Here is a 141,581-nt window from a genome sequence, read left to right as displayed (position 1 = left end):
AGCCTGTTGGCACAGCAAGGGCCCTGACTGCACGGCCCAGGAGCAGATCTGTTGTTGTGACAGCTCTCAGGCTTTGGTCAACCTCTGAGATTTCTTCTCAGCAAATCCTTGCTTAGAGAATTGAGAACAAAAGCCAAGAAAACCTGTTGAATCACAGGAAAACTCAGGTGGAAAGGGACCTCTGGAGGTGCCCGTCTCCAAACTCTGCTCACACCAAGGATGACGTTAACAGCCTCCGAGGTCTGCAGCAAGGTTTCCTTCTTTGCAGGGCAAATACCAGGCCTCCACCCAGTGCTCCTGTGCAGTGTTCTGGGGGCATCCTCTGCAGGGGCAGGTTGTGTAGGCATGCCTCATTGCCACGTTATGAGAAATACGAAACCTGCTCCAACACATCTGGCAAGAGGATGCTTTCAGTGAGCCCCAGGACCTTGCATGACCATTGGTGATCATCACCCAGAGACGCTAAAGGTGACAGTACATCAGAGGCCAGAGCACGAAAGCACCTGAAATCTGGTCTGTGGCTCTGCAGTTCAAGAGGGACATGGGGAAATGGGAGAGGAGCAGGCAAACATCTGCCAGGGCAGGAAGAACCCCATGAGGAGACATGGATGGTCTGCACCGGGTTCCTCTGGGGAGGGGGACAAATGGCAGGGGATTTAGCATCAGTTGGACGGGCCTCTGCCAGTGGCGAAGCATTTTCTGGTTGTGCCAGCTGATGTAACAGGGAGCAGCAGCTTATCATGGCAGCCTTCCCCAGGCATCCTGGGGGGTGTTTCCAGACACAGCTGTACAGAGCCACAGCCAGCTCCTCCTGCTTACCGCTGGGGAGAGACCTGCTGAAAGGCAGCTCTGGAGACCTTCGAGGGCTCCGCTGTGTCCTATGAGACCCAGCACATCACTATGGGCTCAGACTGTGTGAGTGAAGTGAGCTGGTCTCGCACAGCAGTGGCTGCTCCGAGATCCTTCAGCATGTTTCTGAAGTGTAAAGCACGGCCTGTGGCACACAGCTGTGAAATCAGGTCACTAAGCAATTCTACAGCTTCTCACGTTGTGGCAAATACCTGCCAAACCTTTTTTAGACAACACGGGTGGAAGCTGACCGTGGCAATCAGGGCTTGGCTTAGCAGTCTTCTGCAAGGCAAGGAGATGGCTCAGAGGCAGCTTTACTTTTTCTGAATATCCTTCTGGCTTTTCTCCCTTTATCAGGAAGGTCTGAGCTTCCCAGCCCTGGCACAGTCCCTGGCTAAAGGAACAGCAAGGGGAGAGTCCCAGCCACATAGTGTAACAGGAGGAAGGCTGCCAGCTAGCCAGGCACAGCTCTGCCTCCTGTCACCTGCCCCTCCTCGGCCACTCATTATCACACCTTGCTTCGTTTGCAAAGGCATCCAGAGCCCAGCCCAGGATCGTGACAGGGACACATGGCACAGCCTGCAAATAATCAACCCAACTTAACGTCACTGGACAGCACTGATGTTAGCTCTGGGTACGCAGGACTTCACCTGCCCTGCACACAGCCCTTAAAAGTGAAACACAAATATCAGATCAAACTCTGGGAATAAAAGCTCCATCAGCCTGATTGCCAATTTGGCTTCTAACCTTGAAGTATCTTTATCATGAATCACATGGGAAAGTCACCCCAATCGGCCGCAAGGTTCAGCTCTGGAAACAGCTGTGAGGCAGACTTCCCCTCCAAACACGTCACAGGGAGATGTGACTGCCCACCTCTATCATGCCATGCCCAGCTTTTACGTGGTCTCCTCTGCTCTGCGTGCGCCATAATAAATGCCTGGCCATCAGTATGCCACAAATCGATCAGGACTTCAGGGACCATGAAGTGAAGGCGCACAGTGGGCATCTCCACAGAAACTGAACAGGGGTTCCTGAGGTTCTGCTGCCTCTGTGCATCCCAGTGCCCCACACTGGTGAACAATTGCATGCACAACTTCTGCAGGTGCTTTTTTCACAAGGAAACATTTCCCACGTGAAGGCAAGCCTGGGTCTTTGGGAGCAGCAGCCTGCACCAGCACTGCAGTGACCAGATTTCCCAGGCACACAGAGACGCTGCGCATGACGGAGGTGCCCACACCCAGTGTTCACCTGATCCAGCACCTTACTATGGCAGGTTTTGAGCCTCATCTCAACAACCTCGACTTCATCTGAAAGGGGATGTGAAACCCTCGCTTCAAGGACTGCAGGTGGTCTAGCACTAACGTAACTGCACAAAATCTCTGACCACACTTGGGCTGTGCTTTCACCTCCCCAAAGGAGAAGTAAGAGTGGCTCCAGCTCTGAATGCATGCTGTGAGCTGCCTTCCAGGGAACCAGCAGTTCCCGCAGCTCTCCAGGAGTTCCCAGCAGGTGTGGGGGAGATGCAGGGCAGCTCTTGGGACACCCCAGTGCCCACTGGAAGGCTGGGTTCCAACCTGACCCTGCAGATGTCTTACTGCAAGAGCAGCTGCTGCATTCTGGGAGAGCAGACCACCACTCAGCCTGATCTCAGCAGCTTAGAGGAACAGACCAGATGCAACCTCATGCAACTCAGCAGAGACAAAAGCAAAGGTTTGTCCCTGGGGCAGAAGATACTGCAGTGCAGGGTGTATAAAGAGAAAACTATCACAGAATCACAGAATGGCCTGCGTTGGAAGGATCACGAATCTCCAACCCCCTGCCACAGGCAGGGCCACCAACCTCCACATTTCACAGCAGCCCAGGCTGCCCAGGGCCCCATCCAACCTGGCCTTGAACACCTCCAGGGATGGACGCGGCATCACAGCCTCTCTGGGCAGCTGTTCCAGCACCTCACCACTCTCACAGCACACAACTTCCCCCTGGCATCCAACCTCCATCTGCCCTCCCTCAGCTTCAAACCATTTCCCCTTGTCCTGCTGTCATCTCCCCTTTCCAAGAGCTGACTCCCCTCCTGTCTGTAGGCTCCCTTTAGGTACTGCAGGCTGCACTGAGGTCACCCCACAGCCTCCTTTTCTCCATGCTGAACAAGCCCAGCTCCCGCAGCCTATCTTCGTAGTGGAGGTGCTGCAGCCCCTGATCATCTTTGTGGCTCCTCTGGACCCTCTCCAACAGTTCCCTGATATTTCTGATATTGGGGGCTCCAGCCCTGGACGCAGTGCTGCAGATGGAGCCTCACAAGAGCAGAGCAGAGGGGGACAATCACCTCCCTGTCCCTGCTGGCTGCCCCTCTGCTGATGGAGCCCAGGACACCATTTGCCTTCTGAGCTGCAAGAGACTGCTCAGAAGTCCTCACCACGATCACACACTGCCTGAATGGTGCTTACAGCAGAAGCAGGCCAGTCTCTTCTCAGAGCTGCAGAAGGAGAGGGCGTGCTGGGGCAACAGGCACATGCTGCAGCAAGAGAAATTCCAGCTGGGTGTGAGAAATTTCTTACCCGGGAGGGCAGTGCACCATAGAGAGAGCAGATCTACTTCCCTGGAGATACTCAAAACCCAGCTGGAAGAGGCCCAGCAGGACTGGACCCAGCCTGGGAGCAGGGAGTTCAACTACAGACTTCCAGAGATTCCAGCTAGGTCTTTGCACAGCCTGGAGTTATGGCGGGAGACGGGGAGAGGGGGACAGTTGCCTCTGTCTGAGGCAATCAGCCGTGCTCATCTGGAACTCTCCCAGCATCTGGGACAGACCCAAGATGCTACGTGCCTCCTCCACCACCCTGGCCTGCTCTCCTGCTGGCATGTGGGAGGTGTGGCTGCTCCATGGTTTGGCGAATGCAGGAAGCTATGTGTCCCAGCAGGCTTGTCTGGAAGAATGGTCTGAAAATGCAGAGCAGAGCTGGAATCGGCCTCCTTGCTCTGCACAGCACTGTGGAGCAAGGACTTGACATCATCTTCTTCCCAGCCAGCTCAGGAATTAATACTGCTGCTGCAACTCGGAGTCCCCTAATGCTCTTTCTGAGATTTTCTCTGCTGCCTCTTAAAGTCCCATTTCTGCCTGCACACACATGGTTTTATTGATGCAGAGCAGCGACTGAGCGGGCAGAGGAATGAGACAAAGGAGGAAAATGACTGCAGGCATGTACTAAAGCATTCAGCTTGTCCAGCTGAAAGAGATTTCTGTCAAACAATTTTATAAGGAATGAGGCATTTTACAGGAAAAGCAGGGCCTCTGCTCTCATTTCCTTTCCCTCTTTTCCATGAACTTCAAAGAAAAGAGGGGTCAAAACAGAGGCCAGGCAACTGGAATGGAGTTCCTGAGCCCTACTGCCTAATTAGTCCAAGCTACATTTTATTGGCTCTGATGGGCCTGGATTATAAATCCTCCTTGCCATGTCACCAAGGTTCAGATAAAGCCAGAATGTGACCCAGCATCCCATCGGTGCCAGCGGAGGTTCCCTCAGCTCCCGACCAGCCGTGGCTTGGCATGGCTGTGGCTGAAGCGCTCTCTGTGGAACCGAGATCATCTCTGTCGCCCCGATACCTCATCCCAGGGCTGCCCACCAAAGCCTGAGCCTGCCAGTGCTGTGCTGCTGCCCTGCTGTCCCTGTGCTATGGGCTGGGGTACCACAAGTGTTTAGCCATTGGCCGCTGCCCCCTCAGGAGTTCTAGGACGGCCTTGAGCTCCCCTGGCCAGGCTGCCCACTGCCCTTCCTGTCCTGCAGCTGCCCTCCCCAGCCTTCCCACTTGCCACCCCAGTGCCCAGCAGAGGGGACGATGACTTCCCTCCATCTGCTGGCCACGCACCTCCTCATGTGGCCCAGCACGCAGTTTGCCGTGCCAGCAATAAGCTCGTTCTTGCACAAATGTAAGGAGCCCTTAAAACTGCTTGCCGATTTCAAGACACATGTCTCTCCCTGAAAGATGCAGCAGTCGGGAGTTTCTTTTTCAGGACTTACTAAAAATAGTCTCAAGAGCAGAGAGACAGAAAAGACACAGCCTATTTCTCCTGCACAGCTCCTCTCACCATGCTGGCCTTGGAGAGGTGCATCTTATTTTCAGACTGCAGTAACTGTGCTTTGACGGAAGGACTCATTTCCGGCCTTGTGGCCTGGAAGCTGAGAAAGGCAAACTCCCCACAAGAACATAACCTGGAAAGCAGAAAAAGGACGTTACTGTCACCGTAAGTTTATGTGGCCTCCTGATGCTCATGACCACGGGAAGCAAAGCCCTGCGGGCTTGCGAGGCAGGTGCTCACAAGCCAGGCATCTGGCTGCTGGGAAGGCCAAGTCCTCAGATGCAGAGAGATGTGGGTCACTGTGCCACTGCAGGCTCCTTGCCCTACTCAGCAGCCATCACAGACCGGTGGCCAGCGTAAGGCTCGGTGCTCAAACTGCTCTGGGAGGAGAGCAGGAGGGATGCAGCAGGACCTGCGCAGGGGTGTAACAGCATGGTGACACCATCCAACCCCTCTGCTTACACAACTTCCAAGCTACCCCGCATTTGTCAAAGCCACGGCTTACAGATTAACCACGAGCAAACCCTTACTTGCTGCAGAAAACCAGCTGCTTTTGAATCAGAAGAGACCTACGCATTATTATCTTTACCAACCTTCAGCTGGGAGAAGAGCTAAAGCTCTTCCCAAAATGATTCTGATTCCAAATAATGCGCTCAGCCCTCACTTAAATGAGCCATTCTGATGAGGTCTGGCTTTAACTTCCAGTTTCACTGGGAATCATTTGCACAAAGATTGCTTAGCTCTCTTCACATTTGTTTCTCAAGTCATACAATAAATTCAAAATCTTCCCCTTTCTCATGTAACACACCACAAAAGCTGGAACCCTGTGTGTGCTGGCTGCAAGGACCCCTGGAGGTCTCGACAGATGTCTCTTCGGGCAGTTGTGCTGCCAGCTCCAGATCAGGCTGGCTGCAGTTGTGTCTAGCCACAAAGCCAAAATCTGCTTCCAACGTGCATGCGCAGCCTGAGGCACACGGGAAAACCCCCTCCTCCGCCGAAGTTACTGAGAGCTCTGACTTGCCCCACAGAAGGGTTTAGCTGGGGTGTCCATCCCCGCCTTCTGCTGTCAAGGAAGGAGGGCCAGGTGGTGTACACACCACCACCATCCACCTGGTCTGATCGTCTCCTTGTGCTGCTTCACCTCTTAGAAGAATGTCAGCCTGAGCACGCAGAAGTTGTGGGTTAGGTAACCTGTCTGCCTGGCTTTCTCTGCCACATGGCAGGAACACACGAGGGGGAGGGCAGGAAATAATCAGCCATTCAGATGAATTCACCTACAGAGTTGAGTCAGACTCCCATGTGCTGCCAGCACAAAAATAGCTGCCATCTTTGGATTTTGCAGCTTCATGTAATTCAGCCTGGCTAAAGCAAACAGCTGGCTTTGCTTTGCTACCAACTGGATCAGATTTGTTCTCAAAACAACCTTCAGCAGATTTCTATATACCTGTAACTGCAAAGAGATATGCCTGACATGCTACACTGATTCTTCCCCACACTAATCCCCACACCTCTGTAACAGCAGTCGGGACAAAGGAGCTGGGATCACTGAGAGGAAACAACAGCATGCCAAACACTCTGTGCCTCGTTCAGTATTTCTTCGACTTTGTGTTACTGGATTACTTTCTTAAGTACTCAGGGGACACAAACAGCAAAGAACAGCTTTCCTTGGCAAAGGCAGGCAGTTTCTCACACTCTGCTGTTTTCCATGGCTCATCCAGCAAATTGTACACCAAGCCTAAACAAACAGCAAGGAACAAGTCCATCCAAGAGAGGCTGACTGCAGCAGATTTCACAAGCCCTTGTGCTGGCAGCCAAGCTCTGGGCTGTGAGCGGGTAGGAAGCGCCCCACGCCAGGGAGACAGCAGTGCTGAGACTCCTGGTGTGACCAGCAACCCATGCAAGGGTTTCGCTTCTCGGCAGCTCCCCCTAAACCAACTACATGCAGTGAGGAGGGACAGTGAGCATGATTTGACTTTTAGTATTAACCAGGGCTTGCAGACTTTTGGACTCGATCACAGTCCAGCAACATGGATGGGCTCCCAGTTTTTCTGTGTGCTTAGCAGTGTTGGCTCTTGTGTCCTCTTGCCACCAGAAGGCTCTGCCTAGAACAGCACCATTTTTCAGCTCTAGCAGTCCCAAAGCAAAGCACAGTACATGCTAATACGTTCCTTGCTAGTGAAACACTGCCTTATGCAGTACCACTCCCCGATGCGTGACATCCATGCTGTCACTGGGTTGATTTCAGGCCTGCAATCAGTGAGTAAGATCCCTTGTTTGACGCCCACAAACCCGCACATGCAGTCAGGCAGGCAGGCCAGATGTAGTCTCACACCCTTGGCAATCCCAACGGTGTGCAGACAACGCCAAGAAGCTCGCTCAGCAGGTTAACCTACGTGAAGCGGCCATCCTGTTCCAAACCAGAGGGGCAATAAGAAGCCCCGTTAGCTCCCGGACCTGCAGCACAACTCCCGGCCTTCCTGCTGCTCTCCCCATGCCCAGGCCAGCACAGGGCAGCAGGCCCCGGGCTCAGCCCTGTCACCCGAGCTGGGCTGCTGTGGTGGCACATGCCTGGGGGGCAGCTCACAAGGAAGGAAGCCTTTCCTGCCCCGCTGGATTTCAGCCTCGTGCTCGGCCATAAGTGCAGCTCCAGGCCTCCAGACACAACCCACAGCTGCACTCAGTCTCCCTGAGGATCGCCGGGGCGCTGCTCAGCCCGCCAACCCCGGCCCGCAGCCTACGCGCGTCCCCGCGCACCACCGCCAGGGGGCGCAGCCTCCCCGCCTTCCCCCGCGGAGTGCCGCACCGCGCACGCGCGCCGTTCTCCTCCCGCCTTCCGCCACGTGAGCCGGGCGTCTCTCCGCTCCCTCCCCCCGTCACGTGGTAAAGACCGCGCGGCGCTTGCCGGAAGTGCGCTGTCGCGAGAAGACCGAAAGCAGAGCGGACTTCCGGCGCGGCTCTCAAGATGTCGATCGAGATCGAGTCCTCCGAGTGAGTGTGTGGCGGCGGCGCGGGGCCGGGCCGGGCCGGGGCGGGGCGGGGCGGTCGGGCCGTGCCGTGCTTCGGAGCGGTGTCAGGGTGGGATGTGGCCGCTGGGATCCCCTCACCGCTGCGGCTGTGGGGCGGGGCGTGGCCTTGCTGTGAGCCGGGCTGTACTCCGCAGTGTGATCCGGCTGATCATGCAGTACCTGAAAGAGAACAGCCTGCACCGGGCCCTCGCCACCCTCCAGGAAGAGACGACCGTGTCCCTCAACACCGTGGACAGCATCGAGAGCTTCGTGGCCGACATCAACAGCGGGCACTGGGACACGGTGTTGCAGGCCATACAGTCGCTGAAGCTGCCCGACAAGACGCTCATCGACCTCTACGAGCAGGTGGGCAGCACGAGCAGCGTGCAACTTTCTCTAGGCCTCCTCTGCTTTACACGTGCTCTCTTATAGAACCTTTTATCGGCTCTTCTGAGCTGGGAGGGACTCACAGGCTCACAGACTCACAGAGTCCAACCTCTGGCTCCACACAGAATCACAGAATGGCCAGGGTTGGAAGGGACCTCAAGGATCACGAAGCTCCAACCCCCTGCCACAGGCAGGGCCACCCAACCTTCACATTTCATAGCAGCCCAGGCTGCCCAGGGCCGCGTCCAGCCCAGCCTTGAACACCTCCAGGGATGGACGGGGCATCACAGCCTCTCTGGGCAGCTGGTCCAGCACCTCACCACTCTCATAGCAAAGAGCTTACAAAGACCACACAGAACCACCTGAAAAACAAACTGTGTGTCTGAGCATTGTGAGGATGCTCTTTTAGTTCCAGCAGCTTGTGGCTGTGCCTGCTGCCCTGGGGAGCCCATTCCACGCTCTCTGACCTCTGGGGAAGAATGTTTTCCTAACCCCAACTCTACCCTCCCTGGTGGTTCATCTTTGCTGATGCAGATGCTAATCCCTTGTTGCAGGTTGTGCTGGAGCTGATTGAGCTCCGGGAGCTGGGTGCTGCCAGGTCTCTCCTCAGACAGACAGATCCCATGATCATGCTGAAGCAGACTCAGCCAGAGCGGTACATTCACCTTGAAAACCTTCTGGCCAGATCTTACTTTGATCCTCGTGAGGTAGGTTATGCTCTTCCCATGTACTCTGCAATGTTAAGCTGTCTTGCTTGACTCCCAGCATTGCTCCAAACTGTTAAGGGCTTACAGCATATTTTCTTTTACATTCTGGGAGTAAAAACATGCAGGTTCACAGTTCCAGGTGTTTTATGAAGTGCATAGAACTGATGTGTAATTCTTGATCACAGGGCAGCAGAACAGTGAAATGTTTTGCTGGTGCAAATTCAGGATTTGTTCCGCTGTCCTGCCACAGGGTGATGCTGTGCTCTTCATTTGATACCTCCCTTATCTTACAGATGTGAAGAAAATGTTTTGTAAACGAAACTAATGTTGCACAGTAATAATAGTAGTAGGAAGAAATGACCTCTGACTGTGTAAATCTGATGTTCTTAGTGAAAGAAAACCTTAAGTGTTTGAAGGACTGGAAATAAATACGGGGACTGCTTGAAAATGTATTCAGTTTGGAGCAATGAAGTTTTGTCTGAAAAATAGTTAGGAGGAATCACTTCATAGAGATGACTTCTCTTTAGGCATATCCTGATGGAAGCAGCAAAGAAAAGCGGAGAGCTGCTATTGCACAGGCTTTAGCTGGAGAGGTCAGCGTGGTGCCTCCGTCTCGTCTGATGGCATTGTTGGGGCAGGTAACTGGGGAAAAATCACTGTGTCAGTTTCTGTAGATCTTTGTCTTATAAGATGAAATATGGGTTAGTTCATCTTTCAACTCCATGGAAACAGAGCTCAAGTGTTGCATGTTTACATGTAGCTGAAAGTGGTCTTCTCTCCAGGGATTTGGTAGTTGCAGCAAATGTTAGCCCTCTGAATCTATGTGGTGGATTTCTCCTCGTAAATACTCAATGCATAGAGATTATTTTCAAAATAAGCATTACAACACACCATTTTGCAGTTGTACTTAGGATACCTTTTGATTTTCAAATTACGCTTGTTTATGTAGACAATTTTTCATGTATTTTGTTGTTTTGTGGCTTATCTCATAACTTGTACTTTCAGGCTTAAAAAGAATCTTGCCATAATTAACGTGGCCTGGCTTTTGAATTTAATCTAGGCTGTTTTAGGCAGATGAGCAGCAGGTCAGGTAGTTTACGCCAGTAGGAGATCAGGCTCATCACACTCTGTACGCACTGTGTCATGCTTACCAGAGGGAGAATGAAAAGGGGGGTCATCAGGTCCTTCACGCCGTTCCCTTCTTATTGTGGTTATAATTTAGGAAGCATAATCTAAATCTCATTTGCTCTTGAGTTGAACTCACTGTTTAAAAAAAAAAAAAAAAAAAAAAGCTTTGAGGAGGAAGGTGTTTATTAACAGAGTGGGTTTTGTTTTCAACTCCTGAAAAGGCACTGAAGTGGCAACAGCATCAGGGCCTGCTTCCTCCTGGGATGACAATCGACTTGTTCAGAGGCAAAGCAGCTGTGAAAGATGTGGAAGAAGAGAAGTTCCCCACACAGCTGAGCAGACATATTAAGGTGATTTTTGTTTACTTTGTGTATCCCTGTTTACTTGTGTCATCACTGCTGCTTCCTTCCTATGCTTTATGTTTGGAGCTACAGGTTCTCCGAATTTGTCTGTTCTTTATTGCCAGTAATCTTTACCTCTTTCCCTCTCTCCTTCTTCTCTGCGCCTTCTTTCATCAAAGAAACAAAGGCTTTCCTTAACAAAGCCTGAAATAAGGTGCCTTGACAAGATAAGGTGCTCATGGGACTTGTGAATGTGGTTGAAGCATTTAATATTCCTTTGACTTCACCATAAAGAATCTTTAGGAGTTGGTTTTATTCGTCCTCTTGCTTGTTTCTGGATAGAGGTACTGTTGCTTTAAGCTAATACGTGTGCACAGCATTTCTGAGGAACGCTGAAGTTTTGATGGTGGACTTGTCAGCTAATGTAATCAGTATCTGTTTTGTCTATTTGTGAAGAATTCAGCCATGTAGATTCCAGAAGAGGAAGAAAGCTGTGCTGTGGTGACACTGTGGTGCTGCAGCTCTCGTGGTGTGGAACAGGCAGTTTTGTTTTGTGGAGGCCTTTGAAATTTACCTAGCAGTCAGTCCTGTGCAGGAAGAAATTTCAGCTCAGTTTGGTAGCTCTACTGGTTTTCACAGTGATCAGAAGATACCGTGTTTCAGAAGTGTGATTTTGTGAGATTTATTTCTCGTGTTCAGTGGCAGCTTGGTAATGCTGCGTTGGAATTTGTTCTGTTTTCCAGTGCTTATCTTGGATTTATGTATTGGCTAGTGAAAACGTTTTGTTTTACCATCATCACTTCTGTTTCTTTTTCTGCTGAAAAACAAAAAAATATCAAACGCTCTGTGAAAATGTCCCTAGAGAAGCAATGATTCCCAGTGATGTAACTTGCAATACATCAGGATTTCTGGAATCTGCTGATAGGTACCAAGTGCTGAGAAGGTATTTGTTAACATTCACGGTTCACTGAAGAAAAGCTAACCAAAATTGCTGTTTTTGTCAGTATGTAGTGCTTGGCTTAAGCTTAGCAGCCAGTACCAGGTGAATATATGTATACAAAAAGACCTTGTACCTGAATATTAGGTATGTGACTGCACATCTCTAGGCAACACTGGAATTTATGGCCAAAAGGAGGTTGTGATTTTCTTTTAATGTGAATTGCTTGTTGTCATTTAGGTTGCTTATCAGGCTTAATTTCTGTTCTTGTATAAAACAGTTTGGGCAGAAGTCCCACGTGGAGTGTGCTCGGTTTTCACCTGACGGCCAGTATCTGGTCACTGGCTCTGTGGATGGTTTCATTGAAGTGTGGAACTTCACCACTGGGAAGATTCGGAAGGTACGTTTGTTCTGTGGGCAGCTCAGGAGCTGGAGCAGGTAGGCTGCATGCTTTTGTTGGCTTCTGTGAGGCCGCGAAGGATGCCTGCTTGGTGCTCTGCGTTGGCCTGGGATGCTGATGTTGATTTAATTCTCCCTTATCGCTAACTTCCTTCTGTGATGACATTTTTTTCCCCTTTCCAGGAATTTGTTGTTGCCCCTAAAATGGTGACAGCAGCATTTTCTGGTCTTTCTAAGACTGTGAGGTTTGATGATAAGCTATAAAATGTAGCTGGAGTTGAGGCTATCAGCATGTTACAAAGTGCTAATAGTTATGAGCGTAAAATTTTGTTTAACTTGCTGTTGATTGGTGGATCTTCTGCTTTCTTTTAGGATCTGAAATACCAGGCACAAGATAATTTTATGATGATGGACGATGCAGTGTTGTGCATGTGCTTCAGCAGAGATACAGAAATGCTGGCAACTGGAGCACAAGATGGAAAGATCAAGGTAGGAGTCCTTCCTGAGGAACCTTCTCAGGGCTGGTGACCTGAAAGACTCATTTGTCATGGTGAAATAATGTTGCAGTTGTGCGTGAATACAGAGGCACAGCCACATATTGGCTCTGACACATTGGCTTTGCTGATCGGGGTATGAAGTAACCCCTCTTGTTTCTTTCCTTTTCAGGTGTGGAAAATCCAGAGCGGTCAGTGCCTGCGGAGGTTTGAACGAGCCCACAGTAAAGGTGTTACATGCCTGAGTTTTTCTAAGGACAGCAGCCAAATTCTTAGTGCTTCTTTTGATCAGACAATCAGGTAACATGAGAAAACGTGAGTTGTAATGCAGGGGAAAATGGTGTTGGCATGAATCGGTTAAACCTTGATTTGTGTTTCATAGAGTTTTGATGCTGATAGGAGAGCTGACTTCTGTGGGTTGGAAAGGGGCAGTTTGAAAGTCTGGTCTTTCACCGCACTTAACAGCTTTATTCCAGCTGCAGGGACACAGTGCTTCCTTACCTCTGCTGCTGCTTAGATCAACTTCAAATATTTTATTTCCCATGAGATTCCCAACTTAAAGACAGATGTCAACCTTCAGAAGTAACGTTTCCTGTGACAAACTTAAGGATGGTAAGAAGGACCCACGTGTAATAGGACAGGAACATTTCTTGAAAAGGCCTTAAACAGCTCAGTTGCAAACACTCACTGCCTTCAGTAGGTGATATGACATTATTTCATTCCATCCAGCATGTTGTTTTTTTTTTTTCTGCAGCAGAACAATGGGCTCCTCTTTTTATTCTATCTATTATAAATTCTCTGCATTTTTAAGATTTTTGCTGCATCTTCTCTGCTTCTCCTGATAGTGGCTGAGTGCAGTAGAACTTCCCCAAGTTCACACCCCTAGATCCACCCCCCTATTCCTCTTGGGTCAAGAGAGCTCTCAGAGAGGGGAACAAGAACAAGGACCCAAAGAACGTGTTTTCTGGGCATCGGTTCTTCCCAGCATTCTGACAGGGAATACCAGAGACCTGGTGCTCTAAGTCAGCCAGGTTGATGCACTTGCAGAGCTTCAAGGACAGGACTTGCCACGTGTTTCAGGAGGTGCCAGTACAGCTAGCTTTAGGGTGCTCACTTTTGATCTGAGTATCTCTTCAAGTGCCCATAACATACAGAGACAGGCTGGTAACTGGGTCTGATTGACCCACAAAACAGAAAGCTGAAAGAGGTGCGTCATTGGCTCATCTAGAACTTGTCATGGGAAAGATGGCACCAGCTTTCTCTCAGAAGTACATGGCTCTTAGGAAGAACAAGTTCCAGAAAAGGAAATTCTGACAGTTTATAAGTTTATTACTTTTTTTTTTTTTCCTGCCTTGAAGTTAACACTTGGACTGTGGAGAAAGTTGGATGAGGTTGAGGGATTTCAACCCTTGAAGACTTTCAAACTCAAATTGGATGTGAGTGACCTGACTGGACTTGGAAGCTGTTGCATTGAAGAGAGCATTGGAGTATGTGTTATGTCAGGTTCCTCCCAGCCGAATCACCGTGTGATTCTGTGACATATGTGGCTCCTCTCAGAAATCACTTGCTCCAGCCCTCTCTGCACTGGATTCTCCAACACGTCCATCTCTTTTCTTGTAGCAGAGGCCCCAAACTGGACATCACACTCCAGAGATGGCCTCATCTTTTCCATGTAGAAGGGAGCCCTGGTCTTCAGACTGGGCATTGCCTCATGCATGCTGCTGTGTGGTTGGGTTCCCCATTGCCACAGCATCCTGCTGGCTTTCAGTGTGTTCTTCACAAGGACTGCCAGGTCCTCTTCCAAAGATCTCTGCCACCAGTTAGTTCTTGTTTGATTCTAAAGCATGAGGTTGTGCTGCACTTTGCGTTTATCAGGTCTCAGCATCGTAGAGTTTTTCACACCCCATCTGTCCATCTTGCCAAGGGTTCCAACTTTCTTATCTGTGCCTTTCTAAACTGAGTTCTTTGTAGCATGAATTTGATTGATCCAGTGCCTAACAACTTCATGTGATTATTTTTAATTGAACGGGATTACATAACCTTAGCCTGAGCCTCTTGTTTGTGCTGCAGGCAGTAATGGTACTGCTGTAGATGAAAATGAGGGTATTGCTAAAGATCTGAAAGCAACTGCACAGTGAACAGGCATTACAAAATAGCTCAGTGGAGCTATCAGTCCATACAAGTCACAGTACAGATGAACCATAGCATAGGCAGGCAGATGGTGAAGTTGCACAGCAGAAAAAAAAAAAAAAAAAAAAAAGATTATGAGAAGAGATTTAGAGATTTCAAATGAAAAATGCTGGTATAAAGAGATACTTTTCACAGAAAGGTTTTGGTTGGTGCTCTTTTATTTTGTATGTGAGTGTCACACAGTACTGGTGGAAGTATGCAGTGAACATTTCTATTTGTGGAGACTGTCTTAACTCCACTGGAAGAAGCCTTTCCAAGGCCCTAAGCAAGATGGTATCACTTAACAGTCAGCTTTACTGCAAGGAACCTGCTGAACAAGAGACCCTCAGAGGTCAATCCAAACTTGAATTATCAGTGCTTCCTTTGGTGGCACAGTGAAGGGAAGACAGTGCTTACCTCTTTAAAGTTTTTGTTTGGCAGATTCATAGCTTCTCTCTTGTAGTCTTGCCTTCTAAAATATATTACATACGAGTCCTTGAAGTTGAAAAGCAATGGCTTTTCTCAAAGGTTTTTACTGGAGCACACAGCATCTTTGAAAGGGATTTGTGGTTAAAAAAAAAACAGTTTGGAGATTTTTGGCACTTCTTATTGCTGCCTGTCAAACGTAGCTCGGATTTAAAATACTGTGGTGATTCAGACTACTTCAGTTGCTCACTCACATCTGACTTCTGTTGCATGACAGGATTCATGGTTTAAAATCTGGCAAAACTTTAAAAGAATTCCGTGGTCATTCCTCCTTCGTCAATGAAGCTACCTTTACCCAGGATGGTCACTATATTATCAGCGCGTCCTCTGATGGCACGGTGAAGGTAAGGTGGTGCTCACCCTTCTTTAGAACGCACCTTTGCTGTAAAGTGCTGCAAATGAGATCTGGTAATGGTCCATGGTCTCCTCAGTCTGCTGCATCCCTTCCCACGTGCCTGTGGAAGCAGGACGTCGGTGCGTGGTTTGCTGCTGGCAACCAGAAGAAGCAGAACTGGGAATGGAGCTTCTCTTCCGAACACGTGGGGATTTCTCTGTCTGATGGGGATTTCTCTGTCTGAAACAATGGCATGTTCTTGAATACCTGTTGGTTTATTGGTGCTTAGGAGTCCTTTGCTGTATGAGCTGGATAGCCTCACGTTAATGGCACTGATGGCTGAAATGATATGTTTGGCTTTTGGTCCCCGGCTAAGAGTGGAACAGTTGTAACAGTTACAAGTAGTAAAGCACTGTTGTGTACAGTGTCCTACTGACTGTAAAAAAAAAAAAGAAAAATAAATAAATTATAGAAGCAGCTGTGCTGTGTGGGACCTTGGTGCAGTGCAGCTGTGGGGGTAAGGAGGCAGAGGTGGTTTACAGATGGGAGTGGAGGGAAGGAGTGTGATGGATCTGGTTTGTATTCACTGGAGTCTCAATTTTGAATTTGTGCTATCTGCCAGACTGCCCCAGTAGTGGCAGTAGCAGTCTTCCAGTTTGGTTACACTAGCATGCAAACTACATACGTATTCCACAGCTGGTGAGTTAAATTTCATTTTAGATGTTGAATAAGCAGTTTTACTTCCTGTTTCTGAATGGCAGGAAAAGCCTGCTTTAGTATGTGAAGCAACACATGGACAACACTTACTGTGGTATCAGAGAGGCTTTGCTTTTTCACCATCTTCATGTCTGTCTTGTGTAGGAAGGCTGCATGTGCAGTGGCCACACATATATTTACAGGTGCTAGCTAAAACCAGAAAGCAAGTGTGGACTTGCTTGTAAGGACAGACTCCTTAAAGAAAGGGATCCAGGCTGAATTTGGACAGTAGTAACTCACTTTCAGGTCATTCATAGAGAAACTTTTCATGGTGTCCACACTGCAAAATAATTCTTATTATTTTACAATGTGCATCCATCCCTAGTTCCCTTCAGTGGCATTAAAAAATCTGAGTCTAGTACCTGAGCTCCAAAAAGCAATTTTTGTTTACTTTTCTTTGAAGGTAATTAATTTTGTTTCTCACGCTAGGTTTGGAACGTGAAGACAACAGAGTGCTCCAACACCTTCAAGTCCCTTGGCAGCACAGCGGGGACAGACATCACTGTCAACAGTGTCATTCTGCTGCCCAAAAATCCAGAACACTTTGTTGTTTGCAACAGATCAAATACAGTTGTCATTATGAACATGCAGGGTCAGGTATGTGACCTTACTGGTGTCGTTTCAGGTCTGTCGGTCACTCTAAGAACGCCAGCATCCTGGGCAGGGTTTGGACCTGATTTCTCCAATTCACTTTCATGGCAAACCGCTCTGGACACAGTTAGCAGAATATCTTGACTTGCAGGAAGTGGTTACTGATATGGAGAGAGATGTTTTCTAAATAGACCTAGTACTGCCTCAATGTTTTTGCCTTGAAGATGGTAATTGTGTGCCCCAATCTAATCTTGTGCAATGTTTTGGTCTCTACAGATTGTAAGAAGTTTTAGCTCTGGTAAGAGAGAAGGTGGTGACTTTGTCTGCTGTGCACTCTCTCCTCGTGGTGAATGGATCTACTGTGTCGGAGAAGATTTTGTGCTCTACTGTTTTAGCACAGTGACTGGCAAGCTGGAGAGGACACTGACAGTAAGTTTGTAGCTTGAGCCTCTGCAGAGTTGATGATCTCAGTGCTTGTTACCTGTGAGGTCTGCCAGAAGCTTTCTACCAGTTAGTCCTTCCCTTCTAGCAGCCACAACTGCTAGCGACTGCATTCCAGAGTGCTTGACTGCGGAATGTGCTGAGGCTTTGTTTTCTGGAACATTTTTGATGTTAATAGTTCTGAAAATGTTTCTCCCTGGGACAAGAATTAATTGGTGGAAACTGTTAAATAAACTAGAGCAAATGTTAATCTGGGCTCTAGCTGGTAGAGAACCTGTCCAAGCTGCTGGAGTTAAAGCTGCCAGGCTTAAATTTGTCTGGGATTACACCAAACAGAGGTGCCAGCTTTGAACGTCAGCATTTAACGGGGAGCATTTCAGTGTAGTGGGTTCCAGCAGGTAGGAGATGAAATTCTCCTTCTGCCAACAAAAATGTAATCGCTGTGTCACAAGAGCTGGAAGTTAATGTTGTCGAAGTTCTGGTTTTTTGCTTTTATTGTATGCACAAACTGTTCTGTCCCTCAGTTCAGTTTTCCTCTACTCTAGTTTGAAAATACCTGGCTTGAGTTAATGCTAAAGAAAGGCTCCTGAAGCTGCTTCTCTGCTTCTTCTCTAGGTTCACGAGAAAGATGTCATTGGCATTGCTCATCACCCTCACCAGAACCTGATTGCCACTTACAGTGAAGATGGCCTCCTCAAGCTCTGGAAGCCATAACCTGATTTTACAAGAAGCTCTGAAGCGTGCCTGTTGTTTGCAGGGTGTTGATGTTTGTGCTTTTGCAAGGTCTAAATGCACAGAGCATGATAGTTGCTCAATTTTAGTTCACTTTTACAGACAAAATTAGCTAGATTTTTGCTAGATATAGCATCAGTTGATTTGAGATTCTATACTTCTGTTTTTACCAGATCAGCCAAAGCAACTTCTGCGCGAATGATTGCTCTGTCTCCTGAAGCGTGAACTCAGCTGCTCTTCATAAACGTGAATGAGCTAGGAATTAAACATACAACAGGCTACCAGAATAGAGGAGAGTGCTTTCTTTCAGTAAATGATATGGGGATAAGAAGGCTTTAAATGATACGGGGATAAGAAGGCTTCCTACTTTCCACTGCTGAAACGAAGGCAGTTTTCCTGGATATAGATAAAACTACCCTGTCCTCTGCTCGAAGACTGAACTTTTGTAGCCCGGCGTGTTTTGCTGTGTTTCATTTTCATTATGCGTAGTCACAAAGCTTCCTCAGAATGAAACAGGTTTTTTCCCAGTTTCATAGGCTGTCCCTTTATAAAACGGCCTAACATGGCACTGAAATGTATTTTAATTCCTATTTTGTATCTGTCATTTGTTTTCATTTGCTTCCAGGCTGGAAGGAATTCCCTGGCTGGATACTGTCGTCAGACCAGCTGTAACTGAAACAGGCCTCGGGATCAGTATCTAAAACAGGCCTTTTTACACAGACCAAGTCCTCAGTGCAGTCATGTTGCACTTCTATTAACACCTTGAATTTCAACTTGTCTTCCACTTTTAAAAAGCCCGTGGCAGACCCAGGTGGGCCTCGTCAGTGGTAACAGTGATACTTAGGTCCCACACTAAGGTGGAATAATCCCAGGCTCTTCTGTTTGGAACAGGTGATTGTTTGAGATGTCGGCAAACCATTATGAACGTTCACCAGAATCTTACAAAATCTGACAACAGCTCTTATAGGATGCAGCTAAAATAAATGTTTTGTATGTAATGATTGGACAAATGCATGTAGATCTGAATCTGCCGCACCTCCTGTTTTAATTTCTTGTAGAATGCTTTCTTTCAAACAGCAGCAAGTTTCTGTGACTTAATAAATGAGTTCCAAGTTAACCTCACAGTCTTTCTCAGCTGATGGGCATGACCCTGGTGCAAGTACTGACTGTCAGCCAGGGGCAACCCGTTAGCACTGACCTGTGTGTGTGACCAGTATAAAGAAATGCAACATTTTAGCGTAACTTCTCATGCGGCACTGCTTGCTCACTGCAAACCTAGATTTAGTTCTATGTTAGCTGTAATGTTTTATTTCCTAACCTGTTTTTTACTCCCTTAGATATAGCAATAAAGTTATTTTTTAGATAGCAAAAGGTGATTGTTTTTTTTTTCTGCCTGAAAATACACTGGTGTATTGGAAACATCCGACAATATTTTTATTATCTGACTTGTTGCTGGCTTCCCTTTCAGGTTACACGGAACTGCTAATCCTCAAATGATTAAATGGCATCTTACACTGTTCTTTGAAAGAAAAGTTGTTGAATCCAATAGAACTGCCTATCCAAATCCTGAATGTTTAAAGATTTTAAGTACATTTTCAGAGGAAATCTGGCCTTTCTTATGTTTTTTATTTAGAAGTTTTACAGCTTATTGCCTCAACTACCCAGGGCTTAGAAGCAGGAAATAGTGTGCACTAATTCTTGTGAAAGGACCATGGCACAACTTTCCTCCTTGGCTGTGGCTGTAATATGTACAATTACTGACACGGGGCATGAAACTATTATGGTAGTCTTGAAAACACTCCTAATTGTTTCTCAGTGTAATCTTGGAAGAGATTTTATCTCTGGAGAATTAGCCAGGTGTTACATGGTTTTTATCTGAATATAAGATTTCAGGAAGACAACCTTGAATGCTTGCATTAGCATTACAGAAAGCATTGTTTGCTTCTTCACCCATGGACCTTACTTTTGTTCTTGGATTATTTTACTTAGAATTAGGCAGTTGTGTGATACGTAGGAGAGTGCAGTGTTTTTGGCACTGGGGATACTATCAAGTTTCACAGGTCAGTTCAGATCTGCTAAATCATAGTGGTTCAATCTTCCCAAAGTGGAGATAAGGAATGACTTAAGCAGCAGCTATAGTCTCTATTTAGAGGGACTAAATAATCTTCAGAGGTGGCTGCTGGCCTATGTGAATCTAACTCCACGTGCTGCAGAGGATTCTGAACAGTGAACTCAGGTGAGGTGGCCTGACTGTGATTCTGAGCAGCTTGGTAACAACTGTGTTCAGCCTGACAAGGTGGGACAAAAAAAAAAAACGCTTTCCAGAGACTTAAAGATGAAGGTAAAAATCAGTGATGCATTCTCCTCTTTGCCTACTGTCTGTATGAACTTAAGGAGTCCTTTTTAAGCATAGCTACTTCAGCTCCAGTTCCTGTTGATGGAACTGTTAGTTGGATAGTTGTAAATACACCCTGCGACCTGAATCATGGCAGCTATGAAAGACAGAGCAAGAAAACTCAGATTTGAATGTCCAGGGGGAAAAGTGTAGGCTATATACTGGGTTTCGTAACTAGAAAAGGCATAGCTGGCATGCTTCAGCTCTTTGTGGAGCCAGATAGAAGGAGATGGAGTGGCTGAGGTGAAGAGAGGATAGTAATTTGCCTGGATCGGGCTGCCCACCGAAGCTGTGGGTGCCTCCATGCTGGGCAGCGTGGCCTGCGGGTGCCCACCAGCCCATGGCAGGGGCATTGGAACTGGATGGGCTTTCAGATCCCTTCCAACTCATAGTTCTGCAATTCTCTGATCACTTTCCCGGGGATCGAGGTGAGCCTGGCTGGTTAGTAGCATCACAGGTCCTCTTAGTGCCCAGCTTGAAGACAGGACTGCTTTCTTCCAGTCTCCACGGACTTCTCCCAGTTGCCATCATGAGTGAAACGTGGCTGTACGGCCTTGCAGTCACACCTGCCAACTCTTCAGTTGTGCATGCATCTCATCAGGGCACGGGCATGTATGTATCTATAACATTTACATACTCGCGTAACTGCGTTTACTCAAATATTTATCCTTTTCTACTGAGGGTCCATCTGCCTTAGCTACACATAATCACCCCTGATCTCCAGGACCTGGGCATTCCTGAAGATACGCATTGCTCGTAAAGGGTGGCATTTGTTACGCCAGACTTCTCAGTGTCCGATTCAGGAACCTCCTGATTTTATTACGCCTTGCAGTGCTATCCTCTATTTGAGAACTACAGTACCTCTCTTAATATGGAATCTAGAATTTCCTTGTGGTTTTGGAAAAGTGGAACTCTTTGAAGGGGTAGATAACAGCAGGACAAGGGGAAATGGTTTGAAGTTGAGGCAGGGCAGATGGAGGTTGGATGTCAGGGGAAGTTGTGTGCTGTGAGAGTGGTGAGGTGCTGGAACAGCTGCCCAGAGAGGCTGTGATGCCCCGTCCATCCCTGGAGGTGTTCAAGGCCAGGTTGGATGGGGCTGCTGTGAAATGGGGAGGTTGGTGGCCCTGCATGTGGTGGGGGGTTGGAGATTGATGATCCTTGAGTCCCTTCCAGCCCTGGCCATTCTGTGATTCTGTGAGCTTATATAATTCCTGCACTGTGCCTTACAAATGAGGCCTTACAAAGCTGTGTCTTACAAGTGAGCAAGAAATTGGGGAAGGGTGGCAGAAGAGCTGTGTGGATGAGCAAGGAGCTCGTGCACAAACTCAAGGGAAAGAAGGCCCATGAAATGTGGAAAAAGGGTCTGAGCACATGGGAAGAATACAGGAATGTTGTCAGGGCCTGCAGGGATGCGACGAGGAAGGCTAAAGCCCGCCTGGAATTGAATCTGGCAAAGGGGATAAAGGATAATAAAAAAGGCTTGTTTAAGTACGTTAACAGTAAAAGGAAGAGTAGGGAGAATGTGGCTCCCCTGCTAAGCGACGGGGGTGTGCTGGTAACGGGGGATGCTGAGAAGGCGGAGATACTGAATGCCTTCTTTGCTTCTGTCTTCAGTGAAAAAGCTCCCCCTCGGGAATCCGAGACCCTGGAGGTGAGTGAGAGGGTCTGAGGAATGGAAGACCTCCCTGCAGTCACGGAAGAGGTGGTCCGGGAGCGCCTAGGCAACACCAGTGTTCACCAATCCATGGCACCCAATGGGGTGCATCCATGGGAGCTGAGGGAGCTGGCAGAGGTGATTGCTGAACCGCTTTCTGTCATCTTTGAGAGGTCTTGGAGGACGGGGGAGGTGCCTGAAGACTGGAGGATAGCCAATGTCACTCCGGTCTTCAAAAGAGGCAAGAAGGAAGACCCAGGCAATTATAGGCCAGTCAGCCTCACCTCTGTCCCTGGAAAGGTGATGGAGCAGCTGTGCTGGATGTCATTTCCAGACAACTGGAAGAAAAGGAGGTGATGAGGAGCAGTCAGCACGGGTTCACCAGGGGGAGGTCGTGCTCCACCAACCTGGTAGCCTTCTATGATGTTGTCTCTGGCTGGGTGGATGGGGGGAGAGCAGTGGATGTAGTCTACCTTGATTTCAGCAAGGCTTTTGATACTGTCCCCCACGACATCCTTATAACAAAGCTGAGCAAGTGTGGGATGGATGAGTGGACAGTGAGGTGGGCTGAGAACTGGCTGACTGGCAGAGCACAGAGGGTCGTCATTGGTGGTGCAGAGTCCAGTTGGAGGCCTGTAACTAGCGGTGTTCCTCAGGGGTCGGTGCTGGGTCCTGCCTTGTTCAACATCTTCATCAGTGACCTTGATGAGGGGATAATGGCCACCCTCAGCAAGTTTGCTGATGATACGAAGTTGGGAGGATTGGCTGACAGCCTGAAGGCTGTGCTGCCATTCAGCGAGACCTGGATAGGCTGGAGAGCTGGGCAGAAAAAAACCGGATGAGGTTTAACAACAGCAAGTGTAGAGTCTTGCATCTGGGGAGGAATAATTGCATGCACCGGTACAGGTTGGGGGATGAGCTGCTGGAAGGGAGCTCTGCGGAGAGGGACCTGGGTGTCCTGGTGGACGACAGGTTGCCATGAGCCAGCAGTGTGCCCTTGTGGCCAAGAGGGCCAATGGCATCCTGGGGTGCATTGCACAGAGCGTGGCCAGCAGGTCGAGGGAGGCGATCCTCCCCCTCTGCTCTGCCCTGCTGAGGCCTCATCTGGAGCACTGCGTCCAGTTCTGGGCTCCCCAGTACAAAACAGACAGGGATCTCTTGGAAAGAGTGCAGCGGAGGGCCACCAAGATGGTGAGGGGCCTGGAGCATCTCTGCTATGGGGAAAGGCTGAGTGAACTGGGTCTGTTCAGCATGGAGAAAAGGAGACTGAGAGGGGACCTGATCCAGGTCTGTCAGTATCTGAGGTGTGGGGGGCAGAATGGCGAGGCCGGACTGTTTTCAGTGGTGAGTGGAGACAGGACAAGGGGAAACGGCTGGAAACTGCAGCATAGGAAGTTCTGCACCAATGTGTGAAGGAACTTCTTTACAGTGAGGTGACGGAGCACTGGAACAGGCTGCCAGGGAGGTGGTGGAGTCTCCTGCTCTGGAGATGTTCAAGACTTGCTTGGATGCCAAAGTTTGTAAGAACGGAGATACACTAGATTCCTGGGGAAAAAACTAAGTCAGGCCTCTGCCTGCCTGATGCACAGCGGAAAGAATCACTGTAATGGACTAGAAACTTGACTGTGAATTTGGTGTTCTCAAATCTGAAACACTGCCAAGATGATTGTGAATGTCACCTCAATTGAGCAGAAGCTGGATAACTGCAGGTAATCACGGAAGCAGCTATTCTGTGCTGCTCTGTCATCAGTTTTATCAGTTGTCTATCCTACATAAAAAAAAGTAGTCAAAAAGAAATTGTCCTGTTTCATTTTTTTGAGTGTTTGCTGCTTGCTATAAATATATTGTGCTTACTGGAAGAGACCAGTACAAGAAAGGCAGAGCTGTTGGAGAGGGTCCAGAGGAGCCACAAAGATGATCAGGGGCTGCAGCACCTCCCCTACAGAGACAGGCTGAGGGAGCTGGACTCATTCAGCATGGAGAAAAGGAGGCTGTGGGGTGACCTCAGTGCAGCCTTTCAGTACCTAAAGGGAGCCTGCAGACAGGAGGGGAGTCAGCTCTTGGAAAGGGGAGATAACAACAGGACAAGGGGAAATGGTTTGAAGTGGAGGGAGGGGAGATGGAGGTTGGATGTCAGGGGGAAGTTGTGTGCTGTGAGAGTGGTGAGGTGCTGGAACAGCTGCCCAGAGAGGCTGTGATGCCGCGTCCATCCCTGGAGGTGTTGGAGGCCAGGTTGGATGGGGCCCTGGGCAGCCTGGGCTGCTGTGAAATGGGGAGGTTGGTGGCCCTGCCTGTGGTGGGGGGTTGGAGATTGATGATCCTTGAGTCCCTTCCAGCTCTGGCCATTCTGTGATTCTGTGTGTGAAGCCTCACTGTTTACTCAGTATCATGCATGAAACTAAGGGTTGGGTCCTTTTTGGCAGTGTTTTTTGGTGAAGCCTTGCACCCGGTGTACTTTTTTGCCTCCATAGAATCTTCATTTTTTTCATATGTATGTTTACTACCATCAAAATGAACTTATGTTTCACCTCCTGCCTCACTGATCAGTGAAATGAGTTGAGGACTGTTGGATCTCCTCTGTACCCCTCTCGGTTTGTGGCTTTGTAGTCAGGTGTTGTGGCTGCTTGCTGTCCCATAATCATGAGTAGTGCTCTGGGAGGACAGTGCCTGCTTTTGAGGCCCGTACCACAACTCTCCTATCCGGGGTGCAGAGGCTGGTGATTGCCCTGCAGCCGCAGGTTAGTACAGGTTGTCTTGTCACTGTGCTGCTACCAGATCTGACTGAGGCTCTCGGAGCTCTAGGCAAGCAGGCTACCGCCTTCCTGAGTCTGATCTGTTGAGAATTCAGGACAGAAATGTTCCCGCAGCAGCAGGCGGTCCAAGCAGATAGCCTGAGTGTTCAGTGAGGGACACACCAACGCCTGCATGTTCATGCAGTCTGTGTAAAACATGCTCTTTGGTGGCAGGGGACCAGTGGGCTGCTGTTATTTCCTATCTTCCATTCCCTTGAGGCAGACAGTCAGAAACAGATGTCTGCCTTCATGGTGTTTGTCTGAAGTACATGGAAGTGGGGGTGCTCCATTTTTCCTATAATCCTATCAATGAGAACTGAGATGTGTTTGGGGGGAGGAGGGGGGGGGAAATGCGGCCTCTACTGGTTTCAAAACTATTTTAATCAGTGGTACTTCCGGCTGCTCTTCCTGCAGTAGCAGCAGCACCTTTTCCTGGGCTGCTCTGCCAAGGCTCATGGCAGCCCTCAGAGGCCAGATGTGGCCCTATTCTCTATGCGAGCCGAGGTGTCCACACAGAGCAGGAATTGGGCACCAGTCTTGAAAATCAATCAAGACCAGCAGCATTACCTCCACTGCATCAGTGCTGCTGATGAGATCTACACTTCCCCAAGAATAAAAGCTTGTGCAATATTTTGATACAGTTCACAGCCCTGTGAACTAAGACAGCCTACTGCAATCCTCAGGATTCTGCACTGACAGTCCTTAGGTGTTTTGGTGGTGACTGATGCAAGGGAAGAAACTAGTCGAGGGTGGTTGAACTGGCCATGATTGGTACATCGTAGCATTTAGGCCAGAGACAGCTTTGCAGCAGTATGGTTAAATTCTATTCTTCCCTTGCTGGAGCAAATGTCCCTACTGATAACATGTGTATCAGCTATAACATAACATGTATAGCTGACTACTGAGCTCAACAATTCAGAGGAGTGATCCCTGCTGTGACAGAGAAAGAAAAAAAATGTAAACAAAACAGAGAGAGGACCTCTACTCTATAAGCACCAGAAAAGGAAGTGTCGGAAGTGTAGTTGAGGGTCAAAAACTGTGCCACCAGCTCTTTTTTATGAAATGAAGCCTATAAGAAAAGGTAAGTTTTCCTCATGAGCTGCTTCCAGTAATACCACACCAGCCCCTAACAGCCATTTTGTGAAGGAAGAACAGTTCACTATACTTCTTCAGCATGGTAGGAGAAGTGTAAGCTGTGTCCTGAACCAGATGGTAGAAGACCATGCTGGAGGTTACATCTGGACCTGTCCTCTCAGCATGTTTTATGAAAGAAGTTTCTCACTAGGATTTTTCTGTGAATAGCTGCCTAAAATGAGGGGTGTGACATCTTTAAACCAACAGCTGCTCTAAGAAAAGAGGCAATGAACAATTTTGTAATTATATTGGAAATGCTTCATCTACATAATTAGAACATTCATACAGAATTTTCAACGGTCAGCTTAAAATAATGCACACAATACATTAAATTCAGAACATCCTAGATGTGTCAGTTGGGATACATGCTGACAATAAATTTCTTTCTCCTGCAGGCTTGCATGTGCCCACCAGCAGGGCGAGTGGTGCTCTCCACGCCGTACCACCGTAGGGTATCTAATTTCAGTGATTAAGGGCAAAGTAAAGCTTCGCATGCTGGCAGGCTATCCCCAAACAGCACATGTGCTGATAATGCCTGGAGTTTTTCACTCACGCATGGTAGCAAAGGAAGCCCCTGCAGTAGGCAAACAACCACCGGCTCCAAACCCAGTACTGTGCAGAACATCAGCAAAGAAGCAATCAGCAATGACCTGAACGAAGCTTCACGTTCAGCCCCAAGGGCACAGCAGGGCCGGCAAAAAGAACTGTTTGATCTTAGGAGCAGAAACTTGAGAACTCGTAGGTCATTGACTTCAGTGGGTTTATGAAGACTGACCACATCCCCGTTAGCTTCATGTATTATGTGGCTGTGCTAAGAGTCAGTCCCTACTCGACAAACACCAGTGCAAGCCCCAAACATTAACATGTTATCCTAACCAGTACAAGACTCAGTAACTACGCCTTACCATGACTTATATGCACTTGTGCATACTTTAGAGTACAAGACCTAGAATACACAAAAAGATCACCACAGCAGCTCAATCTAAGCCTCAGCAATTGCACACATACAGGAATTACAAGGCTTGAAAGAAAAGACTAGCAGGTGAGGAAGCTGTCTTGTATCACCTGGCAGAGGTGAGGTGTGCTCAATGTGTTTTGAGCTTGCCTCCTGGAGCTTTACACAAGTTGCAGAGTCAGTTTCGTTAGTTTATTTTTTTTCCTTTACGCTTTTAGATAAAACAACTATGGCTGGTTATAACAATGAATAGCAGGAAGTGACAGTGAACTGCCTGTAGTCCTTCACTCATCCACTAACACATACGAAACAAGCATCACAAATTACTGACGGCCCTTCTAAGATGTCTGACACTGAACACCACCTCTAGGATGGTGGTCATCATCTTCATAGACCTCCCCATTATAGATATGTTTTCTCTTTTGAGATGGATCAAAGTCCATTAAGTTCACTTGCTCCATTTCCTCAGTTTCTTCTATTTCCTGTCTTGCAGGTAGCAGTTTTTCAAGTAACAACAGCTTATCTGAGGAAAGGAAGCCACTCTCTGGGAAGTTCACCTGAAATCATCAAGAGATGGAATTCAGTGTGCCTGAACTTACCTTTTTCTGCTAAACTATCTGCTAAAGCCAGCTTTATCATCACAGCTGACTGAAGCCCGGTGCTTAAGAAGTATCTGCCATCAGAGATGTCCAATCTCCTCTGGCACAAAGAGCTCCCCTCCACAGCCTGCAGCTTCAGCTTTTCTCTGGAGAACAAGCAAGCTTCTAGCTGGAAATGAGGCGCTGAGCCTCATGCTCTGGAATTGAGTTGGCAGACTTACCCTGAACTCTATGATGAGACGCCCCTTCTCATATGGCCTGCGATAGATCGGCATGCCTTCATTCAGAACACACTTAATAGCCCCATGTTTGACAACCTGGCCTAGAAACAAAAAGCAAAGAAGGAACATAGGCAGGAAGCAGATCTACTGTCAATCCCTTCGGTATCCTTGTAGCTTTCTACACTGTGTAGAGACATCTACACTGATAGCAGCAGTCTGACAGGGACTTCAAGCCTGCTAACATCCAAGAAAGAAAGGCACTGGACATCCATTGTAACCTTCTTATGCTTCCCAAGTAAGCACACTTACGAGTATGCTGAGTGCTCCATCAGTTCCATGGCTGAAAAAGACGTTTTTGGAGACCTATGACCTTCAAGTGTCCGTGAGGGAAGTGACTACATCACATAAAGAGATCATTACTGCTGACAGCTATCCAAAAATCGCTTCTTGGTTCAAGACTGGTACTGCAAAGGTACTGCAAAGGCTAGGAGGAAAATGTCTGGTACTGACGTACACCCCTTGTACAGCAAGAAGAGGATCGCTCCTGCTTTTTAAGCTTACAGCTTACCTATGCTTGGACTTTTAGCAGAAAGCAAGCAAACACTTACCAGGATGGGAGGTAATAACAATAGTCCTATTATCCAGAGTCATGATAGGCTTTTGAAAGCCACACAGCGCTTCAACCAGTTGTATATCCATGGACAGGAGGAGGTCTTCATCTCGTCTAGGGTAGAACCGATCAAAAACAGTGACAAAGAAGGGGAAGCAGTAAAAGGATCAATCCCACCTTCATTAGCTGGTTTACTATGGAAAATAAATTTAATAGCGGGAAGTTTGGACTAATTAAAGTAGCATTGAGTATTACAGCAACAGCTCAAAGAAGCATGGGGAACAGTATCCATACTGAGAGCTGCTATGAACTACTTAAAACACACACGTTTATTAGAAAGAAACAGATGCAGTAAGGCTCAGCTGTACTTGTTTTACTTCAGCAGTATTTTTCTATTCTAGGAAAGACTTTCCCTCTCAGCATAAGAGCCGCACCTGGCGCAGGTAACGACTAGAAGATTAACTGCCCTGGGGCATCAGCCAGCTCTACTCCATTCTCTTATGCTCAGCTTCTGAACACCTGGTACTGGGGAAGTGCAAGCAGGTTGTGCCCACTTGGTTCTGGTGAAAGATCAAGAACAAACCACAGAACACCTGGACATTTTAATTGTTTTAGTTTCCTATTCTGACCTCAGGAGGGCAGTGCCAGTGACGGCTGCACGCACTGCATGTTTAAGGGCTAAGAAATCTTCAAGGCCATTAAAAGAATTCAGTTATTTCACTCACCCTCTTTTAAAGGTCTCTGGAATGCAACTTGCCTGAAAAGTTAATTTTAGACTGTGAAGGGAGAAGAGGAACACTCCAGTTGTCCAAGAAGCAACATGACCTCAGCACAACACTTGATGACCACTAATATCAAGGGTTACCTAAGGACACTGAAGGCAGTGGGAAGGAAGGTGGACAAAAATAAGCAAGCAGAGGTATGAATTCAAGACCCAGGTAGCCACGCAGGCAGCTTGTTCAAGCAGTCCCTTTAGCACAGCTGACTGAGCACCTGAGTGAGTTCACCAGAAGAAAATTAGCTGATCTTACCCAAGCGAACAGAACTGACTCTTAACCTGTGAGCACAGTGTCTTCTAGGCAATGTTCAGCATCACTGAGGACAGTCACGGACACCAGCTGTTGGTTTCCTACAAAGCTTTACTCATCATTCCCACCCACCGCTACAACGCCAGCTGTGGTATGAAGAGATAAGGGTCCTCCTACATCCATTGGCTTCTTCCTTAAAGCTCTGAACAGAAGCAGTAAAACACCAAGTCCAACCCAAGACACTTATTTAAGATGACCAACACTGCTCAAGTCTAAAAGGTACTGGACAGGCTCATTCCATACACAGTAACTTGAAACAAAGACATCTGCCACACAAAGCAGTACTAATCAGGTCACAAAATACTTCAGACGTGCTCAATGCTTCTTAGGCACTTTGTGTTCACGTAGAAGAACTGATTACACTTAGGTGGGAAAAGTGGGGGAAACTGCTTTTGGTCAGAAAGGTGTACGCTGCACTACAGCAGCTTTTACAGACAGGATTCCTGAGGAGAAACAAAAATACTGCCACTTCATTTTTGTGCCTTGGAGTCAAGCGGGCAGTAAACAGCTGCCTACTCTGAACCATGATCTTCTAGTGTAAGGGAGCAAACTGTCCTAGGAAGAACAAGGAAATACTCAGACCTTCCACTGCCAAAGCTCACTCAAAAACATCCGGTGCTGTTAGAATACAGATGGTTTTAACTGAAAAGAAAACAGGATTTCTGCACACATCAGTACTCACAGGTGACTTCTGGCTACTGGATCCTATCTACTCATCTTCCCAGGAAAGAAAAAGTCCTTTGTAACCATGGAAGCATGTGAACAAGCATCTCAAGAGTTAACATAAAGGACTTACAAGATTCTTACCTTGTAAATACAGAGTGGTCTTTTTGATCCAAGACAATAATAATATCCCCTGGTTCTAGTCCTGGCTCTTGGTCCCCTTCACCATGGAATGTTATTTTCTGACCATCCTTCATTCCTATTGAAGAAAAAAACCAAACTTTTTCAGTTTTTTTTTAAAAAAAAAAAAAAAAAAAACCAACAAGAAACAGCAGCAGGAAAAACTTTTAGAGGCATAGGACAGTATCAGGAGGTAACTGAATCTTGAAATCGAAGATATCAGGAACTGCTTCCCCTGAAGCCTTGCTCCGTCTCTGTCGAATCAACTCACAATTCCAGCAAGTCTTAATATGCTGCCAAACTGGGATACAGCTCAAAACCATTAAGCTTACCCAAAGCTTGGAACTGCTACTTGTCAAGACAAAAATCTTCAAGGGCATCAATCTGAGTATGACAAGAAAACAAACACTGCACACAGAACTCATTTTGAGAAGCAACGACTTAACCTAGGTTTTAGAACTATATGAGGCAGACACGTGAAACCTGACTTCAGCGACTACAGAGTGCAAGAATTGCTTTACCTAGGACTGTATCTGTCAAGGAAGAAACCCATTTCACCTATGCAGAAATCACTGTATGCAAATTCTAGCTGCCTCATGCTAACTCAGTTTTTCCAACTATGGAAAGAACAAAACAAGAAAAGATTTTCTAAACCTTCTAAAAAATTTAATGCTTTCTCCACTTAAAACAAACCCAGGCATTATGTAGTGTTTACAAAATAGTTTTGAACAACAACAACAAAAAAAATAGTTTGAGAAAATAATCAGAGCAAATCTGTACAAAGCAAATCCGCTTGCTTGTATAGTTTATCTTAAAAGCTGCACTCCTTCCAAGATTTCTCCATCCAACTTCTGGAAGTCCCCAAGGGAAAAGTATTTGTCACACTCAACACACTGCATTCTCCTACCACTGTGAGGTGTTCACATATTGAATTACATTTTGCCAGGCAAAGATCAACTATGCTGAGGAGCACTGTCGGGGTTGCATTGCAAACAGTTCTAAGCATTACAGGCTTAGCACCATCTTTGCACCCAATTACTGTAGCAGACCTGGTTCCCCTTCACACTGAAGCACAGCAGAAGTGATCGGAGTCTGCACAGTTTCCCTATGCACAGAAAAGTCATTGGGAAAGCTGAGCCAACAACTGATAAGTTTACCTGATCACAACTTACAGAACGGCAGCAGATTAGAATAACCCACTGCTTACAATCCTGCACGTCTGTCCATTTGTTCTCGGCTACGCGCACAAAAAAAATGAACACACAATAAACCCTCCCTAAAAACAGGTCTACTGTTGAGGACAGCAACAGGCTACTTATGCCACTGTCTGTTTTCAACACTGCCGCTCACCAAGTGGACACTATGTATTTGTCACTGCTTTAGAACCCAAGGGCAGTGTCAGTACCACCAAGGTTAGCCCCCACCTTACCAAGACACCTCACCTTTGTCAATGTGCACCTCCAGGATTTTCTTCTCTCTAACAATTTTCCTGCCATTGCAGCTCTTGCAGCGGTCCTTGGGGCTGATGCGCTCCCCGTGCCCCTGGCACTCCATGCACACAGACTGCATTTGCTGCACCATGCCCGGCCCAATCTGGTGAATTCTGATTTGCATGCCTGAACCTCTGCAGTTCGGGCAGCATTCTACTGCTCCCTTCTTACCACCACGACCTGAAAAGAGAGAATTGGAGATGGGTAACGGCACTTTCCTGTTGCTTCTGCCAACGCATAACTTAATTCTGCATCTCTGGAGAGTAAGACTTATAATTCATGATTCCGTTACCTTCGCATTTATCACAGATCACATTCTTCTGCAGCGCAAGTTTTCTTGTTGCACCATTGTACATATCTTCTAAACTCACTGATAACTGGTGGACCACATTTTTGCCTGTGAAAGAAAGCATTTAACTTAAGCTTGTAAGCCTGGACTCAAAGTCAGTCTGAGTTTTCCAAACCACGACAAAACAAGCTTCTGTAGGCTTTAACATCGTGTTTCAACATAGTTCTCTAATTACTTGTACTGGTCAGTTTCCCAGCTGTGTTGTACTTAGGTAAAGGTTCTAAAGGCATCAGTACCTCTACCAGAAGAAATCCGACTTACCTCTGAGAGAACACACAATATGCGTAACAAAAACATGAAAGGCTACATTTAAGTTCTAGATTTGAAACTTCTGGTTTAACTGCAATTCTGCTACAAGGAAGCAGGAGGCACAATCTTAAGCCAGTTAGGTGTTTTCCCCTCTCACGAGGAGACTTCTGGAAACTAAACCAAGTAACTGCAAGCAACTACACTTTTACAATCAGGAATTAATTAGAATTTTAGGAACAAAGGAACCAGCCTAGAGAAGCGTAGCAAGTTCCAGCTTACCAACAATACTTTGACACGGTCCTTTAAATTTCCTTAGGAAAAGAAGTGCTGCAGACAGTGCTGCTTTTAAGCAGTTTAATAGCGCGAGGAAAGGCTGATACCTCTAGACTTTAACTTCTGAGCAGCACTTTAACTGGATCGAGCAAAGCTGCTCTGGTGAAGTGAATCCCACAGGAAGGTTTCCCAGAGCCGAAGTAACTCGGCTATCTTATTTAGATACAGCCGCTCACAATGGAAGACCAGCTTCCATTTCGCTATGGCGGCATCTTTCTCAGCACGTACTTTAAGGCTCGTTACCCCCACGTTTCCCACTCAACACAAAGCACGGCTTCACAGAGCGCACGCTGGGGCTGGGACGGCGCTTCGCTCCGTCTGCACAGACCGGATCGCCGGGGAAGCTCACAAAGCCGCACACCGCCCAGCCCACAAAGCGCGGCGAACGGCTTCCCGCAGCCCCACAGGAAAGGCCTGCCGGCAGCACAGCCGCTCTTACCTCGCCTCTCTCTCTGCATCCTCCCTCCGCCGCCGAAGAACATGTCGAAGATATCCATGGGAGAGCCGAAGCCGCTGCCCGAGCCGCCCTCCTTGATGGCCTGCTCTCCGCCCTTGTCGTACAGATCCCTCTTCTTGGGGTCGGACAGCACCTCGTACGCCTGGGAGATCTGTTTGAACTGCAGCGGATACAAGCGCCTCAGCGACCCGCTTCCCGCCTCCCGCTTCCCGCCGCCTCCCGCTCACCTTCTCGCCCTCGTTGGGGTTCTTATCGGGGTGGTATTTCAGCGCCAGCTTGCGGTACGCCTTCTTCAGCTCCTCAGCCGAGGCGTTGGGGCTGACGCCCAGCACATCGTAGTACGTGGTCTCCTTCACCATGGTAGCGGCAGCGTCTGTGGGCAGCTCCGCGCAGCTCCCGCTGTCCGCAGGAACTCTGCCGAGCAGCTCTCCGCTCCCGACTTTTCTGGAAAGTTCGGAGCCGGTCCCGCGTAGAGACTATTGAGACGGTGCCGCCCCGCCCCGGAAGCCGCTTCGAGGGGGGGAAGCAGCCAATAGGAGAAGGAGGCGGAGCGAGCCGAGCCAATGAACGCCACCGGCCTCGGCCCCGCCCGCCTTTCGGCCGTCCCCTCAGCCAGGCTTGCGCCCACGGGGCTCAACTGCGCTTGCGCGGGGCCGAGGCGCTCGGGACGGGAGCGCGCGTGCCTCCGCCTCACGTGAGGCAGTTCCGCCGAGCTGATTGGTGCGGCGTTAGGCTGGTGGCGAGTTGGGGCTCGCGCGCTTTAATCGCCGCGTTGCCATGGGGATGGAGCCTGCCCTGCGCGGGGAGCGGCGCGTCCCGTCCGTCTGTCCGTCCCGTCCCGTTGCGTCCCGGTAACGCGCTGTCTGTTTGTCCCCGCAGCGCGGCGATGCGTGCCTGCTGGCTGGTGGGGACAGAGGAGCACGGGCTGCGTGTGCCGCTGCCGCACATGGCCGCCGTGCTGCTGGGCCGCGGGCCGCGAACCCGTATCGCCGACAGGAGGTGCTCGCGACAGCAAGGTAAGGCCGCGCCGCACGGCTGTGCGGGCAGGGAAAGAGTTCCGTCAGTAAGGCTCCACTACTCTGCCCATGTGAGGCCCCATCTGCAGCACTGCGTCCAGGGCTGGAGCCCCCAGTACAAGAAAGACAGGGAGCGGAGATTTGGAGAGGGTCCAGAGGAGCCACAAAGATGATCAGGGGCTGCAGCACCTCCCCTACAGAGACAGGCTGAGGGAGCTGGGCTTGTTCAGCATGGAGAAAAGGAGGCTGCGGGGTGACCTCAGTGCAGCCTGCAGTACCTAAAGGGAGCCTGCAAACAGGAGGGGAGTCAGCTCTTGGAAAGGGAGATAACAGCAGGACAAGGGGAAATGGTTTGAAGTGGAGGGAGGGGAGATGGAGGTTGGATGTCAGGGGGAAGTTGTGTGCTGTGAGAGTGGTGAGGTGCTGGAACAGCTGCCCAGAGAGGCTGTGATGCCGCGTCCATCCCTGGAGGTGTTCAAGGCCAGGTTGGATGGGGCCCTGGGCAGCCTGGGCTGCTATGAAATGTGGAGGTTGGTGGCCCTGCATTGGTTGGGGTTGGAGATTCGTGATCCTTGAAGTCTGTCTTCCAACCCTGGCCATTCTGTGATTCTGTGCAAGCAGAGCTCTTCTTTTGGTACATTCACTGAGCAAAGGGCAGCAGGAGCTGGAGGTGCATGAGTGTTTCCACAAGGACTGGGCAGGCAGATATCCATCCTTTCTCTTCACGATGTTTCATAACTGTTTGTTCTCTCTTTTCAGTTCTGTTGAAAGCAGACTGTAACAAGGGGTATGTCACAGTTAAGCAGGTATGTTTTTAAGCAGCTTTTCAGTGTTTCTGGTATTTATTGGCATATTGCACTTGGAACTCCACAAATAGTGGGAATGTCAGCTCTCATCCCAGATTATGGAGGTCCTGGAGCTGCCAAACAGTCCTCAGAAGGGATCTGTTTTCCATTTGTGTATCTCAGCGCAGGAATGCACGGCCTCCATGTGTCCTGCTGTCCCGCAGCATCAGTGAGCAGCACTGTAAGATCCTCATCATGCGCTTCTTCCAGGCTCTGAGATCTGGAGGCCTTCAGGTTCTTCCCCTAAACTGACTGACCTTCCTTCTGATCGTTAGTGTTCTGTTCCTAAAGTCAACACAGCCCTTCATTTGAAGTCACAGTGGTTCTGTATTGAAGGAACTGGGCTGACATAGAGGGATTTTGCCTTGATGACTGACTGAGCCAAAGGCCTTGTCACTTCTGGGAGGGGTGGGATGTGAGGCAGCATAGAAGGCGTTCACATGTTATTAACAGGATGGATTGGGTCTGCTCTTACTGACAACGAGCAGTATGCCTGAGATAATGTGAAGGGAAAACGTTCTTGCCTCTGGTGTGGGTGCACATGGACGTCCTCACAGCACCAGCATCCACGTGGGTAACACAGCAGCTTGTTCTGTATTGTTTTCTGATCTTCCATCAAAATGTCTGCCAGCCCTCAGTGAATGCTGGGCCCCCTCTGTTCTCTGGTGAATCCTGCAGAAATCTCACCGTTTCACCAAAGTCAGTCTCCACCACCATTTGAATGCAGTGTTACTTCTGTTTCAGAGCCTCGAGTACTTTCTGGCAGCAGGTATTTGCCTGCACTGCCAGCTCTTGAGTTGCTTCCCAATATGGGGTTCCAACAATCAGTGGTTAAACAGCACGTTGGGCAGTGAAATGTGCCTTGTCTGGGTGAAACTGTGGCGCTGTAGGACGAGGAGGTTGTGGCTGGGGTCGGGCGGGTGCTCCATCAGATGGAAGGTGAGGTGATGAGAGACGTGGTGCTGTTCTGTGAAGAGCAGGTATCTGACAGACAGGGTTAAAGAAACACAACAGAGTTTATCAGTCGGAAGCAATAACTGGCTTCTAAAACTTATTTTATATATAAACATGAGCCAGAAGCATTTAGCTGAAGGCAAGGACTGCTTTCCTAGGATGGTCCGCATCATCAGACAAAATCTGTTCAGTTGGCCCATGCAGGTTGCCCTTGCCACGCTGTGTTATCAGGTATTGCTTTTTCATTACCAGCTAAACATCAGTAGCTTCTAAGTCTTTAAAACACTGTTTTGAATGGAAAATCCTTTTTGAGTTGCATAGGTCCATAAAATGGTGAAATGAGAGGTGAAAGCGCAGCAGGGGTCTGGGAGCTCAAGTAAACTTATTTTCTAGTTTCTGTTTTCATTGCACAGGAGGGAGCGTGCTGCAAGTGTGCTGTGGTTTAAACAGGAACCAGCTGCTGTGATCCCAAACACACATCTCTTAAAATGAGCTGCAAGTGCAGACTTATGTATGTGAAGGCTGCTGTGTTGGTGGGAGAGCATTCAGTAGTGCTGGATAGAAAGCAAGTGTGATAAAAAGGAGAATAAATAGGCAATAATTTGAAATCAGGACGCTTTCTGGGGATTGCTGGATTTAAATAATTTGTTAAAACTGCTGTTATTTTTCCAGAAATGATAGTTGGTAAAGCTGTGGTTTGTGTTTTAAGGGCTGCAGTCACAAGACTGGTCATTGCCAGGTGCTGCCAATCTTCCCAGAATGGGACAGGGGCAGAGTGAAAGCCAAGCACGTTAGCTTTACAGCATGGTGATGGTGGGGGGCAGCTGACCAGTAGCTGCCAGTGATTTCAGTTACAACATCAACTTTTAAAGTTATTTTCCTCTCTACCAAAGATAGGAGTCAACCCAACTAGTGTCGACTTAGTGGATATTGGCAAGGATGAAGAGGTGAAAATGAGGCCAGGCCAAGTTCTGCATCTTGTGAATAAACTTTACCCCTTCGTGGTGCAATTTGGTGAAGAATCAGAGGGAACTGTTACAGAAGCAGAAGAGAAAACACAACCTGAAAAGAGGCCATGTGAAGACTCCTATGAGAACGACGAAATAGAAAATGTGCCCAGAAAGGCAAAGAAGATGGAGGTGGCGGATACACAAAGCGGTTCTGCAGGCCTCAGGCCAAGCAAGAGCAGTGTATGTGCACACGAAGGGACAACGAGCAGAAAGGCAAGTGTCTTGCTAGCGGTACTTCTGCTCTTTGTCCCGGCGTTGTCTCCTCCATGAGAGGGCTGTCATCTCTCCTGCTGTAGGTGCTACCTGTGGGGAACTTCTGTGGTGAACCTGGTCCTAGGAGTGCGCAGAGCACGAGTTGTCACACACACGGGCAAAGGTCTGCTCCTGATGTGCATGGCTCCTGAGAGCACAGCCTGGATCCCATGTCAGCCTGAGCTGCAGAGCACTGATGTAACGAGCTGGCCTCGGCAAATGAAGCCTCAGTCTCTGGTTCCTGTCGCAGTTTCTTGTAGAAGAGCAGAGCTCCGCTGAGCACCGCTTAGCTGGAGTAGCACGGTGTGCAGGCTCTTGAGATGAGATCTGCTCTTAGAAGTAGAACAGCAGTTATCTAAATAGCTTGTGCACAGAAAATGGAACATCTTGACCTTTTTTCTTTTCTTCTTCTTTTCCTTTTTTTTTTTCCCCTGCTGTTTGGGTCATTTACTAAGGTAGAACCATATTTATGTTCACGTTGCCAGCCACAGTCTTTTGAAAGGCAGCTTTTAGCCCTGCTGACATGGGCAAAATGTATAAGACTTTTTAGACTTTTTAGTAGGAACGCAGGACCAAATCTCAGATTCTGGTGGGCTGCCCACTTACAGCGCTGCTGACCTCATGCTGATTATATTGGATCAGATTCAGGGTGCTGTGATCAGAGAAAGGTGGCTATTCAGCATTTCCCTGTCAGTACTGGAATAACATTTGAATGTCTTGTTTTGTAAGAGTGTCACGAAGACCATCGTTGGCAATGCCTGTGTAGGGCTGTGAACAGATGAAATACTGTGTATTTCTAAAATGTGCGCTCTGGGAGTTGGTAACAAAGTTAAGAAGTAATCTGCTGATTCTGACTTGATTCTCTGGTACTTTTCTTTACGAGCCACTCTATCTTGCACAGTACGGAGGAAGAAATGCTCCCAGAGTAGGGCCAGGCACCACGACAGTGCTTCTTTGTTCTGTGCAGAGCAACATGTGATGAGACAGTAAATGGTGACCCTTGCACCTCCTCTGGCCCTTGTGATGCATGAAGCAGCAGATCTTGTAGTGAGATGGTCTGTCATCATTGGTAATCAAAGTCTGTGCTGTAACGTATGCATGCGACTTAATAAACCCAAGCAGATCCAGAGCTCTCTGTTGTTAAATTTGCAGCTTAAAATGTCCCAGGTTAGAGTGTACAAGAGTAGCTTTGTGGGTCAGTTGGATGGAGGGTTGTGTTGGTTTTCATAGAGGGGAAACGATTCACCTGTCACTCACGTGGTATCACTATAATTATAATGAAAGTTTGTGACAAAATGTTTCAAAATACATAATTAGATTCTTAATTCTCTTACAGAATTGTGGGTTTTTTTTGTTCTTTCCATGTTTTAGGAACATTTAGGACACTGGAGTCAAGGTCTGAAGAGTGCCATGCAAGATCCCAAAGTGCAGGTGAGCACGGTACACACGTACTTCACAGTACTTCTTGTCTGGGACAGTGAGCATTCTTCTTTCCTTCAGCAGTTTACACTGACAATGTGATGACTGGGAGATTACTGCACAAGAGCTGCATCTGATAGAATTTGGGAGTCTCTACTGTGCTGATTTTGTGCAGTGTCAGAGCTTCCTTACCTTGGAGCTCCTGACCCTGTCAGATTTGTCCAGTGTTTTAAAAAGGTTGCAGGGAGAGCAGCTACACAACAGGGCCACTTTAGCATGGAAACCAATTAGAACGACGCTGTGGTTTGAAGCTGAGATTCCTGTTTTCTGGCAGTCAGCACCGTTGTATTTCCAAGTGTGGTGCAGCTTCATCGTTTCCAGTGAGCTTCAGCTGTGCAACACCTGGGCAGCAGCTGACAGGATGTGACCTCTGGCTCTTCTCTACCCCATTTCATCGTGACTGCAGGAGTTTCCTAGGTGCCTCCTTCTAGCCTTCCATAGAAGGCTCTCTTTTCTTTGCTTTCCTCTGGCTGTATCATGCTTTTCTTTGAGTTTTGGGGCCAGTCTGACCATTGTGTGTTTTAGCTGAGATGGTTTCCAAAGGTGAGGGCTCTGCAGGCACAGTGGGCTCCCCCAGGAGATTGTCATCCGTGGGCTGAGAATAATTTCATTCACTCATCACCCATCAGAATCTCCCAAATTCTTATTTTCTTTTTTTTTCGTCTTCATTTTTTTTATAATAATTCAGGTGTCTGTCAGCAGTTTCAAATGAGTCTATCAGGAATGATAAAGCTATAAAGTACTCCCTTACGTTTTAAACCTGAAGCTCAGTCTTCACTCTTTCAGTAGAGGTTCCTGTAGCACTTAAGAAGACAGTGTTTTCTTGACCCAGAAGATAGGCTGTTCTTAAAGCTGTTACTTGAATGTTGGAACACAGTAGCTGTGGCTTACTGTTAGCTTTGTTATTTGTGGTTCAGGATGAAATATATAAACAACAGACCTCCCACCTTTGCTTCTTAGGCATACCTTAAAGAATTGACAAAACGCTTTTTTCTGGAAGCACCTCCTCACAATTGTCTCGGTTCTGTTTGCACATGCAGAGACCAAAGTGCATCAAAGTATGATATGGACTTGCTGCTGAAGGTCAGCGCAATGATCTGTGTACTGATACAGATTTTAACCTTCCTTCCTGTAGAGCAAGACTGATCAGCTCTGCATATACACATGCAAAAAGAATTAGCAAGGATGGCAAAGACATTGTGCACCTCTTAGTGCTGCTGTCAGAGCAGAGGGCACTTCAGAAGCTGACACCTCTTTATTGCCACAGGCAGGCCGTGCTGCCCTGCCCTCTGCATGCCTTGGTACTGTTTCTCTTGATTAACTGCACCTGGGTGATACACAGGGCGAAAAAAAGAGAGGAAAAGAAGGTCAAGGGGAAGGAGGGCTCCAGAGACAGAGGCCTCTTCTTTATGTGAATGATCCTTAAAAGTAGCACCTTGACTAGCATGGACTTAATTAGCCTTGATCCTCGGCTCTGAAATGCTGGAGGAGGTGTACAGCGCGGAGTGTTGTGCTGCACCTCGGAGGCTTTGTTCCACCACGTGGAACCCAGCCGAGGTGCTCTGCATTGAGAGCAGTGCCATCACTGCCACTGCAGTGCCCACGAAGCTTAGGTGCGGCCCGATGGGGTCCTCGACCACACAGCTCATGAGTCTAGGTTATTTTCTGGAGAGTTCACGTTGTCTTGTGGCGATGGTGAAAGTATTTCTTGCTGAACAGGAATAGAAGGCTTTTGCCTTAAAGAAAAACTCTAGAACACCTCCTTTAGCTGCTGGATGCTTGGTGTGGCAGAGGAGCACACACTGGGCTAGCACGGTTCCAGCCAAGGATAGGAAGGGAAACTCCTGCTGCTCAGTATTTCTCCCGTGCGGAGACTTTTCCTGGCTCTTTTACCTGGCAGCCACGGTCCCACTAGTAACACAGACTTGTGCTCGAGGACTTTTGCAGCCGTGATGGGGTGTGCAGATGGATGGCACCTCAGAGCTCGGAACATGCAGCGCGTGTCGGGGCAGGACATTGAAGTTCAGTAAAGAATCAAGTGTCTTGTTTTACTAGGTTTATAAGGATGAGAAGGCTGTAGTCATCAAGGATAAATATCCCAAAGCACGTTACCACTGGCTTATTTTACCGTGGGACTCCATCTCAAGCCTCAAATCAGTCACCAGAGAGCACCTTGGACTCCTGGAACACATGCATGCAGTCGGGCAGAAAATGATTCAGCGGTGCCCCGCCGAAGAAAGCCCGCAGTTCCGGCTGGGTTACCACGCCGTTCCCAGCATGAGGTAGGTGGGCCCTGGCGGAGCCGCGGGGCGCGCAGCCCGCCTTCCGGGCGCAGAGCGGGGCCGCGCGGGGCCGCAGCTTCGGCGCCGGCCCGGCAGGCGCTCGGCTTTGGCTCCGGGTCCCGCGGGTGCTGCTGCGCGGCTGGCTCCAGTGGCGCAATCGGTTAGCGCGCGGTACTTATACAGCAGTACTTGAAGCCGAGCAATGCCGAGGTTGTGAGTTCGAGCCTCACCTGGAGCACAGCGCTTTTGCCCTCCCGCACAGCAAGAGGGCTGTGGGGCTGCGCGGCCGGCCTTCCACCCCAGCCCTGTGAGCCGCGGGGCTGGCAGTCTGCCTCTTTCCGGTCGTGTTTGCAACTGACACCACTGCTGGAGAACTTCGTGTTTTAACTTCTTTTGTGTCTTATCTGCTGGTCTGTTGTAGTCAGCTGCATTTGCACGTAATCAGCCAAGATTTTGATTCTCCTGCTCTGAAAACCAAAAAGCATTGGAACTCCTTTACCACAGAATACTTCCTGAACTCCGAAGGTAATTATTAGAAAAGGTGTTTCATAACATAATCGTGTTTGTGGGTTCTGACTTTTGAGCTTTTTTCCCTAGAAAAGGTGTGAGCCAAACATTCTAGTAAAATAAGTGAAAGGTTTTATGTGAGTTCAGATATTGAGGAACAGCGCTCAGTAGAAGTCAGCCACGTTGTGTGGTTGGTTGAAATAGAGACACAGTAATGATGTGCAATGTGTGCTGAGCAGCGTGTGGATTTGGTAGTGCCACACATCTCAGTGCTTCACCATCCCAGTAGTGCCTGTCTGATTTCATTTCAGATGTGATAGAGATGGTACGAAGCAAGGGAAAAGTAACGGTGAATGACCAGGCCTCTGAACTTCTCAAATTGCCTCTCAGATGCCATCTCTGCAAACAACAGCTGTCCACTATCCCGCAGCTAAAGGAACATCTCAGGAAACATCGGACAAAATGACGACCAGAAAATCATCTGGCATCCCATGTGCTCAGATTTCAGGTTAACACAAAGACCTCAGGGTGTTGGGTGATGGCACACATAGGATTTTTGTTAGTTGGGATATGGGAAAACATGATGTATTCACAGCAGCATATTAACACTGTCAGAGCTTAGACAAAAAGAATAAAATAAAACGACTTCTGAAATCAAAGGTGTTTGCAGCTCTGTTGTGACACTGCCCCACTGTTCTGTGTGTGAATGGAAGTCTGGAAGAAGTGCTTTGTTTGGATGGATGGATTCATTTCGGTTCAGAACTGCGGAGGTTCTGCACCCAGGTTTCAGCAGAGGGGAAGAAGCAATGATTATTTTGAGCCCAGTAAAGAACTGGCAGCACGCTGCAGTGCTGCGGTGGGTTTTGGTGAGTCTCTGTGCTTTGATTGTTGTCAAGATGTGAACTCGCAGACAGGCAGTGGATCACGAGTAATGGAAATCTGTTACTGGGCCCAGAACCAATCAGCAGGGTTGAAATTCATTCTGTGCACAGCTTTGATCTGTTAAGATACCCTCTGGGTGAAATGGCTTTCAACAAAAGCCCAGAGCCCCCCTTTATACAAGGAGAAAGCTTTTTTGCAGATGTAGATAATGCATTTCTCAGGGAGCGTGTTCCTTGCTGTTGTGTTTGTGTGCAGTGCTGTTGCTGCATGCACCCAAGGGCCCAGCTGTGAGCCCTTTGCTGCTGGAAGAGAACAGAGACCTTCCTGTGGCGACATGGAGGGTGCAAGGGAGTAAGAGTGAGGGTTTGGCTGCGTGCGGATTACAAACAATGCTCACGCTTTCCTTAGTTCTTGACGACACTTGGAAATAGCACATCTTCACTTAGAAAGCACGACTGCTTAAAACCCACGAGAAGAAAAAAACACGACCCAAAAAAAAATCAGTATGGGGGATCATTTTTGACACAGAGGAGGGCTTGGTTCCAGAGGTGGAAGAGTGCTCATGCATAGCAGTAGGAACCAGTAGGAATTCAAGAGCGTAGCCTTCTGCTCTTTGCTACAGCTGCAATAAAGGCTGTGTGTTGTGGCTGTGCCGTGTTTGTGGCAGCCTGCCTTTTTTGTCTGTAAAGAAGGAGATTGGTGACAGAATTCTCAGTAATCATAAGGCTTCCACAGAAGCACATTTAGTCAGATATCTGGACATTTCTTAAATGATCTGTATTTTTCCTGTAATTATTTCAACTGCATCTGTTTGGAAGAGCCTCTGCAGAGAAAATTCAGTGTATCTGTAAAGCTAGGCCACAGCGTATTTCAAAGTGAGATGCACTGCAAAGAAAGCAGAAGAAACTTCAATGGAGAATTGCAGGGGAAGGGAAACTCCTGGCTGCTGCTGAAGCAGAAGCTGAAGTTCAGTCACAGTCAAGGCACTGGCTCCAGCTGTTCCCCTTTGTCTGAGCTCTCAGGACAGGTGAGGTAGAGAAACAAGAAGGGAGCTCAGAGATGAGTTTATGTATCACTGATCTACCAAGCACTCTCCCTCCAGGATGTCAGATTTGAACTGATTTTATCCTGAATGGGAGAACACCTCTGAAACCAGAGGACCTTCAGCTTTGACCACCAGCATGACACACAAAAAAATAAAAAGCAATACACACTTGGAAGGACCTGAAGTGTACATCAGATCCTCATCATGCCAGTTTTACCTTTTCCTGAGTTCCTTACTAAGGAATATTCTGAACAGTACAGCAGGCTGAGCAAGACCTAAGCAGTTCCTAGCACCAGGTGTAAGAGGGTCAGGAATTAGCAGTGGCAGTGCTGCAATTGAATTGCAGGGCTGGAACTGGAGAGCACTGCATCATCCTCACCGCCTCTTTTTCCAAATAGGAAAAATTCAGTTCCCACCATGTGCTGGAGGTAGGGTTGCAGCACAGGTCACAGCCCTCAGCAGCTCAGGCTGCCCAGGGCCCACCCAGCCTTGAGCGTTTCCAGAGATGGGGGTCCACAGCTTCTCTGGATAGCTGTGCCAGTGCCTCACAGCCCCCTGAATGAGCATTTCCTTCTGATATCCAATGTTCTTTTCCCTTCACAGTGCTCTTCTCCCTTCAAGTTTGAAACCCTTCCCCCTGTCCCACCACCATCGGACCACGATACAAGTTGGTGTTCCTCCTGTTTGCAAGAGCCCTCCAAGTACTGAAAGGCTGCACTGAGATTGTTTCCACGTCTCATTTGGGACCAGATTTGTCTAACAAATTGGAAAACCCAAATCCATCAAAAAACCTGCCGTCCGCTGCAGCCTTTCATGTCATTTGCTATTTAAAGAGGCTCAGAGAGCCTCATCACAATACTTGAAAATAGGCTCGATAAAATAGCTTGAAAATGGACCTGGAGACAACGAAAGTAAGATTAACTCTAGTGCTTTATGCAACACTGACAAAGGACTGCTCCGCCACCACTCCCCAACAATACCAGGCCAGCACAACACGTACAGTTCGAGCCTTTAGGGCCTCCTCAGCACAATGGGGTTCTCACACTGAGAAAATAACAACCTGCAGCTCGAGGTGTGCTAATGTCAAGTAGCAAGAATACAGCTCGCAGGTCAGTGACAGAAGCACCTTGCTGCTGCTGGCACTGTTTCAGCAGTCTCTCATCAAACTGAACGGCTGCTAGGCCAGAACCAAGGGAAAGGAGGGGCAGAGAGGCTTCCTCCTGAAGCAGTATCTTGTCTGCTGAGCTTGTCCCCTTGCTCTGCTCCCAGGACTGCTGCTGTTACTTCTCCCGTCAGACTGCAGAACTATTCAGTAAAAACTACCTGGGTGTGGATTGACACCAGTTTTCATCTGAAATGGTTCTGCAGCAACACGCAGGATCAGCACGGTACGGCTGCTGGCTGCCAGTGCCATCAAGCAGATACTCAGGGCTGCATTGCCCGCTGTGCGCAGCGCTGACACCCAACCCCACTGTTACGCACATCCTCGTGCACCCAAACTCCCTGCTGCAAGATCAGTAGGGCACTGATGGCTGCTGATGCAACAAAATGATTCCAGTGAAAACCTCGTATTACCAGCAACCAACTTCAGCAGAGAAGACTTATTTCTTCAGCAACAGCAGTTTGCTATTAGCGAAGACTTACTGGTGAGGTAGCTGAATCAGGATGAACAGCTTAAAATATGGCCCACCTTCATCACCCACGGAGGAAGTGACAGCAGAGAACAGAACCCATGGAGCAGTGGGGGATTTGCTTCATCCAGAAGGGAGGGAACAGCAGTGGCAGAAGTTTGACTTAGGCAGCAATGCTCAGAGCTGCACAGCCTGTTACTGCCCTACCTCACAAACAAACTATGGGTCAAAGTTACATCGGTTGCAAGGATCATTCACTTGCACAGCCATAGGAGCAATAGGAATGCAAGGACAACAGTGTTTTAATAAAGGTGTAATGAAAGTATATTATGAAAAGTAACAGTTCACAGTCCATTGGGATGCCTTGACTTTTCATTACTGGAAAAGATGTAGCTTCCACTGTAGATTTTTATTGAGTTTTGGTGCAATGAGTAATTCTGAATCTGAAAGACAAAGACGACAAATGTCAGAACAGAGCAGTATGGTTTCCTCAGGACCTGTCATCTAGTCAGCTTGCTTCCTTTTCCATCAAAGAACACCAAGAAGTCTCAGACAGCATCGCCTTTCAGCAAACATCACCAGCCCATGCTGAAGAAGCCCACGCTGCCCAGCAGACCTGCATGGAGACATGGATCCCTTTGACAAATCAAGTCCCATCTCTGCCAAGTGGTATCATTTGGAATGAAGAGCAACGGCTTGTGACAGAAAGCAGGACTCGGTTCATTCAGCAGCAGCTGGGATATCTCTGCTGTGCTGCTGCACTCAACAGCCAGCTAGAGCTGTGGGCTGTGCCTAAAAGGAGCCAGCCCAGCCAAGCAGCAGCACGTGGGTCACAGCCAGGGGTCTGCTAGATTCTCTCCTGGCAGTTCCAGTAGTAGGTGGAAAGAGGGAAAACAAATGGCATCCCTCTCATCTTTAAAACTGTATCAGCTACAAGGGCTTCACAGAGGCAAAGTACCATGAAATCCTATAGACTCACCTGGTACAGAACCTGGCCTAGGTGCCAACATTAGGCAAAAAGATAAATTCATAAAGTACAAGCAGAATGATCTGACACAGCCCTATGAAAAGAGACTTCCAGTTTCCCCACAACATGCAGAGGCTAAGCACACAGAAAATCAGGAGCAGCACAACTCAGGAAGTAGTTTTAACACAGCGCACTATAGCAAACAAAACCTTATTAAGAAGGCTGCTCACTGGCCAAAAGACGACACCATAACATGCAGCAATGAACTCCTACAGATGAAGAACACTGCAATGCTGCTGGCCACAATGGTGCTTCACAGCCACACCTAAGCATGAGCCTGAACCAACCTTGTACAGCAGGAGCAACCACCCTCTTCTGCTGATAGGCAGCCATGATGCTGTTTGCAGTTGAATTGGGTCCCAGGACCTGTGAAGTAGCAAAACCCAAGTTCAAAGGGGCACAAAGCAAGGCCCAGAGTAGGGATGCCTACACAGAAAACTGTCGAGAGTGGAAGCAGTCGGCTGTGGGAGACCTCACAGTTTAAAACAATCACAGATACGGGATCAAAGCCCAGTAATGTCTCAGAAAAACCAAAGGAGAGGCAGAAATACAGAACTGCTGTGAGACAACTTCTCAAGGCACAGGATCTCCATGTCAGCACTTCTTTACTGTGCTTTAAGTGTCATGAATTGGCAGAATTACTTTCATTGCATGTACCAGCAACATTTACAGTTCACTGGGGAGCCTCAGCATTTTATCACATTCAGTGGTTTTAATCTGCCCGTCAGTGGGCAGATTAATCTCAGTTACAGAGAAGATACCGGGGAATAATTTGTGTTCACCTGGAATGCTCAAAAACTATATTGGATATTTTACTTTGCAAGGAAACTAGGACTATGCTCATGATTTTCTACTTATGTGTGAAGCTGAAGCCCACAAGTGTGGCACAACCCATCCGCATGCAGTATTCTCCTCATGATACACTGGTTCAGACTACAATGACCCATCTGTTTGCTGTTCATCTCATGACACGAAGAGTGGACAACCACTACTCCATTACATAAAATTGTGTGCTAAAATTCAGCCGCTTGGGCTAGAAAACAACACAGTATTCCTCTGTTCCACAGGAAGCTGTATGTGTCATACGTTTTATGCTGCATATTGATTTGGAAGGTACAGTGCTCCAATGCACTGCACAGAACATTTGCCTAAACTCTGTAGGAAAGGGCAGACTTAGGAAGCAGGGGAAATATTCTGTTCTCTTTACTGGAGAACACAGAACACCACCAATTACTTGATATTGTACAGCAGACATTACAGGTAATGAGAACAAGAACAGACCGGGTTGAGAGAACTCTGCTGCAAGGCAGGAGTCCAGATTTCTGGGATTGAGGTCTCCATCAACTGCAGAACCTCTTCCAGGAATTGCTGCAGCCCCTCAGCCTGCTCATCAAAACCAAACAGCACAAGCTGCTTCAGAAGGACGTGTACGTCTCCTGCAGAAGGAACACAAACAAGCAACAGCACTTCACACAGGTGTACTAAATGAACAGCAGCACTGTTCTGGTATCAAGGCATAGGAAAGAGCTGCAAATCACAACTGGCTCTGTGCTCCTACCCACACACTACAGTGCCTCCGTACAAATGTGAGCCCATCCTGTCCCGGCACTCATAATAATAATAATAAGTCCTCATTTCTCTGCTCCCAGACTTCCAAACAAGGAGAGCTCACACTGTTTAGGTGCGCCTCCCAGCAGAGGCCAATAAACCAAATCAAAGTCCACCCCAGACAGCTTACGTACCGTAAGCTCCTCTCCCCAGCAGAGCCATTACAAACAAGAGGAGCGCACTGCCCAGTCGGCTGTGCTCTGAAGTCAGAGAGCAGACTAAAATCAACCATGCCATACCCTTCACAGAGTCGACGGCACGGACGTTTTCCCCCAGGATTTCCAGCAGGGCCATGTCTTCAAAAGGACTGCCCTCTTTCAAGCTGTATCTCTTGCGCTCAGCCTTGCGGCGGTTCTTCGAGGATCGCCTAGGAAAGGAGGATGCTTGATTTTACTGTGCGCAGCACAGGGTCTGTCTGAAGGAAAGTCAACTCCTAAACTCGCCAGTTTAAGAAGGGGCTGCCTGGAGGCTCATATATCTGTGCCGGGCTTTTCAAAAATACTCCACCTACTTACTTGGTGGTCTGAAACGTGACTCAGTAGCTGCGCTGAGAAGCTGTACAGTCTTGTCTCCTCTGTGTTCCAGCAAGGTCCAAGCATTGGTCCAAGTACAGCGTAAGCTAAACTGTGTGACAGTAGTCACTAGCAGCTGAACTTCACCAAGAATTTGGAGTCAGAGTCTGCACTCGCCTTTGCACACTTTCATTTCTGCTATCTCCTCTACCTGCCCGCTAATACAGTTCATCTCCTGATCCGTTATTACAGGAAAGAAACTTCTTATCACAAGTCAGTAACTTAATGCCCCAATATGTCATCTCACTCTGATACAGATAAGCTGAAATTAAGGTTGCATTTTCTGCCTGTTTAATCTGAGCCACAGCCAGCGTCCCCAGAAAGCCCACTTTTTCCATAACTGCACCTTTTCCACATTTCAGACAGATAATTCAGAAGTCATTATCGCAGCTGCCTGATCCTGCAGCTTACCATAAAAGTGCTCAAAAGCAACAAAGAAACCCACTGTGGAAATAGAATAGTTATGAAATTGACTAACAACCCCCAATTAGGGTGGTGAGGTGCTGGCACAGGCTGACCAGAGCAGCTGTGGATGCTCCATCCCAGGAGGTGTTCAAGGCCAGACAGCCTGGGCAGCCCGAACTGGTGGGAGGAAACTCTGCCCATGGCAAGATGGTGGGCTTTCAGGTTACCTCTAATCCAAACCACTCCCTAATTCCGTTAACTACTAAACATGCAAAACTTAAGACAAAGATAATAAGCCCTTGCACAAGCTGTTAATGTTTGAGCAGCCGCCCATTTCCTGCGCCAAGCATCCCACATTCAGCTATCTGGCAGCACTCCCGCTGCCTACAGACAGCTCCTGCAGAATCTGTGCTCACAGCTCCTCTGCTGGCCATTCTGCTCCTGCTGCACTACTGGCATTTTCTGCCCCATCTCCACTGTTAAGAGTTAAAATAACCAAGAAACGCCTGTAATTAAAGCAGCTTCAAGACACATTCAGCTGCTCAAGGAGCATGCCAAACACAAGCAAGCTGCCCTCCCAAACAAAGGCTGATGCCACACCAGCCACCGTCTAATTTAAAGGCAGAAACCTACGCTGATATTCTTGAATTGCTGTGTGAGTATCTGCTGCTCATGTCGCTGTGTGTCACAACACTGCTGGTTTCAGACAGAAGGTCAAATTCTGGGCAATATGGCGCTTCACAATCTGCAAAACATAGTAACAACTGTCACAATATGGGAAAAGCTCACAGTTATTCCAGGCTTTCTCCTTGGGGAACCTACGTACTTTCTGGAAAAGCAGCCTTGCAGATTCATTCTACCTGCTGGCCTACACTGGAGCCTTAGGGCTCTGAAGACGACTCGGCCCACAAGAACAGAAATTGAGTGCACTGCTCTTCCGCCCTGGCAGGGACTGTGATTATTAAACAGCACAATCAGAAGAATGACAGTCTCAGAGAAACAGATGTGGACCAGAACAGAACATTCTGCTTTTAGAAAATATCTCCCAGCCTGTGTAAGCTAGCAGGTGAATGTGCACAGTAGATTCTTAGCACAAAGGATGCGCTGAGCACTATCTAACACAGGTAAGCTGCCATTACAGAGACAATGCTGTCTCATTTTGAAGAGCTTTCAGAAGCATTTAGCTTTTTTATCCCAGGAAAGCTGTGACACAGGTAGTACTGAAAATAAAGGCACCTTTATGCAAGAACGAGGTCAAATGAACTACAGTGAGAGTGGTGGGCGAGACAAACGCCACTTCTACAGTCACAAGAGACACAAGAGCACAATTGCACAGGGGTATACAGGAACCACAAAAAAACACCAAAGAAAAGACAATCACATTTACTTATGCAGGAGAAAGCCACATGCATTTCAATACCAACCCTGCAGGCTCTCACAGGCCTTCTCCTTCAGCTCTCGGACCACTTGCAGGCGACTCTTATGACGAAGAAATGCTGTTTTCTGAGAGTCCAGGAACATCAGCTGACTTTTCTGAGCTGCACAATATGAAAAAAAGCAGGTCCAAGATAAGAACACAAAGATTTGTACGCAGGAGTCAGAAAAGCATTTTCACACAAGGAGCCTGGAGGAGCACAGTCCTTCAAGAACGTTGGAGATCAGCAGCAAAGCTGGTAGAATAACTGGAGTGGGAAAAATTTGAAGCTTGTAGCACAGGAGTCACCAACTTAGATGCATCCGTGTATGGAATGAATTAACTTGCCAGACAAGCATCTCTGGAACAAAAGTCTGTTTCTGATACAGTAAGAGTGCTCTGTGGCCACATGTCTTCACATTAATTAGGCTCAAGCTAAACAAAATTCTTCAATTCATAGAACTCACTGCTGATACTGTGAGAACAAAGAATGTCCAATAACGATTAATCATCCTTTTGGGACTGAAGAGAGAATAAAAATATAAAACAATTGTGTCAGTTAACTGGGCAGCATCAGGGTGGAATCAAAGCATCCTTCCACAGAGCTTCCAGTATTAGTGTGCTGTGGCTTTCTGCAGACCCAGTAAAAAATGTTTTTCACCAACAAAACACAAGCAAGTCTCAGATTCTTGCACATACTCACCTTCTATTACGGCAGGTTTGAAGTTGGTCTCCAAAATATCCAGTCTATCATACTTGTGAATCTGGATCAGGAAATGGAAAGGAGGTATTATTCAAAAACACAACCCAGATTCCATCCCTGTTCCTTCATGCTAAAAAAAGTATTTCTGCTTCTTACAATCCAAACAACATTTCTTATTCTTGAGATACGAAATGCCTTACCAGTCTTAAAGCCTCCTCCCAGAAAGCCCCTTCTAAGAGTAGGATAACAGCCTCTTCATAGTCCTGTAAAGGAAGAGCAACCATGCGCTGCTGCTGCTGCTAGTAACATGCATTCAGGTAGCATCTGTTCAGAGGTACACCTCTTTTCAGCAGCTCTGGTCGGAACAGCACTGCTGCAACAGGTACTCTGAAGCCTAAAATTATCACATAAGGCTGAAATAAAAAATACAAGTCTCTTTCTAAGGAGAAGTCCCTCTGGAACTAAGTCTTCTTTATTCCAGCACTCATGCTTCAGATCTCTGAACCAAAAGCTTTTCATACCAAAGCACGACAGAAAACCTGGCAACAGAGCCAGCCAGGTTTCCCACCCATCCCCTGCTCACTGTACCCCCTGGATCTGCTCTGGGGCCTGTGGCATGGACTGTTCCATAACCAGCACACACTGAGCCAAATGTGGCACAGGAGAACTGAGGAAGAGGGGTACAGATGAGAGGTAACTACATTACCTCAGTGTACTGCTCCAGGAGCATGGCAGCCTCTGCATGCTTTCTCTGCTCAGCCAGTTTTCCTACAAGAAAAGGTGGTGGAGTTCAGTTTTTCAGGAGCAGCTGAATTTTCTACTAATATGAAATAATGAAGGCAAAGAACATTACATTCACTGCTGTGCTTTCAGTCTGCTTACATGCTTACGTAACTTGCCTGATAAAATAAGGGCTGCATGATGCCTCATCGTCAGCCTGTTGCTTGTAAAATTGCTGGTGCACTCGCTGCCACTTAAAGAACTTCTCCCCAACAGTGTGAGATGCAAACCTCTCTAAGAGGAGGGAAGCAGGATGTAAACAGGAAATCTCTCCTGAAAGCTGCAGCATATTGCATAGACTAGCTATGTGCTGGGAGAAGATTGCCTGCTGCTCCCTGAGGTACTGACAGGAAGCACCAAACCTGCGAGGTTCAGGTCTTCCAGGTCCCTAAAGGTCAGCACCAGCTTTGTTACTGACTTCTGTGCTACGGTGTAAGATGAAAAGTGATACACAGAGCTAGAAAAAAAGAAGTAACTTGACCAAAGCAAACTCATCCAAGACAGCTTTATCTGGAAGACCATTCCCAGGACATTGCCACTGCTTAGGGGATGTTTCATAAACTCTGCTTCTGAGTAAGCTACAATCAGGATGATGCTCCACTGGTCTTGCTGAAATAGATGCCAGGTCCACAACACATCTCACGCACACAGGGTGATGTTTCCTAGTGAGCACAAACTCTTAGGCAAACTTTTTTTCTTTTTTTTTTCCCTGCAGTAGGAACACAGATTGCTTTTCAAATAACAGCTGGTCCTGGCTACCAGCAGGAGTCAAGGAGCAAACACGAAGATGCACAACTGAATCACCCAACAGCCTTCAAGCTCTGTGGTCATGCAGTACTTGTGTCAATGATGTCCAAAGGCCTCAGTCATGTTCGATACTTTGGGGAATCTCCATTTACTGAGGCTAACCAAGGAAAAGGTTTGGTTTCAACAACTGGTTGCAATGAGAGTGCAAGAACTGGTCAGTCTGGGGCAACCAAGGCAACACCTAGCTTAGCAACTTCTGGGTGCCCAGCATTTTTTGATACCAGTGAGAAACAAAGGCAATGTGCAATCACGCAAACCCTTGGAAATCAAGGCCTTTAAGAAAAACACTGCTGAAAACTAAGGTTTTCACTGATTTTCAGCAAAAATCACAACGAAGCAGAAATAAGAACAATCAGTTTTGGTTTGCACGCTTCCATCTTCTCAAGGCCTACCTGCCATGGTCCGTGCCAGGCTGGAAAGCTTCTCCTTTGTGTAACCGAGCCGAGAGGCCATGCACAGGGCTTGCTGCCAGCTGCCACTGCTCACAAAGGTGTCCAGTGCTTTTTCAAAGATGCCAGCCCGAGCAAGTATCAGCGCAGCCTGTTCATAAAGCTGCTTCTCAATCAAATGCTCCCCAAACGCACTGCTGATGTCCTGTAAGACAGGGGCAAAAGAGAAGTGAGAAATGAGCTGTAGAGTGAGCAGCAGTCCTCCACTATAAGAATTATGCGGCCATCACACCAAAGTTCTTTTCTGCTCTTCCCTGAGGAACCTCCAGGCACAATGTTCCAACATTTCAAACTTTGTATCAGCCCGAGGGTTGATGATCAGCATATGCAGAAATTCCACACAGAGCTAAAGCAGCAGGCCCCAGAAGGTTCTTAACTTTCCAAGCTGGCAATACAACAGGCTGCAGAAAATCAGCCCCTTCTTTCCTACTCAGATGAGCAAAGTTTGTGAAAACATCTGTCCAAACTATACCACTCCAGGAGTGAAAGACAAGGGATAATGCAGACCCTGCACAGGCTGCTCAGAATCAATAGATGGAGCTTCCCTAGTCTTCTCAAAGCTCACAGTCTCTGTTAATAAGGGGATGATGGATTTGAATGCAAGAATACAGAAGGAATAAAGAAAGCCTCCAACAGGCCAGAGCCACCGGAGCCATCCTCAACAGGAGAATCCTCTTCACACTCACCTTGTTGCAAATAGACAGTTTCTGCATCTCCCCTCTTACTTCAACTGCTTTTATAAAGGCTTGTTTGTTCTATATATTCACATAATCTAAATTAAACTAATTTAAATGCATTCATTTATTTTACCTTAGCTTTGAGTGAGCTACAGTTCTTCAACTGCACTGAAATCAACAATGGACCCTATAGTCTATCTAGAAGAACTACAAGCTCCTAAGCACTCTCCAGAAATGTCTACACACAACAAAACATCTCTATACAACCTGCAGAGCCACAGAGAAATCCTGTATCACAAACACCAAGATCAGCATAGCACAGACAGCACAGCAAACATCAGATGCCCAGGTGCTCTCCTGGTCATGGAATCAAAGAAATAACAGTCATCCTCTTGATGCCCAGACCTTGCAGGCTCAGTGCTGAGGGTAATTCCCTATATTAAGTTGGAGAAAGCTCTCAGACAACACTGAAGCACCCTGCAGAACTTGAAGGCAAGCAACTGTTGTCTCATTTCTGCCCTCGTTCAAAGTGCTGGAGATATATGTGAACACATCTGAGAGAATTACAGACCTGCACACCGCAGGGTCACCTGCTTACACACCTTGTACTCCTGGGTGCTGGAGGGATACAGCTTCAAGGCTTCACAATATAGACTCTGATCCTTCACCAAGTTCAGAAATTCAGAGAAGTGTTCAGGACCTGCAGAAATACTACAATTCTTACAGGGACAAAATAGAAAGCAATGCCTCTTAGAGCCCCCCAGCAGTTACTGCAGTAACGAGCAGCAAACCCAAGCCTAGGTATGAGAGCAACAAATGCGCCTCTTCTACCACTGTAAACCCACAGGATTCAATTCCTTAAGGTCTGCTTCACTTCTGCCAACAGTATCAACAGAGGAAATGCCACCTACAGCCAGAACAAAACAAGACTTGTTTTGACTAAAGACTTGCTTCATGACTAAAGGGCAGTAGACACTTCTCTCCCTGCCTTAAGCTACACTACAGAAACCACAGAGCATAAGTAAGTTAACCATGAATTACCGGGAGAGGAGATGACCTGGTGCAATCCTTCTTTCTTCCCCTGCAGGTACTACAAACTGAAAAACACTGCACTGCACAACATCTCCTTAACACACTGATGTGCAGAACACCTACCACACTTGCTGAGATGTCCGAGAGCTTTGGTGTATCTCTTCAAGTATTTGTCTATTGTGTATCGCTGATAATTGGTTTCCATTTTCCGGAGAGTATTTAAGAAGGGTAAGTACTCTTTTGGGTCCTGTGAAGAATAAAAGCTGTGATTCAGTTAGAGAAGATCCTCGAGCATCACCATCTTCACCAGTAGACAGTCCCATATTTGAAATTATGTGATCATACACCAGAAAAGGCTTTTTCTTTAAGTGTAAGCTACATTAAAGAACACGTCTTAGTAAATTACCAAGCTCACATGGACTACGGAAGTAACCAAAAATTATTGCCCAGGCTGTATGTGGCTGTGGGGACCCTGGTCTGCTGGTTGGTGACCTTGCCCATAGCAGGGGGGTTGAAACTGGATGATCATTATGGTCCTTTTCAACCCAGGCCATTCTATGAATCCATGAAAATTCAAGTCTGTCTATACAATATGTATCACATCTAAAATCGTTTAGCTACTATCATGTATAAATTTACAGCTAAAATAGATTGGTATCTTCCATTCCAGAAGTCATAAAAAGTACATTCCTGATAATATGAGCAGGATGTTTCAGTTGGTGGGTAACAGGCTCTGTAGGAACCTCGGAAAGCTCTGTAAAGACCCTTTTGAAAAGATTTCAAACTACACACACTGCAAGATGCACTCCATTATTGTAGCCACTGCTAACTAAGTAAAAATGAAATGGGCACAGAGTTGGGAACAAAATGCATGCAGACACAACACCTTAGATCACAGTCCTTGGCAATGCTGCTCTGAAAGAGCCCTGTTTCACCTCCACTATGACCAAGTTTCCTAAAATGCTTTCAACAGGTGATAATGGAGGCAAAGGTATGCCATGCTTCTAGCATCATCCCAAACACATGCAGGACTTCTATGTAACTGAAATGCTGCTTTCCAGAGAGCTACAACTAGCAAAATGTGTGGTCTGATTCACAGGCTACAAGGAACCTTTGGGAATGTAGAAAAATGGTTAACTGGAACCATCAGCCAAGACCTTTTGAGACTTCTCTGCCACCATGATGACTAAATCAAAGTCATACGTGCCCAGGGAATAATCATACAATTCATTGACATCCACAAGGAAAAGCAGGTACTTCAGTGCTTCCTCCGCACTCACAGCTCCAACATTTGGAGAAATGTTCTCTGCAGTAAGAGAATAAAGCATAAGATTTCATTATTATTAGTGGAGGCCTGGCCTAAGGCAGGGATGCAGTGTATAGCATGTACTTAACTGCATAAAGACCATCAAATTAATGGCTCATTCTGTCTTGCAGGAGAGCGTTACTTGGCTGTTTGCAGAGGCTTTCCCAGGCAACTTCAAGGACCCACCCAAGCACGGTCACTTTTGAAATGTGCAACAGCGACAAGTCAGAATTAAGAGCAAAGAATGGAAAGTAAAATCTGCCAGATTAAGATACCTACGACCTAGAACAGGAAATGCCTACTTCATGTTGGGAGAAATGGAGTTCTGAACTGGAGAACAGCTCCAGCTCTCGCCTATTTGCTGCTCCTACATGAAAGGATTAGCCAAGAGCAAATACAACATTTTTAGCTGACAAACTGCTCTTTCAAATACAACATTTTTAGCTGACAAACTGCTCTTTCATTAACGGCAGTTTCAGAAACATTTGTTTTCTGACAGCCTCCACAAACAGCCATGCTAAAATAATTTTCAGGTAAACGATGCTAACAATGTAAGCTCCTGCAAACTCCACACATTTTCAACACTTTTGGGTTCTTGATACAACACCTCGAAGATCATGAACCTTCTGGAGAGCAGTTTCCAATTCTGGAGGATTTTTCTTCACGTGTGCTGTCAGTATGGAGAGGCAGTATCTGAAGAAAACAAAAGCAGTAAATGAAAAAGCAGGACAGCAGAAAAACGGCTTGTTCCAATTCCAGCATATCCTATGTGAGGTCTAGCTTACATTGAAGTAAAGGTTAGATGGAGATTCAAGCAACCGGATCCAGTGAAGGATACCCCTGCCCAACGGCAGAGGGGTTGGATTAGATAATCTTTATAGGCCCATGCCAACCCCAATCATTCTCTGAAAATAAACTACTCAGTATTTTAAGCTTTCTCAAAGAAAGCAGGAAAAGGTAAGAGAACAGAATGTACAGATGTTTTTAAATTTAGCATGTTTCCCTTAACGTAACACAACACTGAAGGTGTGTTTTAGTAGAATAAGCTTTTTTCCCATGCCAGACAACATAAATGGAGAGAAAACATCCCTCTGAAAGTTCAGTAGCTGGGCACAATTTTCCAGATCAAATCTTGTTATGAAAATGGTCTTATCTTGTAAAAGAAGGGAAAGCTTTTTTGGAACTTATTTACACTTTGATACGCTTCTCATGTGCCATTTCAAAATAGGTTTCCTAGGTTTTCAGCTAGGTCTCCTAGCTAAGGGTATAGTTTGTTCACCAAAACTGTTTGACGTAAACTGCCTAAAAGTTCAGTGTTCAGCAGCAACCCACTGTCCGTTGCTCCTCTATCCACTGTTTCACACATAATCTATCCATGTTTAACACTTTCCTTCACTAACCATCACTATGATCCTACTTTCCCACCCCATCTAGGCTTGATTCATCCAAGAAAGGCGGTGACAGAAAGGTAACCGTGCCGAAACACAGCAGAAGATGTACAGAAATAGCTCAGTCTCAGACAGAACAGCTGAGATTTTTCATAAGGCCCATCTGCTCCCTAAAGCAAAGGTGTTTAAGGAAAAGGTTTGGTATTTAGGGACATGGTTTTGTGGGCAATACTGGTGGTTGGTGGATGGCTGAACTAGATGATCTCAGAGGTCTTAATGATTCTATGATGTCCTATGATTGTCTATGGTGACAATCTTGCTCATATCTACCATCCTCCACACTACACAGAGTGTTCCTACATTGGGTTTATTTTTAAAATCCTTGTAGGCCTCCTGCCTCTATTACTTGAATAATTATGGGTAAACATGTTTTACTATCTGATGAATTTACTGTACATAGTGCTTTTCAGAAGACCATCCTCGGAAAGCAAAAGGTATGGCTACATGAGTTTTGCAGAGCACGAGTTCCCCTCAGGGGATCCAAATCAAAATGATTGATCTTAAGGACAGCTTCCCTTTTCTGTAAATGATTTAAAAGAAGTCTCTCCAATCGTCCCCTCACCCACAATAAGAAAATGCTCACTTTTCAGGGTCAATGCACTCCATGGCAACTCTCATCACATCACATATGAGGTTCACTTTTTTCTGTTCAGGTTGCTGACGTGGTTGATCATTACTGCTACTGCTCAGAGATGGGTACATAGTCTTGGTGAAATCTTCATCTCTACATAAAAACATACACTGTGAATACTGGTGTGGTTCCTAATCCAGCTCAGAGCAGAGACAGTAGCATTAAAGCCTGCAGAAGGTAACTACTCCACAAAATAGCGTGCAAGTCATTCAGCACAGACACAAAATGTGACATTATTACAAAGCTCTCCAACACTTCTCATCCATCTGAATTGACTCTCAACCAAGAGAGGTAATGAAAAACAACTAGTCAGAACTACCTCAATTTACAGAACTCAGGAGGCTGAGTATTCTACTAAATCCACTGTGGAGATGCTGAGCACAGAGCACTTTTGAAAATTAAGCCATCCGCTTTTACTTCCAGACAAAGATTTAAGGTCAGGTCAAAACTGAAAATAAAACAGAGTAGCCGACTGATAGCTCCAGCTCTCAAACAATTATGTACTTCAACAAGCTTAAAAAGCCCTGAAACTGTGAATGCTTTAAAGCCTCTTGTCTTGACAGCCAGTAGGCTGTCTTACTCCTCATTACGAAGGCACAGAACATTCTCTATTCACGTTTACCCTGGTAGAGCAAAACAGAAGAGAAGCCAAAGCACTCAGACGGTGTCCTGACCTGTTACTGGAAAAATCTAATGACAGCCTGCAAATATGAATTCTCAAAAAGATACACTGAAACTATTCATCTTACTTTAATTTTTATGACCCAGCATGCCAGACTTCAGACTGAATCATTCCACTCAGACTGAAGAGCTGCCAATATTTTGGTGAAATAATCCACCACCAATGATCACTTGTAAGCTTCCATTTGCAGAACTATACTCACTTCAGTTCTGTGAAAAACAAGTTGATGTAGTTCACAGAATCTATTTGCTTGATAAAGGTTTCGATATTTTCCAGAAATACCTGAAAATGAACAAAAGTATTACTTCTGTTATTCTGAAAAAGTACATTCACAGGAGCACGTTCAAAGACTTTATCAGAACGGGCAGCCTGGTCTGGTATCAGATATGGAGGTGGCCCTGGATGAGGCAGGGGAGTTGGAGCTTGATGGTTCTTGAGGTCCCTTCCAATCCAAGCCATTCTATGATTCTACGAACGTTCAGCATGAAAGAATCCCACCAGTCTGGACAAATATGAAAAAGAACACCACAGAACTGGGTATACTTGCCTTGGGATTGTGGTCATAAAGAAGATTGAGGTTGATTCTCAGCTTCCTCATACACTGAAATGCTTCCCTGAACATAAGCCTAAGGGGAAGAGTCAAATGGGATAGTTTACATTCTGGGTAGGTACAATACCCACAAATAGAGGTAGCTGAGCAAAGGCAGTCACAGAGCCAACTGGAAGGGAACAACAGCCGAGGCAATAAGCCATGTAAATTGCTCTGCAGAAAAAAATGTGCAAGGCCAATTCTGCTCACTGCCAGCCTCTGCAGTGAAACAGACCAGCAGCTCACGCTGGGAAAGTGAGAGAGGCACTGGTTTGTCATTCCTGTCTTACAGAAGTATATTTGAATCTCATGGACTCACGGAAAATTCTGTTTCAGAAAACTTGAATGTAAAGTGATTAAACAAATGCAATACGAAAAATAGCAAGCTAAATAATGAAATGATCAAGATATCTGGAGAAAGGAACTAAGCAAGACCTCTCCCACCCACACAAACAAACAAGCCCCTCAGTGATGAAGCATAAGGCAGTACAGCCAAAAACTAGACTGGTAGCTGGTGATCCTAGAAACTGTTTCACGCCTAGTGATGAAGACAGTTATTTTCAGAGTAGCCCAACCTGCAGCACAGGATCAGCCAGGCAGCTGCTCAACAGCTCAGAATGGGTTAGGGAAGACCAGAGAACACTGGTGCTATTTACCTGTCTAGCCACTTTCGAATCTGGGCAAGAACCAGAGCTCGATGGTGAACAGTCTCCAGATTTCCTCTTGGCATCTACAGCAAAAGGAGAGGCACACGTTTATTTATTTGTAGCTACTCTGCCTACATGAAAGGCAAAGTGAGGGCAGGCCTGCTGCTACTTGCAGGTGACACAGGCCTATTTTTTCACTTCAAAGGACAGCTCAAATGAACCTGGAAAAATACCTGAAAACTGATTCAGCTCAAAAACTTTCCCTCCTCAGAAGATTGGACTCCACTCAATAGCAAGAAACTAACTTTCATGTTAGTGGTACATTAAAGAGGATGTCAAACTACAGACCTCTAGAGATGCACTTCAATGAAATCCTTCTCTGTGAGCTTGCGCTGATTCTTGTAAGTGAGCACAGCTCTCCAAACTCAGTTCCAAGTGTAATGGAGACCTTTTAAGATGCGGGTCCGAGATTCACAGGAGAGGCCATAACACATACCATTACACCACTTCTGCCATAGGAACTTGAACAGTACTCCTCACTTCATGCACACTCAGTCGCCTGAACTGAATCTTAACTCCCAGAGCCAAGCTCAAAACCACTCCTTATCTAGCCAGGCAGCTGGAGATCGACACTGAGCTGGAGAAGAACAGGAGAGCAGCCCTGCAGTACTACGTGTTTTATTTGCAGTCTGATCAGCTCCCTGCTGAGACAACCCTTGTACACACAGACAGGAGACCTCAACAGACACGAGTAGAGCACTGACCTGAAGTACAACCTTCGTGTCCTGAGGTACAACAGTGATGATACGTGATCCTCGCTCCACCTTGCGCAAGGTCTCGTTGTTGGGGGCTGCAACACTGCTCAGGCCAACCTGAAGGGCTGAAGATAGCACAGTTATCAGCATCCACGCAGACCACAGCACAGTGCTACCTAGTCAGGCTTTCGTACAGAGCTCTGCAACCTTGTACGAGCTCAGTCAAAGATAATCTGAATGGCCGCTGACAGGTTGAGGGCTGCTGTACAAAGTAGAGAAATGACCTCTGCTCACCAGCATTAATGCTGCATGCGGAGGAGAGAAACAGGGAAAAGTGTATAGCACCAGTAAGCTGTCATCATACTTCTCCTGAGGTCTTCACCTCCTTCACAGTCAGATACTACCAGAAACTCTTTATGTTGGGCCCCATTCTCACCTTTTTGGGACCCATACACCTTTGAAGAACAGAGAATGTTTTGTTTTTTTGGCTCTGAAGGTGAGGGATAGAACAAAGGGAGAACAGCTTTAAGACAAAACCTGCACCTGGGAAGAGTGCATGATCTTTAATGTCCCCTGTGCTCCTTCTATCTGACAGACTTCTAAGAACAGCTCTCTACCTCTGTTAAGTAGCTGCTCTGAGTGACCCAAATAAGCAGGTTTGGATACAAAAAATTGAGATACACTGCAGTCCCAAGACAACGGCCATGAGCTGCCAGGAGCAGGCAGGCAGAAGTGGCGTTTACCTTTCACTGACATGTTCTTCAAACAGAAGCACTGACAGGTGTGGGAGTTGGTCGTCACCAACAAAAACTCATTGTATGTCGCAAATGAGGTGATGTTGGATGCAACCTGCAGAAAAATGACTACTTTTATTTCTGTTTGAAGCAAAAGAGGACAAATCTTTGGCAGAGAAAATGGGGACGGAAGAGGGGCAAACATGTTGGTACCTCAGTATCATTAACGAAAAGCCGACACCGATCTGTGAGGCCCAAGATCATCTCCTGTAAACAAAAAGGATGACAAGCATAAGGTATCTGCCTCACAAGAAACCATATCACAAGAATCACAAGGTTGGAAACGACCTATAAGATCATCCAGTCCAACCGTCTCCTCATCACCATTGCCACCACTAGTACTAAACCATATCACGCAGCACGTCATCCAGACGCGTCTTGGACACTGCCAGGGACGGTGACTCCACCACCTCCCTGGGCAGCCATTGCAGTGCCTGACCACTCTCTGAGAGAAGAAGTTCTTCCTTATGTCCAACCTGAACCTCCTCTGATATAACTTGTGGTCATTGCCCCGTGTCCTGCTCGTTGCCTGGGAGAAGAGGCCAAATCCCTCTTCACCACAACCTCCCTTCAGGAGGTTGTACAGTGCAGTGAGGTCTGCCCTGAGCCTCCTCTTCTCCACACTGAACAATCCCAGCTCCCTCAGCCGCTCCTCATAAGGTTTGTGCTCCAGACCCCTCACCAGTTTTGTTGCCCTTCTCTGGACAAACGCTCCAGGACCTCAACATCTTTCCTGTAGTGAGGGGCCCAAAACTGAACACAGCACTCGAGATGCGGCCTCACCAGTGCTGAGTACAGGGGGATGAGCACCTCCCTGCTTCTGCTGGCTGCACTGTTTCTAATGCAGGCCAGGATGCCGTTGGCCCTCTTGGCCACCTGAGCACACTGTTGGCTCATGTTCAGCCGAGAACCAACCGACACCCCCAGGTCCTTCTTTTCTTCACACTCATCCAGCCACTCATCCCCAAGCCTGTAACGCTGCATGGGGTTGTTATGGCCAAAATGGAGGACCCGACACTTGGCCTTGTTGAACCTCACCACATTCACCTCAGCCCAGCGGTTCAGCCTGTCTAAATCCCTCTGAAGGGCCTCCCTACCCTCAGGCAGATCAACATCACCTCCCAGCTTGGTATCATCTGCAAACTTGCTGAGGGTGCACTCAATGCCCTCATCCAGGTCATCAATAAAAATATTAAACAAGATGGGCCCCAGTACTGACTCCTGGGGGACACCACTTGAAACGGGTCGCCAGCTGGACTTCATTCACCACGACCCGCTGGGCACGGCCCTCTAACCAGTTCCTTACCCAAAGAAGCATAAATCTGTTCAGACCACGGGCAGCCAGTTTCCCCAGAAGAAGCCTGTGAGGGACCGTGTCAAAGGCTTTGCTGAAGTTTAGGAAGACTACATCAACAGCCCTTCCCTCATCTATCAGACTGCTCACCCAGTCGTAGAAGGAGATGAGGTTGGTCAAGCACGACCTGCCTTTCACAAACCCGTGCTGGCTGGGTCTGATCCCCCGGACACTGCGTACATGCTGTGCAATCTCATCCAAGATGATTTGCTCCATAACCTTCCTTGGTACTGAGGTAAGGCTGACAGGCCTATAGTTCCCCGGATCCTCCCTGCGGCCCTTCTTGAAGATGGGAGTCACATCAGCAAGCCACAAGCCTCACAACCTCCAGTTTCACCATACTGGCTCCCAATGGATTTAAGTATCAAGAACCTCACATGAATTACCTAGAGGAACTGAATGGAAATCACGCAACCACTATATCTGAAAGCTAAGTATTTCTAAACACTCTTAACTGGAAACCAGCTTGGTTTACCCTGTCACACAAACAGCACAGTAACAAAACATGCAGAAGCCACACCAGAATATTCAGTTTGTGTTTTCTTTTCAGCAGCTTTTGGTCCAAAATTATAGAGAATAGAAGAGGAGGACAAAGCAACTCCATACAACTTTCACCTGGATACTCACTGAAGGAAAGAAAACCTGAAAATACAAGCAAAACAGCTAGCTACAACAGTTTAAGGAATGTCTACCAAGAAATCATCACTAACAGGAAACAGCAGTAGTATCTGCAGTAAAACAGAGCAGCCATATTTGCTAATATGACAACATCAGATAAAAGAGAGCAAAATGCTAATTTCATAAAAAGCATGGCAGCGACTGCTGGAAATCTTAAAAATGAAATTTCTTGATCTTAAATGACATTGTTTATCATATTAACAGAAAGAGAAGATTCACTTTTAACTGCAAATCATCGGAAATGCTCTAGAAAAAAAGGAAATATACACTCTCAGCTCTGTGTAGCATCTCATAAAGAACACAGCTGAGAAGCACCACTGGGCCACTGGCTGAGTGTTATGGTGTATATCTGATGCAGACAGCAGCTCACTTAGGAAGTCAGACTGCTCAGTCTTACTTACTTCACCACCAATCCTTGTGATAGAAGTCTGCATGCAAAGGTGAGGGAACTGGACAGCACAGCCACTGCTAGTCTGCCAGGGTTCAAGAACTGGAGAAGAATCCTCTAAAGAGCAAAGATTTTTCCAATCAATCATAGATCTAGACATTACGACCACATATCATAAATTCCAAGAAAACTACATCTGGGAATAAGCCACAGTATCTAACAGAGAGAAGAGGAATGCTGACATAAGTCCATGATAATAGCAGAAACAATGCTGGTAACTTCTTGGGCTCTGCAGCACCTTTATTCCACTACATACTGTGAAGTGCCAATGGGGTGGCAGTCAGTCATCACTGCTGGAGGCTCTACAACAGTCACGTGCTTTTCACATCACAAAGCTATCATTATCAGCAGCAGTTAAGTGTGTTTCAAAAATCACTGACTTTCATCAATGTCTATGAGCAGAGAGAACATGAAATACTGCATCAACTACCCATTGTCAGTGCAAGTCAAATTGTCATTGAACCTCTTAATACATTTTTAACAACCGTACCTCAGTCCAGGCACCTTAACAGAGTTCAGCTTACCCCAGAGATATTTCAGGATCTGTCTATCAGCCAGCTGTAAAGCTACAGTTTTCGTCACTGGGCTGCAGCACAGTGTGACCACTTCTCCATCTACAGACAGAGACAACCTGGAAGAAGATGAAGAAGACACAGAATGTCAGAGTAATTGGGGATTCAGAGTAACAGCTTCTATGGACAACCTGTTCCACGGACTCAATACCTTCTGAGAAAAAAAACTTCTCTCCTAATATCTAATTAAATCTTTACTCTTTTAATTTAAAACTGTCCTCTCTCACCCTGTCGCTATCTGCCCATGTAAAATGTCAACTTCCTTCCTGTTTACAAGCTGGAAGTACTGGGAGGCCGGAATGAGGTTTCCCTGGAGCTTTACCTTCTCCAGGCTGAATAAGCCCAGCTCCCTCAGCCCTCCTTTGTAGAAGAAGAGCCCTAGCCCTATGATCACCTTGGTGCCCCTTCTCTGGACCAGCTCCAACAGTCCCATGTTTTTCTTATCCTGGGGGCTCAGGCCCGGATGCAGTGAGCAGGTAGAGCTTTTACAGGGTCGCACAAATGGGGGGACAATCACCTCCTTGGCCCAACTGGCCACCTCTCTTCTGATGAAGCCCAGGAGACAGGTGGTCTTCCAGAGCTGCAGGCACGCACTGTCAAGCTTTTCACCCAGCAGGACCTCCAAGCTTCTCTGAAGGGCTGCTCTCAAATTCTTCTTCCAGTCTGCACTCACATGGCAGACTGCCCTGACCAGGTGCAATATCTTGCACTTGGCCTTGTTGAACCTCAGGTTCACGTGGGCCTACTTTTCAAGCTTATACAGGTCCTTTGGGTGGCATCCCTTCCTTCTATTGTATCACTTGCAGCATTGAGTTCTTAGTGCTGTCAGCAAACTTGCTGAGGGTGCACTCAGTGGCACTCTCCATGTCACTGATATGACACTGAAGAGCCCCAGGCCCAAAAAGGACCCCTGAGGGACACAACTCACTGAGCTGTTGATCAAAACCCTTTGTCTGCAAATATCCAATCAATTCCTTGTCCACTGAATAATCAACTCTTCAAATTATTCTAATTCAGAGGTAAGGATGTGGCGAGGAACCATGACAAAGGCCTCGCAGAACTCCAGGCAGATGGTATATCAGTTTCTCTTCTTTGTCCACTGATGCTGCCACACTATCACAAGATAACTGGCAAGCAACAAACTGCCTTTGGCTAAGCTGTGCTGGCTGTCTCAGATCACCTCCATGTCTTATATGTGCTTTAACATAGCTTCCAGGAGGACCTGTCTCATTATCTTCCCAGTCACAGATGCGAGGCTCACTGGTCTGTAACTTCCTGTGTCTTCCTTCCTACTTTTGTTTGAACTCACAATGACATTTCCCTTCATCCTGCCGCTGGGGACTTCAGCCATGACTTTTTGAATACGATGCAGAGCGGCTTGGTAACTAAATCCCCAGGCTCCTTCAGGACCCTGGAATGCATGGGATTACTTACAACCTGCCACCTTGTTTTCCCAGCAGACATCCAGAGGGCAGCTGAGATCCTCCAAAAGGATGAGATTCTGTGAACGCAATGCTTCTTGTAGATGAAGCAAGAGCTAATCAGCAGACTCCCCTTGATGGAGGCCCATAATAGACCCCAACCTCCACCGTCTTTTATCAGTCTGGTCCAAGATTTTTACCCACAAGCTCTCAACCTGTTCATGGCCTGCTTTTCAGAGGCAGCTCTTTGCAGTCTATTCATTTCTTAATATAAAGGGCAAGTCTCTGCCCCTCCCTTCTTACTTCCAGATCTGCAGCACAGATCTGCATCTTATTCATATTAATCCTTTCATCCTCCCTTCTTTACTCTTTTCACACCTATGTCAGATGAGATGGGCAAAGAACAGCACCAACAACTTCAGTCAACAGGCATTTGCCTAACAGTGCTAACCACTGTCTGCATGTTTATATGCAAATTACCCTGCTTTTGCTGTGTGAGTGTTAAGAAAAGTGACTCTAGAAACGTGTCAGTTTGCCTTTCTTTCTGCTCTGACTGCACAAAGCCCAGCAGTAGAGGACAGGAATAACTAGGGCTACCAGTGCTCTGTAGACAGTGCTAATGGTGGATAAAGGGTAGAATAGAGAAACTCCATCTCAAAGTTCAAAAGCCTGGACTTCAGACAAGGAGCAGAGGTATCCCCTTACTGACACAGGCATGCTAGCACACCACACTTGTCAAGTTGGCTGTGGGCACTGGGACTACATGCGTAATAGGCAGTTTCATTAGCTGTATTTAACTCCTGCAGGAAGACAGGCGAGCCCACCCCACAGCTTGCAGGACACAAGAGACTTAATTTCCTCTAAACCCCATCCAGAGGCACTCTCAGATCTCACCCATAACTGACAGATCTCTAGTACCGTAAATTGAGGTGCTCTTCTTCAGCTCCAGTTACGGGAGGTGCTGCAGTGAGATGATGAAGGACAGACCGGGCAGCTTGCTGATCCTGACCAACCACCAAGAAGCTGTCATCTGGAAGCCAGGTCAGAAAACGGAGCCCCAGAGGATTCATCACCTCACTGGTGTTGCTGCCTAGATCAATTCTGTCACGAAATAAAAAGAGATGGGAAGCAGGTAGAACCTGATTTCAGTAGGCAACATCAAGAATCACACTGCAGAAGGCCGAGGTCTTACAATAGCATAAAAATCACAATAGAATAAAATAGTTCAGTTGGAAGGGACCTCCAAGTATCATCCAGCCCAACTGCATGACCATTTCTGGACTAATGAAAAACTGAAGTGTGAGGGCATTACTGAACAGCTTGGGTTGCAAGGGATCTTAAAGATCGTCTAGTTCCAGCCCCCTCTGCTATGGGCCTTATCTAAATGCATTTTGAACAGTGACTGGCACAGGGCATTCCCCACTTATCTAGGAAGCTTTTCCAAGTGTTCTGATCACCCTCATGCTAACGAAATTTTTCCTGATGCCTAATCCAAACCGTGTGTCACTTTCTGTCCCTTTCTGCCCTCTGTCTCTGTCCCTTTCTCATCCCAGAGTTTCTCACTATATCCCTCTATCCTACTGGCTGCCCACTTCTCCCACTCTATAGCCACCTGCCCTGCTCCACAGCCACACTCTTCCTTGCTCCATTTCTCGGTCCTCCTGCCCATCATTGGTGATACTTTCTGTCTCCACCTCTGCCTTAAACTCGATCTTTCTCTATCTCAATCCCTCCATGATCTTCCCTTCCATTAACCCTTCTACAACTGTGTTGTTTTACTTCGGCCTTTCTTTGTCTACTGTCCTGCTCCTTGTCCTTCTTCTGGTCCATACTACAGCTGAACACTGCTCTCTTCTGCAATTCATCACGGCTCCCATTAGACCAATTTGACCTCAGTCAAAGGACTCAGAATAAACTACCAACTTCATTGTGTAACCCTTAGCACTAATTGAAGCCACAAGCTCAGTAAAATGCAGCCATAAGCTCAGTACAATGAAGCCATGTTACCAGACAAGTTCTTCAAAAGCTTTCACAGCTGTGACCTCTAAACCAGCCAACCAGACACAGCCTTTTTCTCTCTACTGCAGTTGCAGTAGTTATGTATTACCTGTATGTTTTATCCAGATGTGGCATTTCCACATTTGCTTTAAATCCATTTCCACCTGTAGCTCCTAACCTGACAGTGGGGTCCTTCACCAAGTTCTGACCTAAGTAAGCACAGAAGAAAGCAGAAGTTACATCTTGCCAGCTGAGCTGCTTCCATCTTCACTCTTATGGAGAAGAACAGATGTCAGAGGCAGTTATGAAAGTCAGAATATACCACACCCACATGCACAACCACCACCTGCTCCTCATTAACAATTAATTACTGATTACCCTGTGGAACACAATTACCTTATAATGCTACAATACAGAATTCACAGATAACAGCAACTGTCCCTTGTCACACAGAACATCAAACATTACACCACTCTCAAAGAGATGGCTTCCTTTAAAAAGGCAGTGCAACATGCTCTCACCGTATCTGTACACGTAGATCTTGTTATCAGCATCCAGGATAGCCAAGTCTCCACTACATTTGGGATCTGTGTGAAATGCAATCTGATTAACAGCCTGTTTGAGCTGCAGCTCATAGGTGCACATGGGTGGAGGCACGACAGCATGTTGGAATGCTGTGACAAGGACTTTAGCTGCAGAAGAAAAGAGAAAGAAATCAAGCTGTAATACAATTCAAATGTTACTGGGGCTCCCTACTGAATACAGAAACGATGCTCTCGGACAGGCTGAGATGTTCTAACAATGCACCAATGTGCTAACAACACATTGGTGTACTAACAGTGCTACAAAGACAGGCTGAGAGAGTTGGAACTCTTCAGCCTGGAGGACAAAGCTCTGGAGGGGACCTTACAGCGGCCTCATCAGGTACTGGGAGGCCGCTGTAAGGTCCCCTCCAGAGCTTTGGAGCTCACCAGCTAAAGGAAAGCTGGTGAGGGACTTTTTATAAGGATACACAGCGACAGGATGAGGGGAAATGTTTTTAAACAGGAAGAGTGCAGATTTAAACTAGATATTAATACGAAATTCTTTACCACGAGGGTGGTGAGACGCTGGCACAGGTTGCCCAGGGAGGCTGTGGATGCCCCCTCCCAACATGCATTCAAGGCCAGTCTGGACGGTGCTGTGAGCAACCTGGTCTAGAGGGAGGTGTCCCTGCCTGAGGCAGAAGGGGGGCTGTAACTATGATCTGAAGGGTCTCTTACAACCCAAACCATCCTATGATTGTATGAAAATACAGCTGTGCCCTTTGCAGGTAATCCCACTAAATCACCTCTGAAACTGCCCCCAACATCATATGTTCCCCTCAGTGAAAAGCACTGCATAAATAGAAGGTAGCAGTACTACTACAAACACCAACAGCTTGCAAACTTTTTTGAGCTGCAAAGCAGCCCTACTGCTTACCTCCATCAATGACAGCCACATTTGCCACATGCTTGCTGTTTTCTCCCATTCCATGATCTGTAGTCCAGTGCCAGTCATAGAAGAGGTAATGCCAACCCTGGCAGAGTATGTGCAGTCTATATGGAAACACTGAGTCCCACAGCAGTGACACCAACTTATTCTTCTCCAAGTTGCCAAAATGCAGACTTTGCTTCAGGTACCAGTGATAGTTCCCCGTAGTCCACAGTTGGACTGTAGATAAAGAAATGGTTACCAGAGACTACTACCTCAAACACATCTCAAATCCTCTCTAGCATTCTTTTGTGCAGCTGGAAAAAACTGCAGTGAAAACAAGTTTTGCCCTCTAGTCCATGTGCTCTGCCATACAACACCCAGAAAAATAAGATCTTAACCGTAGATTTTGCTCAGAAGAATTGATCTTGGAATTCCTCCATCTCCTCACTGTGAGAAGGCACCTATAGTTTTAGGAAGGTGTCATAAACATTTCATTCAATATCACTTCCAAATATCTGGAAGGTGCCTCAAGCTCAAGCTGAACTAGCACCTATCTCTTCCTGAGCTGTAGTGGGTTCTCAAAGCTTTCAGTAAGCCTCTCCAAAGTCTCTAATCCTGTAGAGGACTACCCACTCTGGCCAAGTTTGCAGGCAAGTGTAAAAATCTAGAGCTTCAGAGTCATCTCACCGTAACTGTTTGGGTTGGAGTTCACAGTCTTCAGCTCTTCCAGCCATACAGCCAAGATCGTGGAATCTGCATTCCAAGTCAGTTCATTAACCTGCAGAAACAAGCATTGCTTTTACTGGGTACTCTGCAGCTCCAGAGTGTGGGTACATTCCAGACTGATTTGCAAGATCAACAGTCATTTCTTCCTTTCAACAACGTGAGGTGCAAATGTTAATGTACTAACACAGTTCCTGGCAATTAGAGTAGAGTCCCGAAGCAGAACCCATCACTGCAGTTCTACACCGCTAAAGAGGTGATACAACCCCAAACCTGAACTCAGAGTTCTCTTCACGGTTCTTGATGTTGAAAAATAATCTGCCTACAGTACTACACAAGCTGACATCCAGAAGAGCACCCCTGAACATCTACCTGATAGAAAGTATAGAGATGAGAGAAGCGTCAGGAGCGCAGCCCCCCTGTTCATCTCTATACCACAACCTGCAGAGGATTTTGCATCTTCTCTGCTCTGTTTTCAGGCATAAAAGCAAAGACCATCTTTTTTCCACTGGGATCAGCACTAACTGCGAGGTTAAAAACTTCTTCCAAGAATAGTGAAAAAGATCTAGTTCTCCCTTTCACTACAGTCTAATCAAAGAAGCCCAGACAGAGCACTTACTTTGACCTGCCCTTTCTGGAATGGAAGGGTGAACTCCCCGTGTAGAAGTCCATTCTTCTCCAAGAAAACCACATCATGTCTGTTGGGTTTTTCTTGTGTGGATGTTATCAAGTTTCCAGAGGGTCTTAAAAAAAAATAATAGTAAATGAGTAAAACAAAAATCAGTTGCTCAAACAATCACAGCTGTCACTTCAAACACCGCCTTAGCCAGAGACAAAATTTTCACACAAGATACCAAGAAAAGGGCAGCAGAGCACCTTTTTGCACAGCTCTGTTCAGACAAAGCTATAGGTGCAGCATAGACTAGAGCTCCTAACATCTTCAGTTGAGTAACTAAATGTCAGTACAGGTAAAGGCCCCTGTAATATTCCTCTTTATACATCTGACACTGAGTACAGAGAAACTGCAGTGCAAGTATCAGCCTTTTCAGGGCTTAAGGGACCTCCTGATCCACATGCTGGATCAAAATTTTCCTAAAGTTTTAGGAAAATTAACACCGGAGAATTAAATAAGTGCTAAGCAAAGAATGTGACCAGAGAATAAACACAAGCACTCCATTACCTGCACACAGACATCTACTCACTTCCAGGCCAGTGCTTGCTCTAATCCTGAGATAGGCTCACTTGTTGACTGCAGCATGAGCTCTCTGTTCCATACTCGAACCTTTCGAGCACCTACAGGTTGAGAAGGCAGGGAGAAAAGGGTGTAAGAAAACAATACAAAGAGATTCTTAACTAATAGCACATCAGAACTTCTCGTGTCTCAGGCTGCTCTTCCACTGTAATCAAGTAACTCTAGGCAAGTAAACAGGAATTCCAGTCTGATGTAGCTTAGTGGTAGCCATTTCAGCCTCCAGCCCTCTCAGTGAAATGTTAAAATTGTCTCATATACGCTAAATCTGCCTAATCTGAAGTACTGAGGGTTAAAACCCAAACTAGTGGAAGAGCCGGTCTTTCGTACAGTTCAATATGCTGAGCAAATGCCTTTAAACTTCTCAGTAATATTAATCATGGAAGATAACAATTATGGTCTTACAAAAAACATATGTGCTTGTTACCTCTTTGACTTTATGGCAAAACCTATGGAAAAACACTGCCAGTAATTAAACAGGAGCACGCAAGGCTGAATTGTTACAGTGAGGGACTGCCGTGAATGCCGTAACAGCCAAACAGACCCATGTGGCACTAGGAGCCTTTTACATATTACTGAGAGCAGTGACATTAAACTGATGAAAAAAGAAGTTCCAGTAATAACTGCTCACTAGTAACCTCTCCTGGCCTCTCACTGGACTGGAAGCTGAACATCTAAAAAGTTTCCAAAACATCACGTATACAAAATGTTTCTTCCTTATCTTTGGGATCAAAATATAGGAAGGAACAATTCATTAGCTCAAATTTATGATATTAAGTGGCAAAGAGATCACGAATGATAGCTGATCCTTGCCTTGTCACATTTCCACACAAAAGCCCTTTAGTGCAACGCTGTTAGTGCAATGAAACTTGGTCCCATACCTGTCTCTGGACAGACAGCACTCACTGCAACCAACTGCCCATCTCCTCTCCATGTCACTCGAGGCTTGCCATCGTCCCAGGATGAAGCAGGTAATACTTCCTGAAGTTACACAAAAGCTTAAAAAGGCAACTGCTGGCTTTGTATTTGCATTGCCAAGCCTGCTCTTTCAAGAGCCTCGACATGAAGTCAATCCATTAAACAATCATAAAATTGCAAAGTTAAGAATTAATTACTCAACCATTTTAAGAAGCTTCAGACAAGGGAGCAAAGACCTAAAACCTGCAGATACAAGGAATCGCTTCACGTGACTAATAATGTCAGTAGCCCAACTCCTTACATTTCTGACTTCATGGAGAAAAAAAAATCACTGTTTCTCCTTAGCTGAAGTACTGATACAGTAGTTTTGGTCTGATGCAGTACTGATACAGATATTTTGGTCATATGAACAATTTAATAAAAAAAATGCATCAAAAGTCAGCAAAATCTGCCAGACTTTACATCTGAAAGCACTACATCTTGCAAATCCAGCTTTGAGCTCTATATGAGCCAGTGTTATGTACTTCCAGTTGCTGTTCTGATTTATAAGGAGGATAAGATGCTGAATTCCAGGCAATAGGAACAGAAGGAGCACATAGGAAAAACTACCTGGGAAGGTATCAGAGAGACCAGAAACTCTTTCTATACACATCCTCCCTTTAGAGAGCATGAGCATAACACAAGAAAACCAGCACAGTACCGTTTGCTTGCGCTGAGCTGCCTGTTTTCCCTCTGATCCATGGAACTGTGTCTCCTTTTTGCCCCAGCCAACAGTAATAAACTTTCCTGAGGAAGAAACAATCATCGTGGTCAAAGATTTACAGAGTTACTTTGCAAAGGGTGGTAAACAACTACAGCACCATGCCATCTGCTCCAACCATCCAGATTTAATTCTGAAACATGGCTGGAATTTCCACTGACAATTTCATATTGGCATTCCTTTCCAGCTCCACAGCACCTCCATAGTGTGAAATGCTTTGCTGGCTCTGTTAAGTACTCCACTCCTGCTCTTCATACATGCTTATGACACACCAATGCAACCAGCCTCAGCAACCTTACTTCAAGCATCTCTTACCTTCCCCAAACTCATCCTGGTGGATTTGCTTCTCACTAATTGGTTCAAAATCTCTTGTCATCATGATGAGTGTTTGTTGACCTGCAGGGAAGATATCAGATATGATAACTGGTAGTGAACTCTCCAGTACATGTTTTTTAAAAATGCTCACAATTATCCTGTTACTCTGTGGTAGACTCAAACACAGAAACATTTCCAATGGTAATATTACACAGAACAGAACACATCCTTCAAAAATGAAAATCTCAAACTGGAAAAGGACACCTTGAAGTCTCTGTATTCAGAAACATATTTCTTGGACTACTCTTAAAAAGTTATTTCTTTCCACTTTCAAAATAAGTACCTGGCACTTCTTAAACATTTTTACTTAAGATAGGAAGAAGGCAGTCAGTGTGGATTTATGAAGCTGAACTCATGTAAGTGGCTTCTGGATACGGGGAGATCAGGTGATGTCATTTATCTTGACTCTCCTGAGGCTTTTGACACTGTCTCCCACAGCATCACACAAAAACTCAAGAAAGATGGCACAGATCGGTTAGTAGACAATGGACTGAAAACTGCCAGGTCCAGAAACTTGTCATTAATGGCAAAAAATCCAGCCTGAGGCCCATCACTAGTAGCACGTCGCCACTGCTGGACCTTGGGCTAATGCTTAACATCTTCATTTGTGTCCTGAATGACTACATTCTTGGCCAAGTTTGCAGATAGCACAAAACTGGGAGGAATGACAAATACAGCAGGAGGCTGTGCTGCCACACAGATGCATGTGGAAGAGAGAGTCTGACAGGAAACTCACAGTTTAACAAGGAGAAAAGCCAAGTCCTGCACATCAGGAGCTATGACAGATGTGGGGACCAAGTGGACGGAAAGGAGCTTGGCAAAAAATGACATGGACATTATGGGGCATGAGCAAGAATAATTAGCACGCCCCTGCTGCACGGGCAGTAGGTTTAGGGAGGTGATCTTTTTACTCAGCACTGGTGACACAGTTCTGGAGCACTGGCTCCAGTTCTGGGCTCACCAATACAAGGCAGGCAATGTCATAGAGGAATGGGTTCAGAAAACGGTCGCAGATTACTAAATTCTTGGAGAATCAGACAGATGGGGAGAGGTTGAGAAAAAACAGACTTCCCTGAAGAGAAGGCTCTGAGGGAATTACTGGGGTGCATCAACATCTTAGGGGGTAGGGAAGGGAAAGAGAAGCAGAGTGCAGGAAAGAAGACAAGACAAGCTACTAGTGGTACGCAGAGAGGCAATGAGCACAACATGGAATTAAAAAAATAATTCCATTCAAATGTGTTGTTTGGGGTTTTTTGTTTATTTTGAGGATCATTAAAGACATCAAAGATTACCAGAGCTCCCTTCCCATCTCAAGTGCTGTTTTGCTTGAAACTTAATACAGATCTGCGTCTCCTTGTCAGTAAAGGTGAGCTTTCAATTCTGTTGCTATTTCTTCCCACAGGACAAGAAAATTTTTGTTATTAAGTAATCAAAAGAACTCAGAACACAGTCTTTACATTTTGGGATAACATGGAAAATATACCTCCACTGAAGACCTGAAAGATTAATGCAACACTGTACTCCATAAAGCTCCGCTTTTTGGACCTGAACAGCTTCAGCTTGGATCACCAATGCACTTCAATGATAATTAAACAAAACCTAACCAGGTGATGTTTTTCCACTTCCTTACATCTTAGTCCCAATTTTGTAACTTTATATCTTGCTTTTCATATCTTCAAATCAGCTGTATCTTACATTCCATCACAGAATTTCACGCCAAAGGGCAGAAGCTTACAAGCTGTTACTACCTGTCGCAAGCAAAACAAGCTCTTGGTCAGGGCTCCAGCTCATGGCACTCAGGCCACTGTCCACAGTCCCAACACATTCCACCTGTAAGACAGAATTAAGGTCACAAGTGAGCAGGAACACCAGTGTAGCACCATCAGAGCACAAAAGCCACCGGTCACTGACTCTCCTCTCGTAGTTAGAAAAGTCAGAGGATGCATTTCACTTTGTGTAGAAAGAAACAAAAGAAACATTTCTAATGAAAGATAGTTCCATAATGCTTACATACAACAGCCCAAAATTTCTACAGATATAACAGATACAACTGTCCTTGCCTACAAAACCCCACTGTGCAGTTAAGAGGCCCCATATCCATTGCAAATCTGATCCCTAAAGCTGCTTGTGGATATGAAATGTGACAAGTGTATATTGCTGTGCAAGCTTTAAAGTTCATAAAAAATGAGCCAAAAAAATCCTAAAGCTCAGAAGAGATCTACTCCAGGAGAGGTAAAAAGGGGATCTATATCCCAGGAATACTGCCAAAGTCATTTTTCTGAATTACCAAACCATAACGGGCATAAATTTTTATTGGTACTGGTTGACACCCTTTCATGGTGACCTCAGGCCACTCCCGTGGGAAACCAACAAAGCCAGAATTTGCCAAATTTTTACAAAAAGAATTCCAAGATTTGTTGTTCCAGAAGGACTCATTCCAGACAGAGGAACTCATTTTGTAGCAGAAATAACCTGAGGAGCATCTAGGCTCCTGTGCGTGAAACGGGACTTACACTCCATGGAGACTGCACTCAGGTGGCCAGCTAGAGAGAATGAATCAAACATTAAAAAGACAGACAGGAAAATATGTGCAAGATGTGTAAGAAACACATCTGAAGTGAGTTCTTCCTTTTGTCGAGAATTCAAATAACTTCAGAGCTCAGGAGGGGGTTCGTCTTTTAAAAATCTTTTACAGAAAACCACATGCTACAAATGTGACTGAGAAACGTGACCAGATGCAAGCATTGAGCTGGTGATCAGCCACTTACTGAACTATCTTGTCTTTGGCAAGAGTTCCTTCTTCCCTCCATAGATACATGCAATTAAAAAGTCCAGTGCCCCTGGTGTATCTGAACAGAGGGAAGAGGATGGGGCCAGAATCTTTTCAGTGGTGCCCAGTGACAAGTGGGAACAAACTGGAAGACAGGCAGTTCAATCTGAAGATGAGGAAAAACTTCTTCATCTTGAGAGTTACAGAGCACTGCCCAGAGACACTGTGGAGTCTGCTTCTCCAGAGATATTCAAAACTTGCCTGGTCACCTTCCTGTGCATCGATCCTACTGCAGGGAACCTGCTTTAGCAGAGGTTTTGGATTAGATGACCTCCACAGGTCCCTTCCAAACCCTCCAGTGATTCTGTGAGCTATTATGGGTGCATAAACAACAGTGTGACAGATCTCCATCTGCTTCACTGTCATCCTGATTTGCAAAAGGCCACGGAGCAGAACGATTATTATGAATACTGAGATTAACACTTAATGCGAGAAAAGTTACATATTGCATCTTTTGTTAATGTTTATTCTGATATGATATTTATTGAGTTGCAATGCAGAGCCCATTTTTTCACATACAGCTGGTTTTACATTGAAGTAGTATTTGCAAATCAAACTCAAACAGAAACCAAAATGGATGAGCTGCAAGTAACCAACGACAACCAGCCCAAACAGACCACTGTCACTTCCACCTGCTTACATTTTTAGGCTGACACTGCAGGAAAAGATGCAAGTTTCAGAGGACTCTGTTGTGGTATTTCAGTGAAGACGGCATAAACTGAACGACGAGGAGAGAACAGAAAGTAGGCATCTCAGTTTCTGCTCCATTTACTCAGCTGGGATATATTAAGTTTCCCTTCAGCGTTCTCCAGTTCTATTATTTAATCCCAAGTAATCTTCACATCACAATATAACAAGTTTCTCATCTCTTCAGCTAAGTCATGTCAGTATAATACTCTTTACTTACTGATAAAAAATAGAAAGTTAACAAACCCGTGAGTTATCACAGAACGATTTAGCTTAAAAGGGACACTAAAGATCATCCATTTCCAAACCGCTGCCCTTGGGCACAGCTGCCAGCTTCCAGATGAGGAAGCTCAGGGCCCCATCCAACCTGGCCTTGGATGCCTCCAGGGATGGAGCATCTACAGCTTCCCCAGGAAGCCTGTGCAAACACCTCACCGCCCTGCAAGCGAGGAATTTGCTCCTAACATCTAACTTTCTTTTAGTTCAAAACTGCTTCCCCCTGTCATTATCAGACTGTGTAAAGCCTGTCTTCTTCCTATTTAGAAGTTCTCTTGAAGTACTGGAAGGCCACAATAAGGTCTTCTTGGAGCCTTCTCCTCTCCCGGCTGAACAGCTCCCTCAGCCTTTCTTCACAGCAGAGGTCTGTATCTAGTTTCAGCAATATTTTTCTGGCCGTGAGACTGTTTGTTGAATGTACGCAAAGGACCAATAAAAAACTCTTTCTGACTTTATGGGGTGTGCTCGGGTTTCAAACACTTGCAGTACAACATCATCATCATGGCAGGCAGTTGGAAGGCGCTCTCAGCAACTATGATATTGCTTTCTCAATGAGATAAGGCCTCCCTTTCCACCAGAAAGTTTTGGCTACAAGCTTATTTTTGACAAACTTGTTATTGCAAACTTGTTTACTTACAGCCTTGGGACAGAGCACCTGCAAACTCAATAGGCATGAAAGGATGCCTGAGAAGAATACCGTGGAGATGCCGTCTTTGTGGTCATTGCAGATGTTTGCTGGTGTGAGACTATGACCTCCAGATGAGCACACACCCTCCTCCCCCTTCTCCAGTGCTGCAGGTTGACACTAGAACTCCATGAAACAGACCTTCAAAACAGACTAGTGATCAACATTTCTCCCATTCATTTTTCTGACTCACTATTTCTCCATTTTCCTCAGATTTCTCTTTTTGTCCTTTTTGACTCTTAAAATCATCAAGTAATTGCAAGGTCTATTCTGGTTTCTTAAAGGCCTCGTGTCTTGTAGAGACGTTAAGACATATTTTGGTTCCACAAAATCATACAGGTTAGCTGCACAGTTTAAGACAGAGTCTAAGTAATAGAGTGCCAATATTTTGGGGATAACTGTAATATATGGATTCTCACTAAAACTGATGATTGTGTGTAAACCTCTAAGTACTGTTTTGCCTTAATCTAACTATTTGTGAATCTGGTCACCCCTTTCCTTCCCTTATCACACTGACTGTATGTCAGCAGCCCTCTCAGCAAGCATGCAGGACTGGGGCTACAGATTTGCAAACTACAATTTCTATTCTGGTTCATTTATGCAGCGTATATTCTGTGCTTGATTCTGCCTGGTTTCCACAGAAATCAACTCACCTGCCCAGAAAATGGAGACTAATTGCAGAGTATGGAATAAACACACAACTGGCCTGCAGGCTTTCAGCTTTCCTTTGCGATCCCTCAGTACAGTTCTCTTTTCTGCCATATTACCTGCTTTGTGCTGAGATAGCACAGAAGGATGCCTCCATCTGCTGTGGCAACACACACACACTCCAGCTCTGGAAGATATTCCATGCCAACGATGCAGCCACTTCCATCCTCTGGCATAAAACCTTCCTCAGACAAAGAAACTTCTCTCACCACCTTGACAAGAAAAGGCCAACAGCTTAATAACTGCACATCATCTCACTCACGATTTTTACAAAAGCAACAGAATAACAACATGTGCATATTCCATCCACTGCAGTTACATGAGGCACTGCACACAGATGGCATTAAGAAGCAGCTGATGTACTTCAGTATTTAATTAGGGGTGCGTTTTTCTTTAAATCAATTGGGCATCTGCAGCTTTCTCTCCATGACCCACATTTCTGTATATATCACAGAATGGCCAGGGTTGGAAGGGACCTCAAGGATCGTGAAGCTCCAACCCCCCACCACAGGCAGGGCCACCAACCTCCCCATTTCATAGCAGCCCAGGCTGCCCAGGGCCCCATCCAACCTGGCCTCCAACACCTCCAGGGATGGACGCGGCATCACAGCCTCTCTGGGCAGCTGTTCCAGCACCTCACCACTCTCACAGCACACAACTTCCCCTGACATCCAACCTCCATCTGCTCTCCCTCAGCTTCAAACCATTTCCCCTTGTCCTGCTGTTATCTCCCCTTTCCAAGAACTGACTCCCCTCCTGTCTGTAGGCTCCCTTTAGGTACTGCAGGCTGCCATGAGGTCACCCCGCCTCCTCCAGCCTCCCTCAGCCTGTCTTTGTAGGGGAGGTGCTCCAGTCCCCTGATCATCTTCGCATCATTTTTGCACATAGAAACATCACAGGAAAAAAAAAAGAAAAAAAAAAAAAAGGGGTAAACACTATAGAATCCAAACAGCCCAGAAAACCCGCCTGCAGCCCAATGAGGTTGCCTCCCTCCGCCCGCCCGAAAGGCCGCACCACGGCAGCCTGCCATCATCGACGCCTCACCGACTGCGCAGCGGAATCCAGCTCTAGCAGGCCGGTCCGGGAACCCACGAAGACCGTGCCGGAATCGACGCCGAGGCAAAAGCACTGCGGGCTGCCGGGAGCGGCGGCGGGGCGGCAGCCGCCGGTCCGCAGTAACCGGAGATTCCTCATGGCGGCGTGAATCAGCGGCGGAGCGAACGAGGCTCAAACGGCGCCGCCATCTTTCCTGCAGCACGCGCAGGCGCAGACAGCGCACCGCCAGAGGCAAACGCAGGCCTAGTAGGCGCCGCGCGTAGTGCGCAGGAGCAGCAGGCAATGCTTGTAGCGCATGCGCAGTAAGCACTGCTCGTAGTGCGCAGGCGCGGCGCCCCTCAGCCATGTCAGCTGGCGCCGGTCCCTCTGGCGTTTCCTTCCCTCGTTCTGCTGTGAGGCGACTCCTGCCCCGCCTCCCATGGCTCCGAGCTCCACCTTCCGTGCTGATTTATTTATTTCTGCTCTCTCTGCCACTCCCTGTCACGCTGCCGCGGAGGAGGCTCGGGGCGGTGGCATCCCGCTCCCGGCCGGCCGTTCCGGTCCCCATCCCTTCCTTCTCCCCCCGTCCCCCCCCCTCCCGCGCCAGGCGGTGCAGCCCGGTGCCAGGCTCTGCCGTGCCCCCCCCGGCGGGGATACGGCTGTGCTGTGAGGCTGTGGGAGGGCGGGGGGAGAAATGTCTGTGCGGGGCCCACCCTCATCTTCCCTTTCCGTCGGTGAGTCAGTGCCGCGTTCCGCTGGACGGCTCTTTCGGACGGCTCGCAGGCTGAGGGAGGCTTGAAGCAGAGGCTCCTCTCACTGTCGGATCTGTTCTGGAGGCCGTGGTCACCCGGCTTGGGGTGTCTGTAGCTCTGCAGCAGCAGACAGTGGCTTCCAGAGGCATCTCTCCAGAATCCTGCAAGTAGGTGAGGCTTTCTCTATAGCCCTCGGTAACGCAGATTTGACCAGAGCTCTTCTAACGAAGTTCTTGAACCTGTGTGGTGGAGTGTCACCGTCAGCACAGCTAGAAGTGTGTTGGAGTCTTTGGATGGCGCAGGAAGCCCTTGTGCTTTGAGCCAGCAGTGTGCCCTTGTGGCTCGGAAGGCAAATGGTGTCCTGGGCTCCATCAGAAGAGGGGCAGCCAGCAGGGACAGGGAGGTGATCGTCCCCCTCTACTCTGCTCTTGTGAGGCCCCACCTGCAGTATTGTGTCCAGGTCTGGAGCCCCCAGTACAAGAAAGACAGGGAGCTGTTGGAGAGGGTCCAGAGGAGCCACAAAGATGATCAGGGGCTGCAGCACCTCCCCTACAGAGACAGGCTGAGGGAGCTGGGCTTGTTCAGCCTGGAGAAAAGGAGGCTGTGGGGTGACCTCATGGCAGCCTGCAGTACCTAAAGGGAGCCTACAGACAGGAGGGGAGTCAGTTCTTGGAAAGGGGAGATAACAGCAGGACAAGGGGAAATGGTTTGAAGCTGAGGGAGAGCAGATGGAGGTTGGATGTCAGGGGGAAGTTGTGTGCTGTGAGAGTGGTGAGGTGCTGGAACAGCTGCCCAGAGAGGCTGTGATGCCGCGTCCATCCCTGGAGGTGTTGGAGGCCAGGTTGGATGGGGCCCTGGGCAGCCTGGGCTGCTGTGAAATGGGGAGGTTGGTGGCCCTGCCTGTGGTGGAGGGTTGGAGATTCATGATCCTTGAGGTGCTTCCAACCCTGGCCATTCTGTGATTCTGTGTTTGCTAGGAAGGCTTGAGGCTGCTGCTGCTTGATAGTGGTTCCCTTGAACCAGCCAAAATTAGCCTGGAAATTAGGCTTCTGATGTGGCACCTACGTAATGTGCTTATTCTGGCATTTGTATTTTCAGCAGTAAGAGAGTGGATAAAATAAGTGAATAAAAAAAGAAGAAAAAAAAAAGTCAGTGTTCTGTAGCTTTTTGAGAAGCAGATGAGTGAATGGGAGGAAGCAGCATTAAAGAAATGGAGTTTAAACACTAATGTCTGTAAGCCTGTATCAGTAAGGAGGATGTTGTTCCTAAAAGCATGAGCTTGGCCAGTGTCTTTTTGTACTCCTTTGTGTTATCCCCATTGATCTGTTGTCATCACACCACTGGTTCAGTGTTCAATGGTTTTGTGGTTGCTGTTGGATTCCCACTAATATGTATTTGCTTACACATTTGCTTCTGATACTGCAGTATTTATACTGAAGCCTCTGGCAGGCTTTTCATTAGGTGAGCTTCAAGATAGGCTTTTATTTAACAAAAAAAAAAAAAAACAACAACCCATCAAGTTTCTAATAGGTTTTATTTTGGGGTGTTGTTATTTCTGTTGTGCAAGGACCACTGGACATTGTTGTATGCAGCTGTGAGCAAAAAGTCGTATCTCCCTAATTTGCCCACAAGTGTGGTAGGTTTGCCACCCTAGCACACAATCAGAATTCATGTGCATGTGAACCCATGTAGTCAGGTACAGCTTTGAAACTGACCCTGTCTCTGAGAGGAGGACAGGGCTAAGAATCTGCCCAAATCCCCTCCAGTGTTGTTTTTCTGTTTCTCTGTTGCATATTGCATTCCTTACAGAAACACAGCAGGGTTCTTTAGGCAACGGAATAACCGAGTCTGTTTAGTAGGAATCACAGAATCTGTTTCTCTGGTGCCTAATCCATCAGGTGAGGCCTGCTGAATAAGACCCAGAACACGGTATGCTGGCTTTTTAACAGCGTTCTTCAGCTGACATAAGGATGGGTTTTTCTCCAGGTACTGTGGTTTAAAATATTAGCTTAGCATGCAGTGACAAGCTTACCTGAAAGCCATTGACCTGAATTTGTGTCCTGACAGAGGTTGTTACCTTGTTTTCTGCAGCTAATACTTAATATTCTTCTCTGTGACTTCAAAAGCCCCGTTTGTTGCTAATGACTTGAAATGCCTGCAGGATGTACTTGTTTTTCACCTGAAAGATTGTAGTGGTTTCTCTGCTGCTAGTAGAGACTGCTTACGAACTGTAGACAGAAAACTGAGATGTAGAGGTCATTAGAGCCCAGGAAGGGAAAGAGCGATGACCAGTATTGGACACTGGGGACCTCTGCTGGGTAATTTGAAAGCTAGGGAATGTGGTGGTGTGATTTTTTTGTTTGTTTTTGTTTGTTTGTTTGTTTTTCTTTTTTTTTTTTTTTTTTTTTTGTCATATATGAGACCTAAGCATATTTCCTCAATTTTGTCTTCTGCAGGTTGTAGAATAATGTTGATATAGTTGGTATCTGCTGTACCTCGTTTACCTGGAGATTTCCTGTTTCAGTTTGTTTCTGAGTGTATTTCCTGAAAGAGATGAAGAAAGGACGGGGAAGTGGTGCTTGTCCCAGTGCTGGAGTTCCAGACCAGATAACAGAGCCAAACTCAGATGGCAGTAGGAGCGACGGAGACTCAGCAAAAGAGAAAGATGTGCTTCCCTCTCCTGGAGAACTGGAAAATATACAGCTGAAACCCAGCAGTGAAACACACAGAAAAAAACTCTGTGGCTATTTAAATAAGCTAGGCATTAGGGGTCCAATCAAGACCTGGAAGTCTCGGTGGTTCATTTATGATGAAAATAAGTGCCACTTACTATACTACAGGACTGCACAGGACATCAACCCTTTGGGCTCTATTGATCTCTCCAGTGCTAGCTTTGACTGCAAAGTAGAAAATGATGAAGGGGTTTTTGAGATCAGAACACCAAACAGAGTTTTTACTCTAAAGGTAAGAGGCAGCAGCTTCATTTGAGGGCTGCTACAAAACATTCCCCATTAGGACAGATTCACCTCTGTAATGTACCTCAGCCTGAGTTCTGTGCTAATCCCCTCAGCCTGGACTGTTACCTTGTAAACCTGAGTTCCTTGCTCTGTTTTTGTAAGGTTGGGTTTCCGTCACTGAGATGGCTTTTCTTTAACAGAATAGGAGTAAAAGCCAAACTGGGTGCTGGACTGAAGTAATTTGAGAGTCCTGCACCCATGCATAACTTATTGAATAGAAATGAGCTCCTCTGTATGAACTGGTTCCCGCAGCAGGAAGCTTAGATTCCTATCTCTGTGAATGTCTCTATTAAGAGAACTCTGTTCACGATTCCCACCTAAAGTAATCTTAACATTTCTGCTCAGTCTTGGAACGCAGTAAACCAGAAACGGTTAGAACTTGGTCAGATATCTAGTGAGGTTCTGTTGCTAAGGCCATGCTGAAGATTTACTTTGTGTCTCCAAATTAAGATTTGGGACTGGAGAATGTAGCATAGGCGTGACTCAGCTGCCTTTTATTTTTGCTAACATGGGCAGAACAGTGGTTGTTAACCCTACAGATTATGTCTTATGCTGTTAAGATTGCCTGCTGCTTCCTGTTTTCTCTTAGGCAATCAGCAAACAGGCAATGATGTACTGGCTGCAGCAGCTACAAGTGAGACGTTGGGAATTTTGCAGTGCTCAGAGCAGATTTCCCGTGGGCAGCTCCCAGCTTGTAAATGAACCTCTAGCTGGCAGAATAAGTAAGTGTCACCTATGTCATCCCTTCATTTGCTTTCAGCCTCCGAGTGGTGAGCGGTTCTCATCTCTAAATGGCTAGAGGCACTGCCCAGGTATTTAAAGGCACGTGCCAACTATCACTGCCTGGATTTGTGTTTGGAGGTCGTGGCCTTACTGGAGACGAACGTGAATGCACTGTCTCTTGATCTGCCACGGCATGTGCTAGGCAATATTCAGGTATCTTATGGTTGTGAATCCCCTCTTAGCTTCCCTCATACGCTGGAACCCTGCATGTTTGGTGGTGTCCCTTTCCACTGTGAAGCCAGCAGCAAGCAAGTCCTGTAGTGGTGGAGGAATAAAGGTGCACATGCCGAGCAGTTTGAGTAAAGAGGCCAATGGACGGCAGAGACAGAGCATCCATATATTTATGGCTAGATGACTAATGCACTATGTCTAGACTATGACTAGATGCACTAGGTGTTTTATTTAAAGCAACCAACCTGCTCCCTGCTAAGTGTCTGCTTTAAATACCCTGGCATTTCACTATCATAAGCAGCAGTAGTATAACAAAAATACTTGTGAGCTGTTACCTACGCATTAAGAAACACTGTGACTGGGGTGGGGAACAGCAATAACTCTGCTCTTTATCTGTTTAGAGGGTTGAATTTGATTTCTAAGGTCTTTCTCATGTACAAGTGCTTGAAGCCACTGGGTAGAAATAAATTACCTGCTCAGGGACTACTTGGAACCTTCTGTAATTTCATCTTATATAAGGGAAACCTGCTCTGCTGCTTTTGTTACTGATGTGTTGTATACAGAATGCCTACATGTAAGAAAATGTTGTGGTTCTTAAGTTACGTTGAGGAGTCAAAGTCTAATGAAAGACTGCCTTGAACACTTACTTGCCTTTCATGTTTTGGTTTGTTTCCATGTAGATGTTGCTGATGATGAGGGCTTTCTGCCTCCAGTCAAAACGCCAACAGAAGTGGTGGGTTTACAGGCAGCCTCTTTGCCTGCACCCCAAACAGCTACAGCTTTGCAGAACATCTCCCTTAAGCACCCTTGGACAGAGATACAGTAAGTGCATGAGGAGAGTTGCAGTGCAGTTCACATGCCCATCTGTGCATTACTTGCTTGTTTTATATTGTTTGAATCGGGGCACTTTTCTAGGTAGATAAGCCATGAAGCAGTTTTATGAAGAAACAAACTTTATGTTGGAGCTTCTTTGACATCCGCTTGTTCTAGTGTGTTTCACAAGATATAGCTGTCTTGCAAAAGATCCTAGAGGCAGAATCAGAGCTTGATTAAGCTTCCCTAGGTGCATCTAGTGGTTTGCTTATTTTCTGTGGTGCATCTGAACATTGCTCTTGGAAGGACTTCCGGGCAGGTTGAACTGTATGTACTCTGTAGGTTAGCAATAGAAGCCCTTTCCAGTGGCTTGAAAGGATCTTGGGTACTTTGCAGAGCAGATACTTCAAGCTCGAGGCATTTGAGCCTGTAATAAGGCCTTGACACTACACAAGTTGCTGTAGCTTGGCTGATTTTCAGGCATGTGAACAGGCCCCCTGCCTGCACTGATTTCATGTTTGTGATTGCAAGCTGTGGCTCCATCGGGGTTTACACATTACAAACCTTGAGCAGATACTGTTGCTCAAAGACAGTCTGCACCAGTGTGTCCTTAAGCATATCCTCATCACTTATTTACAGATAGCCCACAGCATGCAGGTGGTCACAGGCACTTGCCAAATGTTTTTGGAGGGAAGGTTTGCTGTGGTTTTGTATCGCTGCTGCTCTGGCTACAATCTGATGCTGATAGGAAGAGAGGCTTCCTATGGTACATAAGAGTAGCAATCTCAGCTGTGCTGTTTCTCAGGATAGATACAAAGTGCATTCTTTCCTCTGCACTTTGATTAAAAATACTGTAATCGTAACTCCTCCCCAGCCTTACTTTTGTAAGCTTGAGTAATAATTGCTTCTTTTCATCCTTGGATCCAATGCAGGCTCTGTTATGTAGTGTGTTTGGTTTCAGCTGAGTTCCTCCGATTCCTGAGTTGTTCTGGTTTGATGGGGAAAACAGCATAGCATGAAATAAAGAAAAGCAGGAAAATTGCATCAAAGGAATGCCCACTGCAGCCTACGGGGAGTGGAGGTCTGCTGATCTCTTCTGCCAATGCATTTGCTTAGGTCAGAAATTTCTGTTCTTCTACTCATGAGCCTCACAGTAAAAAGGCAAAAAGGAGAATAATATCTAAGTTCCAGCTTCATTAACAGTAAAGACGTAGCTAACATGATGTCCTGTGTATGTGTCAGAACAAGGGGCTTATTTTCTTTCGGCTGATGGGAAGAGAGAAGACTTATATAGAAATAGGCAGCTGTCTCACTTTCTTGTATAGGTTTTACAAAAAACACTGACATGCTGCTGGTTCTCCGTGACATCTTTTAGTTCTTCTGGAAGCATCTGAAAGCAGCAACTGCAACAAACAGTCTGTGATTGACTGCTTCTAGATCTCATAGCAGTTTTATTCCAGAATCTCTGTACTGTATCAAAGCTTATCAAATTAGTTGTGGCAAGGTTATTAAATGTGATTTAGATCACAGGACCTGTGGCAGCTTCAGCTGTAACTGTTGTGGCAGTTTTGGCTGTAGAGAGCTGAACTTTTGTTTCTGTCTGAGGGCTTCTGCAAGGAACTGAGCTAAGGGAGGAAGAGGAGAGGGAGAGAAAGAAAGAAGAAATGATTGTGATTTTATCTGCTGCCTTCTGTCCAGCCTTTATGTAGAGGGCTGAAGGGTGTGGAAAAGATCTCCATCTGATTCACTTGGCTGTGCTGGTAGCAATTTTGTGGCATCTTTCTGATACGTGCCGGTTTCAGCTTTGCTCCCCTTAGATCCACCAGTGCCATGAATGATTCTTTTTTTTTTTTTTTAAAATCAAATGGTGGAGGCAGGTTCTGGGAGGAGGGAGATGTGATGAATGAGGAGAAGTGTGTCACTGGGTAATTCGAATATAACTGGCTGCAGCATTCATCGCTTCTGTTCACTGTTTTAGTCTCCTCTTGTTTCAGAAACACTGTCTACAATATCTGTGGCTCCAAGCAACTCTGGGGGAATGATGGGAATGTCTTTAACTTCAGTAAATTCCAGGAGGACCCTGAACAAGAGGCAGAAGTGGAAGCACAGTGTACAGGTGCCTGTTACTGAAATGTGTATGGCTATGACATAATTTACTAGTGAGTCAGACTTAGCAGAAAAGTGAAGGATAGAGTGGTAAGTAGTTCTGGGACTTGAAAGCTTGACCATGTTGTCTCCTTCCTTCCTTCCTGAGCATTGCTGGCACAAGAAAGACTCATTTTGCTCTGTTTTAGGCTGTATCTGTTTGTCTCTTACCCGTGGAATCTTTTCCAGAGGCAAAATGATAAACCATATTGCTAGCCCATACTATTTCCTTGAATTGGAAATTAAACTGCTGTACAGTCTCATTCTCCTCAACGCTTTCCTCCCAAATATAGGGTGTAATTGCTGAGTTTAGCATGTGTTCTCCACATACGCTAACTGCCTTTTGTTGTGGGCAAGACAGGTGGGGTGAAAGGAGGGTTTACAGGTACCATGAAACATTTATTCTGGGGGCACCTGTGGTTCTCATCCCTGCCGTTTGTGAATCCCAGCAGGTTGATGTTTCTTGTCCTGTGTGTCAGTCTTCTAGTTGGAGCTGTTGTGAGTCCCCTCATAGGAAGACATAGGAGTCTGTAGCAAGAAACTCAGTTCTGTTTCAGTATCTTTATTGATGACCTGGATGAGGGCATTGAGTGCACCTCAGTAAGTCTGCAAATGACACAAGGTTGGCTGGAAGTGTGGATCTGCCTAGGGGTAGCGAGGCCGTACAGAGGGATCTGGACAGGCTGGAGAGCTGGGCTGAAGCCAATGGGATGAAGTTCAACAAGGCCAAATGCCGGGTCCTGCACTTTCGATGCAACAACCCCAGGCAACACTGCAGGCTTGGGGTGGAGTGGCTGGAGGACTGCGTAGAGGAAATGGAGCTGGGGGTGTTGGTTGGTGCTGGGCTGAACGTGAGCCAGCAGTGTGCCCAGGTGGCCAAGAAGCAATGGCATCCTGACTTGCATCAGGAATGGTGTTGCCAACAGGGACAGGGAAGTGCTTGCCCCCCTGTTCTCGGCACTGGTGAGCCTGCACCTCGAGTGCTGTGTTCAGTTTTGGGCCCCTCAGTGCAAGAAGGACATTGAGGCCCTGGAGCGGGTTCAAAGAAGGGCAACAAAACTGGTGAGGGGTCTGGAGCACAGGGCTGTTGAGGAGCAGCTGAAGGAGCTGGGATTGTTCAGTCTGGAGAAGAAGAGGCTCAGGGGGGACCTCATTGCTCTCTAACTACCTGAAGGGAGGTTGCGGTGAGCTGGGGATCGGCCTCTTCTCTCGTGTAACAGTGATAGGACTGGAGGGAATGGCTTCAAGCAGCACCATGGGAGATTTAGGCTGGATGTTAGGAAATGCTGCTTGTCTGAAAGAGTGGTCAGGCACTGGAATGGGCTGCCCAGGGAGGTGGCGGAGTCACTGACTCTGGAGGTGTTCAAGGGACGTTTGAGTTTTGTGTTGAGGGATGTGGTTTAGTGAGAACTGTTGGTGATAGGTGGATGGTTGGACTGGATGATCTTGTAGGTCTCCAACCTTGGTGATTCTGTGATTCTGTATAAATTAACTCTGTTTCCTTTCAGTGAAGGAGACCCCGGAGGATGGGAGGATGGAGTCTCGGTTGAACTTGTTTAGGAAAGCCAAGTGGGTGAACAGTAGCTTGGCAGAAGAGCAACCCCGGGAGAGGAACTCAATGGATAAAGTGAACGTCCTACAGCAACAGATGCTGACACTCACAGAGGAGGTCAAGTCACAGAAGGTGAGTGCGGTGAAGAATCTTCTGCCTTTAAGGGCAGGACCCTGAAAGTGTTCACAGGGACTCCCTGGACCTTGGTGCTTGGTAAGGCTGAGGGGGCTGAGCAGGCACTCAGCTGAAGCTCCTAGTGTCACCCTGATGTACATAACCTGATGGTGCCCAGCACAAGGAAAGCATGGACATTCATTAACCACAAAACACATCTAGCAGATAGGTTGGAAAAGAGAGGTTAAAAAAAAATCCAGGTGGGTTCTGCAGTTGTCATGCTAGTGTATGTTATTTAACAGATGTATGAAGTACAATCTTCGATTGGATATCATGATGCTGACAGGAGCTGCCAGATTGAGTTGTCATGCTTTTTTTGAACAACAGTCCGCCATTAAGATGTGATGTGATTGCAGAGCCCAGTCACTGCAAGGCCTCTGTCTCCTGAGTGACAGTGCCAGAATCCTCAGTAATGCTAGTATCTCTTTCCAGCAAAAGAGACAAGAGAGCCAGGTCCCATGGTGGGTAATTAAGTTACACCCTTGTTTTGGTTCCTTAAATGTCTGAGACAGCAAAGCATGAATCAGCAGCACAGTGCTGGAAGAAGCTTTTGTACATTCATGTGGCTTGGAGTGAGGGAGGACTTCTGCAGTGTGAAAGCTGAAACGAATGTAGCAATTTCCATTCAGTTTTCCTTCAGAGAGGAGTCAGTTTTGAGATCCTGAGGATCTTTAGCTGCTCACTCATTACTAGGCAGGTCTGTAGAGTCCTGGGCAGTGCCCTGGGCACACAGTGAGCTAATCACTGTGAGTCTGCTTTCTTTTACCAGGAGTTGGTTAAGCTTCTCCACAAAGCCCTGGAGGCAGCCCAGCAGGAGAAGCGAGTGTCTAGCATGTATCTCACTGCAGCAGAAGATAAGGACAGGCTGGAGTTAGTGCGCCACAAAGTGAGACAAATTGCAGATCTCACCGGTCGACTGGAAGCTCTTGAGCAGGAGAAGAAGGAACTTGAGCAGATGCTTGCTCTGAGAGACAGCCATATCCAGGAACTCAAAGAGCATGTGCAGCTTCTGATGGAGAAGAACCATGCCAAACAGCAAGTCATCATGGCCTTGACAGAGCAGAGGACCCGAGAACACTCTGATCCCCTGCAAGAAGCAAATGCTGTCACTGCAGAGACATTGTATAAACACCAGGAGGAGATTGAGCACCTGAAGGTGTGTGGAGGTGACACAGATTATTTGAGAGGTTGCATTCCTGTACCCTCCGGTTCAGTGGGAGATTGTTCCTAGTGGAAAGCACAGACTGTATTTCTAGTTCTGTGTGCATCAGAGACGGGGTGGGAGGGCCTCACCTGGTACTGATAGAGTTCTCAGAAGCAGACAGCTTGGCTTCAGCCAGGTGGAACAAAATACTGTTTTGATCTAGTTAACACTGAGAGCCAGCCTCTTTGTTCAATCTCCTGTTTCACTTACTGCTGTCTAACCTGCTGTCTTCATGGCTCTATTGGTGTGTGCTTCCCTCTTGCAAACAGTTTCCCAACACATCTTAGTTTTTTTCAAATCCAGCCTGTTGCACTGTTACCACACGCACCATTATAATGAACTGTTAGCATGGGGTGGAGAACTGCCAAATGAGGCACTCTGCTGTGGGAAGTGTTTTTTCTGCCAGCTGTGGGGCTGAAACCTGCATCTGTTTCTTAAAAAAGGGAGAAAAGTATTCTTCATCTCAGTTAGCTGTTTCTTTAGCTTTCTGCCATCCAACTGTCTCTACGTCTTATAAGTGCATATGTTTTCTAAGTACATTTAGCATTTTCCAAGTGTCTTCTCTATGCATGACACCTCTATTTAATATTGTGCCTTCATTTCCTTTGTAGACTGTATTTGTCCTGGAAAGTCCTGTCTTGTCTCTAGAACACGACATTTTTTCTTGTCCTTTACTCATTCCATACCCAGGTCCCTCTAGGGACCCTCATGCACTGTTCCTCTGTGACTGTTTTGTTTTGTGGCAGGATGATATCGATGCATACAAAACCCAGAACCAGTTTCTCAATTCGGAGATCCACCAGGTTACTCGACTCTGGACAAGAGTTGCTGAGAATGAAAAAGCCCTTCTGATGAAGGTGAGCAAAATAGTTCTTTTTTCTTGGGGACACCTTTTTCTAAGCTCTGTCCTAAGTGGGTGCTGGGATGATTTTGATACAAAAACTCACCAGGAAGAAATTTGTTTCCTATTTTTTAATTTCAATTATTACTTTTGCCTGGTGTAGGGAACCTGCTTTGGCAGGGGGGTTGGACTCGATGATCTCTGGAGGTCCCTTCCAACCCCTACAATTCTGTGATTCTGTGATACTTTTAGTTTAATTTTCTTGCTTTGTATTGTTCCCAGATTAGGTATGATTGTTTTCTGTCTCCAGTCAAAGTAAAATGCTTGCAAAGTTCACTCTTAGGGATGCTGAAAACTAACTCAGACTCCTGTAGATTCAGCCTTACTTTCGGATACAAATAAAGAAATTTCTGTGCTAAGAGAATGAGAAGTTCTTGAGACTTGGCAGGCTGACTAGGTCCTGGCTCCATCTAGTTTTGATTTCTGCACAAGGCCTGATGCTGTCAGGTAGCAATTCTCTTAGATCCTGCAGCTAGTTGAGAGTTGATTTCTCTTCTTAGGCTCTGTTTTTATTTCTAGTGTTGTAAGTATGCATAAACTAGTTGTGCTTAGACTTGTCTTTCTGGTCCTAAACCACTGCTTCAGGCTGGCATTTGTTCTCTAGGTTTTCCCTGGGTTTTCCTTACTAGATTTCAAGGAATGTCCCCATAGCCCTGGATTCTGTAACAGGGCAAGCAGCTGCTTCTGAGGTGATGTTGTCATTCTTTTATCTCTTTGCTTCCTAGTCTTTTGAAACCCAGTACACCTCAGCTTGTTCTTGTTCTCTGATCCTCCAATTGCTGTCAGCTTCAGAATGGAAGTAATCATACTGAAATGCTTGACTTGAGGCAAAATGCTGAGTAAAGTGGTAGTGTGACAGTGTCCTATGCTCTTTTCTGTCCACTTTCTATGCAGCCTAATTCTTTCTGTGATTCCTGTTTTGTTTTTAATTGCTGCTTCCCACTGAGAAGTCCTCGTGCTTCCTGTGAAACACTGATTAGGTGAGTTTTGTCACCTGTATGGCCTCAGTTGTGAATTGTGAAGTGGTGATAACAATCCTCGTTTCCCCGTTTCCCTCCTCTCCCCCTCCCCACCTGCTTTTTTTTTCTTTTCTGTATGCCCTGGAGTGTGGTGGTTTTGCTCTGTTTGAACTCACTTGAGCTTCCTGTGCTTGATATTGTATAGCAGTATGATGGTATGAGGTTGCTTGGGAGCACGTTCACTTTGTGATTCAGCTGCGTATCCTGAAGTTGTGGAGGTTCCAGCTCAGTGCCTTGAGTGGCGTGTATTTTCAGAGTATAGTTCAGTCTATGGTAGAGAACTTGTCTAAGCAGCAGAGAAAAAGCCTGAAGAGAATTCATATGCAGTGGTGGCTCTGATCTGTGCTGCCTGGGATATGGCCACCCCTGATGCAGTGCAGTAGGTAAGCAGGTGATGCTGTATTTGGCCTGCCATTCAAAAAGCAAATTCTGTTGTGTGCTTGCTTACGAAGCTTATGTGTGTTCATTGGCAGTGGTGATTCATTCATAGCTGCGCTTCACGTGGGTGTAGAAAACTGCTGGGTGTGTTTTCTGGGGTCTTGCTATTCAGGAGTCTTTGTTTTATGTGTGGGCCAGGCTAGCAACGAGCAGTGGTGATAGAGGAAAAACCGTCAATGAGCTACCTCATTCCTTCTTGTTTTGCCATCAGTGTGCCTATCTGCAAGCCCAAAACTGCCAGATGGAGAGCAAATACCTGACGGTCTTGCGGAAGCTGCAGGAGACTCTCTGCAGCCTGCCCAGCTCACATGCTGATTTGGTGAGGAACCTCATCCAGGAAGCACTCCAGTGGGATGTGAAGGACGGAGCAGATCTGAACCTGAACCCTGTGAGGTAATAGAGAAGCACGTGGGGAAATTCACACCCTTGCAGGAGTCTGTCAGTGGAGGGGAATTTGCAGGCAAGAGAGATCTGAGACAGCTCTATAGCAGGGAATTGGAGCCATGACCTACAAGGAGAGGTAGAGGAAAAATGGTAATGTGGAAACCATGCACAGCTGATAGTAGCACATCACTGCAGGAAGGGGAGTTAAAAGTTTTATAAACCCTGTCACTAACTAGTTATCTGAGAGAAGAGGCTGACTCCCACTTCGCTACAGCTTCCTTTCAGATGGTTGTACAGGGTGATGAGATCTCCTGTGAGTGTCCTCTGCTCTGGATTAAACAAGCCCAGCTCCCCCATCTGTTCCATACCTATCACCAGCCTTGTTGTGCTTCTTTAGACATGCTCCAGCGCCTCAGTCTTTCTTGTATCAAGGGCCCAAACTGAACATGGTACCTGAGGTACAGCCTCCCCAGAGCAGAGTACAGAAATGCACGAGAGGTTCCCAGGAAAGTAGAGAATATTTATTCCTCGGAGTTTTCTAGACCCATTCATATAAAGCCATGACTGCCCTGTTTTTCTAGCTGTGGGTCAGTCTTGCAGTAAGGGGTGGGGCTGGACTGCAGACCCCAAGGGTGCTTTGCTATTAGTGCTGCTGAGGACCTTGCATTTGTGTTTATGCTATTCTGCACAGTTACTGCCCCAGTTTCGTAACAGATTCTATTACATCTGCTTGATTAGATTCAGATTCTCCAGATAGCCCTAAGAGTCTAAGGCCAGTCTTGGTCTCTCTGCCAGTTCACTTGGACAATGCCTGCCTGGTTCTGGATGTGGGTGTGTGGCTCTTGCTCTACCTTGAGATCAGGAAATATTAAGGTGGAGATGAATTGTAATCCCTTTACCTCCCCATGTTAGCTGAGATTAATGCTGTATTAATTTGAAATTAATAGATACAATAGGTATATGTTAGAAAAGATAAAACAAGCATGGTCATGGACTGACTTGTTTCCTGTGCAACCTACGGTAGGGCGCCTGCTTTAGCAGGGGTTGGACTTGATCTCTTCCAACCCATGTGATACCTTGGAGTTAGCTCTGACTGGGGACTAAGGGTGCACAGACCCTCAACAAGCACCATTATCTGCATTTCTGGAGTGTCTGATTAGAAAGAGATTTCCATTGTGCACAGAAGACATCCGAAGGTGCTGTTGGTCTCTATTCTCTGTTCTGATGCTCTGAAGCTTTTGCAGTCCCAAACTGTCTCTGTCCTAAGACAGGTAAACAGGTTGAGCAAGATGCTACCTTGTGTGTAGGAGAAGAGATGGACTGAGTAAAGAGATCTGTTGGGGTCAGACTACAGCTCAGAGCAGTTACACTTGAGTTCATCTGTCTGTCTATGCTGTTGGTGCAGGCTACCACGATGGTTGTGTGTCAGCAGACGTGGCAGGCTCATGCACACAGCTGCCAGAGAAGCACAGAAGTACCTGTGCTCTGGCGTGGGTGACAGGAGCACAGCAGTGGCCCTTGGCACAGAGGCCAGAGCCAGGCTTTGAGTTAACCTCTGCCTTGTGCCCTTCCAGTGAGTATGATGAGTACGGGTTTATGACCGTACCTGACTACGAAGTTGAGGACTGGAAACTTCTGGCCAAAATTCAAGCCCTGGAGATGAAGTCCAACAACCTGCGGAGCCAGGAGGTAGTGGAGAAGCCCCTTCGTGACAGGTGGAATAGCATCGGGGAGCTGAGTCCCTCTGCAGAGCTGAAAAGCCTTATTAGAAGTGGCATTCCTGTGGAGCATCGGCAGCGGGTCTGGAAGTGGATTGTCAGCCAGCACTGCAGCTATCTGCCTGACCACTACCAGCGGCTGTTAAGACAGAGCAAGAGCACTGAGCACCCTGCCTGTCGGCAGATTGAGCTTGACCTGCCCCGCACACTGACCAGCAACAGACATTTTTCATCTCCCACTTCCCAGCTCATCCCCAAGCTCCGAAGGGTGCTGCTGGCATTCTCCTGGCACAATCCTGCCATTGGATACTGCCAGGGACTGAACAGGTGAGGAACCAGGTATGCTGCTGCTTCATGGGATTGCACTGAGACGGTGTAGGTACTTTCACTAGGCTGTGATTCAAACAGTCCCAGGCTCCTGTCCCTCTCTAGAGCTGTACTAGCTCTAGATATTTTCTGCATATGGTGTCTTTTTTCTACCCAGTGTTATTGCTGTGTTGTAGCAAGCAACAGAATGCACTTGTCTTCCTATTTTGTAATTTTCAGAGGAAAAGTTATGGGAGATGGAGTGATACAGTCCCAGGCTAATGTCACCACATATAGGCTGAATCTGTGCGTCGTAATGTGCTCAGAAGAACACTGGTGATGGCTTTAGTCTGGTGATAGTTGGAGGAAGTGTTAGGAAGTGCTAGGAATTGGAGCAGATGACACAAGGAGAAGCTAAGGAAATTGATCTGGTTGTATCTGAAGAATTACAGACTAAAAAGGAACTTTAAAGGTCATTTAGTCCAACTTCCCTGCAGCAAACAGGGACCCTACAGCTAGATCATGTTGCTCAGAGCCCCATCGAGCCTAACTTTGAGTGTCTTCAGGATGGGGCATCCACCACTTCTTTGGGCAACCTGTGCCAGTGCCCCACCACCTTTAATGTCAAAAGCTCTTTTCTTATAGCCAATCTAAGTATCTCCTCTTTTAGTGTGAAACCATTTTCCCTTGTCCTGTCATAGCAGATCTTGCTGAAGTCTGTCCCCTTTGTTTGCATAGCCCCTCCGCTTTAGAGGCTGGAAGGCCACCACCAGGTCTCCTGGAGTTTTCTCTTCTCCAGGCTGAACAGCCTGAGCTCTATCAGTCTGTGAGGCTCAGGGAATCTGGAAGCTTCTCTCACTTCCCAAATTCAGGCTACAGAACAGATTAAAAAAAAAAAACAGGCTTCTTAGAAGTGTGTAGCCTACAAAAAGAGGCACGGGTCACTAGCTGCAAGAAGGGAGTTTCTGATTGTCCGTTTTCACGTGAGGAAAATCTGTGTAAGCCATTCCTATTGCTCTTTAGGTGTTCTTCAGAAAGATGTTTTCTATTCCAGAAATCCCTTCATATTAGATGTTATAGAATTGTAAAATGGATCAGATTGGAAGGAACCCTTATAGATAATCTAGTTCCAGTCTGCTCTGCCCTCCCTGGGATACCTTACACCAGATCATGCTGCTGAAAGTCTGATCCAGCTTCTGTATGTTTCCCCAGCCTTGAACTCTTCCCATCTAGCTAAAGGGAGATGAGTCAGAGCTAAGGGGAATAAGAGTGGAAGGATGAGGTGAGCCACGTCACATAATATGGAATGTCTCTAAGAAAGCTGTTTGCTATATTCAAATAGTCATAACCAGCACACTTTGCTAAATGCAAGGATCTCTACGGAACATTCCATGAGCTTGGAAGCCCGGTTTTGTTGCCGAAGCTCTGTTTTTGATGCTTCCTGTTTGCTGACAGAAGCACACAGGAAAGGAAGGCATAAACCCTGGGTTCCTTTGGAAGCCTGCAGAACAGATCATTCTCTGAGCAGCTGTGCTCCCTCACAGAGCTAGAGACAGGCCAGTAAGAATCTTGGATTCTCCTGTTCTGTGTTGGATTCTATCTCCTCCTGCAGTGTTCTATTGCCTCACTTTCTTTTGTTCATTGCAGATTGGCAGCTGTTGCCCTGTTGGTCCTGGAAGATGAGGAAAATGCTTTCTGGTGTCTGGTCCATATTGTGGAGAACCTAATGCCAGCAGACTACTACAGTGACACCCTGATAACATCACAGGTGAGCTGGCACCCCCCTCTACTGCTTGTACTGCTTTGATGTGGTGGTTTTTGGTAAAGGGTTAAAAACAAGTAGTCAGCTTGGAATGTGTTTGACTTCTGACAGTTGACATCACCTTGCAGTTCCTTCCATTACAGTTATAAAGTTGCTTAAGAAATGTGGCACCACTCCTGAATAATCACTTTGGTGTCAGGTTAGTCAGGAGAGAGGTGCCCATTAACTGCAGTTATTTATTGCAAGGAGGACCCAGTGAAAGTGAAGTAGTTAACTCTGACATGTAGAACCAAATATGAAGAAAGTGTATTTTTGGAAACTGCCCTCCATCTTTGGACTGCCCAGCGCAGATGAAGGAAGGCAATGGAATTTTAGTATCAACTGTGCTTCAGTTTAGGATCAAATAGCCTAATTCTGGCTTTGGAACTTCCTGCAGATCAGAAGGCGCTGTGGCCATTTGATATAAAATGCTGTGTTACCCTCCTGTTTAAAGTCAGTGGATTTCAAAGTTTTCAAGGCATGTTGTTTGGTATCATAGAATCACAGAATGGCCTGAATTGGAAAGGACCACAATAATCATGTAGTTTCAACCCCCCTGCTGTGTGCAGGGTCGCCAACCAGCAGCCCAGGCTGCCCAGAGCCACATCCAGCCTGGCCTTGAATGCCTGCAGGGATGGGGCATCCACAGCCTCCTTGGGCAGCCTGTGCCAGTGCCTCACCACCCTCTGGGTGAAAAACTTCCTCCTGATATTTCACAGAATCACAGAATTGTAGGGGTTGGAAGGGACCTCTAGAGATCATCGAGACCAGCCCTCCTGCCAGAGCAGGTTCCCTACACCTTTAATTTAATTTAATTTAAATTAAACCTCCCCTGTCTCAGTTTAAAACCATTCCCCCTTGTCCTGTTGTGATGCTGAATTGTTTGTTGGTGTTTACTGGGACAGGGCCATGCTGTTTCCCAAGTCTCTGGGAAACAAGACTCTGACCAGCCCATAGAGACTTGGGAAGCAGACAAATTATTGTCAGACAGCAAAATGGCTATGGTGTAGTGGTCTGGATCAGTGTTGATGGTGAAATCTGATAGACTGCAGTCGATACGTGAATTGTAGAGACTGCTAGGGAAGAAATGTCAGGAGGCTCTCCTACATTTGCTGAGTAATGACCATCAGTGAGCCTTTTTTGGAAAGCCTCATTTGGCCCCTGAAAATGTAGCCAAGGCACAAGCAAAGAGGTAGGCCTAGGGTCTTTGAGGGTTGGCTTGATAAAGTGAAAGCTGGCTGAAAATGTTAAGGTTTAGTTGTTGCAGACTTGAAAGACCAAAGCATATCACTTTGTCTGGTTTGTACTACAGGGCCAAAGGTAAGTAGGCTGACAGAACTGGTATAGTAATATGATATGGTGTAGAGAAGGACCTAACCCTGGTCTTGCTTTGTACGCTTCCTCTTGTAAAACCACAGCTGTCTTGAGATGAAGCCTTTATAAACTTGATTAAAGGATCTCACCAGCTGCATTTGTGTGTCTAGGTTCGTGCAGCTACAAGCAAAACAGACAGCAGTGAGTCCACAAGGAAGTGAACTGAGAAGATCAGCTGTTTCTTGTGAAGACAGAGAGGGGTCATACGTATTCAGTCTGTTAGGCCATGTGCAGTCATTCAGCCCTGGGCATGCCCTGTTACTCAGCTGGTTTCTCATGACATCACAGAAAATAGCAGTAAGACTGATGTGGAAAGATGTGTCAGTGATTTCCTTGTGACTTTGAGATGGAGAACTCTTGCCAGTGTGTGAGAAGAGCGCATTTCTGCACATCTCAGCCCTGTTTCAGCTCCACACTCCACCCCTCTCCACACCTGTCACTTGGTACCGCACAAAAGTTTGCTGCTCAGTAATTATGAAGGGCTGAGAGACAATGAGATTCTGCGCTCTTCCTGTTTAGGCTATAAGGCAGCACCAGTGGCATGTATAGGCCACTGTTCTGCTTCACTGTCCCTCCCCTTCACACTAGGGTGGTTTGTGCTTGCTAATTTTTGTTGTTGTTGTTGTTTTGGTCAAGTTTAGGTAGATCAAAGAGTCTTCAAAGACTTCCTGGCAGAGAAGCTGCCTCGCCTCATGGCTCATTTTGAGCAGTATCAGATTGATGTCTCACTCATTACCTTCAACTGGTTTCTGGTGGCCTTTGTGGACAGCTTGGTCAGTGACATCCTCCTGCGAGTGTGGGATGCTTTCCTGTATGAAGGGACTAAGGTAAAACCCTTAATCTAGGGCTTCTTTCTGTCTGCATCACATCTGACGTGACAGCAGATTGATGAACGTTCGCACGTGTCAGGAGGTGTGGGCATGAGCCTCTTGTCCCTCTGCCTCTTTAGTGCGATGCCTTGATGTCTCCTCATCTTCTGTTGCTGTGTTGCCTGCAGGCAGATCAAGCCTTTGAGATTGTGTGTGGTGCCCTTGCCATTTCTTAGCACGTAGTCCTGCTGTAAAACAGTTCTATGATATGGTCCCCTCTGCTCTACAACTCAGGCACAGCTGAGAGTGGACAGATACAGGGATCAGAAGATTGGCAGAGATTTAGTATTGCTGGAAATAAGTGTGAATTTTGCACTGTCCCTCTGCATAGAGAGAACTGGAAAACCCTTGTGAGATTAGTTTTAGTGTCCTTTTGGAGGCTCTGGTATGCTCCGGAGTTGTAAATTAGCTCACAGGAGGTTGTTCTCTCTTGGGTTTGTTCTTTTGGGTTTAGCTCTGTGCTTCTTTAGGCCTGCCCTAAAGCAGCCTACTGAGTACGAGCCCAGCAACCACATGTACTGCAGTGTGTATCCCTTACCCTACGTTTTAAGCCATGAGAGCCTGTTTCCTGAGTTGCTAAGCCTTTGCCAACTGAAATGCCTTTCAACTTCCCAGGTGATTTTCCGCTATGCTCTTGCGATTTTTAAATACAACGAGGAGGAAATCCTAAGAATTCATGACAGTGTGGAGATCTACCAGTACCTACGTTTTTTCACAAGGATGATTGTGGATGGCAGGTAGGATGGACTGTGAGGTGTTGTCAAGCTCCTATCTTAGGCCTGTACTTGTTCACTTTTACATCAACCTGAAAGGAGATGTGACTAGTGTGTTAACAGATGCATACATTAGCATGTCAACAGGACGTAGACCTATGTGCCTCTTTTTTGACTGTTCCTCCATGCTCTTACTTAAGGCCTGCTTGGCTTGGACAATGTCATGCTACAACAGGCCTGGCCAGAAAGCTTGTGTTACTTCTCTTTTTCAGCAGCTGGAACTTGGGAGTCCTACCTGGGTTTCCTACGGCTGAAGTGATCAGAGTATTTGGGAGCACAGTGCTGCTCATGGCCTTTAATAGCACCAAGTGCTTAAGAATAGCAATTGTATAATCAGAAGAGCTGAGCAGAGGGACTATTCCTCCTGCAAGGAAGATGACTCATCAGGGTTAGTCTTGGATAGTCCATCTCCTCACGGTGTGCTGCATACTTCAAAAGTGTATTTTAAAAGGTTCCCTTGCTTTGTTGTTTGCATAAGAAGCAATTGTCTGTGATTCTTTATGGCTCTGCTGCTTGGTGACTGCTGAGCACAGAGGGCTGAAGCACTTTCTGCAGCATCCTGGAGTAGTGAATAACGAGCTGCACCAGAGAGGTTTGGTCTGGGAAATCCCACTCTCCTTAAACGCTTGGATATTTGTTACTATTTCAGACAGTAAATGGGTTCACTGGGCCTCTTTTCCATTGCAGGAAGCTGATGAACATTGCCTTCAATGATTTAAACCCCTTCCCCATGAAACTGCTGAGGAATCGGAGGAGAATTCACAGGGAAGAGCTGGAGACAGAGCTGTGCGAGCTGGAACAGATCAAAGCAGCCTACGTAAAAGGGAGAGCAGAGCAGGGATCTCAAGGCTTGGAGGAAATCGTTAGTGAGGAGGAGGAAGAGATATAGCGAAAACAGCTCATCACTCCTCTCACCTTGTGGAAGGTCTAACAGCTATCTGTATGTGACAGAGGGAGAACAGATGCTTGTAGGAGTTCAGCTGCCCCTGGAAGCAAGGCTGTCGATGTAGGACCGTGTGGGGATTTAGCCAGACTTTGTGATAGATTGGAAGGTGTCAGAGGAATTTTACCCATCCTGTCCACCCCGTGCTGTGCAACTGAGAGATGCAGCTGAAGATCTGTAGGAAATAGTGGTGGTGGTACCACAATATGATGCAGGTGATCCAACCAGGCAGGGCATTTCTTGAAGAGGCTTGAAAGAGATTTTTCTGTGCATACAAAATCATAAATAAGTAAAGCAAGAGCTTTTCCTCACTGGTACCTAAACTTCTTAACTGTTTGGGAGGGGAACCTGCTCTTTGAACACACAGTGCCTTTAGTGGTTCACTTGCCAGGAGAGCGCACACACACACACAAACCTGCAGCTGTTGAGCCATGCTGCTCTCTCCAGGTTGGGCCTGAAGAAGGCCTGGAAGCTGGAGGACATCTTGCTATGTGGCTCAGGCTGGGACAAATGAAATGAAACGGGGGAAGGTGGAGTTGTCTATCCAGTTTATTTTGGTTCCTGTGGGAATCCACAGGGGCACAAGGTGTGTCTCTTGCCTGGCTGGAAGATGCTGGGAACTACCCTTCCTCTTTGTTCAGCTTTGAGCAGAGCTATCTGTGTGACAAACTGAATTTGCACTAGAGAGCCCTCATCTTGCTGTGAACCAGCTGGCTATGGACATGGCATGGCAACTTGGACTGCTGGGGGCAGCTGAGTCTTTTGACCCACGGCTGACCAGGACGAGCGTGTGGCCCTCTCTGCCTCTGAGACATGCTTCTCCTCTGCTAGGTTTCTTCACCTATGTCCCTGTCTCTGACATACACTGAAAATCCACATGAATGTGTCCTTTCTGACTTGATTTCTCTGAGGTTTTGAAGGGAATCCATCTTTTCTCTTTGCTGTGCCCAAGTTTTGAGTGTGGGTGCTGCTTTGACGCATGGAATATGGCACATTAGGGGTGAAACTATTTGGACTAGATCACACACACACAAAAAGTTACTATTTCCTGAATTAGCTGCTGGCCTCCATGGCCTCCAGTGCACCGAAGTGCCCCTCCTGCCTCCAGCAGATGAGATCTGATAGCTTTCTCCTCTGCCCTGGGGCTGCCCCATCCCTTGGGCCTGCAGCTCAGTCCTCCACAGACGCAGAGCTGGTCGAGCGCTTCAGATAAATACAGCTTTTTCCCCATCCTGATTCTGCTGCCCTGCTTTCCTGCTGAGAGGTGCTTTATTCCAGGTGTGCCTGCAGCGCCCTGCTGTACGAGGAGACATCTGCTGTGCGTTTTTACAAGGAGCCCGCTCAGCAAATTATACCTCCTCTAAACCTTGTGTGTATAAAGTCATCCACGCTGGCAGAGAAAGGGAGACGGGGCATCCACAGCCCGTGCTGCTCTCAGCCAGCTGGGCGATAGCCAAAGCCACGGACAGCGGTGAGCCCAGCAACCTGGCGCATACGGTATGAGACACGAGGACTCCGATCAGCCCGGCTCGAAGAATGACAGAAGCCTGAGCTGGCAGAGCCCTCTAGAGGCCGGCACACAGCATGAATTTACATTCAAATGGGAGCTGAGGTCTGGGAAGAGCGAGAACCCTGCAGCGGATAGACGGGCAACAGCGAGACGGATCCACTGCCGTCAGTAATACCTGTGCACATCGACTGTGCGTGAGAACAAAGTCTCAGCAGTGTCTTACCACAACATCTCAACCCTCTGCCCGACCCCCAAAAAACCACACCAGTTTTAAAAGGATGCCATGTAACTAGAGAAGCTCCAAAGACAGAAGGATGTTCTTTATAGCTGCTGATCGGATTGACTCATAGATTTGCGCGTGCACACAAATACAGATTGCTGCTACTTTTGGCTTTTGAAAAGCATCCTCTCTTAAATAATGACGTGGAAATTAGAAGTATAGTTAAAATCCTGTTGTTATTAAGACTTATAGGTTTTGCTCCACACGTAACGTTTAATGGTGTTCCTCTGATTGTTAATCACCTGCTGGGTGTATGACCACTGCTTCCTTCCTAAACTGTGGTGAAAATGGGCACAACTGCAAGGCCTCTGCCTAGCCAGCGTGCTCTCACAGCCCCTGCTCCTGTTCCCTCCTGCTCTACCAACTCTGATGCTCCTGACCAGTGCTGGACTGAACCACTGGTGTCACGGGATTGAGCCGGGCCCCGAGGTTTAACTTAGCTGTGTGCTGGTCCTAGTGGCCTCGGCAAGACCTGTGGTAGCCGTGGATCCTGGCTGTTCTGAACAGAGGTTATCTCTGCATGAAATTCATGAGGATACTTTGTGCTGCCACGGCCAGCTGTCACGGCTGGAAAACAAGAGTTTGAGATGGAGCACTGGAGTCCAGTAGTTCCACCTGCCTGCACTGGCACTTGTGAACTACACAGAACTCTTCTGCTGGCTCAGGAGTCCCTGGGTTTTTCAGCAGGTGGCTTCAGCCCTGATTTGAACCACCGTTACCTTCGTACCCCTTAGCTAATCCCATGCTTGCAAAAGTGCCAGCACATAGCAGAGCAACTCGATCCCCTCCTGCACCCTGGCGTGCTGCCCTGACAGAGCCAGGCCCAGGACTCTTTTTTTCTGATTTGGGTTAATTTTTATCCCAGGCTTGGGCTTCTCTTCCAGGTAGAATGACGGAGCAGAGTGAAGGCCTTGCCAGGGGAGGGGAGTGATAAGGCTCCATCACAGGACCTGCCTGCAGTGCTTGGGCTGTTTATGGCAATTTCTTGTGGGAATATATGTTCCACATTCAAATCGACACTTGTATTTTGCTTAATCCTCTGCTAGTTTAATGTTTTTCAACACGATAAAATCTCTCGCACGTTGAAACTCTGAAAGGCCCACCAGTTTTGAAAGGGCAGTGTTTAAGTCAGCCTCAGAAGTCCATGCTGTGCCTCCACACCATCTGCCAGCATGTGTCTGCTGCAGCCAGTGACGTCCAGCTTTTCAAGGCTGAAAATAATTACAGCAGGACAGGTGGAAACCAGGCAAGCTCTCGTTAAACAGTGTTAATTGAGTGTAGCCAACAAGAGGCTTCTTCCATGCAAACCCACTGCAGGCCTGTTGTTTCCCTTGTCCTCAGCAGTGGGGGATGGAGCTGAGGTCACACCAGCTCACACTGCCCAGGGCCCCATTCAGATTGGCCTGGAACACCTCCAGGGATGGGCACCTAAAGCTTCTCTGGGCAGCTGTGCCAGCGGCTCACCTATTTCATTTTTTAGCATCTAATCTAAATATCCCCTCTTTAAATTTAAAGCCATTCCCCCTTGCTCTGTCACTATCCAACTGTGTAGAAAGTTGTTCTCCCTCTCATTTATAAGCTCCCCTCAAGTCCTGGAAGGCCACAGTGAGCTCTTCCCAGAGCCTTCTCTTCTCCAAAGCCCAGCTCCCTCAGCCTTTCACTGCAGGAGAAGTGACCAGCCCTCAGATCCTCCTCTGGGCTCGCTCCAACAGCCCTGCATCCTTCCTGCTTCCGAACTGCAGCATCCCACCCCAGGAGAGCACGGTCCTGCAGGGCTGTCCCCCCCCCCGGCTCAGCACAGAGCCGCCGCCGCGACCGACCGATGATAGCCGTGGGATGCGGGCACGGGACGGAGCGATGTCCGCGGGTAGCTGGCCAGGGACACCTCGTCCGCCCTGATCTCGGGCATCGCCACCTCCTCGCCGAGCTCCGCGGCACCACGCATGGCCCCAGGGCCGGGCTGCGGCTCTGCGGGCGCGGCGAGCCGCCTGCAAAGGCGGGCGGCTCCGAGCCCACGCGTGCCAACAAACGTGCGCTGCCGGGGCCGCCGAGCCAGCCCGGTGCCGAGCTGAGGAAGGGACGTGGGAGCGGCGGTCGGGCGCATCACCGTGCGGCGGCGGCGCTGCGACTGTGGGCAGATGACAGCAAGGCGTTTCCCTGCCAAACGCAGCCCAGACCGCACCGCGACCCTTCGACGACGTCGGGGGACAGCGCGCGGCTGCCCCGCAGGGGCGCGCGGGGCGCCGGAGCGTCAAGCCGCGGTAAGCAAGCGCCGCACCGCCAGCCGCCCACATCCGCACCGGGCGCCCGCGGACACCTCCCGGCTGCGGGGCGCGGCATGGGGGCGGGCCGGGGCGGGGAGCGGGCTGGGCTGGCGCGGCGCGGCTCCCATGTGCACGCCCTGCGGGCAGCCGGACCCCCGCGGCCAGCGGCGAGGTAAGCAGCGGGACGGCGCGGGGCCGAGAAGGGCGTGGGGGGGGAAGGCCGGGCACCTGCCGCCGTCGGGAACGGGACGGCCGGCGGCGGAGGGACGGCTCCTCCGGCCGCTGCCGTGCGGGAAAGCCGGGGGCGGTGCCGGTGGTGCGGCGCTGCGGGGCTCCCGCGGCCCCACCCCGCTTTGTGCGGAGCGGCCGCCGCCATCCGCAGGCGCGGGGACGCGGCGGGGCGCGGCCGTCCCTCGGCGAGGGCTGCGTCCCCAGGGCGCGGTGTTCGCCTCCCGGCATCGCCGAGTGGCCGCGGCGGCCCTGCGCGGAGCTCGGCGCCGCATCGGGGCTCCCTCGAGTCGGAGCGGCGTTTCCCCTCCCGCCCGGCATCTGCTCGTCGCGCTGGCCGCCCCTGCAGCGGCTGGCCATCCGTAAACTTCGCCCGCGATCACGAGAGCAGCCCCGCGTATGTGCGTGCGGCAGGTTGAACGCGGACCCTTTGTTCTGGAGTCCTGGAAGTGCGCGCTGTGGGATGTCAGCGCAGCCTGCACCGCACGGACGGGACCCCTGGGTGGGTGCCGTGTCCCACCTGTGCTGGGAGGGAGGGTGAGCGGATTCACCAATCGCCTCGGTTAGATGAAGGTGATGCAACTCTCAAGGTCCAAACACAATTATCAGTCTCACTGATAATGTCGGTACTAGAATGATCTTACAAGTACTGCCACTCTCACGGATAATTCTAAGCTGTGCGGCTGAACTGTGTGACTGTAAAAGAAACCGCAATAAATCCTGTGTTACTTAACAACTTGGGAAACAGAGAGAGAGAGAGAGAGAGGGGGACAGAGAAGGTAACCACCGGTTGGGGTTGCAGTGTTGGTCCAGCCCATGGGGTTCTCAGTCTGTGACAGCTCTCCTCCACGAGTCCCCAGGTCCCACCCGAGCTTCTTGCAGCCATCAGGGTCCTGTGCCTGCAGGGTCCACCCGTCTGCAGTCGCACCCACATTGTCTGAGGACAGGAGTTTTGGCCACAGGGCTCCCTCCTGACCACATCTTCGAGCTGCCTGTCTGCTGTCACACCGCTGCTCTCATCCTGCATGTGGGTGAGGCACACCGCAGATAATGCTGCACTGGGGAGGCCAGGGATGTGCCGTGCCTCGCTGAGCATCCACAATGCCCTGAGGGCAGTGCTGCCCTCCTGCTTCCTGTAGGTGTCCGTGGCAGTGGATTCCCTGCTGGTTGTTATCTGGTGATGTGATGGCTTTCTGACTCTGTGCCCGTGATATTTTCTTTCTTGAATGCACTGATTTGTCTCCTGGGAAACATTTAAGTGAATGGATAACATCTTGAACTTTTGTGCACCTGGTAATGTTATTAGGAGCTGGATGATGAGCGGATTTGGGGATGTCTGGCTCTGTGCTGGATATGTGGCACTGGGATGCTGCTGGTCCCTGGAGCTGTCTTGTAATGCCTGCCTTATTATCTGTACCCCCCTTATTCTCAGATTCCCCCAGTTTCTCGAGTGGGGATCTCATGGGGAACCTGTCAGAGGGTGACAAGGCATGAGAGATCTTCTGTGAAGGAACAGGGTGGAAGGAGACCAGCCCAGAACAGTTCTCTGCAGCTGCTCTTGGTTGGTGCAGGGGGACCTCTGCACAGTCTGTACTCTGTCCCCTGCTCTTCTCTAAGAATATTTGGTGTCTTAGCTTCAATGGAAAAACAAAGAAACACCTCCTCCTTCTGCTTCTCCCTTCTCCCCCCCCCATTATTCTCCTGTCTTCCACTTTCAAACCGCAGTGGTAATTTTTGGCAGGGATGCTGTAGCCGTTGTTGCCTCGGATGCGTCGTTGCATCCGAGGGGCTGATGCCTTGCTGCGCTGGAGCTGCGTTGGTTGGATGAGACCAACCTCCTCCAGATGGAGGCAGGGCTGCCAGCAGCCTGCTCTCCTGCTGCACAGCACGGCCAGGTGTCCCTGGCTTCCCACAGGTGCAAGCTGAGCAGCTCAGGCTGCGCAGAGCTGGCTGGGGCAAACCGCCGGCAGCGTGCAGCAATTACAGTGGCGCGCCTTCTGCCTCCTCACTGCAGGAACAGGAAAGACCTTGGGGTAATCCAGGAGGCTCTGTGGGCCGAGGGGGTTTGATACACACAGGGTGATGCTGGCTGGTAAGAGAAGCTAACCTGGCCTGGTATTTCCAGGGATTTCCCCTTTGCGGTATTACAGGCTTGCCAGCAATTCTCCATTTTGAAAAGACGCTCGCAGGGCTGTGCTAGGCTAATGCTGATGTTTGCTCTTCCCCAGGCAATGTGTGACATTTGGAAATAGGCCTTCTCAACTCACAGCCAAGCAAAGATCTTTCTCAAACGCAGCCAGTGCCCATGGAAGGACCACTGGCAGCACGCGGCCTGGAGGCCGTTCTCCCTTTCTCTCTTCCTGCTTTGTTTCACCCAGCATTGCACACTGCCATGCACAGCCTGAAGTCTGGCTTCTCAGTCCGTTTCTCTTCATAGCATCATAGAATCACAGAATCGTAGAATGGGCTGGGTTGAAAAGGACCACCATGATCGTGTAGTTTCAACCCCCCTGCTGTGTGCAGGGTCGCCAGCCCAGGCTGCCCAGAGCCACATCCAGCCTGGCCTTGAATGCCTGCAGGGATGGGGTACCCTTCTGGGATGTGCAGGGGCTGTGCTCGCCCTCCGCTCTGGTATGCAGGGAACGGATGCTCACTCTGCAGAGGGATGGTCTTGTGTATCTGTCTGCACCACCTCTCTATCACTGCAGGGCAAAGTGACCGAGGAGGACAATAAGGAAGATAAAGCAGCAGCAACTCACGGTGCCTATGGTATTTTTACGACTGAATTTGAGGCAAAGTTCATGGAACCTGATTAGATAACTTCCAGGAGAGTGGGACAGGCTGAGCAGCTCCATCTTGCTCTTTCCCCCGCAGACCCTGGAGCTGTGCGTGGACAGGGAGGGCAGTGGGGAGGGAAGGGAGGCTCCTCAGGGCTGCTGGGTCGTGGTTACACAGGCTTTTAGAAAAGCATAACTGCTGTTGTGCCTCAGTCGCTGGCAAATCTGCAGCACTCCTTCCTAGGGAAGCTCACACTGACTTTGTTGTGAAGGCTGTCTGATTACATGAAAGATGCCAGAAAGGACCAATCTTCCTTTTTGATCCTCTGGTTTCTTCCATTCGACCCAGCCTGCGAAAACAGCCTGTGCTGGCAAAGAAACAGTGGGATAATAGGCACAGAAAACCCAGACAGTTCTTTAATTGCATCAGACAAATAGAAGTCAAAGATTGTCTTGCTAACATCTACTTAAATGTAATTAGTTTACATTATTTTTCTCTGCCATTTTCTCTAATTTAATTTGGATACCAAAATACACACAGTGGAACAAAAAATCAGAATAGCACTGTTTCAAGTTCATGTTCTCATTAGTTCCAGCTCCTCCTGTGCACAGAGGCTTTTTTCCTTAGAGTCAGGGAGGATCAGAGCCTCTTGTCTGACACCTCCCACCCGCGGCCAAACTGGTGGCTCATGTTTCCCTTCGATTTTACAGAGGTCTTCATGTTAGTAACTGATGCCTGAAGTCTTAATTGAAAAGATTGATCTCGCTAATGATAATAGCTTGGCATCTTCCACAGAGATCAATTGAAGTTTAGTGCCCCACAGTCTTAAAAATCATGGCACGTGTCAAAAGGCTGAGCTGGGGTTTGGAAAGTCTCTGCAGTCCTGATGGTCCTGACCTCACAGCCCATGGTGTCCATTTGAGGCTCGTGCCCTCCACTGTACACTAGGTCCTGTGCAATAGCTGTGGTGTGATGCATCCTGTCAAGCACACAGATTCTTGAAGCTGGCAAATGCAGGCACTTCCCTGAGCTCTTGTAAGTAAATGCTCGAGTGGGAGTGTGATGCTTTCATCTCTATTGGCGGCCAGGCTGTGTTTCAGGGAGCTCCTGGCTCCCGTGGTGTATAAAACAGAAGGAATCTCAACTATCTTTTTGGATAATTGTTCCTTCAGTCTGATGAATCAGAACATGACCCAGTAAATGGAAGAAGAAGTTGTTAATTATTTGGAAAATAATGAGGTGTGTTTTTAGCAGCGAAGAGGAGGACTGATGGCAGGAGCTTCACAAAACAAAGCATAACTAGCAGCTTGAACAGGATGAATTTCTAAATAATGTCATCCACTGCAGAACAGCATTCTCTGGAAGCAGGGGGCATCCCTCAGCCCACCGGTAGCTGCTGCCATCCTGCAGAGGCTCATCTTCCCGCTGGGATTCAAAGACCATCACTCCCAAAGCATCTCCCCAGCAGGACCGCGTCAGGACAGCTGACATAAAGTGACCAAAGGGATATTCCATGCCATATGATACCATGCAGAATAAGCTTGAAAATGGATGGGTGGGTGGGCAGCTGCTGCTTGGGGACAACAATCGGCAGGTGGCGAGCAATTACTTGTACCTCACCTGCTTTGTAAATACACTATTACTCTTATTTCTCTCTTTTCTGACTTCACTTTTAACTGAAGTTCTGTGAATGCTACCTTTTTTCCCCAGTTCTCTTCCCCATCCCACTGGAACAGGGGAGCCAGCAGAAGGCTGTATGGTGTTTAGCTGCTTGCCAGATTAAACCACAACAGCAGTGCAGGAGTAAAGGCAGTGAGGGACAAGTTCGGCTTGGAAAAAGTGTGCCTGAGAGGGAAGATGGCATATGGCCTTTGAAAAGGATGATGGGATGGAGGGCTCAGATAGGGAGCGATTGTTTCTCCATTTATCAATGTTCAAGAATTACAGGATACAGATAAACTCACTGACACAGGATGTTGAGGATGTGGTTCAAAAAAAGACTGCTAGACAAATCTGCAGGCAGAAAATCCATTAGGGCTTGTTAAACAGACAGATAAGCCCTTGGCTCAAAAAGTCCCCAGGGCACAGATGTCCAGAGCTGACTCAAAAACAAAAAATAATGTTGCTTTGGATATCAGCTAAGGTGGAGAAATAGGCTGGTTTGGAAAGCGGCAGCCACAGAGGGAGGGACGGGGAGATTGTAGGGTGGAATTTGGCTGGGACACAGAGATTGGGCTGGGCTGCTCCTCGGCTGGAAGGGCTGGAGAAAGGGAGGGTGCAGAGGGACAGAGATTTGAGGATATTAAATCTGGAACCAGAGGAGATGTGTGAAGGGATGGGAACGGGCAGGAATGAAGCATGTAGGAAAGTAAGCACTGTATGCAAAGAGAGGACGATCTTCATTGCTGATAGATGGGACGTGTGAAGAGGGGGACTGGTTACAGAGGAGAGCAGTAGCTGTGGGGTGATATGGAAGAAAATGATCAGAGATAGAAGTACATCCATAAACAATGTCAAACAGAGCAATACTGGGAGGAGGGGAGGTCAAGAAAACAGTCCCATGTGAAGATGGGCAAGGCTGAAGATCAGAGAAGGATGTCTGGAAAGGCATGCAATGACTGACGTCACCTAGGTCACCTCTGCGTTAAGTGCAGGCACATCTACAGTGCGAGAGAGGTTGGACCTGTGGTTTGAAACAAGTGCTTCCTAGACTTCATATCCACAGGCATTTTGAAAGTTTTAATTTGACCCAGCCAATCCCATTAGCAGATGGATTTGTGGAGCACCACTAATTTCACCTGGACTGAATCCTGTCTCCATGTTGCAAGGCTGCTTTGCAATGCAAGCTGGAGTGCAGTACATGAGGAGATTTGCTTCAAACGCGTGCTCACAGCCTGACCCAAACACCAGCCCTGCGCTGCTCTGATGGATCAGGTTCAGAAAAATACTACTGGTTTCCCAGGCAGTGTGCATTTGCCAAGCCCAGTGGGTGAATGAATGGGCACAGAGTCTCGTCTGGCAGGGAATGCATCAGTAGTCCTTCCACTTAGCCAGCATAAATCAAAGCTAGAGTAAGAACTGAAAAGAGCAAAAAGCAGACTGGCTATCCTTTCTCTAGATGGCAAATTGATTTTCAGGCTTGTGATGTGGTAGTAGAGAGCAGTGGCCTTTGCCTCTGCTGCAGCTGCCTTTGCCACACACTCTTGCTGTCTTGTCGTGCCTCAGATAAGTGGGACCTACCATTAGGGAGTTCAAAAGTGAGTTAGGAATTTTCCAGAAAGCAGGGAGATGTCAATTTTGATTTAATCAGCAAGTCAAAGAGAAAAGCCTCAGCTGGAATTGTAAAGCATTTCCACAGGCAGTGCTTATGTGTGGAACAGCTCCCCCCACTCCCATTTCTGGGGGCCCCTATGTGTTTTTCTATGTAGATGATGCTGTAAGGAAGGGGGAAGGTCTCTGCACCTCTGGGCTGCAGAGAAGAACTGGTGGCACCCACAGCTCTTGGACTAGGCAGAGGAGATGTGGGAAGGTCCCTAACCAGCACAGGGGGCTCCACGTGGACTCCTTTAGGAAACTAACCAAGGCCTTGGGGTTCCCTGAAGATGACCAAATCCCCCAAACCAGTGATGGCTTTGCTGCAGAGAAATTCCCCTGCACTTTGGCCTACTGTTTAACCCAGCAGGCAGCCCAGCACAGCTGTTGGCTCTTTCTCCCCCAGAGACTGGAGAGACAGTTGGAAAAAAATGTAAAACCCATGGGCTGAGGTAAAGACAGTTAAATAGGAGAGAAAATAGGAAGAGAATAATAACAACAATCATAGGAAATATACAGAACAGGTGATGCACAAGCAATTGCTCGCCACCTGCTGATCAGCGCCCAGCCAGTCTCCAAGCAGCGGCTGTGCTCCAGGCCAGCTCCCTCCAGGTTTAATGCCCAGCCTAACACTGTATGCATGGGACATCCCTCTGGACAGAGTGGGTTAGCTGTCCTGCTTCTGTGCCCTCCCAGCTCCTTGTGCACCAGCCCCCTCACTGTCAGGGTAGTGCGAGGACACCTTTGTGCAGCGCTGCTGAGCAACAACTAAACCATAGGGGTGTCAGCAACACCGTTCTCCTACATCCAGAACACAGCCCTATACCAGATACAGGGCAGAGATTTAACTCTGTGCCAGCTGATGCACCTGAGATACCCACGTGCCATGGAAGTCTTCAAGCATGCTCAGACCTCATGGTAAAGGGCAGCGGGGTCAAGCATCCTTACTTTGTCATACAAGATGGCAGGCTGCTGGACCCGACTGCCTATTTTTAATGGGGAACTGAACTTTGGCCCCCGAAAGTCAAGGGTTGGCTTGGCCTTGGACAGCAGGAAACTTCTTCCTGTGAAACATAACAGTGAGAGTTCTGGTCCTGGGAGAGGCTGCTGAGCATGCAGGTCAGATGATGAGCTTTTCAAGACTGTCTTCTGACAGTAAATGTGGCAACGTCTCCTAAAGTTTATGTGTTTCACCACTTCCTTTTTATGCTGAGTTTTTGTGGGGATGAAGGGGCTTTGAGTTTTTACTGCTCTTCAAAACAGGATTGTTCTATTTGCTTTTCTTTTGCAACAGAGCAGGTTCTTGCCAGGGTAGAAAAGCTCCGTGAGTTGGAATTTGCCCTCTCATTGAATTCAGAAGCACATTAGTACTCACAAGGAAGCTGATAAGCAATAATATTTTCTTTGCTGCCCAGGTAACCGGCGAAGTGAAAGAGGGTATTGTCTCTGGGGAATGCGAGCGAGTCAGCGTTATCTTTCTGATGGAGCACACAATATCTCGGAAAGCTGGAGCTGAACCCATGGAAGCGGGGGTTTGCACTCAGAAAGTCAGGGCTGGCTCCTGCCCTTCCTGGGAGCTCTGATAAGTATGATGAAAATGAGCTGAGTTTCATGGTCATTTTAGTTCTCAAAGAACACGCTGACTTGTGCAGATTGTGCCCTTGACACCTCATCTTTCTTTCTGTCAGGGCTTTCAGAGTAGAAGCAGGAGGGCAGCAGACGTGGGCAGTGTGGGGACAGGGGAGGCCGAACCACCAGAAAGTGCTGTGGTCACTGAGTGTGGAGTCATCCCTAAGGGATTCTCCATCCCTCCTGGCAGGCACAAACTGACTTCGCATCAGCATAACTGCCCTCACACTCTTCCAAAGGCTGGGCCCTGTTCTCCAGCTTGATTTCTGATTGACACAGGCTTAATAATCATGAGACCATTTTCTGTGACCTGGGAGAATTCATGTGCAGCATGGTGATGTTTCACTGCAAAGACTTCAGGAGCCCCAGGCTCCCTTGGTAGCAGAGTGGCTGTGATGGTACCACAGATGCCTCAGAGCGCTTTGCTCCAGGGTGAGTTGTTTCTGCTGCCGAAGGGAAAAGCAGTGCTTGTCTATAGCATTTGGAGGGAAGTCCAAGATTTGGCAATAGATGCTCTGGGGAAATTCCCAGCCTCTGGGCTTCCTAAGCAACCCTTCCTGGGCTGTGCAGCCTGCTTTACTCTCCTCTGTGGCCTTGAGAGAAACACAGCCCTCTGTAACCTTCAGGGAAGATAAATGTCAACTTCTGCGCCTGATTTGCAGCGACACAAACAAAGGCTGGAGCCCACTGGCAAGAGAGCAGCTCTTCAGTGAAGGCCAGAGGGCTCTGGTGGGCTACAAGTCCAACCATTCACCTGGGTACTGCTGCGAGCCCAGGAGGGCTTCCCAAAGAGGCTCTGAGATCTCCACCCACGGCCAACATCTCCGTGTTGGTCTGCCAGGCTCAGCTGGGCGCCTCAGTGAGCCTTGCTGAAGGCAGGGTTTGTGATGCTCAGAACGGCCACCTGGCCTCATTTTGTCTTCTGATTCTGTATGCTTCATTGCTGTTGCTTTATTTTTGCTTCTCCTGCTTAACCCAGAGGAGGCTCAAGTACACATTTGGTGTAAGCCCAGCAGTGCAGTAAGGAACTCGCAGCCTGCTTTTCACGATATGGCTTCTCTTTACAGTGTTCTGGGGGATCCCACCCACAGGCAGCTTTGGGGTCCTCCTCAGGTCCCGTGGCAGGGCTTTCCCTCTGGCAGCCCCTTGGTAGCTGCTGGAGGCTGAGTGACAGTTCTTTTCTTTGCTTTCCTCTCTGCTCCCGGACTCTGCTGTTGGCTGTGCTGGGATGACCCAGTTAAAAGCAACCTGGCTGAGCTATTTCTGTGAGGCACGTATGCTCCCTTGCCCATTTCCCTGCCCTATCAGCATAGAGAGGAACGCAGTCGTGCAGTACGAATGGGTGGCAGAAGCACCATGGGCGGATGTCAGCTTTGGAGAGTTTTTATCCTGCACCTCACTCTGCCCTCCTGCCTGCCTTGGGAAGTCTGATGTGGCTTCCACTGTGACCAAATACAAACACAGCTGAAAGCACATCCGGGAAGGTGATACTTTGGGTTTCTCTGTCTCTGCTTTTCATTGTGGAGAACAGCTTCATTTCAGTCCTGGCGTATGCGCTTAAAATTATTTTGAGGTCTGGAACACTCGGTGTATCTTTTACCATGAAAAAAATCCACGTTTGATGTGTTTTGGTTATGCCCCTGGGCTTTGCCAGGCTGTCTTGGGCCCTGTGCTGGAAGGATGCTGCGAGGTGATGTGACACTGTCTCACCTCTCTATGCCACCTGATAGGTCTGTGTGTGCTGTGGGGTCCCACTGGCACGGAGGAGGATTGGACATGCCTCCTCCCAGGTGTCCTGGCCTGCCTAAACTGAAAACATGGAGCAGTGGGGCTTCTGAGCACGGTCAGGAGGGCTCACACCTCACTGTCTCGTGAATGAGGAAATAACTTGTTTCCTTCTTGAGTAATTTCTGCACCTTCCAGTTCTTGCCCTCCTTGTGCAATGTTGATACTCCAGGCAGAAGCTTTTTTTACAGCCAGCTTTCCAGGCAACTCTGTTTCAGCATTTTTGCAACACTGGAGAACCGCTGCTATTTTGCAGCGGGGAAGGGGATGCTCTGCAGCAGGGGGAGGGGAGCTGTGCGGGGGGGCATCTGGTTTGTCTGGGCTGGAGGGGGAGCTCGGACCGGGCTGCAGCCCCAGAGCCCTGTGCTTTGAGGCGGGGGGGTGAGGGGAGGCACGTGTCGTTTTCCAGAAGTGCACCCAGCCCTTAATCTGAGCCCCTTTGGCGGTGGGTGTGGATCTTTAGGAACAAAAGGCAAAGAAAGGCAATTGATAAAATCAGGGCCCGTCGCGGGATGGCTGATTTAATGGCTGGTTCCCAGCTGGCTGATCTGAAAGGTTTCCAGCCAGAGTGGCAGATAGGGTTGTTTTTCCTAGAACATGCCTCTGAGCAGCTGTGAAAGGCTCTTACTGCCCAGCAGAAAGGCGTGCTGAAAGGTTTTTATTTGCTGCTGTGGATTGATTGGGGTACAGCTGCTCAGGACGACGTTCTGCATTATTCATGTGGTAGATACCTTCGCTAAAAGCTAATGCACAGCCTGGAGGCTGCGGGAAGCGGTGCGCTCCTTTGTGTGGTTCTGTTGGTTCACTGGAAAGCCCGGACTACACTTAAGCTTTTTTTTTTTTCTTGTTCTTTTTTAAGAATACGGAGATTGATAAAGCAAATTGAGGAATGTGAGCTAATGGCTCTCCTCCTCCGTTCTTGTTTACAATGACCTGCCGATTTTTCAATTTTAGGGTTTTTTTTTGGAACGCATCGTTTGTATAAAACTTCTAGCCAGACTGGTCCTGTTCGTGAGACTTCACCTGTAGCTTAGTTTTCTCGTGGCACAGGGCTTAAACTGCTCCCCTGAAGGGGCTCAAGTGTCTGAGGTGAGGTATGCATGCCAAGGCAGGCTTTGAAAACTGAGCGTTTGCAGTAATGGAGCCCTGCACAGAGCTCCGCAAATGCATATGCATTAGTTTTATCTGTGCGAATTCCCACTGGCGAGCTGGATGCCGGGGCACTCGGCTCCTGCAGCCACGGGAGGCAGCGTCTGCTCTTCTGCTGTGTGCTGGGGGACCTCAGCAGGGCCACGCTCCAAGATCCAGGTGCTCCGAGAGGACAAACCCCACCTCCAGGGCAATGTCCGTGCAGGCAGGGCTGCGGGAAGGGAAACTCCTTGCCCCGTGTTAGGGGGAACCGGGCTGTGCACCGGGAAGTGAGAGCTATTTTATCTGTGCTGTTTATTGCTCTCCTGACAATAAATCTGTAGCCCCTAGGTTTCTAGTGGTGGTTAAAACAACATCTAGGACCAGTGCTCCATGGTTGACTTGGGATCCAAAGCAACTTCTTCCAGATGCGTCCTCCTTGGCAGCTTTGTTGAGCAGCAGACATGGAACTTGTGCAGCATGGTGTGCCTGGGATACAAACCCCGATAAAACATCTGCAAAAGGCAGGATCATGTTCCACATGTGCATCTCTTATAGGTAGTGCTGACATTTTCTGTTTGCTTTTTTGAGGATGTACTCGCCATGCACATGAAAATTTGGAGGATGGAATCACTGGGTGGGATGCTAGAGAAATGCAAGCTCTGAAATGTGAGCCTGAGTGCCTCTAATCTGTCGGGGTAGAGAAGAAAATGGCGTGGATGAGGGCAGGGGACAGCATGCAGCCTGGGGCCCTGAGCAGCCCTGCAGGGGCTGTGGCATGGAGTGGGGTGCACACAGCTGGGGCAGGGGAGCGAATGGCAAAGGGCAGCAGCCACACACATGGACCTACGTGGTGGATGGCTGCTTACTTACAAAAGCAGTACATTTGGCAGGAATGTTTAGGTTTTCTATGTTGGAAGAGAGTCTTCTCCGCTAGCTGCTAGAAGCATTGCTTTCTTACACGGAAAGAGACAATTTCTAGTTTGAAATGGAAGAGGGGAAAAATGGAATTGATAAAACCAGGGACAGCTTTATCTGTTGAGATGCAAAGGATGATCTGTGATAGCTGTCTGGATTTCAGGAGCTTTCTATGGACTGCAAGGCACCTGTAGCTGTTACCACTTTCACTTTTCCAGTAAAAGCTGAAGCATGTACTTAAACTAATAAAGCCAGTGGTGTTGGTGGTCAGGTTAGACTTCATCCTGGCACCCAGAAACTAATCTAGAAGGGGATCTTCTTAAAGTGGAGAAGGCAAAGACACTCTTCAGCTAGTTTTTGCCTGTAGATGTATATGTCTGCACAGGGGCATTTGTTGGCAAACCCCAGCACAGACAGAGGTGTAATGCAGCCTCTCAGAATCACAGAATGGCCAGGGCTGGAAGGGACCTCAAGGATCACGAAGCTACAACCCCCCACCAATGCAGGGCCACCAACCTCCCCATTTCACAGCAGCCCAGGCTGCCCAGGGCCCCATCCAACCTGGCCTTGAACACCTCCAGGGATGGACGGGGCATCGCAGCCTCTCTGGGCAGCTGTTCCAGCACCTCACCACTCTCACAGCACACAACTTCCCCTTGACATCTCCTGCACGTCATTGCAGCCTTGACTTTCTGTGGTGGAAGCAGCAGGATTTTTTGTAGTCCTGAGAAGATGTCTTGTGACGGGAGCCCTGGCTCCTGTTTTGTAATCTGAGCTCCAGGGAGTTGCTCCAGATCTCCCATCACAGACAAGACAAGAGTTCTCCCTTGCATAAGACAAGATTGACCTGCTCTTGTGAAATGGCTGATAACACAGATGTTTGGTGTGCTGGACCTGGAGCTCAGTCTGCTGTACTGGAAAAAAAACAAAAACAGTTTCCAAAGACCCATGAGAAAAAAAAGCATGGAAGTAATGCACCTCTGCCACACTGCTATGAACAGCAAGTGCTTTGCTGTCCCACATACCGTCCATCAGCTCTGACATGCCCTGCTGTCACCCCATCAGCTTGGTTCTGGCTGGCAGGGCTCACAGGTACCGACAATGTTGTCTTATTGGAGGGACGAGCTCAGAACCCACTGAAACCTGGCTAAATTCCTCTGCAAGAATGGGAAGGGAAAAATTGGGTTTTGGGCTCCAATGGGGCTGACCGAGGTTAGGCTATGTTCAGGGCTAGTGTGTGTGAGCCATGCTCAGTGAGGTCTGCAGGGTCCAGGCTAGGAACAGGATGTCTTTGAGGACACCAAAGAGAATGGAGACAAGACTCTAGCTCTAGACAAAGGGAATTGTATGCGTCTCCATAGAAAGAATGCCACAGCAACATGAAAAAGGGGAACTTCTGGGAGGGACAGGGAACGGAAGAAGTGGAATGAGCATGGAGATCGACTCATGTCAACACACTCTGATTTCCTCTCGTGAAGAGTGGTAAGCCCAGCAGACCCAGTGTAAAAGCAGGGCATTTCTCTTATCTTGGCTTCAGAACAATGTTCAGTGCTGCTGCATTAATCAAGATGAGGGGACCGTATACACCTGTCTATGGTAAGAGGGATGTAAATCTGGTGGAGGAGCTATATAGCAGCTTATGTGCCTGCGTGATCAAAAGGGGGGAATCCATTGAGAAAAGCTTTGCAGGGTTCTCCCTGTCATCTGAAGCTGTTTGATATTTTTGTCAGTGTTAGGACAAAGGAAAAATAAACAGGAAACAAGAGGAGCAGGAAGCCTGCAGAAGGCAGGCATCTGATTTGAAACTGCCTCGATGAGCTGCAGGTACAATACAGCAGAAATAGGATGCAGCTGAGCAGTGAGAGGTGGGTGTATTTGGATGACATGATGCAGGCAGACTCAGAGCAGTCCTGCAGAAAATGACCAGGGCTGTGGTTCATCCTATACTGAGCAGAACTCAATGACACGCTGCAGCAAGAAATAAATACGGACAGGAAAGAATCTGGTAAATCATAAAGAAAGCATATGCTCATCCATGTTAGTAAAATGGAAATATGCCAGCTTTAGGTGCAGCTGCTCTGAAAAAATACACGTCAGCTGGGAGAAAGCAGAAGCAAGGAGAACAAATTCATCAGCTGCTGAGAAAACATGGGCAGTGGTGAGAGAATTAGGTGTATCTGGAGAAGTCTGAAAAGCTGTGTGTCAGATGCACAGGAAAGCTTGCTGCGTGAAGAAGGGAACAATCTTTTCCCTGTGAGGTGGCTGAATAGGATAAGAAGCAAAGGACACAAAGGCTGCACAAAAGGAGATTTGGCTTTGAAAGCTTCGCAATATTAAAGGCAGCTGAGAAGTGGTAAGTTCTGTACAAAGTGCTGCTCCCTCACCAGAGCGTTTTAGAAAAAGATTCTCAGGGAAGGATGTAAAGAAATGAATGAGAAGAATAAGAGGAAGATGTGCTCCCAAGACCTGTGCGGATCTGCCTGTTTCCCACAGATGTGTCCTTCCTGGCAGCAGTGCAGGCGTGCAGCGAGGGTGGTCAGTCTATTTTGAACTTGGGTCTGCAGCACTCAAAAAGCAGGAGCTTCCCATTTCCACAAATCCTATCAACATAAGGACCTTCAGTCTGAGGCAGTGCTGCTGCGTTGTTTTGTTGTGGAACTGTACTGGGTATTGGAAACCTGAACACACAAAGATTCTGATGTTTGTTGGCACGGTTTGGCATTTGGGGCCAGGCTAGGATTTACAAAAGCTGTGCTGACCCTCCCTCTGTCTCATTTTTTTTCTGTGTTTCCACCAACTTTGTTCTTTTTCACTTCTTTGATCTCACTTTCACTTTCCCAGTCTTCCCTGAAAACCTAACATTGGTTTCCTTCTTATCTCATGAAGCTGATTCAAATGAGGATGTGCCACAGTTTGCCTATTTTTGTTGCTTTTCAGCCACCTGGTTGAGTTGTTACAGCTCATCTTCCTTCTCCTAAGTACTGCTGGTCCGATGAGTCCCCTCCAGACCGTGTCCTGTAACAGAAACTTCTCCCATTTTCTTTACAGTGAGTGCACATAGACATTTCTGGTCTGCTTTCACTCTGTCTCCCTGGAAATCACAGTGCACGTTTCACAGTCACAGTATGGCCAAGGATGGAGATAGCTGGTCGGAATGCCAGCTCAGTGCAGGGCTGCCTGCAGCACGATGCTCAGGACATTGTCTGGTTGTTGAGGACGGGTGCAGACTCCACAGCCTCTTTGGGCAACCAGTTCAGCTACTGGACAATTTCCACATTAAGAGGTTCCTTCCTATGTCTGACTGTGTGCTGGAAGTCAGGCTGAAGGGCCTGTGCTTGCCTGGATCCTTCTTCATGCCTTTCTTGAAAATAGGAATATTTGCCTTCTTTAGTCCTTCGTGACACCTTCCCTTCCATGACTTTCCAAGAAAGGCAGTGTTGGCCTTGGAATGACGTGACTAGCTCCCTCAGCCCCCGTGAGTTTGTCCCTTCTGCATGTCCAGTCTGCCTAATTGTTCTCCATCCCAATCTTCCTCCAACGAGGGCAAACCTTCCTTGCTCCAGACATGCTCACCAGTCTCAGGGGCCCTGGGATTGCTGAAGATTAGTTTTACCAGCATAGTTTGAGATGAATGTGTTTCATACCTCAGCCTTCTTTGGTGTTTGTTCTCATTGCCATTCCTCAGCAGGCGCACGTTTTCCACAGTTGTCCTTCTGATGGATGGTACCTGTTGAAACCTTTCTTGTTGCCTTCACATCCCTCACCAGATTCAACTTCACTTGGGCTTGTGACTCTCCAAGCTGTGTGCTTGGACACTGTCACGATATTTCTCCCCGGTTATTGCTTCCAGTTCTTGTGTGTGTCCTTTTAGTGGCTGAGATTTGTGAGGACGTTCTTGTTCGTAATGTAATGCACATCAGTGCTGTTCTCTTGCATTTTCTGGCAGACCATTCTTGAGGTCGGAGAAAGTGACCTTTGAAAATCCTGCTTCAGTTGTACTGGAGAAAGAATTCAGTAGTTCTTGTGCCATCTAGAAATTGCTCCTTACCTCTTTTGTTGGCTTTTTGTACATCAAATCTGCCTAAATTTAGTAGCCCCCCTATATCTTCTTGATTGTGCTTCAACTTTAGTTTCCATTGCATCCAGCACTGTGTTCTTTCCATGCCACCTGCAACTGTTTTACGTACTGGGTTTTTTGCTCCTGGTCAGCTAGCTTTGTCATTCGTACTTAGATCTCTTTTCTGAGCATAAACAGAGTTGCAGTTAATGTTTGGACTTTCTGCATCCTCTGGACAACAGAAAACATTTACGCTGGCTTTAAGAGGGGAGTTGAAATGCTGGTGACCTGCACATTCCTGTTGCATCAGAGAGTAGTCTCGTTGCTTCCAGAGGGATGGAAGATTCAGAGGTACTCCTGTAGTGCCCCTGGCTGCTGTTGCTGTTGTGTTAAACTTGTAGTCAGTTCTTAGCAATACATCTTCCATACTGACAGCAGCACATGTCACATAGTTTCAGCCAGAGCCTTTCACACCTGAAGATAGGGAGCGCTTAAAATGAGAAGGGATAGTGTGACCCTGTGAGCACAGCGTCTGGTGGCTGTATGAGGACTTTGCTTTGATTTAATAACTACAATTTCTTGGAAAGAACTTATTATAAATGAAGGGCCCCTGGGCATGAGAGGACAGGAGAAAGGAGCATTCATTTATGACAGAGACCTTTATCCTGGGGAAGCAACAGCTGCTAATGGGATGAGATGAGAACGGTCCAAATCAGTGGAGCGAAGGAGTGCTTTCACAAAGCCTCTGTCTGCTCTTGCAACAATCTGGCAGCACAAAAGCTTCCTTGGTATTTTTAGGGGTTCCCTCCAGTTTTCTTGCAGCCCACAGACCAGGGCTTGCCGCACAGGATGTGGTATTTATGAGCAGGTCTGTATCATTAGTCACCCTTTCATTAAGAGACTTACACACAACACAGCAGGCTTTCCCTGGGCTGCTGGCACACGTCTCTGGGGACTGGAGGGGAGTGGTTCTGGAAGAACTCCCTGCTCTGCCTGTTCTCAGGCCATGCATGAAGAACAGTAAGCAGAAGACTGAAGGTCTCAGGTGCACGGGGGGGGGTCGCTCTGAAGCAGGTGGTGCAGGGCTCCAGGAGAGCCCCTGTCCTTTCCTCAGCAAGGCAGTGCTGGAGAAAGCTACAGCCACGCTGTTGCTGTGGACAGTTTTGCTAGGAGCTGTTCGTTAATGTTTGTGGCAATTCTGTCCCTGTTGCTGCTGCTCACTAAAGGGAAGAGAGGAGGGAGCGTGGTGAGCTGTGAAGAGCTGACTGCTCTGGTGAGATCACCTGAGAACAAAGGTTGCCCAGGGTGGGATGAATGGTGGTGGAGCAGCTCGTGCTCCAGGAGGCTGACTGCTCGTGCCTGAGCCTGATCTGTGCTCGCATGAGGGATGCTGTCCTGTCTTCCAAATCCCTTCAGGGATGAGTGTGTCTCACTGACAGAAAACTGTCTTTCTAGTGCTTGGTTTAACAACAGGGACATGTTTTCCCACTTTCTTTTCTACTGCAGAGCTTTTTATTGTCTTGAAAGCTGGTGGCAAAGATGGATACAAAGGACTGAAAACTGAAACCCAGTGCTGTACCTAGACGTTAGCATTCCAAACTAGCACAAGCAGACACCTTTCTTGCTGCTTGCTTGTTTAGTCATTGCTGCACTCCTGCCAGGGGTTGCAGCCAACAGCCATTTCTCTGCTCAGGGCTAGAAAAAGAGGTGTGAAATGTGGAGACTGTGAGGTTGGAAGTTGTAAAGCCACCAGAAAGTTCCTCTATGCACTTTTTCTCCAGCCTGTCACTTGGAGTGCTGCTACTTAGCAGCAGGGGCAGGGTCTGCTGGAACACGTGTGTTGCAGAGAGATCTTTGCTCTGTGGGAGAAGCGTTGGTAATGTTATTCAGAATAAATATAACGACCTGATATTTGTAGAGTGCTTTTCTTGCTGTTGCTGTAATGATCCCAGCCTAACTGTGTGGAACTGAGACTTGGTCAGCTTGTTTGGTTACTCTTACTACTACTTTGGTTACATCTCCTGCAAGCGCTTCTGAGTCTCGCCGGAGTGCAGCAGCCTGGGGAGAGATGTTTTCTGTGGGTGGCGTAAGGAACGCTGTGCCTGCTGACCCGACACCTGCAGGGCTGTACCTGGCTGTGCCCTGACAGCACCGTGACAGTGGGGAGCCCAGCAGCAGGCAGCCCTCAGTCCCTCTGGTGCCCTGGCAGCTGCGGGGCAGCTCTGAGCAGGGGGCAGCAACCCTCCACGTGGGGTCTCTGAGACCCAGACCGTGTGCCTGAGCAAGGACCGCGTGGGAGCAGGAAGCAGACGTCTGGCTTCAGTGTAAACCTACTGGGGGACCTGTGGAGGGAGGATGGTGAGTACTCCTATGGGGCTGCTCTGTACGGCCCGCTTGGTACGGAGTCACGAAGTCATGAAATTTACAGCGCATGTAGCTGGCTGCCAGGCGGAAAACCAGCAGTACTCCGTGATGCATTAATGACTGCATTCAAAGTTATGTGTTTAACCGATTCCTTCCCACAAGCCCTGGCATATTTGGACTGGTTGTGTCCCTCCTGTGTCCCACATTCAGCGTGATATGTGGTGTGGGGCAGGTGAAGCTGATTTCATGTATGTCCTGCTCTTTTCATCTGTCCCTGTGTGTTAACAAACTGCCATTAGCTCACTCGCCTTAGCAGAGCTGGGGGAGCTTTTTTTGTGTCTCCCAAGGTGACTCCTCTCATCTTTTGGCAGCAGGTTACATAGTTCATTTTTTGGATGGGGAGAGGTAAATGTGGAGATGACAGGATAGTGAAGAGAGAGGATTCGGCAGGAGAAGGATAAGGAGAGTGAAACTGAGCTGAAGGCAGTAAAAAGAAAGCAGAGAGGGAAGACCACGGACCTAAGCAGATTTTGGGAAGGCTGGTGACTCTTGCTTTGTTTGGTTTTATTACCTTCAGCTGAATGCATGCAAGAGTTTTGTTCTGTGCATGGCTGAATCAGGGCTGAAAAGTAGACAAACATGGTCTTTTAGCCATCAATCCTAATTACATTTCAGTCTGTTTGTTTGAATGCTGTTGGAAGCCTGATTCTCTTGTGGCACTCTCCCTGGATATTTCTGATCAGTGTTCTCAAGAGGCCAGCACAGTCACCCTAAGGTTTATTTTTTGGCTATGGAAACATTCCTAAAAATGACGAGGTTGAAAGATGCAATATATAACCTATACAATATAAGCTTAGCATTCGCAAAGAGAAAAGGAGAAAGTTTTCATAGCACTGCGCATTGAAATATTCATGGTAGCTTTCAAAATCTCCCCTTATCAGCAGTTGCATTCCTTTATTTGTCCCTATTTTGTCTCTTTTTGACCCTGCTTGCGTGATAAGGAACAAAGGGTAGATTAATTTTTTCTGTTGTTTTTCTGCTTTTCAAACTATTGCTAACGCTCAGATTAGGACCTCAGAAAAATCATTTAGGACTGTACATTCCTTGATGGGGGGAGGGCAGGGGAAAGAGTGTCCAAATTGTCAGGCTGGATTACCTGGACACGGTGCTTTTCAGGGTGGATGATGAGGGAAAGGCAGAGCTTGGAAACCTGCCTAGGAACAAAAGGAAACAGCACCTAAAAGCATTGTGGAAGACTCACACCACAGCTTTCCCAAGGGCTGCTGAGCAGTGAGGTCTCCAGGGACTGGCAGAATTTCAGGCGTGCTCTGCTGCTGCCAGGGCGGCTCTGCTGGGCTGCAGCATAGGCCATGCTTAGCACAGCTCTCATGGGAAGGGAAGGCTTGTTGAGGTGAAGCTGCAGAGAGCGGAGGAAAGACAATCTTTATCTTAGATGTCAGTGGTGGGTATTTGTGCCCTTCAGCCCGAGAAAAAAGAAAACAGTTGTTTGACACGGGGGTCATACCATCTGTATTGTGCGTGATGAGCTGGAAAGCTCTCAGCCCAGTGGTGAGGTGTGGTGAGGAGTGCGAGCATTTCTGCTTGTGTTTGGATGGGGAGAAGGATGCGAGTCTTGTTTATGTGGTGGTGTTGTGCCAGACTGCTCTCCCGGAGCTCTGAGATCAGCCCTGAGATCGGTGGCAGCAACGAGAAGACAGGTCTCCCTTTGCTTACCTGAAAGTGGGTGGGACTGCACGGCATTCTGTTAGACCTCACAAGCTGTGATTCAGCCTTCAAAGTCAGCATGGGCTGAATTGAGTGCTGCTTCTGCAGTTCACACAGCCTTCACGTGCCCTGCTTCAGCACCAGGATTGCAACATGGTCCTGTGAGGGACTCCTTATCACTCCACAGGTAGTGAAGAACAGGATGAAGTGGGCATTCTGCATGAGGAGAGCTCAGAGAGCCAATGTGGTTTTGACAACAGCAGTAAAACAAAGTCTGCGTGCCTTCTTCTGGCAGTGACACAGTGCCAGGGCAGGCACCCTGGAGATAGCATCTGGTTATCAGCAGCAACACCCTTCACCAGCTGTGTGTCTCACCCCATTCAGGAAAAGCCTTTTTGTGCCTGGAGGCCCTGGAATGCACCCTCAGGGAATTTCTGTGCCAAGCTGCTCTGGAACGTTTTCTGTGCCCGTTGGCTTCAGGCTGTTTTGGGGCAGCTTGGGGCCAGACTTCCCTGAGAAAAATGCTGGGCCAGTTATGTTGCAACCAGCTGGCCTCAACTCACAGGTGATCTTAGCCTGGCTAGCTTGAAAAGCTTTCCATGCCCAGGGGCCTCCCAGAATCTACACTGATGGAGGCCCAGGTGGTCCAAGCAAAATGAGATGTTTCTTCTGCCCTGTGGACTTGTTCGTGCATCTGCTGCGAGTTCTCTGGATGGCACCATTTTGAGGGCTTTGTGCCTCCATCTCTTTCCTTCCTTTTCCACAATATTTTGTAATCTCTGCTTCTGACGGTGTGATCCCATCAGACCCATTTCTCCCACATTCAGCTCTCACAACCCAGGTTGTGCCTTCCCTCTGCATGCCCGTTTTGCAGTTCCATGCAGCTTTCTAAGCTAATCTAAGGGAAATAGAGCCTGCTTGCTTTCATGGGGACACAGCAGCAGGCTTAAACTCGTATGCTACATCAGCCAAACAAACTCAGACTTCTGGCGTTCATCTCCTACTGTACCACCTCTGATGGCTCTGAGCTCTGAGCTATGTTTCACAGCAGCCATTCGGTCCTGTCACTGGCAGCTGTAATGGCAGTTGCTAATCAGCTTGGCTTGCAGCATGGTGCTGTGATGAAGCACCTTGCTCTACGTTCGCAATATCAGAGTTTTGCCTTGGATGTTAAGAATTGCAACTCTTCATATGGCTGTTAGTATTTCAGTTGTAAACAACATAAAAAGAAGATGGCAGGTGTCCTGCCGAAGGAACAGCGCGGGTCCTGCAGGCAGATGAAGCGCTGCCTCACAGGGGCCTGCTGCACATGACACTACAATATTTCTTCTCTGTTCCTGCTCTGTTAGTCTGTCTTCCTGCCCAGACCAGGATCAGCTGTAGCTCTGTGGTCATTGCTAGGCTGTAATCAGTGCTGCTTGGTAAACGCCTCTGATGGAGATTGATAACTTTCCCTCTTCTGCAACTGAGAGTTGTATTGCTCCCTAACTGGAGGCTGTGATACAGCTAAGGCACAAGCTCCTTGACTGTCTCCCCTTTGACTTTGAAAGCAAGTGGTTTGAACCCCCCTGAGGACTTCTGTGTTTTAAGCCTATTGTTGCAGCTTCCCCCCTTATCCCCACAATGAAGCTGTGGGTCCTGGAAGCTAACAGTTCTGCTGCGTGCACTTGGGAGATGAAAAATGAAGGTCCTGCCTGGCAGCCAGCACATGAGTTAATGGAGGTCCTGGCTCACATGGAGTCATCTCCCCTCTCCTGTGGGATCTGGTGTTATATGTTGCGTGTGTGACATGATAGAGTTGCAGGGCAGCAGATGGCATATGCTTTGGAGCTTGCTGCTCCCTTGGGACTGGGAAAGAGAGGAGGCTGGCACGCCTGCAGTGTGTCATGCAGGAGCTGGGCATGCTAAGCAGGATTTCCTGCCCCTGAACATCCTGCTTAGGTTACAGACCCATCTCACATCTGGCCTTTTTGTAGTCTGAACTCCTGCCTGAACTCGGTGGAGCACAGCCCGCAGTGGTGCTCACAGCCCTGCTGGAGATGTGTACACTAACTCACAAGTGAAGGAAGCGAGGTCTGGTTTGCAGCTCCTGCTCCCTGCACTGCAGGCTGGTTGGTGGCACAGCTGCACCTCCTGCATGGTGCCTGAGTGAGCTGAGGGGATCTCAGCACTGCCAATGGGACTCCAGTTCCCTCTGCATCCTGCTGTGATGTGAACACCATCCATTTGTGCTCCATTTGTCCCACCTGTGAGATTTCACAGGTGAGCCTCATAAAGGAGTCAGAAGTGTCCCTTCAGTGTTGCAGAATTGTATTTTTGAGGGCAGATGGCAGACATACACTCTGCATCTTTAACCATCATTTCTGTAGATGTCATGTAAGTCTTTCCACATTTATTGCTGGCAAACACAGAAGAGCCAAGGAGGACGTGTCTGAAGCAGCCCCTGGTTTTCTGAGCAACTTTTTGATTGGAAAAGGAGTGTCACTCATTCTGGCCACTGCTCAGAATTGCTTCTGCTTAGTTAGTTTCTCTTAAAATATCAGACCCACGAGAGGCAAGGTCTATATGACTGCACCTTTAACAGAACCAGCAGATTTTGAGAGCCATTGCTGACTGTGCTCACTGCACCTGTGACTGTACTTATGCATACCCAGAAACAGAGCTAGGTGCAGACCTATTTTTTTACTACTGTGAAAAAATGTGCTGCACTTTGCAGGCATTTCTCTGCGTGCCTTGGGTCTCCATTATGCTGGGCCTCTTGTCCCAATCCCTAGTGCTTGCAAAAGGTTGAAGCAGAGAAAGCTTTCACAGTCACTCTCCCCTACCCCCCAGCTATTAGGAGATGCAAGGACTTGCCACTATGACCTCTTTTTCTCTGCCTCCTTCTGCATCTTGGAGCTTGGATAATAGATACAGGTCTTTTTACACTTGCATGAGAGCTCCTTTGCTTTGCAGTTCAGGTTCTTCACACAATCAGATCTTTATCTCAAGGTAGCCCATACTGTGTCCTTCTCCTGTCACCTCAGGATTCCAGGAATGCCTATTGTGAGGGACTTCAGGGAGTCTTTTATAACTAACTGTATGTCCTTGCTGTGTCTCCTTCAGTTGCATTAACCTCCATGTGGAGACACAGGAGCTGCTACCTCTGTTTATGCCATCAGTAAGGAACCATGAGGTAAACAGACGTGTTTTACTGTGTTTCATGTAAAGTACAGCATTTCTTTAATGAGATGAGAGTGCTCTTAGTAGTGGGACTGCACAGCTCAATGGGCAAACTCTACCTAGAAAATATTTTTCAGCCTGAAGAGTTTGCTTTGACTGACTGCTGCAGTCAGTGGTGAGTTGAGACCTTGGGAAAGCTTGCAGACATTTTTGTATCCTATTCCACCATCTTCCAGGAATAAAAAGGTTTTCAGATAATAAACCTCCCTAAATGGAAGAGGGAGGAGTGACATATACAAGCTCCCAAGTCTCTGTGAAAGCTCAGTGAGAAGAGAATGATGCTACACATTCTTTGCATCAGCCACGTGGTTAGACGTGTACACACACTGGTACAGCCTGCACTGCCTCCCTCCATCCCGGTTAGTGACACTGGGATTTAGGTTAGGCAGGTCAGCAGGGAGGGAGGGAGAGTGATTCTTGGACTGCAAAGGCTGCGTTGCCTTCCTCCTGTCTCCAGGATGTGGAGGGCTCTGTCCTATGCTGCATGGGACTAATGGTCCCTTCACCACTCTTTTTTTTGTCCTTTCATCCATTCAGCATCAGCTGCTGTCCTGAGGCTGTTGCTCTAGACTGAGCCCCAAGTGTGTGGGGATCTTCTGTCTCACATGGGAGAACTCGGATGCTTCTTGGGATATGCTGCTACCTGTGGGCAGTGTGACACAGAAGGGACTTGAGAGATCCTGCAGTCAAGGAGGAAACTGGACACAAAAGTAGATTTACAGAATTTTTCTAAACTTAAGTCATGATTATGAGACCCCTCCTCCATTAAGGAAATGAGAGAGACCTTGCTCTTCTCTGGAGTTGAGGTTTCTTCTTAGAACAGGACAGTTGGTGGTTTTGTCACATCGTGGGTTTGCTGCTCCCAGTACCTCCCTCAAAGTGTTCGTGCCATTGTCCTCAGCTTTTGATGGAGACAAAGCCATCAGCTCCTAACTTCCAAGCAGAACAGTTAACCAGCTTGTTGCAGAGCAGTCAGCCCTTCCCCTGTGAAGGGCTCTGCATAGAGCTGACAAGGGCAGCCTGACCTCTTCCTGCCCCACAAGCAGAGGTGAGCTGAGGGTCCTCCAGCTGGGGCCTCAGTCTCTACCCAGCACTGCACACTCAGGATTTTCCAGACGCTGGGCTTTGACCTTGCCGTCTCACCCTGATCAGACATGGCTGTGTAAAAGCAAGGACTCAAGGAACTGAGGCCAGCTCTCTAGTGCTGGAAAAAATCTAACACCATTAATTGTCCAAAACATTCTGGGGGAAATACACTCTTATGTGACTGTGGAAAAAACAAACAAACAAACAAACAACATTTAATTCTCTCTTTAAAATGCACAAATATACAGTTTTGTTTTTGAAGGGAGAGGCGCAAGTTTTTGCAATAGAAAAAAAAAAAAGATCTGTCCTGTTGACAAAACGTTGGTGTATCTTTCTCCATTTTCTCCCCAGCATCCCTTTTACTAGTTGCTGTTTGCTGCCTTGACACAGTTTTGAAAATGACTGCCTCTCCAAACTGCAGTTCACATGAAATGGGGAAGGAACGTATTATTGCCACTCCCTGCTGGAGGAGCAGTCCGAAAAGCCAGGACTGCATGACAGATATCAGGTTTATGGGGCTGAAAGTCCTCACAGGAGCACGTGTCCTGGTATGTTGCCAGTGGCGTTTTCAGCACAACGTGCACAGAAGTCCCAAAATCACAGAACAGATGAGGTTGGAAGAGAACTGTTGAGATCATCTGCTCCAATCCCCCTGATCAAAGCAGGATAAGCAGGCTGCCCGGGACCGTGACCAGGCGGGTTCTAAGCATCTCTGCAAACTCTCTTGGGGATCCTGTGCCAGTACTCTGTCACCTGCACGAGTATCAGTGTTTCCCGATACTCAGAGGGAACCTCTTGTGAACAGCTTTTGCCCATTGCCTTTGACCTGGTGCTGGGCACTACTTAAAACAGCCTGGCCCCATCTTCTCTGCATTTTGCTTTCAGATATATCGACACTGATGAGATTCCCCCTGAACCATCTCTTCTCCAGGCTGCTGCAGCCCTCTCAGCCTTTTCTCCAAGGAAAAGTGCTCCAGCTCCTTTGTAATTTGTGTGGCCTTTGACTGGACTTTCTGCAGTAGCTCCATGCCTTCCTTGTATTCAGAAGGCTTGGAGCCAGCCACGTTATAGGAAGGTTTTTGCAGCTCTTGGTGGCCATTGAGTCAGCTCTGATGGCACCATGGGACTCCCAGCTCTCTGAGGTGAGAGGACCCCCGCTTCCTTGTGCCTGAGTGCTGGCAGGGTGAGGCATGGAATGTGTCAGCACGACATGGCTTGGGTGGACTGGTCTCATGTGAGGTTTACTGAGGTGCATGAGGGTCACCTGGGAGCTCAAAGGTCTTCGTGGAGAAGGTGGGGGCTGCTCTGCTGCAGGACTCACCCAAGATAGCAGAGGAGTCGAGGTGGGCTTTCCCACCGTTTCCCAGTGTTGGGAAATAGTTCTGGCTGCCTTCCTGGCCAGGAAGCTGCTTCTGTTCTGTGAGAAAGTTGTTTTGACTGGCTGGGTGGAGAACAAAGGAGGAGAGACCAGTTATCTATGTGGTGCATGAGTGGAGCCGATAACGTGTAGCTGTTCTTCCAGAGCAGATGCTTGAGATCTTCAGCTCCTGTATAGATGGCCCCACAGTGCAGTGCTCTGCCCAGCCCAGCTTTTCCCAGTTTCTGCATCTGGGCTACTGCTCACTTGTGCACTGGTGTTAGGCTGTCATTTATACATACATGGTGGTGAGTGTTGTTGAGAGCTCCAGTAGAGAACTTCTAGGAGTGCTGAACCTGATTTCTCTGCAAGGATCCTCCTGTAGGCTCCATAGGTTGCACTGTCTTAATAGCTGAGATCTGACAGCTATTAGTAGCCGTGCTGTTCTCATTAGAGCCAGCTGCAAGATCATTTCCTGCTGAGGAACTATGCCTTGTCCACTGTGAGACAGCTTGTGTGCTCAGGGGCTGGGATGCAGTCTTAGACTTTGCAAGGATTTGGGACAGTTTCTGTACATGAGACTTTACTTCATGTTCACATCGTGAGCAGGCTGTTCTGGTACACGAGAACCCATTGCATCACTTGTGACTCATTAGTCGAAGACTAATTTTACAGCCTCTTTGCCCCAGAATAATCTCAAGGCGGCAAAGCAGAATTTCCACCATGTTCTCTTTAACTCTGGCTGTTTATTTTTGGTATCCCTACCCTACATAACTCCCTCTTGGGCAGAACCTCTTGGATCTTGGCCCATTTCTGCACACTCCATCATGTGGGGCCTGATGGGTAATTCTGAAACTCTGGAATTCTCTGACAGATCCACAGGCAGAGGTTTGTGTGCCTGGATACCAACATGTTTCTCAGGTACTCTCCCATTCTTAGAGAGGCTCTTTGCAGCACGCTCGCATTTCGTTTTCGTCTGTTTGCCTGATTTTCACTTGAGCATCATAATTTTATCCTTATTTTGTCTCTTCTCTCAATCCTAGGACTGCTCATAGAGAGGACCCTCTAAAGATGTCTGTTGCAAGCTGTAGGGTTTGACTATGGTTTAATGGCCCTCAGTTTTCTCTGGTCCAGCCTCCTGTTCAAGACTGTGACCCACATTATAGCAGGTCAGGACCTTTTATAGCCAAGCTGTGACAGGATTTCCAAGGATGGAGACCCCCATCACTACCTGAGTGACCTCTGCTGCAGAGCACTCCCCTACAGTCTTCCCAGACAAGGTTTTCCTGTCGTTCACCCCATGTCTATCTCCTAATGCTGATCTGTTGTTGCTGCAATGGTGCCGTGAGGATCACAGTTCCACTAGGACTGTCTTTGCCAGTTTTCTGTTATTCCCAGGCATACCTTCTTCTTCTGTACCTTGGGAAAACTGTAGGTGCTGCGGAGTCCATTTCAGTGGCAGCCAAATCTTCCATCTATAAACTGGAATAGCAAAGGGCTATTTTTCTGTGTTTCTTAAGCAGAGGCTGAACTTGAGCTTTTACTTCCTTGTTTCGTTTTTTCCTTGTTTGTAGTGAGAATCTTGCAAGTAGGCTTTATAGGACATCAGTATCTTGCTGTGCATTCCTTCTTCCCATAGGAATGACAATGTTCTAACAGTGAACTCTCCCCTGCTCTTGGTGACTCATTTCTCAGTTGAGATTGCTGCTGCAGAGAAGTGCAGCATCTCCTGTTCACAAAACCCCTCCCAGCTCAGGAGCAGTTCAGCTGGAAGTTCCCTGGAGCATGCTAATCGACTTTCCTTTGGAAAGCTAATTTTCCTGCTGTAAGGACTTGCTGCATCCAGACAACATGGTGATTTTTTTTTTTTCCCCCAGCAAAGATAAAGTCAAACTCCTGCCTGTAACAAACATGAAGTTGTTTGAAAACACTGCTGTCCTGGGGCTGTACAGGGGCCAGCCCACTGCACCTCAGTCCTTTTGCCTGTAACATCCCTTCTTCCAAGGCCGGTTTCCCAGAATTGGTGACTTCTTTATCAAGTAGTTAGCATTCCTTTGGTTTGTTTGGGGAAGGTGGCCCGCACAGTTATCAGCTGCAGCTAGTGTTTTCTGCACAAGAAATTTAATCAGCTAAAAATATGGGCTGATGCAGGTGTAGTAAAGGTACAACATTCTGTGTTGAAAGTGAGGAACAGAAGGGACTGTAGCAGCCAACTTCGATCTGCCAGGACCAACTTTTTACGGGTTTTATGATATTTGTTGAGGATGGGGCTGGCTCTGAGTTGTGCTGGTGGATGAGAGGAGGGCAGGAACTGGGACGGCACAGGAGACCCAGTGCAACTCGCAGAGCACATGTTGGTGTGTATGTGGGATGCACGTTCTCTGGACCTTTGTGTTGATGGGTGCTTCTACAGCCCCAGTTTGGCTGCTCAGGGTCAAGCAAGACAGGTTGCTGACATTTAACAGCTTCTCTGTGAGGGAAACGAGTGCCAGTTTGCAATATCATGCTGGATGCAAGGACACTTCAAACCATGTTTTCTTGGAACCCTTCTTGTCAAATGCTGATGACGCATCTTGCTTCCCTATGCTGAGTGCATGCTTTGCTGCCAGGGCTTACCCATGTGAGTGAGTGGTATCTGTTGCTGTAACTCAAAAGCTGCTTGGCTGGGACTCCCATCAAACTGCAGCATCACTGCTTCAGCATCACAATTAAACTGTGCCAGTGCACATCAAACGAGGTGCAAAATCCTGTCCCTTTGCCTTTGCCCATACTTGCAGTTGCTTGTGTGGAACTCTTACACCTACAACTTGTTTGCCTAGTCTGCATTTGTTTTCCTTTTCCTTTCCATTCCCTCCAGGTGCCTCTTACTGTCTGGCTCTTCCGGAGAGAGGAGTTAGTAGCCAGGGTTGCTCTTTCTGTACTGCACTGGTAGCTTCCTGTGTTAAATCAGTTTTGTCTGTTCCGTAAAGCCACACTGCGCTCTGTGGGAAGGCAGTTCTTCTGTTTGGCATGCTTCAATTTTAATACTGTTTAAAATGCTGTCTGGTGAAGGGCAGCGGCGCAGCTAAAGCCAGACACACTGTCTTTGTCAGTGGGAAAATGAACCAACAGGTGCCTGCCACCCCTCTGTGAAATCTAATTTTTCCTTTTATGCAAGCAAAATGTTGACTTTTTTTTGGTCTTAAGCCACCAAAGAGCTGAATGAAATATGCATCCAGGCTGGCTCATTCACTCCCCTCATCCAGGATGTTTTAACTTCCATGCTTCCCGAGCGCTGTGCTACCTGGAGTCCTGTGCCCTGAGCCTCGCCTGGGACCGGCTGGTGGGGCTGGGAGAGAGAAATGCTTCTCTCTCGAGCTCCCCTCTTGCCGGCAGAGACAAAGGGGGAAATGTGGCCAGATGTACCCATAGGCCATGCTATGGGGCCTGCCCTCACGTTGTGCTGCTCTGTGTTCCTCCCCACAGATGTCGTGGCACCCACAGTACCGCAGCTCCAAGTTCCGCCACGTGTACGGCAAGGCCGCCAGCAAGGAGAAATGCTACGACTGCGTGCCCATCACCCACAGCGTCCACGACAACCACTTCTGCACTGTGAACCCGTACTTCATCGCGGTGGTGACCGAGTGTGCGGGCGGAGGGGCCTTCCTCGTCATTCCCATCCACCAGGTGAGCTCCATCGAGGCAGGCTGGCTTTCGTGAAGGCTGGAAGAGAGCTGGCATTGCAGGGAGGTGGATCTTGCAGAGGATATTCCATGAGTGCTGTTTGCTGAGCTGAAAAAAGCATGGATAGGGCTCCAGGTTCCCTGGCAGGTGACCTAACACGTCTTACATAGCTGCTTGCAGGTTTCCAACGCCTTCCTTCACTAGTATCTCTGTTGCCTTGTGTAATCAGCAGGAACTGTGGTGCTCAAATGTTTGTCTCCTAGGAGGAATGGCAAATCAAAAAGCAGTTAGTAGATACAGAGGGCAAAACCTGAGCGGTGCTTTAGTAGCATGGCTTCAGCTGTCACCAAAGGAGTGGATGATGTTTTGTTGTAACTGCTTTCTCCTTCGCAAAGGAATGCAGCTACGCTTATGAGATAATGAAGCTCTTGAGCTTCAAGCACTGATGCTAGAAAAACTTCCCTTTCAGAAACAAATCCCATGTTTGTGGGTTTTGATGACTTAGAGATTTGATGAGCTGGCCATCTGACATTTATGCTTTAGAAGAAGTCGGCATGCATTATTGTGGATTACCTTCAGGATGAGGTTATGAGCTCTCTGGAATCAGACCAGAAGAGAGGAAAGGCAGAAGTTCAGCCTTTAATTAAAAGTTAATTGATGGTATTATTGCAACGCCACTTTTTCAATATATATTTGCTAAGGATGAAAGTGATCTGAGTGCACTTTAGGAACATAGTACCATTCCTGGTCCTTCTAGACTTTGTTTATTCAGTGCTTTCACCGTTGGTGCTGTTCAGAGACAGTCCTATGATGAGCCACTGCCCTGTTTTTCTTGTCTGCCCCCTCGACCACAATCTGTTGAGGCTGAAGAGCTCATCTCCGTCACAGAGCTGCATCTGAGCAGGCAGCTGGTGAGTGCAGGACATGGTGTGGGACCCAGCTCTCAAAGCATTGGTAAAATGAGCTGAAGATGCTTGTATTGTTTACTGTCAGTTCTTCTGTATTCTCACTACTTCTCAGCTCAGCCCATCTTTGACAATTCTTCCCTTCTTAACACCTGCTTACACACTCCTCCCGGATATGAAATGTTCACAGAAGTCAGAAGCAAAGTAGAACTAGAAAAGATAACTAGAAAAGGATAATTAAAGTACACTGTGAAAATGTGAGATGGCTTTCATAGGAGGGAAGACTTTGTAGCATAGGCATCGACCAATCTGGGTGAAAAAGACAAATAAGCCAGACAGGTGAAAAAGTAAATAGGGTGGGGAAGAGGTCTGACAAGTAATTCTTAATTGCGAGTGGTGAAGGGGACATGATGGGGAGGAGCAGGGTGGTGGCAGGCAGAAGCCAACACTTTCACAGCTCAGATGTGGAGCTCACAGCTCAGGATGCTGATGAGCCTGAAGAATTAAGGGGTTCAAAACGGGACTGGTGTATGGAGAAGAGCTGTGCTGTGAACTGTGCTTATTCAGAGGCAGTTCCCCTAGCTGAGGAAGCCCCCTGAGGCTTAAGCTTTGGCAATGGATAGGGGAAAGCATCTGTATATGCAGTGCTTCTTACAGCCGTCCTCTGAGTACCTTCCCCTCACCCAAGCTGTAGGGGAGAGCTACTTCAGCCACCCTCAGAAAGGGGTTCCCTGAACCTGCCTGTTGTGGTCCCAGTTACCTTTTCCACAATAAGCTTCCAGACTGGTGCCAGCAGGTGAAAAGCTGCAGCTTTTGACTTGTATTCCTTAAGGTGGTCTTTGTGGCCACTGCCTTCTGTGGTGCGGTGACAGCATCCCTCTGGGCTCCTGCCCCGCTGCCGTGGAGCCGACAGCAGCCTGGTCTGGAGGTGTGTGTGGGGCAGTGCTGTCCCCACATGGCTGACTGCTAATCCGTGGCTATTTTTGACTGGATGCACAGGGAGCAGACACAGCCCCACATACCGCAGTGTGGAGGAAGAGCCTGGGAGCCAGGATGTCACCTCTGGCTGAAGTGGGAAATGGCACCCAGACAGTGGGGGCTGTGTTGGACTATGCTTTCTAGGGAGGATGAGCAGGCTGTGCGGGAAGCTGCTCCCATCCTGTTCTGTCCCCTTCTTGCAGTTTATTCTGTGTCTGCATGCAGAGGGGCTGCTTGTGTCAGCATGTGCTCTAATGCAAACTCAGACTTGATGGATTTAACTGTGTTTGTCATGTTACTGTCCTGCTGATTCATGGAAATGTGCACTCATTTCTCCTTGAAGAAATGCCTCTGTCTGCTCCTCCCCTCCCCTTCCCTCCCCTCCCCTCCCCTCCCCTCCCCTCTCTTCCCTTCCCCTTCCCTTCCTCTCTTTGGCTATGTGGACCTCTAAGACACAAACTCTGCTTCATTCTCTTAGATGACAAAGCTATGAAATGACAGCCGTGATGACCCCAGAGGTTTTAACTAACTGGGGCCAAAGGGGATGCTGCACCATTGTGTGATGGCAGCGTGTGCTCCTGTCCTTTGAAGAGCACTTGACAACTTGAATGACCAATCTAATGGTAATCTGCACTGTGCAAATCTACTGGGAGAATTTTAGCAGTCCTTCTAGTGAGCTGAGGTTTTTGTCAAGAAGCCGTGTCTGGCTACAGTGTCTCACATTCTTGAAAAAATGCTGGGAGCTTATAAAGCAAGTGTTTGAAAAATGAAACTAGTTATCAAGCTGTGCAAATAACTATGAAAGCCAGGTGTCTCTGCAAGGAGGACAACACATCTAGTTACTAAAACACTGCTTGGTCGATGGAACTAAATTTCCCAGCACGTGAAGACCTCCCACATACAGCACTTTGAAACCAACAGTATGTTTGTCTGAGGCTTGTCCTGTGTGCTGGTTGGCAGCTTGTCATGTTCTGCGGGCTCTGCTGAGTGCCAGAGCTGTGGAATTGCCTCAGGGCAGGTGGGATTGGTATAAGCACAGGGGGCTCCTTTTCTGGGCTCAGCTGAGCCTGATGAGGCACGCAGAGGGGTCTCAGTGTGGCATGATGGAATGGCTGGGTAGCCTGGGAATCTCCCAGCAGGAACCTGGAGCAGGAAAGGCAGGAAGCTGTGGGAATTCCCACAGGGATGAAGGGATCCCTGTGATGCTGGCTGCCCAGCCTACAGGATTGCTGGCTTCAAACCAAGCCCTGAATCCTGCAAAAGGGCACTCTGGGCAGGAAAATGCTGCTCATTAAAGCCCTTTTATGTCTTGTCTTTTCCCTTCCCGAGTCTCTTGTTATTGCTCCTATTACAAAAATGCTTTGTTTGAGACCGTAGTCCATAGAGGCACAGTATTTTACATTTCAAAGCCCTCCGGGTGTTTTGTTTGAAGCAGGTTAGTCCCAGTCTGTGTGACAAACTTTCCAGCGAGGCCAGAGTAGTTTTACATTGCGTCTGGTTCTACACAAAAAGCAGCCAGCCTGTAGACGTTTGGGGATGGCAAAATGACACGGCTGCCACATCCTGGCTATGGTCAGCACTGTGTCCTCTCCACCGCACACCCTGAGGGCCCCCCTCTGCAGCAGCATGAGGAGCTCGCTCCTGCACCGCCTGCTTTCCAGAAGTGCAAACCTTTGTGCTCGTGTGGTTTACGATTCCTCCAGCTGGGATAAAAGAAGGCAGGTGAAGCATGACCAGCTTGAAACCATCTCTCAAGTGACTGCGCTCTTGGCAGAGGGGCCTTGGAGCTCCTCTTGCTCTCCTGCTGTCGGGCAGAAGCCAGTGCTGCTCTGACTGCAACCCTATTGCACCTCAGGCTGAGGTGACTTTGTGGCAGAGGCTGTTTGCAGTACCTGTTATCCTGGAGCAGCACAGCCCCCATGTGGAATGAGGTGTGTTTCACTGTGGATGGCATTTAGCAGCGAGCCTACTGCCCAAACGTGGTGTATTTCTAGAAGGTCCCAAATGTTGATTTAAGGTGATGAACGATTGGATTTGAAAACCATCGGAGAAAAATGGATAGCTTGTGAAAGAAAAACTGAAATTGTAATTTGTGCTTGAGTGTGCTTGCTTAAAAAATCAATAAATTGAATAAATTCTACTTGAAGAAGTGAAAAAAAGGCAAGCTTTCCCTGCTTAAATGAAAGGCAAACTCAAGAAACAAATGTGAGATTTCCCTGCCCTCCCCAAATCTCTTAAAAAAAAAAAAAAAAGGTGAGACTCAGTTCATTCCCTTTTCCCCTGTGAATTTATTTGGCGTCTGAATACAGTAATAACTTCCGTAAGCACAGCATTCTTGACTGCTGTATGTTCAGTTCTCTTGGTAGCAGTTTGCTCTAAGGAGGGCCTGAGCAGCAGCGCTTCCCTGCCAGACAGTGATTTCCTTAAGACTTGCCTTGCAGGAGCAGCAAAACCCCATTCTCACAGAGACCGCCTGGGGTATTTGGAATGTAGCAACAGAAGGGGTTTCTCACTGGGGCTGGCTCAGGTCTCACTTGCAAACAGCCTGTGATTCCATGGCTCACCTTTGTTTTGATATTTGTTTTTTCCAGACAGGGAAGCTTGACCCACATTATCCCAGAGTATGTGGGCACAGAGGGAACGTTCTGGACATCAAGTGGAACCCGTTCAATGACTTTGTTATAGCATCGTGTTCAGAAGATGCCACCGTAAGTTTCCCAGCTTATCCTCTGTGCCATGACCTGGCCAACGTGCTTTTGGGGGGGAGAAATTAGAAGAGAATCGAAAGACCCAGGGATGGTATGTGAAAGTATCCAGATAAAAAGCCAGGTATAAGAGCGGGATCTCTGTGTCTGGGGGAGGCCGATGTGATCCCGTCTACCTGATGTTATTAAAATCATGACACGAAAAATATCTGGGTTTTCTTGGGCGCCTCCCATCTTTTTGCCTATGCTTATGTGAGAAAGAATATGAATTTAAAATCACTTCAAGGTCAATCACTACAAAATTCCTCCCTTACTACAAAACAAAAGCTTCGTGCAACAATTTGCAACAGCTATTTCAGATTATTTCCCTGCGTAGCAACTGTGAGCTTATTCCTGCCCTGAGTTTCTCTGTAAAGCCTTGCTGGGGTAGCTGAGGATCCCATGTCGTACTTTATTCCGCCCCAGGCAACAAAGAGAGCATTTTCCTACTGAAAACACAGAACTTCAGAAATGCAAATGTTAATGCTAACGCAAACAACTGATGTACAGCAAATACCACATGTCAGATGTACTTCACCGTAGATGCAGTTTAGTTATCAGGAGCAGGAGGATGTAATTTGTGTTCGTAAGGGACATGTTAGCCCATACCCACCCACTGGAAGGCTGCTTTCTGTGACCTATCAGAGTGTGGGTTGGTGTCTGTGACAGCAAAGAGCCTGACTACACGCTGTGCTTTTTATTCAGAGATCCCACCTGTGTTTCCTCCTATTGTGTTTATTTACCCCCTGCCACACAGCATGTGGCAGGCTTGCCTTGTCATTTTCTCCAGCCCTGCCTTGCTGGATATCTTCTGCCATTTCAGATCTGCCGGGAATCTCTCTTGAATTAGAAATCTATATGTGCTTTGAGTTTTCCTTCTTGTTTAGTAACTTTGCTTTCTTTAGGATCTCCATGTTTTGCTTTCTTTTTTTTCTCACACCTTCTTTCAATTTCCGGGCTGCCTTTGGGTGTTGTATTTTAACTTACCGATGGTATGCAGGTGCTCATGCCATCTCAGAAAGGACTTGGAGCACAAAGGCATCACCATGACCTTTGTGCTTACTCAGATGAGGGGTAAGCACAAGCTTTGAAGCTTCTTGCTGCAGTTGCGGAATACATTCAGTAAATGCAATCTGAATTTAAAGGGAGCTTGGGAAGCCTCTGGCCCCACCTCCTGTCCCAGTCTGTAAAGCTGAGTCTCAAAAATCTCCAACAGTGCAGCTTTCATCACCTTTCTGGGCAACCTGTTGTTATTCTTCACTACTGCATGGGGAACTTTTTCCTTACATGCAGTTAGAACCTTTCCAGTGTAGTTAATGACCACTGTATCCCATTCTCCCACTCTGCAGTTTAGTAACAAGCATTGCACTATTTGCTCTTAATAATCTTGTAAGTAATCTTACAAGATTTAGGCTAAGAGATAAGGCTTTTAGCAGATTCCTCTGAAGATATCTCTTCTCCACTCTGAACAAGCTCATGTCCCTCAGCTTCTTCTCACAGGACAAGAACATCCTGGTGGTCTCCACTGGACTCACATGAGTTTACCAGCATTTATCTTGTGCTGGGAAAAGCAGAACTGGATGCAGTATCCCAGTGGTTGTTTAATGGTTGCTGAGTAAAGGGAAAAGTCAGTTCCTCTGACCTAGTAGCTATCTTTCTGGATGTTGTTAGCTTTCATCTCTGCCTGGGTGTGCTGCCTGGTCGTATTTATTCTGTTGTCTGCCAGAACCTCAGAGCCTATGCAGAAGAGCTGCTCTCTGCCAGTTCTCTTTTCTGGTTTCCTACACCGGATCACTCTCCAGGGTGAAGAGTTGAAACACTCAGCTGATCACAGATCTTGGTAACAAAAGTTACTCAAAGAACTTGCTGCGCTGGGACTCTGCTCTCCTTTGTAGTACCTCATCATCATCATCTTGGCACCACAGAATGGGATCTCCCAGGATCTGCTGCACAGTTACACAGTGTAGGGACAGCTTTTCCTTCCCTCCTGAGTAATGAGGACAGCAGACTGTGTTTTATAACGTGACTGTCCTTCCTGTAGCTGATAGCTGGAAACTTAGCTGATGGCAGTCACCTAGTCCAAGCCCTGCTTAAAACAGGCCTTCTGGATCAGGCTGCCCTGGGCCTTGCCCAGCTGAGTCGCAAAGATCTCCAAGGTTGGAGACATCATAGCCTCACTGGGCCAATCTTCTCGGGACCCTTCTGGGAGAACAGTGCTTCTCTGATCCCGAGGGAGAGCCCACAGTGCCATTTGTGTCCATTGCTCTCTTTGCCCCAGAAGTCTGGCTCCATCTTCTCTGTGCGTTCCAGCCAGTTTCGTGGCAGGAGAGTGCATCGTTCATCCCAGTCAGTTCTTCACAGCTCCCCTTCCCTACTTCCTCAGCCCCGTTCATTTAGTGATAGCTGGTGAGGCTGTAGGTCTGATGCATTCTCTTACTGCTGTGGAAGTTCACTGCACTTCATAGTCCTTAGGTTTCCAACAGATTTGATTCTGCAGAGATGAGCACTGGTGAGAAGGGTGCTTGTCATACTTCCTAGCAAGTCCTTGAATGTGTGCCTCTGTTTCTTTGGTGTAGAATGTTGTGATCCTCATCAGCCCAACAGTGGGGGACTTGGGCAACTCTGGCTAATTTCCACCGACTGTGTAATTCAGAGAACATTTCCATCTCACAGAATCTTCTTACTTCAGGCTAAGTCCCAGAGAACTTAGCACAAATAGAGTCCTTTCCATTGACCCAAAGGGTCAATCTGTTATCATCCTAAACGCTTGTGCTTATAGGGTCAACACGAGAAAGACTTTTTCCTTTTACCTGCACAGGTTAATTTGTTTTTACAGGTCACCTTTACTGACTCCTTCCACACCAGTGGGGCATTGTTTATTTCTGTTTCTGTGTAGCATCCTTCCAGAACTGAGAGCAGCAAGCAGAGCTGCTACGAGACAGCAGACTCGCAGTGTGTGATGCTGCCCAGTGTCCCTCATCAGGGTGCCTGCTGTGTGCCCACCTAAGTAGGCTTCTGTGTACTTTAACCAACGTTGTGGTCACAGTGCTGCACTGTTTGCAAAGCATTTTGCAGTTGTGCACTTTTAATAGGACAAATGGTGCAGTAGTTGT

General features: G+C 47.7%; 6 protein-coding genes across 6 annotated transcripts in view; 4 read left to right on the top strand and 2 right to left on the bottom strand.

Annotated features, from left to right (window-relative positions):
* Positions 1 to 7,883: 7,883 nt before the first annotated feature.
* Positions 7,884 to 17,810, top strand: SMU1 (SMU1 DNA replication regulator and spliceosomal factor; the record flags this gene model as incomplete). Its single annotated transcript, XM_079548502.1, has 12 exons — positions 7,884 to 7,909; positions 8,082 to 8,292; positions 8,868 to 9,020; positions 9,548 to 9,658; positions 10,370 to 10,498; positions 11,707 to 11,826; positions 12,198 to 12,314; positions 12,492 to 12,619; positions 15,192 to 15,318; positions 16,494 to 16,661; positions 16,932 to 17,084; positions 17,712 to 17,810. 12 exons carry the CDS (start codon positions 7,884 to 7,886, stop codon positions 17,808 to 17,810), a joined length of 1,542 nt encoding a protein of 513 aa, XP_079404628.1.
* A 9,233-nt stretch (positions 17,811 to 27,043) lies between these two features.
* Positions 27,044 to 33,362, bottom strand: DNAJA1 (DnaJ heat shock protein family (Hsp40) member A1). The gene is made up of 8 exons (XM_079548576.1): positions 33,225 to 33,362; positions 32,980 to 33,157; positions 31,902 to 32,006; positions 31,562 to 31,789; positions 30,084 to 30,198; positions 28,187 to 28,302; positions 27,579 to 27,679; positions 27,044 to 27,315 (listed from the first exon to the last, which is right to left on the bottom strand). The coding sequence occupies exons 1-8, from the start codon at positions 33,354 to 33,356 to the stop codon at positions 27,097 to 27,099; spliced, it is 1,194 nt and encodes a 397-aa protein (XP_079404702.1). The 5' UTR covers positions 33,357 to 33,362; the 3' UTR covers positions 27,044 to 27,096.
* A 521-nt stretch (positions 33,363 to 33,883) lies between these two features.
* Positions 33,884 to 41,808, top strand: APTX (aprataxin; the record flags this gene model as incomplete). The annotated part of the gene is made up of 7 exons (XM_079548494.1): positions 33,884 to 34,013; positions 34,773 to 34,819; positions 36,706 to 37,035; positions 38,446 to 38,505; positions 40,609 to 40,835; positions 41,257 to 41,360; positions 41,654 to 41,808. The coding sequence occupies 7 exons, from the start codon at positions 33,884 to 33,886 to the stop codon at positions 41,806 to 41,808; spliced, it is 1,053 nt and encodes a 350-aa protein (XP_079404620.1).
* Positions 41,809 to 45,275: 3,467 nt separating this feature from the next.
* ELP1 (elongator acetyltransferase complex subunit 1) lies at positions 45,276 to 79,557 on the bottom strand (the record flags this gene model as incomplete). The annotated part of the gene is made up of 36 exons (XM_079549010.1): positions 45,276 to 45,343; positions 46,215 to 46,293; positions 47,209 to 47,363; positions 47,775 to 47,902; positions 49,146 to 49,257; positions 49,937 to 50,050; positions 50,630 to 50,690; positions 50,830 to 50,892; positions 51,336 to 51,397; positions 52,609 to 52,810; positions 53,945 to 54,042; positions 54,498 to 54,621; positions 55,532 to 55,680; positions 56,288 to 56,373; positions 57,712 to 57,852; positions 58,644 to 58,723; positions 58,989 to 59,067; positions 59,687 to 59,760; positions 60,442 to 60,557; positions 61,176 to 61,281; positions 61,380 to 61,433; positions 63,660 to 63,763; positions 64,231 to 64,337; positions 66,618 to 66,800; positions 67,807 to 67,906; positions 68,219 to 68,389; positions 69,159 to 69,389; positions 69,840 to 69,930; positions 70,495 to 70,618; positions 71,078 to 71,168; positions 72,006 to 72,105; positions 72,743 to 72,828; positions 73,118 to 73,198; positions 74,926 to 75,007; positions 78,423 to 78,575; positions 79,408 to 79,557. The coding sequence occupies 36 exons, from the start codon at positions 79,555 to 79,557 to the stop codon at positions 45,276 to 45,278; spliced, it is 4,005 nt and encodes a 1,334-aa protein (XP_079405136.1).
* A 3,146-nt stretch (positions 79,558 to 82,703) lies between these two features.
* On the top strand, positions 82,704 to 100,481 carry TBC1D2 (TBC1 domain family member 2; the record flags this gene model as incomplete). Its single annotated transcript, XM_079548651.1, has 13 exons — positions 82,704 to 83,114; positions 83,757 to 83,889; positions 84,802 to 84,943; positions 86,929 to 87,050; positions 88,588 to 88,763; positions 89,575 to 89,961; positions 90,756 to 90,866; positions 92,579 to 92,760; positions 94,326 to 94,796; positions 96,423 to 96,543; positions 98,592 to 98,777; positions 99,435 to 99,556; positions 100,280 to 100,481. 13 exons carry the CDS (start codon positions 82,704 to 82,706, stop codon positions 100,479 to 100,481), a joined length of 2,766 nt encoding a protein of 921 aa, XP_079404777.1.
* A 33,162-nt stretch (positions 100,482 to 133,643) lies between these two features.
* Positions 133,644 to 141,581, top strand: part of CORO2A (coronin 2A) — a gene marked incomplete at both ends in the record, with an annotated part of 15,447 nt that continues 7,509 nt past the window's right edge. Inside the window, 2 exons of the mRNA XM_079548480.1 lie at positions 133,644 to 133,844; positions 138,316 to 138,432. Of these exons, the coding sequence (XP_079404606.1) occupies positions 133,644 to 133,844; positions 138,316 to 138,432 (318 nt within the window). The remainder of the gene's footprint in view (positions 133,845 to 138,315; positions 138,433 to 141,581) is intronic.

This window comes from Tetrao urogallus (genome assembly GCF_951394365.1).
Source record: "Tetrao urogallus genome assembly, chromosome: Z".
Taxonomy (NCBI): Eukaryota; Metazoa; Chordata; class Aves; order Galliformes; family Phasianidae; genus Tetrao; species Tetrao urogallus.
The sequence above is the reverse complement of the archived record's forward strand: the minus strand, read 5'-3'. Positions and strand labels throughout refer to the sequence as shown.

Bases quoted from the DNA above. Each gene is read 5' to 3' on its own strand.
- DNAJA1 (XM_079548576.1), bottom strand. From the start codon at position 33,356: ATGGTGAAGGAGACCACGTACTACGATGTGCTGGGCGTCAGCCCCAAC. The intron at 30,199-31,561 runs GTGAGGTGTCTT...TTTCTTCAATAG, and splicing joins GGAGGTGCACATTGACAAAG to GAATGAAGGATGGTCAGAAA. The intron at 27,680-28,186 runs GTAAGTGTTTGC...TTTTGTTTCTAG, and splicing joins TGTTATTACCTCCCATCCTG to GCCAGGTTGTCAAACATGGG.